The 142,962-nt window shown below is 41.6% G+C and overlaps 14 protein-coding genes across 14 annotated transcripts; 10 read left to right on the top strand and 4 right to left on the bottom strand.

Annotated features, from left to right (window-relative positions):
• The first annotated feature begins 14,801 nt into the window (after positions 1-14,801).
• pou3f2a (POU class 3 homeobox 2a) lies at positions 14,802-17,960 on the top strand. Its single transcript, XM_079571736.1, has one exon. It carries the CDS (start codon positions 15,597-15,599, stop codon positions 16,674-16,676), a length of 1,080 nt encoding a protein of 359 aa, XP_079427862.1. The 5' UTR covers positions 14,802-15,596; the 3' UTR covers positions 16,677-17,960.
• Positions 17,961-23,005: 5,045 nt separating this feature from the next.
• Positions 23,006-30,431, bottom strand: faxca (failed axon connections homolog, metaxin like GST domain containing a). The gene is made up of 6 exons (XM_079571723.1): positions 29,923-30,431; positions 27,430-27,565; positions 27,158-27,354; positions 26,498-26,715; positions 25,511-25,627; positions 23,006-24,536 (listed from the first exon to the last, which is right to left on the bottom strand). The coding sequence occupies exons 1-6, from the start codon at positions 30,195-30,197 to the stop codon at positions 24,193-24,195; spliced, it is 1,287 nt and encodes a 428-aa protein (XP_079427849.1). The 5' UTR covers positions 30,198-30,431; the 3' UTR covers positions 23,006-24,192.
• Positions 30,432-32,804: 2,373 nt separating this feature from the next.
• Positions 32,805-36,791, bottom strand: ccnc (cyclin C). The gene is made up of 12 exons (XM_079572219.1): positions 36,655-36,791; positions 36,187-36,293; positions 35,984-36,068; positions 35,676-35,745; positions 35,530-35,581; positions 35,387-35,442; positions 34,880-34,915; positions 34,675-34,766; positions 34,540-34,607; positions 34,357-34,436; positions 34,122-34,240; positions 32,805-33,890 (listed from the first exon to the last, which is right to left on the bottom strand). Exons 1-12 carry the CDS (start codon positions 36,684-36,686, stop codon positions 33,836-33,838), a joined length of 852 nt encoding a protein of 283 aa, XP_079428345.1. The 5' UTR covers positions 36,687-36,791; the 3' UTR covers positions 32,805-33,835.
• Positions 36,792-37,190: 399 nt separating this feature from the next.
• ngs (notochord granular surface) lies at positions 37,191-40,372 on the top strand (the record flags this gene model as incomplete). The annotated part of the gene is made up of 11 exons (XM_079572192.1): positions 37,191-37,387; positions 37,478-37,643; positions 37,729-37,878; positions 37,964-38,083; positions 38,193-38,288; positions 38,724-38,858; positions 38,922-39,032; positions 39,114-39,224; positions 39,290-39,414; positions 39,540-39,791; positions 40,183-40,372. The coding sequence occupies 11 exons, from the start codon at positions 37,191-37,193 to the stop codon at positions 40,274-40,276; spliced, it is 1,557 nt and encodes a 518-aa protein (XP_079428318.1). The 3' UTR covers positions 40,277-40,372.
• A 100-nt stretch (positions 40,373-40,472) lies between these two features.
• Positions 40,473-43,992, bottom strand: pgm3 (phosphoglucomutase 3). The gene is made up of 13 exons (XM_079572162.1): positions 43,883-43,992; positions 43,013-43,221; positions 42,715-42,899; positions 42,560-42,627; positions 42,360-42,493; positions 42,081-42,276; positions 41,841-41,998; positions 41,687-41,770; positions 41,510-41,608; positions 41,310-41,429; positions 41,116-41,238; positions 40,867-41,040; positions 40,473-40,793 (listed from the first exon to the last, which is right to left on the bottom strand). Coding segments are annotated over exons 1-13 (1,641 nt in total). The 5' UTR covers positions 43,884-43,992; the 3' UTR covers positions 40,473-40,703.
• Positions 43,993-45,374: 1,382 nt separating this feature from the next.
• Positions 45,375-67,790, top strand: LOC306975011 (clathrin coat assembly protein AP180-like). Its single transcript, XM_079572419.1, has 25 exons — positions 45,375-45,515; positions 45,631-45,883; positions 51,146-51,288; positions 52,638-52,713; positions 52,797-52,899; positions 52,981-53,074; positions 54,089-54,200; positions 54,291-54,397; positions 54,484-54,525; positions 55,323-55,396; positions 56,326-56,338; positions 56,417-56,547; positions 56,634-56,707; positions 57,071-57,085; positions 57,507-57,674; positions 58,687-58,785; positions 60,186-60,422; positions 62,200-62,274; positions 62,501-62,584; positions 62,972-63,049; positions 64,758-64,844; positions 65,446-65,501; positions 66,302-66,379; positions 66,454-66,582; positions 66,658-67,790. The coding sequence occupies exons 2-24, from the start codon at positions 45,754-45,756 to the stop codon at positions 66,535-66,537; spliced, it is 2,160 nt and encodes a 719-aa protein (XP_079428545.1). The 5' UTR covers positions 45,375-45,515; positions 45,631-45,753; the 3' UTR covers positions 66,538-66,582; positions 66,658-67,790.
• Positions 67,791-69,390: 1,600 nt separating this feature from the next.
• On the top strand, positions 69,391-72,820 carry LOC306975130 (type-1 angiotensin II receptor B-like; the record flags this gene model as incomplete). Its single annotated transcript, XM_079572550.1, has 2 exons — positions 69,391-69,719; positions 72,186-72,820. The coding sequence occupies exons 1-2, from the start codon at positions 69,419-69,421 to the stop codon at positions 72,818-72,820; spliced, it is 936 nt and encodes a 311-aa protein (XP_079428676.1). The 5' UTR covers positions 69,391-69,418.
• Positions 72,821-74,210: 1,390 nt separating this feature from the next.
• On the bottom strand, positions 74,211-75,639 carry LOC306974550 (inactive serine protease 35-like; the record flags this gene model as incomplete). Its single annotated transcript, XM_079571846.1, has 1 exon — positions 74,211-75,639. The coding sequence occupies one exon, from the start codon at positions 75,637-75,639 to the stop codon at positions 74,329-74,331; it is 1,311 nt and encodes a 436-aa protein (XP_079427972.1). The 3' UTR covers positions 74,211-74,328.
• A 4,605-nt stretch (positions 75,640-80,244) lies between these two features.
• On the top strand, positions 80,245-84,853 carry LOC306975129 (uncharacterized protein; the record flags this gene model as incomplete). Its single annotated transcript, XM_079572549.1, has 4 exons — positions 80,245-81,132; positions 82,161-82,227; positions 82,495-82,670; positions 83,928-84,853. The coding sequence occupies exons 1-4, from the start codon at positions 80,349-80,351 to the stop codon at positions 84,851-84,853; spliced, it is 1,953 nt and encodes a 650-aa protein (XP_079428675.1). The 5' UTR covers positions 80,245-80,348.
• Positions 84,854-89,980: 5,127 nt separating this feature from the next.
• Positions 89,981-90,901, top strand: LOC306975128 (type-1 angiotensin II receptor B-like; the record flags this gene model as incomplete). The annotated part of the gene is made up of 1 exon (XM_079572548.1): positions 89,981-90,901. The coding sequence occupies one exon, from the start codon at positions 89,981-89,983 to the stop codon at positions 90,899-90,901; it is 921 nt and encodes a 306-aa protein (XP_079428674.1).
• Positions 90,902-92,661: 1,760 nt separating this feature from the next.
• Positions 92,662-94,156, top strand: LOC306975127 (leukotriene B4 receptor 1-like; the record flags this gene model as incomplete). Its single annotated transcript, XM_079572547.1, has 2 exons — positions 92,662-93,379; positions 93,975-94,156. The coding sequence occupies 2 exons, from the start codon at positions 92,662-92,664 to the stop codon at positions 94,154-94,156; spliced, it is 900 nt and encodes a 299-aa protein (XP_079428673.1).
• Positions 94,157-99,330: 5,174 nt separating this feature from the next.
• Positions 99,331-100,408, top strand: LOC306975126 (leukotriene B4 receptor 1-like; the record flags this gene model as incomplete). Its single annotated transcript, XM_079572546.1, has 2 exons — positions 99,331-100,004; positions 100,389-100,408. Exons 1-2 carry the CDS (start codon positions 99,332-99,334, stop codon positions 100,406-100,408), a joined length of 693 nt encoding a protein of 230 aa, XP_079428672.1. The 5' UTR covers position 99,331.
• Positions 100,409-102,333: 1,925 nt separating this feature from the next.
• On the top strand, positions 102,334-103,414 carry LOC306974893 (C-X-C chemokine receptor type 4-like). Its single transcript, XM_079572293.1, has one exon. It carries the CDS (start codon positions 102,352-102,354, stop codon positions 103,294-103,296), a length of 945 nt encoding a protein of 314 aa, XP_079428419.1. The 5' UTR covers positions 102,334-102,351; the 3' UTR covers positions 103,297-103,414.
• A 15,012-nt stretch (positions 103,415-118,426) lies between these two features.
• LOC306974636 (terminal nucleotidyltransferase 5A-like) lies at positions 118,427-121,909 on the top strand. Its single transcript, XM_079571992.1, has 2 exons — positions 118,427-119,222; positions 119,990-121,909. Exons 1-2 carry the CDS (start codon positions 118,797-118,799, stop codon positions 120,824-120,826), a joined length of 1,263 nt encoding a protein of 420 aa, XP_079428118.1. The 5' UTR covers positions 118,427-118,796; the 3' UTR covers positions 120,827-121,909.
• The last annotated feature ends 21,053 nt before the right edge of the window (positions 121,910-142,962 follow it).

The following is a 142,962-nucleotide window of genomic DNA, read 5'->3' as shown; positions in this document are numbered from 1 at the left end:
ATTCTATGAAAAAAATCTCAAAGGCTCAACAAAAATAATCATGTGACCAGTCGACTGATACAAATTCTAATCACTGACTGGTTGAGCCATATGTGGTAGCGCTATCGGCCCTATGTAGTTCCCTGCTTGCTCATAGTACATCCCAAATGTTGTTTACTTGTGTTACAGGCTCCTACACACGCACATCCAAAATACATCACACATGAAACACGGCTGTTCAAACAGAAAGCAGAGTAGCGGCGCCCTCCTCCAGTCCTTCCTGCCGTCGCACACATTCACTTTATAGTGGCGACACGCTGATTGGACACGGCCAGGGGTTTGCACAGAGCTGCGGCGGATGGGAACTACAGCAGAGAGAGAGCGAGCGAGCGAGGGATGAGAGGAGTCCCGCAGTGCTGAGGATTGAGCCACGCTCCTTCACACCCTCAAACATCAAAAACAAGACCCCGACATAAAACACAGCGCTGGAGAAGCATAAGAGGCCACTGCAAATTATTCTCAAATGAGCCTGGGTCCGACAACTCTTCCAGGCCACTTCCTTCTGGTACATTAGTTTATGAGCTCATCGACAACCAGTTGGAGCGCGCGGTGGCGTAAACCTGGCCGGCAACAGGGGGGAGCACGAGAAGTTACTTTAGCGCCACAGTAATTGCATGGTAGTATGATGGAAATAGCATGGTAACAAGGATAATGTATTACACTTTTAGGTGTGATTTCCATCGTCTTACTGTGCAGTTCTGTAAAGTACTACAGGTTTAGAACTGGCAGGAACCTTATTGAGGCAGTTCCTCTTTGTTGCCGGACAAATGGTGACCACCACGTTAGAAACAGCCGTATTACATCTCTAAAAGGAATGGAGCCTTTTACTGTGGACAATTTTTATTCCCGCAGCTCTGTAAGATCGACCTTGAAAATCCTTTTTTTCTTGTGTCTGTCCATAAACTGATCCTATGCCCCGGGTTTATGACGAAAGCAGAGAACAAACAAAGAAATTGATCACCCCTATTTTTCCTTTCAAGTTCTTTCGTTCCCAGATTGATCTATGCCATCTGGACGTGAAACTTTTTGGCGCAGTATGGAATGCCCCGACGCATGGCTCGAGTCTGAAGAGGGAGAGAAGAAAGCTAAAAAGAAAAAAAAAAAGAAAAATGAAAATGAAATGAGCTTGGCTTTTCTCTCCTGATCCCAGTCTCAGCTCTGTCCTGGGCTCAATCTCATCACCAAACGCCCTCCCTCCCTCAAACCCCTTCCCTCTGTATCCTCCTGCATCGCCCTCCCCCCTCTCCCCTCTCCCCTCTCCACCCCGCCGCCTCCTCCCCCTCCTCCGCCGCCGCTCCCGTCACCCCTGGGTAATCAGTGTGCTCTCTCATTCCATGGCACACGAAGACACATTGATCTGCAGCAGCTAGCTCCGTGGACAGCCACCAGCACACGCACACACACACACACACACACACACACACACGCACACACACACATGCACGCGCCTCCACACAACACACACTCGCGCATTGATCTGGCCCGCAGGTCAAGTTCAATAGGAACAGCCAAGCGGGCCTTTCTTTTCTTTCCCCTTTTCTTTTCTTTTTTTTTTTCTAAGGGGGACTGCAAAGAGCTGTGTGTCTCTTGCTTTCAGTTCATTTCAATCTCAGACGCGCAGCTGCTGCACAACTGGTTCACAGCGCTGACCATATAACATATTAACCTGGTGCTCTGTCAAGTACAACACGTGAACAATGATTTGGGACACTTTGGCACCTTTTATGCAGCTGACACAAGTTATGGGGGTATGGATTTCAACGTGTTTGACCGCGTTTCAAAACAAATCATTTCAAACTTTATAATTCAACACTGACACTCATGTGGCTGTGACATAATCTGCATAACCTCTTGTATTTTAAGTGAAACATGCCTGGAGTAGTGTTTTGAGCCACTTGCACATCTTTCAGTAATCTTTGAATCTTGTCCAGTGGCTGTTCTTAGTCACGCGACGACAGGTCCCACAAAAACACTGTGAAAAGACATAGCTTCGCTGCGGGGTAACAGCGGCGCAGTTGGTAGAGCGGGTCGTCTCGTGATCGGAAGGTTGGGGGTTCGAATCCCAGCTCCTGAAACTTCACCCACCTTGCCTCCAGTGTCTGCGTGAACACTGGTGTGTGAATGGGTGAGGTGTTCCTTGCTGTAAAGCACCTTATTAGGGTAAAGCGCTATAGATACAGACGGCATCTCGTCATAGAAGGGGGCGGGGCTTCGCCAAGGGGGAAAATAGTATCTTTTGGGAAACACAATTTTTCACTCTTTTTAGCCATTTTCTGGTGGAATGTGAACTTATTTATCACATACAAATAAAGTCAAGTGTAAATCAGGTCCATATGGATAGTTTCTCACAGCAGATTGTTCTGTAGAAGTGAAAAAACGGCAGTTGTAGCTAGTGCTAGCAAACTGTTAGCATTAGCCCGATGCTTACATGTAGCATCATGTTAGCATTCTCATTTTTTTTTATGTACTTATGGGCTGTTGAACCACTTTGCTCCGCACCATGTCTTTGTATCTTTATTTAGTAGAAAACTATATTCATATTTCAGTGTTTGTTAAAGTAGTTTTTGAATAATTAGAGAAAGTTTTGATTTTTTCGAAATTGTTTTCCCCCTTAACTGTTTTCAAACATGACCATATATGGGCGATTCCAGAGATGCCGTCTGTATCTATATAAGTTGAGACCATTTACTAAAGCCACTGGCTGAGCTGTGTATTATTCACCTCTTCTTTTTATTGAAGCAGTTGCACAGCAAAGGGGAGCAAGAGGAGGGAGGATGTGGGAGCGGCTTACTTTAGCTCATTTAGGATATTGTGTTTCAGCTGTTTTAGATGACATTTTCTAACCCTCTCTCAAGAACCTTCATCCACTGTAAAGAACTCTATAGCCGAGTTTTCCCCTATACCATTCAAATGGATAATCCAACACGTACCTTGATGTAATCCGACAACACAAACGAAAACTAACAAAACCATACAAATAGACGGCAATCCAACCTAAAGAGTAGCGTCTAAAAAGCTGTCTGCGGCTACCTCAAATGATTGTTTGAAAGGCTCAAGAGAGCTCAAGAATAATAAAGAAAAAGTGGACTGACAAGAAACAGAGCCAAAAGGAAAAAGGGTAGCAATCCCTTATGTTTCTGTGACAGCATATCTAAAAAGCTCTAGTGGATTTTCAGATACGGGGTCAATATTGAGACGCAAGATGGAGAAAACTAACAACAAATTCCAGCAAACTCCTTGTGACTATTTGCGGCGTATTATTAACACACAGGGAAACAAATACACTGCTGGCACATGTGCATGTCTTAGTGAAGTCGTCAGTGCCTTTAGACTCTTTGCACTATCAAATCCCATATGAGGAAGGGCATTTGTCATAAACAAAATCCATGTAATGACAATGTATTCCCCAAATGACAACGTTAAAAGTATAGTTAAAGTGTAGATGGGAACTTTTTTGAGCTCCTTTTCCAAAACAAAAAAGTCAGAGAGCCACTTGTCTGTGTAATGTTGTGATTTAGCTGGTTAGTAGCTTTTAAAACTTAACTTTAGGCTTTCTAAAAGTTGACAGATTGTTCATTACTCAATCAGTCGGTGCACTAATAGAAAATACATCTTTAAAGTGACTTGATACACGGGCTGTTTTGCGTAGACAGAAATCAAATTTAACTCATCAAGCTCATTTTGAAATGTTGAAAGCCTTTGGGGAGCTGCTTGGAAAAGGTTGTAGAGCTGCTCGGCGCTTTAGAGCAATAGGATGGAGACCCATGTTGTGCAATTATCCTTTACTCTCACTCTGACTGAGCCCATGGAGTTCTGTTTTTTTTTCTTTTATGTCCCACGTTTAGGCCCAATATATCTATGTACAAACACTTGTGGATGCTCCTGTGAGCTGAAGAGTGTAAATATAAAAACATGCCGCAGATCCAAACAGACACACGCTGAGCCTGACAAAAATCAAGCCGCTCTGACACACCAGAGACACAGCAGCCTCGTCTCATAACCAACTGCATGCTGGGATTGTTTGGAGCCAGAATCCCACTCGACTAAAATCTCTCTCTTCCTCTCTGTGTAATATTTGCCTCTTTTATGATTCTGGAGTAATTTATCCCTGAGAGAGAGACGAGCGGACACACACAGGCTCCGACAGCAGGGGAGAGTCGGCGCGTCCCACATTTGGCACTACGCTTTGATTTAGCGAGGCAAATTAAATTTTGTTTGCTTTATGCAAAAACGTGGCGGCGGCCTCGACTCGTGTTGATTTCCACTAGAGGCAGAAACATCGCTAATGGGAGCTAGCGCCACGCACGCCACAGCTACAGGGCGACGGCGCTAACCGAATTAGCCCATCCATCCATCCATCCATTTTCTTCCGCTTTATCCGGGGCCGGGTCGCGGGGGCAGCAGTCTCAGCAGAGATGCCCAAACTTCCCGATCCACACACACCTCCTCCAGCTGTTCTGGGGGGACCCCGAGGCGACACCAGGCCAGCTCGGAGACATAGTCCCACCACCGTGTCCTGGGCCTTCCACGAGGCCTTGTCCCACTAGGACATGCCTGGAACACCTCCCGCGGGAGGCGACCAGGAGGCATCCGAAACAGATGCCCGAGCCACCTCAGCTGGCTCCTTTCGACGTGAAGGAGCAGCGACTCTACTCTGAGCTCCTCCCGGGTAACTGAGCTCCTCACCCGATCTCGGAGGGTGCGCCCAGCCACCCTGCGAAGGAAACTCATTTCGGCCGCTACCGAATTAGCCTCATGCATATATTTAATACAGACCTGCTACACAAATTAGCCCAGTGGTATGTAGCCTAGCACCTCTCCAGTGAGGCGGCGAGATCTGAGCTGCAAATTAATTGGCTAGGTTGCCTCCAAGAGTAAGTCCCTCTACCCGAATTATTATGCTTTCCAATTGCAGAAACACATTTGATATGCATGAAAAAAAAAAGCATGTAAAGCGGTGTTTCTTTACAAAAGCAGCAAAATCCTTTCATTTTTTTCCTCCACGTTTTGTTCATGTGCCTGTCAGACGATGAAAGCAGGCCTAGGTATTTGTGCAGGTGTCATTTTTTTCTTTATTGAGAACTGAATGCAGTATTTTATCTGACATTGTTCAGTTTGTGTCATGCGGACAGCCAGTTTGATTACAACACAGTGAGTGGCAGGATTGGTCCCTGGGGTCCGCCTTTGTCCATCGTCCCGGTTCGATCTCGGGATATTCATCTTGACTCTGCACCGCTGACCTTGTTGTAAACATGGTTCTGGGGGATTACTCTTCCACCTTACGCACAATCAGTTGTCTGGATTATGGCAGCATTGTAGGATCAAAGTGAGGTTGAACAAACCCCGAAATACACTGCAAGCATTCAGAAGAAATCCTGGCATATAGTATACGGAAGTCTATTGTATTTTTACACATGTACTTGAGAACTGAAGTATAATTTTACCCCAAATACAAATGCTGTCTGAATAAAAATGATATGATGTATGCACAATGTTGCGTACAACAGACTTAAAGGAATAGGCCACCGTTTTTACATGCTGAGATATATTCTTACCTTAGCTTTGACGAGTTCTTTAGGACCTGTCTGATCTTCACCCGTGCCTTCAGTCACGTAAACACAGCGCAGACGGCGTTAGCATTTAGCCTCTCCCTCTCTCCTCTATAGCTCCAAAACAGGTCAAGATAGAAGCTACCAAGCTCTTCCCCGTTTGCCCTATTTAAATATGGTTACGTGAAGTGTTCCACTACAAAGTATATTTACACAAAATTAAACAATGTGGATTTTCTAAGTGGATAAAAGGGGGGACTATATTGTTAGGCGTAATAATACCAGGAGTAGAGTGGAGAGGGGGAGAGGCTAAATGCTAACGCCGTCTGCGCTGTGTTTACGTGACTGAAGGAAAGGGTGAAGATCAGACAGGTCCTAAAGAACTTGTCAAAGCTAAGGTAAGAACATATCTCACTATGTAAAAACGGTGGCCTATTCCTTTAAAGTAAGTATAATCTTAGAAATTCATCTTTGGCTCACCGACACATAAAAACACAAGACAAGGGACAATACAAACATGCCCAGTTGGAAAATACATAAGATAAAGAAACATAGAAAAATGAAACAGAACATAAAACTGCTTCATTCAGAACTCCCACAGCACAGGGGACAAAAGACTTCTTAAAAACAGCCTTTTTAGGCAGTGGAACTCTGTATCGCCTCCTAGAGTTCAGAAGCTCAAACTGATGGTTTAGAGGGTGAGTGATGTAAAAGTTATTTCTGAAGCCCACTCACTGCCACTTGCCCAGTCAGAAAACCTACAGAGCCCTACTGAGTTATATATAGATAAACCATATTCAAAAAGCCCATAATGTATGTGTGACTGCCAGATATTGGCAACCCTCAAGTGTGTTTGCTACCCTACCTATTTTGCTTGACATTGTTTGTGATTGTAAACTGAACCCGTTATGTTGGAGGGAACTAGCAAACATTTGTCCACATACTAACTTAAGCTAAAAACAATATAAACAAGTGGAGAAAGATACTATGGATAACTTTATTAGAGCTTCTGGTAGTGACATCAAGCACACCAGTAGTCACCAAATGCTTCCAATGAAATAACTGCCACGATTCCCAGAAATCTTCCTGCTTTTGTTGACACAATCTCAAGCTCTATATCTAAATACTTAGCATAAAAGCTCACAATATCTGTCTCTTTTACTCCTTCCTTTCGGTCCATTGTTGTGTTTGGGCCTGTGAGTCATCATCAGCTGAAGCCCATCACTGATTTCACTCCAGCGCCGTGAAGGACAGCTCTCGCCACATGCACAAAAGAGAACTGACGTCACCACAGCCGGGCCAGAATTTACTAAATGTTTTGTTCAAATTTCCATCTGAATGAAGTGAGTGACATTCAAGGGCCCCGGGACACAGATTTTGTTTTGCCGGGTTTTTATGATGCTCAGCTGGAGGCATAGCAAACATTTGTCCAAAGTCATAGTCAACAACAGTGACCTGGAGGATGGGGCAGAAGAGGATGGGACTCTGTTTTCTGACTGTTTGCAGAATGTCTCTCCTGCTCTTCACTATTGTTTGACATCTAAAAAGACACACACACAAAAATGCTAAAAGAAAAAACTACTTTTTTTTCTTCTACTTTTTGTGAAAAATGTAGAATTGAAATCCCGGACGAGCCCCCATTTAATGACAATATCTTTCTTTCTGTTTTCTTTTCATCAATTAAAGCTAGAGTGACTTCAGAGCTACTGTGGTTCACAAGTGCATCGTTTGTTTGTTTGATGCCTGATTCCACGGGTAAATACTGCTTTTGAATTTCTCCATTGTGAGATCAATTAAGTTCTTTCTTGTGTTTTAGGCAAGTTTTTGACATAATTTGTTCAAATAAATAAGCATTAACTTAGATATCCATTTACTGCACAGTTTAACGTAATGAAAATATATCATCTTTCCTTTGTAAAGTGCAAACCACTGTATTGTGTAAAAACTGATGGGTAACTATTAAGTAAATATTCCTGTAGCATCTTAAAGCAATATACTATTTAGTACGGGGGATGCAAAATCAAGAGGCTCTTTGATGTTGCGAGATCTTCGCCCATCCCTAACTACTAGTATCTGTAGAGTGGACTGATATTGTGGTACTAGTGTGTAGGGATTTCAAATTGCCATTTCAAATCATGTGCAGTTAATTGATTGTTTTGGCCTTAAAAACACTCTAATTGAATAATGCTCAATTACAAAGAATATAGTCAAAGGCTTCTCTAACAAAGCACTGCCACACAACTCATCTGTTCTTGTTAGCCTTCCATCTTGTTCTATATTTTGTCAGCTTAACTAATTAGACTGTAGGCCTTTGGTCATTAAACAAAGCTGACACAACCTGGAAACAATAACAGCTGGTCTGGCATTGTATTTAACTTAACCAGATGGTGGCCCATCAACTTCAGAGAAACAAAATGTTGGCTTACAACGTTTCAGAAGCTGAAACATTTCATATTTGTTGTATACAGGGGATTCAGTCACTTTTATTGGCACCTTTTTGAGGACTTTTGACCATTAAAAATAAAGATGTTTTTGTTTTGAATTTTTAATTGCTTTGGCAAGAGTCAAAAGACACGCAACAGTTTTTCTTTGCTGTTGTTGCATATGCCGCATCGATCTGTATTGGTAACTGATAGACAGACCTGTGCTTGTCGCGTCGATAGGTGTTGTGATGACCATCCTTCATTAGACTGTAAAACAGTCAATCATGCGTGTCGGCCCTCTGTCTATAAGTCATTGCTGTTTTATTGCTTTGCTGTCTCTACCTGCGCACATCACCATAAAAGCCAGCATGTCTTTTTTAAATCCATCCCACATTGCATTTGTCTCGTTCACACTCTGGCACACAGCTCCTGAAACACATTAAGATCAGCTTAACTCGCTCTGCCATTGAAAGCACTTGTACATCTCCACTGATACAACAGGATACGCAGCTGAAGGCTTATGGGGGTACTCGGTGTATCGACTCTGCAGGCACGCCGGCCGTTCTCTGTCTATTTGCATGGATAGCAGCAGATTTATCAGCACTGTAGACCATAGTGCGGACCCGTGTATGGACATGTATGGAGATTTACGCCCATTTTAACCCAGGGTGAGCCATCAGTATTGATTGGAACAGACTTAGCCGGATTTTAATCCCCGCTCGGCCCAGGACGATCGATCAGGACGTGGAGCTTTCAAGTGGGTTTAACGACCTGTACCTGCTCCCTCCACCCTCTCCACCCTCCACCCCTCCTCCCGCCTGCTAAGGATGGTCTATTAGGCCAAATCTGCACTTATGACATTTTAATGTCAAAGAATATACCAAGAAATACACACATAAAACTGAAATTTGTCTCTGGAAATGCACTTGCACTGCAGAACAGCTGCCTTCTATGAATCTTTAAGTAACTGTATACATTAAACTGCTGCTGCCATTCAATACATGTGTTCATTTATTTAATAAAAGAACAATATATTTCCAACTACCCGATTTCTTGCGTTGTTTTGGCCATTTGAGTCAGTATGTGACTGGTTGAAACATGAAGAGTATCTGACATAGACAAAAAGATTCCAATGAACTAGACACTTGTTTCATTGAGACATGAATATATGAACGGATATTGCATCAAACATTAACATTATTTTCAGTGTGCTTTATTTATTTATCTCACCTATATTATTTTGTGACTTGATGGTATATAAAGCCATGGAATCCAAGTCACCAGTTATTTCTGTCCTTGTTGGGTTTCGCCATTTTTCTGACAAGTATTTGAAATCCTATTGAGATTTGCAATTTATGTTTTCAAATCAAGATTCAGCTCACTGTTGGCACATTATAAAAAAGGGAGGCCATTGTTTATTATATTATTATTATTGAGATATGTTCTTCCCTGAGCTTAGATGAGTCCTACCTATCTGGTCTTTATGCGTGCACTCAGTCACGCAAAAGACCAAAGATGTTGTTTGCATTTAGCCTCTCCTCCTCTCCTCTATGGGGCCAAACGGGGGTGAAGTTAGAAGCGACCAAGCTCTTCCACATTTAAACATGTCGAAGCGGATGAAAAGGAGTACTATATTGTAAGGTGTAATAACACCTTAGGAGTGAAGATATTACTGTGCGGACGTCGAAGTGCTTCTGGTGTTATTATGCCTTACAATATAGTACCCCTTTTTATCCGCTTAGAAAATCAACATGTTTAATTTTGTGTGACTATACTTGGATAGTGCATAACATATTTAAATAGGGAAAATGTGGAAGAGCTTGGTCGCTTCTAACTTCACCCCTGTTTGGCCCCTTATTTTGCGTGACTGAGCGCACGTGTAAAGACCAGACAGGTACGCATCAACTCATCTAAGCTCAGGTAAGAAGATAGAAGATCTCGGTATGTAAAAACAGTGGCCTGTTCATTTAAAAAGACTAGATGCAAGTTGGTCATTTTATGCTCACTACTGCCACCTCAGATTGATTGATTGATTGAGCTGTTTATTTGAGCTGTTTCCATTCATATTTTTTAAAGTTATTTAAACATTTCATCACCATTGGGCTCAAAAGGAGTAGGCTGAAGCAGAGCTTATGAGTGCCTACCCCTCATCTTACGTGTAACTGCAGTTCCTATGTTAAGCTCGTGCACGACGGCACTTCGGACCAGAAGCAACAACTTTTTGAGTGACAGTGCAGGATTTTAGAGGCAGTTGTGGTGAACAGATCTGGGCTCATTCTATACATTTGGACATGGCTGGAACATGTAGGGGGGTCCCTTTAAACAAAACAAAGGAGCATTAACATTTCAGAGGCGACGATATATGAACTCTTGAAATAATACAAGCATCACATGCATTTTTCAGATCATGTTTGTAGTGGTCACATGCAGTCATAAGACCCCTTAGTGACAGGTATTTTTTGTTGTGAACTGCCTAAATAATGTCAATAATTCAAATTGTGAGTTCGATTCAGTAGCAAAATCATTCTGGTGCTCTATGTCCTTGTGCCACCGAGAACAAGGTTTGTTATAGTGGGCCTGAACAGAAGTGACAAGCGTTTTCTGGCCACACTCCTCCTTCAAGCCATTAGCGTAAAGCCGTGACAGTAATATACAGCTGCACTTAGGCCTTGGCTGTGTGCGGCTGGTGCGGGGCATTACGAAGCTGAAGATGAGATGAATCTGGACTCTCTGACAGCTCTGTCACACTAGAAATACCTGCGTCTGAGTTACGACCACTCACCTAGAGGAGCCGGCGTCCCTTTATGTCTTTATGACTTCTCCCGGGACAGTTATATGAGACAACATGGAGAGTCTTATACTGGCGCAGGTGTCCTGGGACTGGGCATCTGTTGGAGATTTATAGCCATATACAATGGTCACTTGGGTGCAAGAAAATATTGATTCTGGAAAATATTTTTCAGCGGGCAGTATTGTATTGACATAAATAAAAAAAAACTCCTGTTTTTGTGTTGAGAGAGGCAGATATCGGTTGACCACAGCAAATCGAGCAACTTTTAGAAGGTTATATACCACGGGTCTTTTCGGACACGCTTCTTAATTGGCTTGAGTCTGGCAGAAGCATGCCACACTCACGCTGATGTGGCTTAATCATTTTTTCGATAAAATAAACATGTGCTTCATAGCTCTCTTAATATGGTTAAGACAAGAAGTAATAGTGGCACATTGGTTAGGTTTGTTCACGAATCCAAAATCACTAGTTCAAGCCCTGCCCACTGTTTAAGTCTTCTTTATTCTCGTCAACGAAACGAAGTAATGTGGTTTAGCGGCTTTGTTGGCCAAAATAATGTATGACCGTAATGTTTTTGATCGAGATACAGTATTGACACAGACTAATTGAAACACTGTCTGTACTGCACTGCACCAGCTTTTGCTAAATACTTCATCTCCAACTCAAACATGTTGCTTTGTGTTACTTGTATTGCGGTACACCAAGTCCTTAACAGTCCCCGCTGTACTCTTGTGCTCGCTGATAAATTGGAAACTCCAGATTTAGCCGTATTAAAGTCTTTCCTGTTCTAGCCCTTTTCCAAAAAAAAAAAGAAAAAAAAAAAGGATATATTTTTTACCCTCTCCTTTTTCTTCCAGTTGACGCATTTATCACTGTGTATGTGTTTAAGGCGCTGGTTTCCCCTCCATTTGTCCTCCCAGTGGCAGATCGGGCGAGGGGAGAAATAAATTGGAAAAAGAGAATAAATCAATGTTAAACTGAACACCAGCGAGACCTCGGATCCCTGAGATCGCACAGCACACACAGCGCCGCGTTTAAAAAGGTGTCTGGGGAAAACACTTTTTATCATAACTCACGCCGACCAGATTGTGCAGCTTTGGGAAAGTCATACAAGAAATGTTGAGTGGATTACCTTCAGAGAGATGGTAATATTAAAGATGTAAGATGACAGGAAGAGCTTGCTTTTGTCATCGATGAGGAAGGGACCGTGCAAATAGTGTAATCGCCATCGAATCGGAATCGCAATTTAAGTGTTTGCAATGAACAAATCAAATAGACTGCAATTATTTAAATGATCAATATCCTTTGCAAACTTCAGAAAAGCATGTCTCAATTGGGTGTTATGCAAATCTAGTCACAATACTCATAAGAATATAATAGCCATGAGGTGTTTTACATATTCACGCAGCTCTAGTAGATAGTTTTGGTCAATTAGTCCTGATATTGAGGATGATCTATTGTTATCATCGTCCTCATGTTTTTCAACTAAGGCTGCATTATTTTAGGAAGAAAAAAAATACTTATCGCAATTTTAATAATAACTAAAAATGTGACTAGTTGTAGTGCACATCTTTTCAGGAGCAATACACATTTCCGGGAGAAGAATGAAGTATAAACTGCTAAACCACGAATCACATGCTTTCAAGCAGTACTAAGTAACTTTTTTACCTTAATACATCCTTTCCGTAGTCCCTCTGAGGGTAATACATGTGTTAATGGGATGATTGGGGGGGTCTTTCATCTCCTCCTGGTGTCTCTGGCCAGAAAACCACAATTGCAACTCCTCTGCCTACGGACCGGAGTCACCAATACACACTAATAGAACGGACAAAGCTGACTGCGATGCATAATATCCCTCTCTCCCTTTGTCGTTTCTATCAGCGTAGTATTTAATCTCACGGACAATTAATGAGTAAAAAAACGCAACATGCTACGACACCTGCAGTGGCACTTATGGTCTCTAGGGGCATGAGTTACTTAGTACTGCTTTAAGATTGGACTTTATTGATCTACAACAGCTCTCGAGAACCCAACCTATTTGAGGTCTAAACAGGTTTTTTGACAAATCGCAAATCTATTAGCCTGCAAAACTTACATTTACAATTGCGGCCACTCAAATTGACAGCGCTATTCTGAACTTCTGTGTATGCTTGTTAAGTTCTGGCAAAAAAAAAAAAAAGACTTATCATTAAACTTACTGCTTGTCATATGGACTTATTATAACAGAGTAAGACTTCATGACACACAGCTTGTGATTTTGACACTGTAATCTGCGTATTTTGTTGGCTAACTCCAGATGGCAACGGAGGACCAGAAGGAGGCTATAGATTGGGATTATGCGGGTGCGTTGGGAAGAAAGGCTCTTCACTGTGTTTTCTATTCACCCCCTAAGTCCTCTAAGACCTCTTCATCACTTCAGAGAGCCGCCAGCGCAGATCTGATCTAATATCTAGAGTGTGTGCCTAGTGAGCACTTACACCTAAAGAACAAGTGGACTATATATTTGACTGTGCTGCTGGCGCTTGCTTGATCTCTGAAGGGTTGTTTTGGGGCAGCTCTGTGCAGGTCGGGCGCTCATGTCATGGTGGGAGGCAGTGGGGGTCTGGGGGTCTCGCATTCGCATGTAATTAGCCCGGACAATGGCCTGGTTAAAGCTGGAATCCTCCCGAGTCCCCTTTGCTTTTGATTGTGCGGGCCAGCTGTGGAGGAATGGCCATTATCTCAGTTTGTCCAGCAGCATAAAGGGACCCCCCCCCCCCCCCCCCCCCCCCCCCCCCGTTCGCCACAGTTAGGCCTATAAGGAGAGGAGAGTTCCCACAGGGGGAGGGACAGGGGACCGCTAACTCACAGGTCCGCACATAAAAAGTGAACGGAAAATAGATGCGTATAAAAAGGCTTCACCTGCCACTTGAACTGCTGTCTATTCAGATGAATGTAGGACAGGGGCTGGTGATGTTTACTCAACGCACAAAGGTGGCTTTTTCATCTGGATTTATGGACGTGTTCGCACTGACATAAACACATGCACTCTGTAGAGAAGAGCAAAGGGAAAATGTGTGTCTAAAGCAGAGATTCGTGGTGGAAAAAAGCACTGCTAGTTTGTTGCCTTAGGTGCGTTTCTGTCATAAATATCAGATTGAGAGTGAGAGCCGCACACAGGGACACTTAAACCCATTAGAGTTGCCAAGAAATTGAATCTTTACAGCACTGGGGCCATATAATTACTGCTAATTTAATGCTTACATTCTCTGTCATTAACTCTCAGTGTTGAATACAGAACAATGCCCAGAGCTGGCGTCGGCGATATTTACTGTGAACGTAACCCTGACTGAATTAACACGTCCACTTTGTCTTGTAAGAACAGGACCCGCATCGTTTATGCATTATTAAGTCCTATAATTGGACGGCCCATAGTTTGCATATTAGTCTATTAGGGTAATATGTTGTGCCTGTCTTAACACACGACTTGCCAGAGCCCCTGGCGACAGATTTGGTAATTCTCAGAATTACACCCTAATCATACACCCATGTTCTTTCCATCTCCATAATTCACTGTGTCACGTTATGTCCACATTTGCTGCCTATCAAAGTGTTTATTGATTAACCCATCACTCACAACTTAACCGTGTCCTGCTGGAGTCTAATGGTGTCACTCTTATCCAATCAGCTCAACATGTGCATCATAATATAGCTGTTTGATGGTGTAACAAACAATCAGCCTTTCCTTTCCAGAATATGTTTGACTTCTTAATAGCTGGGATATCGCACCACCAGTGGCCCACTTTGAGCCAATAAAATTACATTTTCTAAATGCAGAATTTACCAAAATAGGTCCACAGACCCCCGGGGCATATCAGGGGTCTCAGAAAAACCACAGCTACTTTCATCTCAAACATTGTTCTTTTAAAACGGGGACTGCATGTGATCTGGTTTTGTTTGTGTCTTCATGATTATTTAGACTGGACAAAGTTAAAACATTGTCTAAATCCGCGTGTTGAGGTGAGTCAGTATTGGACACATGTTGTAATGAAAAAGTGGACGATGGTAAACCTTTTTTTTTGGGGGGGGGTCTTTGGAGACGTAGAAGAGTTAAGGATAAGGCATGCGAGGAGGTGAAGAAGGGTCACGCGTTCCTTCTTAGTGTCTCGCCCCGTGCGCTCCCTTCAGTGTGCCAAATGTGCACGAACCCCACGAGCTCCTCACAGCTGTGACGTGGGTGGTGTTGTTCCATTGAAAATTCGCCATGGCAACGGGGCAGGGCCCGGGAGCATGCGGGCAGCTGGAGGCTGAGCCTGATCATGTGACTCTCAGTGAAAGTTTAGTGAGCAGTGCCTCCAGGGGCTCGAGAGCTTGAGCTCACTGATGAGGTGAGCGCCTCTTTTACGCAGCAGCAGGACGCACGACGGACCACTGACCGGGAGTCCAGGACCACAGCAGACCGCAGGACCGAACTTTGGAGTAGTTGTATTTCTCCTTCAGCTCAACGCGCTCCCATCCAGGGCTCTCGTGTCCCTGTGCTCGTGTTGTTGGGAGAGTGATTGGGGTTCAGTACAATCTCCCGTGACCAATGAGCGGGGTGCTGTCAGGGGTAACCACATCTGTCAAGCGTTCTCGGCCAATAAAGAGCCGCGCGAGGCGGACCACAGGTGCGCGCCTCTGCGTCCCTTGGCACAGCGCCCGGAGATGCTGAGAGAGACGTGGAGCTGCCCCGTGGCGCGCACAGAGTTCTTCCTTTAAGTCCTGCTGCCTCTGGGCCACTACAACAGTCTGGCCCCAGTTTGGTCTCAGTCCGTGATGGCGACTGCCACGTCCAACCACTACGGCGTACTGAGCCCCGGCAGCGCGCCGCCGCCGCACTCAGAATCCGGGAGTCTGCAGCAGGCGGCCGCGTACAGGGACGCGCACAGTTTGCTCCACAACGAATACGGCACGCTACCGGGCCACGCGCACCAGTGGATCACGGCACTGCACGCGGACAGCGGAACGCCGTGGCCACACAGTCCTCTCGCGGATCAGGACGTAAAGCCCGTACTACACGAGGGCGAGCGTGAGGAGCTGCAGACCCCCAACAATCTGCAGCAACAGCAGCAGCACACGCATCACGACGCCAGGACATGGCGCAGCGGTACGAGTTCCGCGCATATAGCCGCCATGGCGACCTCTGAGCAGAGTCTGGTGTACGCGCAGTCCGGCTTCAGCCTCGTGCCCGCGGGCGAGCAGGGTTCCATGCACCACGCGCTACGGGACGACGACCAACACAGCCACAGCCCGCACCTGAGCGAGCACGGCCCGCACGCCCACCACCAGCAGCACTCGGGCCAGGACCAGTCTGACGAGGACACACCGACCTCGGATGAGCTGGAACAGTTTGCCAAGCAGTTCAAACAGCGGCGCATCAAACTGGGCTTCACGCAGGCGGACGTGGGCTTGGCACTGGGCACACTCTATGGAAACGTCTTTTCTCAGACGACTATCTGCAGGTTTGAGGCTTTGCAGCTCAGCTTCAAAAACATGTGCAAGCTCAAACCGCTGCTGAACAAGTGGCTTGAAGAGGCTGACTCCACGTCTGGCAGCCCCACTAGCCTGGACAAGATTGCGGCGCAGGGAAGAAAAAGGAAGAAGCGCACCTCCATCGAGGTAGGGGTCAAAGGCGCACTGGAGAGCCACTTCCTCAAGTGTCCAAAGCCTGGAGCCGCAGAGATCAACTCCCTCGCGGACAGCCTGCAGTTGGAGAAGGAGGTGGTCCGAGTCTGGTTCTGTAACAGGAGGCAGAAAGAGAAGAGGATGACCCCCGCGGGGGGCCCTCTCCCCGGGACAGAGGACATGTATGGGGACACTCCCCCCCACCATGGAGGACAGACTCCCGTGCAGTGACCACTGTGGGCACAGTGTGCCTCTATTCTTTGGATCTGATCGCTCCAGGAGGCCTACCCGGACTCAGGAACCGCGCGGCACTGACGCAGAGCCGCTGTGTGGGGCTCATGGCAGGGGCTGATAGTGGGGCTGCAGAGAAGAACCAAAACAGGCTGAAATGCATTGTTCAAAGACAGGTTCGTGCCACTGTGTATAATACAGAGGACTGTGCACTGAGTTTATGGTGTAGCCACGCCATGTTCATCATCTCCTCATTTCATCATCAACAAAGCAACAGGGGTCTGCAGTGCAGGCTCCGGAGCGGAAACTATTATTGTTATTATTATGATTATTATTATGATGATGATGGTGATTATTATTATTACTATTATTATTATTATTGTAGTTTTTATTATTATTATCAATGTTGTTAACCATTATTATATTATGGAGTTGAAAATGTATGATTCCCAATTTTATATTTGCATTACAATTAGCCCACAAAATAATAATAATAATAATAATAATAATAATAATAATAATAATAATAATAATAATAATAATAATAATAATAATAATAATAATAATAATATTTATGTGCAGACGTGTCTTGTCTGTGGCCTGTTTACACTGTGTTGTTTTGATCCTAAAGCTGTGAGACCTGAGACTGTCTTGCTGGAGACAAACTTCAGCTCATCTTCTTGCCTTCCTTTGCAAAAACAATAACGTTATCAATAATTCCACCTATACCAGCTCCAGCCGCACAGGCTGCTCTCGTACTGCTCTTATACTGTGTTTGACGATGAACACTGTTCGTGGGATGTATTTACACTCGTTTCGTATGGCTTCGTTTGTCCGTTTCTATGTTTTACCTGTGAGTTTGTGCCAACGCACAGCGTGTTGTTGTGCTACCTTGATGCTGTGATGAAGATTGAGCTGAAAGGGAGTTTATTGAAGGATACTGCAGTCATTGAGAAAGTCAAATCCATGGATGGAAGAACTGATGGGGCCTCTTTGAATGTTTTTGCCAAAAGGATGTTTTGTCGCCAAAAAATACTAATTTTACGCACAGTTTGAATTGCTTATTTTATTTTTTAATATATTACAAAATTGGCTTTATCTTAAGGCCCTCTTATTAACTTTTTCTGACATTGCCACTTTCTCTTCCCCATCAGTAATTTTATGGTTTGAAATAAACCAAAAGAGAAGTAAGCATTGACCTAAAATCTGTGACCACACGAAGAGTAAATGAATCAGCGACTGCACAATTTCTAAATGCTTTTTGTCATTAAATCGTATTTGTATAAACAGCTGCGGTCTGTGCTTGAGTTTGTGTAATTGTGGGAAAATGAGAACAACAACTATAGGCCTTGCCTGTATTGTGTAATCATTATTATTATTATTATCATTATTATTATTATTGCAATATGGCTACACTCTAATAATGACAGGCTGTACATAGGCTGAAATGCAGGCGACACAAGAGGCCCTGGGGTCGTGTAACTGCAGCGCAAACTCACAGTGGAAAAAAGAAAAATGCGCATTTATATGATATAGGCTGGATCTAAAAACATGTTTTAGTGTCAGTGCTTTTCATACACTGACACACCCCAATTTTCATTCAGTTTGCAACGTCAACGTAGCCTACAAAGAAATGTTGCATAAATATGAAGGCTAAATATGCCGCCGGCCTGTTGGCTGTAACAGGCCTGCATCCAGAGAAGTGTGGAGGAAATCACGGAAACTGAACTAATTATAATTTTTCAATTCATAAATAATAATGATAATGATTCTTTTTTTTTTTTCCTCCTTTTTTTTGCGTCTTTCTAATCACTGGCCCTACGGTCGTAATCAAGGCCACGTGCTAATTCTAGTCTACAGGCTATACATTTAATACTTCACGGAGGTCAATGTTGCTGTTTCCTTAAAACTGTTGCACATCTCATCTGTCCAGAAATACAAACACACACTTTTGCAGGATGCTCAATATCTGACATACACTGTTCCACGAGCGCCCTCTCGTGGACGTGATGGCAAATAGCCTATATCGCGGAGTGATGACGTAATCAAGGTGTAAAGGAAACATAGGTTTAATAACTGATTATTAAACAAAACAATAATAATGATACTAAGAGGAAGATGATGAAGAAACCGGTTGATGTTCTTTGGACCCAGGTAGGTACAACAATAACAAATACAACTCACTGTTCTCATATATATATAGGCCTAGTTGTATTTGTTCCATTATAGCCACAAGGTGTTACTGCCATAAATGTTTTCTTGCATTTTTCATGTCCACAAAAAGCCATTTCTGTACAGAGTTTATTAGTGTTTCCTTTGGGCCAAACACAGAGGGCAATATTTACTTCTTACTTTCTATAACTGAACACAAACCAGACCGTTACGTGGCGTTCATCTACATTTGGAGCCTGATTTAAACCCACTCTTGTCTTTGGCTTCTTTGGTTGCTGCACAGACACAGAGGAAAAGGGCAGAGAGCTAATCCAGCCTCATTGTTGGTGGGCTCAGTATTGTCGTATGGAGCCAGCGCAGAGGGAGGGGATTATGAGGAGGAGATGATTCAGAGCCAAGCAACCTCTCAGTGCTACAGATAATGTGGTTACACTAAGAAGAGACAATTCTGCCTAAAATTAGGCTACTAATAGTTTAGGGCTGAACAGTTCACAATAGAGATTTGAAATTTCTATGTTTTAAAATAAACACGTTGAGGAGCATTAAGTTTGAGAGAAAACTGAAATATGAACTGTTCCTGTAAATGTATACAAGAATCACATGCATTTAGAACAACCTTTTGAACGATTGATTCCATTAATCGGCATTAATTGCGGTTAATTTTTCTCTAACAATTATATTCATTAACAATACTTGTCCGACATAAAACACTCAAATCTAAAGTATTTTCTCACATTTCATTTACCAAATATTCACAGTCTCATGATTCTATGGGAAAAGCCAAACAGCTGATAATGTGGATCTCTCCAGTGCTTTCTTGGTCGCTCGCCAAGGCTTTCAACATTTCTACACGCCCTTGAAAGTCACATTTAAGACACATTTTCTTCAGGTGGTTAATCTGCAAACTTCTAGGTTCCTATACTGTAGTTTGATGGCAAAAAGGTTGGAGATCTCTGGCTTACAATATGTAGTTAATACAAGTGTCCTCAGGTAATTGTGTGCTCAGATACAGCAGTGTCCATCCATCCATCCATTTTCTTCCACTTTATCAGGGGCCGGGTCGCGGGGGCAGCAGTCTCAGCAGAGATGCCCAGACTTCCCGGTCCACACACACCTCCTCCAGCTGTTCTGGGGGGACCCCGAGGCGACACCAGGCCAGGAGGCATCCGGAACAGATGCCCGAGCCACCTCAGCTGGCTCCTTTCGACGTGAAGGAGCAGCGACTCTACTCCGAGCTCCTCTTGGGTAACTGAGCTCCTCACCCGATCGCGAAGGGTGCGCCCAGCCACCCTGCGAAAGGAACTCATTCCGGCCGCTTGTATTCGCGATCTTGTCCTTTCGGTCATTACCCAAATCTCATAACCATAGGTGAGAGTGGGAATACAGCAGTGTCTTTGATCAAAATATATGTGATGCGATTAATTTGCGATTAATTCATAATTAATGCTAAAAAAAATAAATCCGATTAATCATGAGTTAACCTCTTACCCCCTGCCTTAAAGGAATAGTTCACCGTTCTTCCATACTGAGATATGTTCTTTCCTGAGCTTAGATGAGTTGACACGTACCTGTCCGGTCTTTGTGTGTGCCCTCAGTCACGCAAAAAGACCAAAGACGTTGTTAGCATTTTGTCCTCTCCCAATGTATTCCTATGGCTCCAAACGGGGGTGAAGTTAGAAGCGACCAAGCTGTTCCACGTTTACGCTCAAAGACCAGACTCGGGCGCATCAACTCGTCTAAGCTCAGGTAAGAACATATCTCAGTATGGAAAAACGCTGAACTATTCCTTTAACCAAGCATATTTTCTCTATATCGAAAAGGTCACCGCCTATAGGCCAGAGTGACGCCTCATTTGAAAGCTAAGACCCACAATGTTCGCTTTCCTCGCGTTTTTGTCGCCTTGTTCTCACTTTTTTTTCATTGTTTGTGACTTTTTCATCACTATATCATCACTTTTTGTCTTGTTTTTGTCACTTATTCATTGCTTTTTTTTTTGTCATTCATTTGTCGCTTTACTGTTGCGTTTTCATGCTCCTTTTCATCGCTATTTTGATGCTTTTTTTCCAGCTTTTTTTTAACAGCTTTTATTCGGGTAAAGCCAAACTGGAGAAAATGTGCTCAGTTCAGGCTTATTCTTCTCCTACTTGTGTTGCTTTTTACAGGCTTGACAAACTTCTCAAAGAGCTACACTGTCGTCATTATATATTCATTGCATACTCGGTGTCAGTAAGCCACTATTGTACCCACAGCTGCCCCGGTGCAGACTAATGGAAGAGAGGTCGCCAATCTGTGACACTGGCCCCTTCGACCACACCATTCATCTACTCCAGGGGTAGGCAACGTCATGATTTTGAGAAACACTATTACACAAATCACAGAGTACTTTTAACATTATTAGAGTTAAATGGGAGATAATAAGGTAGAAATACCGTCAATGCACCCAGTTAGGTCAAAACACTGGCATTTGAAAGAAGTGCACAGGAAAAAGAAAAATCGTTTTCAGGAAGAAATGACATAAATCTACTTGAATTAAGAGATTAAATCTAAGGTTTGAGTAGATTTCGTCTGGTCTCGGTTCAGATAAAACCTCTAGTAGTAGTTATTCTCTTAATTCAGATAATTTTCTGTCATTTTGTGTCATTTCATTTCAGCTGAGCAGCTCTCTCTGTGGCAGACCGAGACACCCTCAGTGCAGGACGGAGCGCTACCGCAAAGCCTTCATCCCTACTGCTGTCAGACTGTACAATAAGACTGTAAAGTAACATGTGCAATAATCTCTGTATCAGCTGCACTTTATTAACTCTGAGTGATCTTCTTGAACGCCGACTGTAACAAGTGAATTTCTCCTTTGTGAGATCAATAAAGGATTATCTTATCTTATTTCAAGTGAAAAACAATTATTTGTCTGATTCCAAGTGGGTTTTATTCTTGTTCCATTGGCGCTATAGCATTTGTGTCTTGGATTAGTTCAAACCGACTCAAATTCAACATAGAAGAACTTTAATTCAAGCAATTTTAAGTCATTTATCTCATTATAGTTTTTTTTCCAGTGTTGTGCTTTACTTTGGGCTAATAATCAGCGGCTTCAGCCCTCGGTCTGTTTACAATAAAGGCCCTCTGCCAAGAAAACTTGCCTACCCCTGATCTACTCACACAGTGCATTAACCGGACCAAGTGGCATCTGAAGATCGAAATGCACGAACAACAAGAACAAAACAGGGAAAATATCACAGCTATATTTAATGAAATCGGACGAGTATTCCATTGCCACGCAGCTCGAATGACTAGGTACATTCATAACATCTCAAGAGCGTTTACATCACATAGTGTTCATTTTTTTGTCTCTTATGTACACACACACAAATGTTTCATCACAGACAATAACGGACGATGTCATGGCTACAGTCGGAGAGCGAACGATCAGGGAGACGATGGCCACTGACCGGGGACGGTGACTTTGTAAATGGCGGGTTTATCAAAGAGCAGGAGAAATGCTGTTGGTGTTTTAAAGGCTCAAAACAAGCTTACACGGGACAAAGGTATGAAAAAAAGTCGAGCCTTCGGGCCATATCGCGGCTAAACTACGGCGACAGCGAATGGTGCGTGACAAACATGCATTATAGGACCGTGTGGCTACAGTGTGTTGAAAGAATGTCCATTATTGCACTGCACACAGAAACCAGCCAAACACAAACGAAACAAACACGGCAAAAGTGCAAATTAATCCATGGCACTGGTTCAAAGAGCACTGACAGTACGCAGAAATAAATAAGGCAATAAATATGTAACAGATCACTTTAAATAGTAATAAATAACGTATAAAACCTGCTGGCACCGTTGTAAAGTAAACTCATACACCTCAAACGAGATCAATTCAAAAGTACTCTCTTTTACATTTACCCAAGTGCATGTACTTCTTGGTGTAGCTTTAGGATGTTCACATTATGTTATGTTTTGTCACACACTTGAGTAAATATTTTCGACTACTCTGCCCACCCCCTGTTCATAGGATCACCTTGTATGAAATCTAGCTGCATAAACACAAATGATGGTCCCAGCAAAAACTTTGGTCAATTTAAAAAACCGTGACAACACTATATTGTACGTTTTTTTTTTTTTTTTTTTCACCTGCACTTCATGAGAAACTGTTTATATCGACTTTACGGAAAACCGAGGTGAATCCCCAAACGGTTTGCTTTCCTCCACAGACAGGAGACAAGTGAATTACGCACAGTGAAACAGTGGCGCTCAGCTTTTACCTGCTCTAATAAGTGGCTTCAGTGTGCAACAGAACAAGGATGTGCGTTTGTTGAATGACAAACACACACCGCATTTGCACATCAACACACAAAGAAGACGACCGAGGACGGAAAATGCACCCTTATTGCTTAATGCCTTTTTAAGTAAATTACTAATTCATACTGGAGCCAGCTAGAACAGAAGTGAATGATCAGATTGAATCAAAGCGTCGGTGTGGAAGAGGATCACCTGCTTGAACTAAACCAGCCATGCACATTTTAACATATCATAAATCTATCTCTATGTGATTGTTTCATTCGCTTTTATGTCGGGATGCATCTTACTGAAGGCTAATTCACTTCACGTGTTATAAAGGGAAGCGTGTCTATTGAAAATAAACATTTGGAGAAGTTAAGGTAATTTGGTTTGGCAAAATAATTTTCAAAGTGCTCATGGTTCTTCTGAACGTTACATGCTTATAATCATTTAATTATAATTCAATAAAGGCATTTATACTAACAATCCCAATCCTGTAGACGGAGTATGGAAATGATCAGAATGAAGTTGAACCCTTGTGTCCAGGTGAAACGACAAACTCTGGCACAGTGACTGTATTTACACTAACGGGAGACTGGTATTTGCAAACTATCTATACTATTTATATGTTATACTTTGTATATCTCTATCTAATCAAATTGTTCATATGTACACTGAATTTGTTCTGTACAGTGATCTATGTGTCAAGGCGATAAGGGTTCTGTTAATTAAGAGACACAGACGAGGCAGGGCGGCATTTTGGGGGTCACAGGGTCACATGTAGTTGCTATGGTTACAGCAACATGCTGACAGAAAGTTAAAAACAGTGACTGCAGATGACATTGTGGAGGAGTAACTCAGCAGCAGCATCATTGTGACTCCCAACTTCTCTGCGAAACCCGATCACCTCTTTCTCTTTCATCCTCCACTGCAGTTTGGCCTAAATCCTCTCGGTTCATGTCCTGCACCTGAAATACTCCACGCTCTACAAGGAACCGGAGGGGCAGGCAAGTCACCCCCCTCAGAGGTGCATTTCTGAGTAGCTACGTTTCCTACTGGTTCTGCTTCGTCAACATTTGTCCATTTCCGAGCACTCTGTGTCCATGTCCGAGTCGTACAGAGAGTGTCCCGTCGGGTCGCTGTCTGGAGACTCGATGTCCTTAAGCGTGTGGTTTTGCCCCGTGTACGGCAGGACGTGCGGAGTGACATGGGTAACAGGCGTGAGAGCGTCATCCTGGAGGAGGGAGGAGGACGATTCGGAGCGCGAGTACAGGCCCAGGTCTGGGAGCTTCAAAAGGGAGTCGCTGCGTTCAGTTGTGTCCGAGTAGTAGAAGTCCTCCAGGTCCACAAACCACTCGGGCCAGTATCGCCGCCGGATGCGCTCACAGTACATGGCCAGGTTTATGAGCTCACCTGCACAAGGTAAACAAAACAGATTATTGTTGGGGAATTTCCATCACCACACGGCTGTACCAAGGACGCCTCTAGTTTTCATCATGTGTTTAGGAAAGGCAAGTTTATTTGTAGAGAACAATTCATACACAAGGCAATTCAAAGTGCTTCACAGTTGCATAAATATAAGAAAAGAAATACAATCAACAAAAACATCAACATAGAATTAATCAATTACAGTAAGAGGCAAGAGTGTAGATAAAATACTTTCAGTTATATGCATTTTTAAGTCTTGTTTAGATTCGCTCTGTCTTGAGCACTATTTTTAAGTCTTGTTTTGACTCGCTCTGTCTTGAGCACTATTTTTACTTGCTCATTCACACAAAGTTACCTAACCTCTGTTTTGTCGCTCCTTCTCCTCTGGACGTCAACATAAAATTAATCAATTACAGTAAAAGGCAAGAGTGTAGATAAAATACTTTCAGTCATATGCATCGGCAAAAAGAACTGTTTTCAGCCTGGATTTGAACATTGTCAGAGTTGAGGCCTGTCTCACATCCTCATGAAGACTGTTCCAGATTTTAGCTGAAACTGAAACGCAGCCTCATCGTGTTTATTATTGACTCTGGGAACCACCAGGAGAACCACCAGGAGACCCCTCCCTGAAGTTCTCAGGGCCCGAGATGGTTCATACGGCTCTAACATGTCAGAGATGTACTTCGGTGCCAAACTATGAAAAGACTTGTACACAAGCAGAGCTGTTTTAAAGTCTATTCTCTGAGTGACAGGAAGCCAGTGTCTCTCTAACATTTATCGGTTTCCCTTGACATCAGTGTCTCAAAGATCCCTGATGACGTATTAATGTGGCCAACCTGTCAAGTCTCCTGCTTCTCTCGGACTCGTTGTCAAATCAGTCATTTCGTCACTCATTTTATTTTATTCATCAATTATTTTCTTCTGTTAGCATTAGGGCTCCAGGGTGAGTGTGCTCTCACCTTTGATGAGTTGCTCTGGTCGGGATCCTGGCAGCGTCCACATGGCAGGAGCCAGGTGACTGAACACTGTTGCATCCACTGTTGTGATTCTTGAGCCCATGAGGTACTTTTTATTTCCTGAGAAACAGAAAAAAACTGTTAATTCTATAGTCAAAAAGCTCAACACATACAGTATGATGATCAAAATCCAGTTTCTAAATGATGTAACACACTATGGCACACGTAATCTGCACAATTCTATAAACAATACCATTCTGTCATTTTTCATTTTGTTAAGAGATGTGCACCCTCATTTCAAACAGTTTGTCACAGCTGAGCGTTACACAACTTCTACTGCAATGCATCAGCCATATTTTTAATCCTAAATTGTTAGGGGGGTTATGTATCCAATCTAATCTGTATTTCTCCAATCGGCCACATGGGGTCAGTGATGAGCGGCTTTCAAATTGCTCTCTTGACATTTCTGCTCCTCTAAAGACGCTTAGATGCATTATTCAAGGTCCAATTTTCAGCTTTTTATTTTTAATACTTCAGCAAATCTTAGCCTTGAAGTTTTCCCAAGAATAACGTGATAATGTATGTGCCTAGAAAATACCAATAGCACTTCAGAAGTTATAAAACATAGTTATGCAGATGACAAAGTGCTACTTCTACTATTGCAGCAGGTAATAACAATAGAAACCGGCAAAACTCCCCTAATATGCAAAGGGAAGAGAGTTCGACTACAGACAGGACCAGAACAAGAGTCCTGACTTAGAGAAACTGCATGGATTCCTCTGTATGACGGACATCATAGTGTGGGCTGGCATTTTGTGTGCAGCGGTGAGACGGACTAAATAAGTAGGATTACTCTGGCATGCAAAAATGAAACAAAACACCCCTCCAGCTTTGTTTTGATGAGGATATAGCATAAAAACATGGTTAAAAGCTAAAACCAAAGTGACTTCTGTATGCTATAGGCCCTTTAGGCGTTTATCTGAGTCTTACCTAGCAGAGTAGCCAGTGTGCGCATATCTTTCTCCATCAGAGCGTAGACCTCCTCTTTAGAAAAGCGCCCGATCCCGTGGCCGTACATCTCCCTCTTCACCATGCCTCCATTCAGGCGACTCAGGATCCACTTGAGGGTGTCACTCAGTGGCCCGCTCACCGACAGCATCTTCTGCGTCTCCTCCAGATGGTCCACCCACTGACAGTACGCTATGGTCCTGGAACGCAGTGAAGCACGGGCATTTTGTACAGCGTTTCTGAACATGGTGCTTTTATATGGCATTTTTGTGATAGTAGAAGAAGGTATTGAATGAAAGCCCATCTCTGCAGAAAGGAGTGAAAGGACAGACGTGTGATGCTTGGCAGGACTTAATCTATATAAAGGTAGACACGGGGATAGGTTTTTGGCAGTGAGATCACACTTTTCCAGTCAGTCTTGCTATACTTGCACTGCACGTCCTTTCACTCCATCAAACTGCAGCTTGTTCCACATATTTGTTCATCACTCATCTGGCCGGGCTATTCTTGAACCACATTTCATAAATACTTAAAGGAACACCAGTTATCTATGGAAAATATCAGATCCCAATCTTATTTATGTAAAACACTAGTGATTCCCAAAACAACATACTGCTTCCTCTAGTTGTTGTCTCCTCTTACCAGTAGAAGTGTTCCTCTACCATTTTGGTAATAGCTCGGGACATGGCGACCTCGTGCGGCGTCAGGCTCTTGTTCATACTCGTGCCCAGCCGCTCCTCAAGAAAATCAATGATAAACTCCGAGCCAAACGCCTGCTCTCTGTTGTACTCGATCCACGGCATCTTTCCTTGTGGTGAGAGCTTCCCATCAAAGTGGTTCTAAAAATACAACACAGATTCACACACCTGATGGACGCTTGACTGCTTTAAAGATCCGTCTTATACGGCGCTTGCCTTGTAGGGTAGGTCCACCATGCGGAGGTAGGTCTCCATCTTAAGGCAGAAAGGGGACAGAGACGGGGCACCGGATTTGGGCCTGGAGAACTGGTGGAGAATAATTGCGTCTGTAGAGTCCAGCTCTTCCTCTTTCCTGTGGAGATAGGGAATGACAATAGGACCGAGGTTTATGGGCACATGTGGCAGCTGCTGATACGGAGCTGGAGTAAAGGGAATCACTGGTCGCAATGTTAGTGTAAAACCGCCTCTTTGAAATGACATGGTTATTATTATCACAAAAGAAACAGATAAGGAATGGCTTACATGTTTTTTCTCAAACTGTGGTACGGGCAACTGGTGAAACATGGGGCTTTGATTAGAACGTCTACAGTGATTATTTTGTCCTATTTTAGACCTTGTTTAGTCCTGTTACAGACCTGGTTCAAATATGGTGCTACCAGGAAAACAAATATTATCTTAAGTGCAGTGTTAATTTTGACAACATATTTTATTTTAGTTTTAGTCTTTTGACTAAAATGTAATGTAATTTTAGTCGAGATTTAGTCAAAAAAAGCTTTTCAATTTTAGTCTAGTTTTAGTCGACTTTGCATTTAAAATATTCATTTTGATCATATTTAATCGTGGTCCTCGACTTCATGGAGCTGCTCCACATGAATAAAGCACAAACCTGTTCATTTGGCAGTGAATTTAAATGATATGAAGCTCTTTCAGACTGTCAATAGAAGTTTGGATGATTTTAGTGTCTCCTTTTCATTTTTATTTAGTCTCATTTTAGTCGACTGAAATATCTGGACATTGTAGTCATAGCTTTAGTCTCATGAGAAACTTTTAATTTAGTTTTAGTCCAATTTTAGTCGTCAAAAATATCACTTTGACTAAAATTTAGACTAAATATTTTAGTCGACGAAATTAACTCTGCTTAAGTGGTGTGTAAAGTTTGAGTAGCGTAGTTCATAGTTCATAAAATCTATCAAGTTTAACTGTTCCATGGTCTCTGGTCTGAATCTGTTTGTTCAGTGTCTATAGCTCTCAACCAGGAGCACATTTTCTAATTTGTAACCACATGCATCCGATGGTTTGCCAATGTTGATTGTACTCTGTATATTATTTGGGGGAAATGAATAGAATTTGCATCTAATGACAAAAAAGCAAAAAGAAAGATCATCTCAGAATTAATAAACTACATTACGATGCCGCTAAATCACAGCACAAAAGTTATATGTGACCAGAGGAGAGGGATACTTAGATAACACTGTCCATAGCGATGCCCTTACATACACTGCCATTCATATTTGATAAGCTTTACACAAGCACCCTAGTTCTCCCAGTCATGTAACAGTCCCTCAAGTATTCAAGTGTACAGTGCTGTTCAGTTTACTGTGATCCTCTGTGTGGGTCCCTAACACTGCAGTCATTTGAGCAACCTGGAGATTTACATTGGCGTGACTGAAGTGCACATAAAGATCTGCAGATAGAGCGGTTATCCTTGATTGGTTCCTCTGAGCCTGTGGTATTTTTATGGTCCTGGGGAAACTGCAATGTCACAATAACAACCTCCTCGAGAGCGATGCGTCTGTGCGCACGGGTAGTCAGGGGACGCTGCTGGAAATAAAGGGTGAGCGCTGGGCCGCACGCGAGCTACGTAACTCACGTGAGCGGAATAGCGGGAGCTGTCCACTGTGGGAAGTGCTGAAACGGACAAACAGTCCCAGCCTCGGGGAGCTATCCATTACACCGGAGTGCTGCGGCTCAATGGTTGTTTTTGATGCGGTAAAGCCTGTCTGTTGAAACTCAAATGCGCTTTGAAAGAGGGTCTTTATCCGAGGGCAGAGAATAAAAGCCGTGTGCGCCAACGGTCTTGGGCAATTTACAACGTCCTGCATGTGTTTACACGTACAGGCAAATAACCGCAATAGGCAAGCTGCTGACGAGTCTAGACCAGGATGTGACTGTGAGAGACCTTTAGCTGCTGCATACAGCTGCAGTGGTGTCAGAGGAGCACATATATAATTCTGCAATGTCCTTGACTGTGACCCTGTCAGAAAACATTAGTGTGGGCTTCATGAAATGGGATGTTTTAACTTCAGCACAACACATCGGCATAGGCTATTTCTGACGTTATTATTCACTGTTAGTCTCCTTGATTGATACGAGGTCTAACCCTTCCACCGATGGAGAAAATAACAGCTTTGGGGTCAAATGGACCGACGTATAGGCGTATAGGCCCCTGTGTTTGTGGGTGAGGGCTGTGGTGGTTAGGGTTTCGTTACATCATAAACCACCCACTCACGACTCCAGATTCTCCACAGCCTCCGCTCTCGCTCGCCCCGCCCGTCCCTGCTCAGGTTGAGTAACATCCAATGCACCCCAGCAGTAAAAATACAACAACCAGCGGGGAGGGGGGGGAGTACAGGGACATAAACAAGGGGCTATTCTGGCGCACTGAGACCAATGACATCCCTGACCCCGAGCAGAGGCTGTTGTGTATACCTGATGGTCAGTAGTTCATGCAGCAGATAAGCGGCCGCTGCGAGCAGGGCCCCCCCGGTCAAATAGAGCGTCTTCCTCCACCAAGAGTCCGAGCCCAGGGCTGCCATGATGCCGCCGTAGTCCTGCAGAGGCGAGGCAATCACATAGCCGAATAGCGACAGCTGCTCGTCGGTGGCAGCGCCCAGCAAGAGTCCGGTGAAGGAGGAGAGGCCCTGGTTCTCGCCGAATTCAAGCACAAACGAGCGCGCACAGGCGAACCCCACACGCCAGTACATGCTCCAAGCTGCGTCCGGCCTCTGCGCGCCTCTCTGTGGCAGCCCGGGCCTGCATCAGCGGTGGGGAGCTTCATGAGTCCGTGGCGAGGGTCAGGGGTGAGGGACAGAGAGGGCAGAGGGCGAAAGGGAACAGCATCCCGCCCGTCCGAGCCTGTCCCCGGTGAGGGGTCCTCATCCTGGACTGCCCGCTCCAAGCTCGCCTCTCTTCGACGCTGCGCAGAAGTGAGGGAGGGGGTTCGTTTCCGGCGCCCAACAATAAGAGTCTGAAAGGTTCATGAAAATGTGAACAACATCTCGGTCTGCCAATGTATATGTTTTATAGACCAAGCTATAGGTTGAATAATAACATCTTTTTTTCCCCCAGCACTGAGCAGACTACACTTTACCCTTGAGTCTTACAGCTATGTCCAACTCCACAGTATTAAACAATCAAATTGCCTATCCTCAGGCTATAGTGTCAATAATCTTACTAAGTTTGAAATAATATTATCCCTCAGATTTCTAATCTTTCACATCATCAACAGCAGTTTCATTGTGTTTTGTTCACAGCACACGGCCCAGTGAAGGCTGAGTTTACTTGACCAAGGATGTTGATCATCTTCTAAAGTTGTGTTGTGTAAAGGTTGCTTTTATTATGAAGGACTGTGAGTTTGTGACGTTTGTAACTTTACTGTGTGTTGGTGTTGTAACTGTGTACCATGGATGTTATGAGAAGAAGGTTACTCTGACGTCAAGAGCAATGTAGCACTATCCAAGGGACATAATAAAATATACTTCTAACTTATTGATGAACAGCTTCACCACAGAAGTGCATTTGGTTACATTTTATAATAACACAAACTAAAGCTTTCCAAATGATTCGTTATCAGTGCTGGAATAGACAGTATATTCAACAGAGAAGATTAAGATACGGAAAACGTTCACAAGCCAATCCTGATCTGAGCAGTAATGTTATCACTGTTTTGTGAATATACATGATTTATGAACAAGGTATGAGAAAATCTTTGTAAATGTTTTGATAATGATGAACTACACATTCATCATATTGTCTCTTTATTTTCTCTATTGAACTGGATGATATTGTGTAAGTGTTATTATTTGGGCCATGGCTCAGTGGCTTTGATGGCCTGGTCTAAACCTCTAAGATGAGAGCCACTGCCTTTGCTAATACTGAATTATATCATTATAGAATCCATAGTGAAAAACATACAACCATCAACCAACACTGCGTTACAGCCGCTCCAAAGCCTTACAAACAGGCACTGAAAATCTTAGATAAAAAAACCTGTTTCATACCACTACTGTAACATTGTGAAGAACAATGTTAACATACTTTATTTTAGTTTTAGTCTTAGTCTTTTGACTAAAATGTAATTTAATTTTAGTCGAGATTTAGTCAAAAAAAGCTTTTCAATTTTAGTCTAGTTTTAGTCGACTGAAATTGCATGTCAATTTAGTCGACTAAATTTAAAACTAATTTAGTCGACTTTGCATTTAAAATATTCATTATAATCATATTTAATCCAGGAGCTGGAGCTGCTCCCACATGAAAAAAGCACAAACCTGTGAATTTAAATGATATGAGGTTCTTTCAGACGGTCAATAGAAGTTTGGATGATTTTAGTCTCTCCTTTTCATTTTTATTTAGTCTCATTTTAGTCGACTAAAATATCTGGACATTTTAGTCATAGTTTTAGTCTCATGAAAAACTTTTCATTTAGTTTTAGTCCAATTTTAGTCATCAATAATATCACTTTGACTAAAATTAAGACTAAATATTTTAGTCGACGAAATTAACACTGGTGAAGAAATACAAATTATTAACGTTTGAAAACTTCATTTTGTTTTCGAATGTCAGTTTTGTGTTTCAAATTCTTCATGATTTGGCCCCACAGCCCCTGAGAATGTTTGTGGAATGTTGTGACGAGGCAGGACGTAGAACAACGCGAGCCTCGGCCAGAGGAGACTGTTCTGTGAACTTTAGATCCTCCACGTTTGGACAGAATTGTTTCTCTGTAAAAGCTGCAGGGATGTGGAACTCGCTGCCATTGACTGTTCGAGAGAGCAGCACTTTACAACAGTTCAAACTTAATCTGAAGAAATGGTTGAAAGACGGTCAGATTTGTGAGCATTAACACGGGGGTAGTAGTAAATATGAGAAGGTACAAGTTTAAAAAAAAAACTGTATATAATTGTAATTGCTATTGTAAATACTGTAAATATTGTATCTGAATGTTTGAGGTGATCCTTTTGTCAGTGCCTTATATGTATTTTATATTGTGAACGAACTCTAAAGTCAGATGCTCATTGGTCACTGTTTAAACCTGCTGTCACTTTGCCTCTGCCCAGGGACTACAGATGAAAATTAGCTTGTAGCATCTCTGGTCTGTGCAACACATTTGTTGTGCAATATCCCTGTCAAATAAATAAATAAAATACAGAAGAAACAACAGATTGTAACACCTAACATTTTATTTTGTAAATGAGTTTTACAAATAACTAACAGATTCAAGTAATAGTTATTCAAACGCTGTGGATATGCATTACATGTCAGATTGAGGTGAAGCCCTTGTATCATTTCCCCCACACAGGAGGGTGATCATTGCGTCCCAAGAAGGAAAAGCAGGAGACTGTCCCGGTCACACTTGTGCTTTTCACTGTGAAACATGTCATTGCATTAACATGTGAATGAACGGAATCAATTGAGTTTTCAAACAAAACCCAATGGGAAAATAAGATGAAAGTCCTGTTCAAAAACATCTGCAACCTGAAAGGGAGGCGGCTGTGCTTGAATGAGGGGGATTACTGGAACCAGCAGCTTTATTTAAGGCTTTCAAGCACCTTGTTTTTCCAATACGTCCACACACACGCACACATACAGCTCTCACAGTTTTACAGCACAAAACATCAAGTGGAATATGCGGACACTGATCGCCACAATTCAATTAAATAGATGGCAGGATTGACAGAAAAATGCACAAAAACAAATTTTAAATCAATTTGATGCCTTTACACAATGAGAGAAGCAAAACCACAAGAGTAATTTTAGCTAAAACAAACAAAAAAATCCAGCTCATGATTCCCGTACATATGTTTTAATTAAACAAAGAGATAAAATAATAACAACGCTAAAATTATTTACAAAGAGGGGCAACAGACTTGGACATGATTGATAAGCGATTTGTAGTTCCATGATCCATCAGCTTGGCCCTCAGACAGCAGGGTCATCCAATCACATCACAGTAAACAAGGGTCCACTCCTCAACGGCACAGTATCGAACAGACCCGGCCGGGACAAGAGTCTGCCGTAGTCCCTGAGGTTTCATCGCCCGCCCACTCACAGTACGTTTTATCAAGTCCTCACACCACGCAGTTGTTCAAGGAAAGTTCAAATCGTTGAGGTTTCTATTCTTAATCCAAAGAAGTCGCCGTTAATCTCATTGTACGTTGGCACTTTCTTTACACCCATACACTTGCAAATGTTAAGTTTGTGCGTAGCAGAGCGGTGTTGTTGTAGATCCACAATGAGCATTGAGGTGAAGAGGTGAAAACTGCAGATATTGTTGGTGAACAGTCAAAGGTGAACGTTTGGCCCAAGAAACATCCATTCTGTTGATGAAAACACTGTAGGTCCTTGGCTAAGATTGGCTGTAGGAGTTACTTTGGTTCCCATTTGAGCTCTGGTCACTTTCACTGAAGAAATAAAAAGATATTGACAAAGCAGGGCCAAAGTCATCGCATAAACCTATTGTACCGGTTTGATCCAAAATCCTTTTATGTGAACATTGCTATTTCAAGGTAAACAGAATTGATCATCCTTTGTTGTAGAATATGCACAGGAATCCCACTTGTTCTCGTCTTCTACTTTTGCTTGATATACAACGGTATTGCATAGTAGTCTTAAAGTTACAGCTCACTTTTTACCTGTTGGGAGGGGGCTTGGGCTTTGGCATCTTGTTCAGCACAGCGGCTATTTCTTTGCGGTCATCAAAGTTTTTCCACTGGTCGTACAACTTCAGAATGACACGGATAATTTCTAAGATCTTGAAGGGATGCACAGAACATATTTACTATTACATAGTTGCACATTGATTAAATCAGAGATAAAAGCCCTAGAATAAAGAACACATTGAGTTTTTGGACCCAAAACAATACTAACTTTGTCCATATCAACAGATAGCTCAGCGAACCACTGCCTTGCATCTTTTTGCTGCACCACACAGGCAACATGCAGACAGGCTAAATGGAGACAAGAGGGGAAATGATCAGGTTACAGGCTATAAACCCACTCACTAACAGCATTATATGGCAGGAGTAATTCATCCATTTGGACAAATCTTACCCAGAGCGATCATGAAGGGAGGGTAAAGCAAACACAAATCTGTCCTGTATGTGTCATTGACGATTCGCCTGGTGGAGAAGCATCAGTATAAAAAAACCATAGGCATAAATAAACTTATTATATAATCAAAGGTACCAAGCGAGAGGCAGCAGCATGTCCTCTTGCCCCATGTCCTGCACATACTGCAACAGCGGTCTATATGGGTGGTACACAATCAGGCAACAGTCCTAAAAATACCAAACATATTTCATCAACAGGAATCCTTATGCAAAAGGGCTCAATTGTGTATGAAAATAGAATGAATTGTATGAAATAGAAAAAATACTGCACATGTACTTACCATCAGCTCTAAGAGGTAAAATTCACATTCTAATATCTGTAAAGGAAAAGGGACCATTTCTTAGCCAAGAATCCGATCAGGTTTGGTACAAAGACAGCTTTAAAATGCTATTGATGACACAAGGTTAAAACGGTTGGTTTTGACCAATACGGCCAGTTATTCTTTTCATCCAAACACAGCTTTAACAATTCTCATCCACAATGACCAAAGTATGACAAATACACCAATGAAACCCGTCAGCTTGAGTTATGAAAAGTCTAGTCGCACACAGTACTTGGCACTACTCTGACATTTGGTACAACATAATGAGTCTACACATGGGTCAAAGTAATCTCTAACAGAATAGGTAATTCAGCAGAGACGTGTGAACAGCAGTTGTGGAATCTCTCACACTGTTCCACAGCGTCAGAGATAAACTGTGTCCAAGTGTTTCTGGCATATTGTCATTTAACACACACGTGCTTACACCAAAAACAATTGGCTCTGATGTATTTAGTGCTTACTTACATGATTCATTCGGTAAGGAAACTCTTTTGGGAAGGCATAGGAAAACCTAGTTTTCACTGTGTAAAGAAAGAGACACAATGTTTCACTTTTGATCACCTAAAACCCTTTTTATGTGTCAGTTGTCCATAACATGCGTTACTTACACACTGATGTTGCAGCAGATATAAGCCTGGTATTTGAAACTACTCCAAACTCCTACAAAGAAAATAATAAAGACAATGGGATGATTAGAACTCGTTAGTCAAAGGTAATTTAATTGTATAATTAGAACAACTGTAAGAAATCAAACCTCGACTTTAGAGGCCAGAAACACACAGGTCGGGGCCATCAGAACGGGATCTATGCTTTTCAAGGAGTATCTAAATAGAATAAAAACAATTGTTTAACGGCAATGTTGTTATTCTAATTCCAGTGTCATGAAGGCATTAAGCACTGTACTGGCTGGTAGTCGTATTTGCCTGTGCAATGTCAAATCTTACACCTTCTATGGAAGTATAACAGTGCAATAAACTATATGGTGATAAGTGATACATCTTTAAATCAGCAGATAAAGCATAATAATTACATTCACATATTGTGATTTCATGCATCACTCACCTCGCATAGAAGCGTTTGAAATAGACTGTGGCAGTGGCAATGACTTGCTGCCTGAGCTTCAGATGCTCCCCTAATGCCTGGATGACTAAAGAGAAAACCGTGTAAAAGATATATTACAAGATCAGGGGTGGAGTGAAGAGTACATTTTATACAAAGAGGAGCATGTAGTCAAATTATAAAAGGAGCATAAACCAAGATTTTACCATTGGCAAAGAAAATCTGCAGTTTCCAGTACTCCTCTTCTGACAAAAACTTCAGGTCCTTCTGGCGCTCCTTCATCAGGTCCTGTTTATCCAGCACCCACTGAAGACTGCACGGGACGTTTCAAACAGAAATTACTTCTCAAAGCACTTACAGCTTTTATTAAAAAGATTTAAAACAGAAGCTAACCGGACAACGAGTACTTTGTGCTAGATACAAGATAGCCGTTTGTTTATATGAAATACACCACGTGCATATGAAATAATTTAATGTAATTCATATAATACATATGCATAAGACAAACATTTATTTTCTCAACTTAAAAAGACTTGTTTATTTGCAGAAATAATTTGAGATTGTGGTGGCGGCTCACTACGATGAAGCCTCATATGCACTGCTAGCTTTGGGCCTGACGGCAAAAAGAAGAGAAAATAAAGACGCAACAGTTAAAAGCATTGAATAAAACTTACTAATGCGAACTTTGCCAGAAGTTTCCTGCCATTTTGACAACGATGAGGTAGAAAAGTACCTTTTAAATCTCTTTTTATTCTATTAAGAAGTGGATACGGGAGTTTTACAAAACAGAGGCGATGGTAACATAGAAAAGTGTCCGAGTGGAAATGGTGGAAGCAATTCAATAGTTCCGCTGCTAGTTCTTGGAGCAGTTCTTGTCAAGGCAATTGCAATTAAGTCCCTCATTGAAAATGCAAGATATATTAATTACTTTATAATATTTTATATATATTGTAGTAATAATAGATAGGTTGTGCTTAGAGTATGGAAAGGTGAGGTGCAGGCTATTTCAAGAATGTAATCCATTGTAATTACTTGGCATTACCTTGATAGATAGTTGCATGGAAACATCACCTCTGGGCTGGGGAGGTTCAACATTCCTGCCTAGTGTTTAGGGAAGGGCTGTGGGTATAAAGACCCCAGCACAGCCAAACGTTGTGACTGAATAAACTCCAATCTCAACTTAAACCAAAGCAGCAGTTATTGTGGCATCATGAGTCGCAGCCCGGAGAGGATGTCTTCTTATCGCAGACACTTTGAGGGAGTCTTGGCCTCACCCTTAATGTACCAAGTGCGGGTGTCCAGTCCCTCTCCCACTCGCAGAGACACCCGCTACCGATCTGCCAGCCTCACAAAAAGTGCTGGGACAGTGGGGCGCAGGGCTACCTCCATCAAATCCAGAATGAGCAGGTACCAGGAGCACTTTTGATCTATGATTTCTGTCCAGACAATCATTATAGGTCTAGAGTTTGTTCATAATTTATGCATTTTCTATTATAGTAGTGCAAGCCTGGGAGCACTGTGCTATGGTATGTCAATGGGTTTAGGGCCTAAACTGGACTTGGATGCTGCTTCTGCTGAGAACCAAGTTTTTATGCAGACCAGATCCAGTGAGAGGAAGGAGATGGTGGCTCTGAATGATCGCCTGGCTGCATACATTGAAAAGGCAAGATTATCACACACAAGGCACATATATGGTTACTGTATCCACCAAAAGTAGAATTCATACCAAGATGATTTCTATTTTGAAGGTGAGGACACTTGAATCACAAAACAAGCTTTTGGAAGCTGAGATTGAAGCCTTGAGGAACCGCCACTCCAGGCCATCAGGTCTGAGGCAGCTGTATGAAGCCCAGCTGAAGGATCTCAACAGAGAAGCTGAGCAGATGAGGATCCAAAGGGTAACAAGCGCCACATGTGCCCTGTGACATATTAGTAATGCATGTCACTTCAATTAAATCTTCGATGTTTTCAATGTGTGCGCAGGGCCTAGCGTTGGCAGCAAAAGAGGCCATGCTCGGCCAATTGGAAATGCTCAAGAACAAATACAATGAGGCAGTGGAGGCCAGGAAGCAAACTGAGCTGGAGATTGCGGCTTTGCGTCCTGTGGGTTTTTGTGGATAGTGACACGTCTATTTCTTTTTATTGTTTTTAACCTAAAAGCTGAACATTTGTTTTTATTAGACATTGTCTATGTTTATGTTTTGTGTTGTAGGACGTGGACAAATCAACTTCAGCCAGAATTGCTCTGGAGAAACAGAGGGAGAATTTGGAGCTGGAGCTGATGTTCTTGCAGAGAGTTCACAAGGAGGTAACGCTAAGTGCTCCAGTGTTTGTTCCCGTCTGTCAGTGGCTGTACGTGACTAGTTCAGTAGCTGGCATGCCTCCCATTCTGTCGTTATTGCTTTAATAGGGTAATTACTGGTGGCAGGCTAGACTTGATATTGTGACAAGAAATGGAGAATGAATGGACGTAGCAATTATCAGGGCGGTGTTAAAGTAGTGCTGGCAGGAAAATGCAAGTTTGTGTTTAAGCTGCTCTACTAAACACTATAGGCTAGGCTTTTACTCATATGGTTCATGAATGTGGACAAGACCGACCTCTCGATGGCTTGTAAACTAAAGACTAAGTTAGAGACTATTTGATTTATGCTTTGCTCTTTTTAAGCCATGGCTCAGACATATTTAAGGCCTGCTATTGTCCTAATGTAGACCAGCCAGTATTAAAATGTTATGTTGATTTCAGGAAATAGAGGAGCTGATGCAGCAGATATACTCAACTGTTGCGAAAGTTGATATGACATTTGGCCTGCCGGACCTCGCCTCAGCTCTCAGAGACATACAGTCACAGTATGACAGCATTGCAGCAAAAAATCTGCAGGTAAGAAAAACGTTTAGTTGATGGAAGATTAATTTCACAGTAACACATTGCCATGTTTTGTAGGAGATGGACGCCTGGTATAGATCAAAATTCCAAGACCTGAACAATGCATCCAATAAGCATGTTAAAAGTGTGAGAAGTGTGAGGGAGGAAATTGCAAATTACAAGAAGGATGTAAGTAAACTGCAAGGCTATCATTTCCACGTCTATTACAAGTGTGCAACATTAAGATGCAAACACTGTGTCCACATTCAGATACTTAGCAAGGAACGTGAACTGGAATCGCTGAAGACCAAGAATGAGTTTCTGGAGGCGCAAGTTCGTGATATGCTTCTGAAATACAAAAAGAAAGAGGAGAACCTTCAGGCAAGTGAGATAAATTGGCCTGTAATTTAGCAGCCATGCCATAAAACATCACTGTTCTGTGATAGGAGCGTATAGATGCACTCAACGTGGATCTGAGAGTGACGAAGGAGAAGATTGCGCTACTGCTGCGTGAATACCAGGAGCTACTTAACGTCAAGATGGCACTGGAGATCGAAATCACCACCTATAGGTAAATTCAAATATTAGTAGAAGCCCGCTACCAAATCCCAAGCCCTCCACACATAAAACAACAAAGAAAATTCGTTTAATAGCAGAAACTGTACACAATTTACCCCCCTCTTCTTTTCACCACAGGAAACTGATTGAAGGTGAGGACAGTCGCCTGGGCACCATGGTCCGTAACATGTCCTTGAGCAGAACACTGCCCATCACTTCTGGTCCAGTGTCCGCCAAATGTGAACCTGCCACCTCTTCGGACAAAGGAAGCTCAGTCAAACCAGCCGTGATTGAGAAAGCACGTCACGTCGAAGTGTCCTCCTCAGACACTCAGACGGACTTTTTGGATCAAGCGACAGAGTTATCGGAGAGGAAGACCGTCTTGATCAGGTAGAGGGTGACTTAGGGTTTATATCTTATAGCTTTGGCCTGAGCAGTTATTGAATGTTGGTAGATTTTGCAGGTCATTATTGGTTAGTTACACGTTTCGTACCTATAGCTACTTTGACCAGTGGGACTTTGTGCATAATCAACCTTAAATATGCTATAGAGATTATAGAGATATGTTTTGGTTATGAGATGTCCACCTGGCCCACACATAAAACCATTGAAGCCAGATTATATTGGAATTTTAGACCAAAACATGACAGATACATACAATTCTTTGGTCAATAAAGGTTAGTAATAATAAATGTTAATGTAAAGCCCTGCGCATTTCATTTCAAAGCTCAGTCATATTTAACATAGTTTCTCTGTGTGTGGCCTGTTTTTTTTCTCCCAGAACAGTTAAGACTGATGAGGACACTATCGAAAGCGACACACAGGAGCGAACTATCCTTATTTCAGGAGCCGCGGACGACACGGACGAGGAATGATTTCCAAGGAAAAATTATCATCTAAATATGTTTCCATCAAATGTGAATCAAGTACCAAACTGTGTCCCAAATCTCCTCTGAATCTGCTTTCTCTAACATGCTGCAATTTGTTTCTATTCATAAAACTCCTGTGTGAAGACAATGTGTGTGAAGCCTAATAAACAGCAAGAACAAAAAGCTGACTTTGTTATTCCAGTACTTATTTTAATAAATTTGTCATTTAAACTACATTGAAAAAGTGCTATAGCGACAACTGCCCCATGTAAACATTTGATTGAGTTCATACAAAGTGAATCATCGTGGCACCAAAATGAAGTAATAGAGAAATACGCTTAAACGTCATGATACAGAACCAGGAAGCGGAAGTAGTCAGTTCATTTTTGACATTTTGCAGTATTATTTACGAGGATTTTTTTGTTTTGTTATTCTAGTGCAAGGGTTTTGGTTCGTCACCCACTCCTCCGGCGAGACGGTAGACTGCCAGGCTGACTTCATGTGCAAGGGCATCTGCACTCTCCTAAAAAGAAAAAAGACATAAATGCTTCCAGAACCCACTATATAAGACGATTTAGTAGAGCATAGTTTCCAACCTGAGTGATTGCCTCCGCGTACACCCTCACCACGTCCTCAGTGCCAGAGGGCCGGACAAAGGAGCGTGCCAGTCTGTACTTCTTCACTAAGGCATCAATGGCATCCTGGAGCCCTGCTGGAGTCACTGCACGCCGCTCTGCATCTGTTGTGTCAATTACTCTCCTGTCCGCAACCTGCACAACAATTCCCTGATTATTTACTCTGACATCAGATTAAATACATACTGTTAGCATTTAAAGTTTTTGTACCTTAACTTTTAGCTGCCTGTTGGGTAGGTCAGTGTAGATGGCGTCCCACTGTTGGACTGTCATCCCTTTTATGGCTAATATTGCTTCAATAAGCAGCATGTCGGAGATTGCATCCCCCACAGTCTGGAGGAAAACACAGTGACAATATTTGAGTTGTGTTGCTTTTGCTTTGGTCCGTGCGTCTAATGTTGTACCTGGTTGATGACACTAATCGAGTTCTGAAGCAGGAGAGCCGCTCTCTTCTTTTCATCGTCACTATTGGGGTTGTCAATGAGCTGCTGGATTTTCTCTTCAGCTGATTCACTGAAAAGCACCTGGACACCCAACAGGACAAGGATCTTTGATATTCATGACCTTAATATGAGATATGAGAGAAGAGAACCCATGTACTTACAGTTCCATGGCCATTCGCTTCAAAGTACACACCAATATCAAACTCCTGTGCAATGTGGTGGAGATGTTTGACCCCAGTTTTAGCGCACTTTACAGCTAACTGTGAGTGAAGACATATTTCTGTTAATTGAATAACCACTAAATATGGCACTGGGGCAATGGGTTTACTTTGACTCACCTTCATAGTGTTTTCAAGATACCTTGTTGAGCTTCCATTAGCATAAGCTGTTTGTACGACAGCCATATTCAAATTCAAGCTAGCCTGCCAAACCACAGATGGTTATTGCTTTTCAAACTGATTTTGTAGTAATTTATGCTTGGTTAGTAAAAACCTGTGTGAGCAGCTCTTTGAGGTAAGTGCTGATGAGTGTCGCGATCTTGTCCCCGTCCAACAAGTGAAACTGCCCATCAGAGTCTGTGTAGTAGTAAACTATACGATCGGCATCGCCATCAAAAGAACAGCAGCGCTCTCCAGGCTTTACCTCGAAACCTTTAAAGATAGGAAAAACACATGTGAAACAAAGTGACACCAGCTGCAAGCATGTTTCAATATGCCAGCACGCCACTCTCACCAGTCGGAGCTTTCTGCTGCACTTTGACAAAGTCTGCTCCACATTGAAAATTCAGCTTTCCGTTGCTGCCGTCATTGTACAGTGATATCTGCAGCTCTTTAGCCAAGTGACTATCCATCTCCCTAACCTTCAGTGCTCCTATGCCGTTCGCCCCATCCAAGGAAAGGTGCTTCTGATCATCTGTGCAATTGGACGCCTGTCAGATTGCAGTAAGACAAGTGCTTAGTAAATATTCATTCACAATAACATAGCAACATAACATCATGTCTTATCACTCACATTCTTGAGGAGCTGTAGGAAAGCCTGACTAAGCTTTTTGTAGTAACCGTCCACTGTAGCTTCTCCGTATTTGCCTTGAGTGTTTTGGCAGCGGACCATATAGTGCAACTGTGGAGTCGTCACCAGGCCATAGTCTGGATGATGTAAAATAAATAGCATGAGGAAAAAAAATCATGAAAATGTGCAACAATCTAACTAACCTTTACTGCCAGCACTGAGCGACGAGACTCCATCCAGAACGGCGTCTGATAGACTGGCACTGCTGCTCCTATATTACAAAGATACGATTTAAATGATTTGAAACCGTAAGACAAAAATGATGTTGAGATCAGGATAAATCCTCTAAATAGAATACCTGGTGTCTCTGCCCACAAAAACATTGGCTTCTTGGCTCATGTCTATTTCCTCCTTCGTGATGATGTCCTCCAAAGCAGTGAGAAGGTCTGCATCTTCAGCATTGGCTAGCTGCGTAGCATAGCCCTCCCATGCTGGAGTCACCATCTCTCCCATGGGGTCAACAAGCTTCACCCCATTGTCTTCCTAAAATTCAAAATAATATCAGAGTGTGACGAATAACACAACCAACATCACAGCGGCAAAAATGTCCAGATTAGTTTTTTTTGGAGAAAAGGCAGACACTTCAAAACCCTCACCTCTGGATTGTGGGACGCTGTGACCATAACCCCGATGGTGGATTTGGTTTTCTTGGAGCGCAGTGTCGCCAGCAGCCCCATCCTGAACATGACGTGGTCCAGATGTGCAGCAACGGTCCTAAACCCAGCTGTGCCATACTGCAGAATCAACCCGGGAGGCTTTGGGTGCAGACTGGAGCTTTTGCTTACCTCTGGGAACTGGGCTGCCACTGAAAAACCATGAGAAGGAAAGTATATCAAGCTTGTGGATATAATGGAGAACTCACAATAATGAATCTCCTAACCCCCACCTGAATCGAGCACATGTTCTCCAGTTTGGCTTTACCCAAATCTAGAAGGTTCTTGAAAGAAAAGAAAAAAACTGAACAAAAATGAGCCGAGAAAGAGGATGAAAACGCAACAAAAGAATAACAGAAAAGTGACAAAACTGTGTGATGTAAAAGCAACAAAAAATGCCACAAAAGAGTAACGAAAAAGTGACAAAAATGTGATGAAAAGGAAATGAAAAGAAAGGAAGGGAAAAAAAATCCGTTTAGATAAGTCTTAGCTTTCAAATGAGGCGTTGTTACACTGGTATAAGCTGCAAGATTTGGGTGCAGCTGAACTGGAGAAAATGTGCTCGGTTAAGACTCGGTTAAGAGGTGATACAAACACATGCAAAATGTTAAGCTGCACAGTTAAACTGACGAGGGCAAAGTGACTATGAACAATAAAAGATAAGCGTAATGAATCACACTGACACTCTTATACAGTCTTATACAGCAAACCTCTTACACGCGTTCACAAACAAACAGAAATACGTAAATTCACACAAATGCAAACTAAATTAAAGCCGTTGCGCACAATGTTTTGTCAATAAAAGGGACCTACTGTTTATAGAAAGTTAAGTTTGTAGCGCTGGCATCGGGCACCGGGCATTTCCTGCTTCTCCGGTTTGTCTGCAGACGTGGCTCTATACGTGATGACGCAACCACGTACACCCTTTACGTCACCATCATCCTGCAGGGGTTCCCCATTTTCACATTTGGACACAAATGCCAAAGCCCTGAAGACCAAAGTTCTATGTAACGAATTTGCACTGTAAAACTATTTATTTTTATATTTTTATGTATTTTTGTTTACACTGGAAACTGAAGCCTTGCACACCTGAGCCTCGAGCCTTGTTTATGTTAATTTTGTATATTTTTCAATAAAAATAAATAAATAAAAGAAATCACATTTGGAAGGGTTAAACCATGATGGATGTATTATAATATGTTAAGCCTATAAGTAAAGTAAAAAATAAAACATAATTGTGAAGTCTGACTGTAGCCAATATTTTTTTTTCCTTCAAAAGTGGCCAAACAAATTGTTACTTATTTTGTGTTTGTTTGTTCCTTTGTTTGTATTGACCTTTATATAACCCGGATAGTCCCACTGAGATGAAGAATCTCTTTTTCAGGGGAGTCCTGGCCTCAGGGGGGAACCCATTGCACATGTTTTTAGTGGTAAGGGAAGTACCAGAAGGAAACTTACACAGGCACGGGGAGAACACGCAAACTCCACAAAGAAAGGCCCCGTCCAGGTGGGAATCGAACCCGGGACCTTCTAGCTGTGAAGCACGAGCGCCAACCGCTGCGCCACCTTGCCTATTTAAACAGGCATTTTTGGTACAGTTTATTTGCCTATATAAAAATGTATCAATTAATCTGATTTTCCTTTACTAATACAGACATGGCAAAATCAAGAAAGAAGAATTTGAGGTAGACATGTAAAAAGTGTAGCCTATAATAACCAGGACCTATTAGACGGAATCACATTAAGAATAAAATGGCCTGTAAATGCACATATGTCATCCTTTATTCTTTTCCCCCTCTTTTTTTTTTCTAAAGTCAGATATAGTCCCAATTTTAAACCTTGCAAAAAGGCACTTTGCAATCTTATCCTACCATTCACTGCAAAGATCACATCAACACGCCTTGTAAATAGGCTCGGCGTAGCCTACTGTACCACAAGGGGGACAGGGGAAGAAGTGAGATTCCGCTCTGTCCCTTTTCCTGTCAGCGCAAACAGTGCGGAGTGTGAGCGGCACCTTCGGGAAAGAGGTGAAGATTTTTCCCCAATAAAAAAAAAAACGCTTACAATTTTCAATCGTTTGGGAAGAAAACGGAGGCATTTTTTTTTTTCTTCACCTCCGTGGTGCTATTATTTTGAAGGACTTCTTTCCTTGCGTCGACGCGAGAGGAAAGGCAGTCAACCCCGATGCGCCCTCCTCCAAAAGGGATACTTGGCGGATCCGAGGAGCGCTAATTTGCATCTTATCAATCGGTTACATTGTATTTCTGATCAGCGAAGCCTTTAGCCCGTCATTTGTCTGGAACATCTCGTTTGCTCCGGGCTGTGGGAGTCGCTGCCATCGCCAGAGTGTTACATAACCGAGTGGCTTTAGCTGTCCAAGGTGCTGAAGCAGTGCCCGGTCCGTAGCCTAAAACGGAACGAGTAGCGGGGGGACTTCACCTTATCTGTAAGTCTGTCACTGTCTTAATGCATGTTGCCAACGTGTTCACACCATTTGGAGCATAAGTGCATGTACTGGTGCGCTGGTGTTCATTTCCCAACATTTTTTTCCGCTTACACAGAGGTCACGGGCCTGTAGTGGAGCCATCCGGGAGCGCAGAGAGAAGGAGAGGTGTTTTTTTTTTCCTGCCGTAGCGGTCGGTTGAAATTCGTTCCCGAGGTGGTCGACTCGACGGTGCGAGAAAATGTCGGGGCAAACGCTCACGGATCGCATCGCCGCTGCGCAGTACCAGCTCACGGGATCGGACATGGCCCGGGCTGTGTGCAAAGCCACCACTCACGAGGTGATGCCGCCCAAGAAGAAGCACCTTGAGTGTAAGTGCCTATAGTATTTAGTGCCCCCCATGTCTGTGCAAGGCTCTGGAGACGCACCAGGCCTCCATAGCTGTGACCACCCCAACCACATGCCATTACACATCACAGCCTCATCACTCGCTTTAGTATCGCTGGTTTAATGGGTGGGGTGGCATAATGAGTTGGTGTAGCCATAGTGATGACCCCCCCTGTTGACCCTTTGCCTCCACATAATATGAAGTTGTATCACAGGGTTAAAACCACGACATTCTCTTGTTTAAATGAATGAATGGTTATTTCCTAAGGGGATTTGAGCACACCTAAAACAACACATTAAGAAATCATGCCATGAAAATTGCCCCGGTGAGTTCTTGTGATTTATGGACGTACCGCAGGTGATGCCAAAGCGTAAAACATCAGACGCCAAATGAGTGCCAATCCTACATTATTTAACACTTGAGGGTTCTGTTTGGAATTGATTCGAATTCTTACTCTCCACAAGCCACACTTTTTTTCTATAGCTGATGTAGGCGTGCATTATTATGTGGCCATTGTGCTGATTTGTGACATTCAGTGTTGATTTTGACAACATATTTTAATTTAGTTTTAGTCTTAGTCTTTTGACGAAAATGTAATTTGATTTTAGTCTAGTTTTAGTCAAAAAATATCTTCAATTTTAGTCTAGTTTTAGTCGACTAAATTTAAGACGAATTTAGTCGACTTTGCATTGATAATATTCATTCTAATTATATTTAATCTCGTTCCTCAGCTGTTCCACATGAACAAAGCTCAGAGCTGATCCTTTGGCAGAGAATTTACATGATCTGAGGCTCTTTCAGACGCTCAATAGAAGTTTGGATGATTTTAGTCTCTCCCTTTCATTCTTATTTAGTCTTATTTTAGTCGACTAAAATATCTGGACATTTTAGTCATAGTTTTAGTCTCATGAGAAACTTTTAATCTAGTTTTAGTCCAATTTTAGTCGTCAAAAATATCACTTTGACTAAAATTAAGACTAAATTTTTTTAGTCGACGAAATTAACACAGGTGATATTACTAAAGATTACAAATCATAAAGACACAGGGGGCAAAGAATATATCACTTCTGCTGATATTTGTGCTTTGAAGTGCATTTTATGTGGAGGGCCCATTAGTTGTAGCTCGCTTCTCTGTGGGAAGTTGGGGATTCACTCTCCCAAATAGCTACACTAACCCACTTAAGGAATATTGATGCCACAGCAGGAAGAAACGAAGTGAGAAAGGAAGGACATGACACTTTTATTCCACTAAACTCACAATAAAACTGACCAGTATATACAGTAGAATAATAATAAACTCACAGCTTCATTGACACGTCCACCATTGCCAGCAGGCCTTACCATATGATAAACCATGATTAACCACTTGTAATCGCTGTGATCATCTGGCACCGCGCTGACTCAGAGAGCAGAAGTGGTCCCGCTGCAGACGGAGGGATAGTGTGTTGGTGCCACATGTAGCCAGGACAGGTCTGGTCCTGTGTCTTGGACTAGGACCTTCTATCTTGTGATCCGCTCCCTGTTGAATAATTGAATAATCAGCCAATGACTGCCTTGCATTATTTACACAGCCAAAGGTGACAATGCTAAGGCTACACAGAGAGAAACATGGGATTCCTCGGTCTGTGGTTTTGCAGTCCCCCCCCCCCGGTGAAATCATATTTATGAGAGCGACATCCTATCCATGGCTGTGTGTGTGTTTTGAATGGTCAAAAATAGGGGCTGCAAAGTAGGTCTGAACTGCATTAGCATAGCAGCAGGTTTATACTCATGAGAAGACTGGATTAAGATGAATGTTGTTGTTTGAAGAAGATATTGCATGACCTAAAAATGTGCGATTTTGATTAATTGTGCTGCCCTATAGTTCAAAATTCCCTTTAATAGGCTACACTATATGATCTGGTAAAGCAGCTGATCGAGACGAGAAGAGTATAGGATGCCCTCAATTTTGCGGAATAAAATCATGCTATAAATACCTGTAATGTGTTTCTGATTTCTGGGGCAACACTTTTTAAATATGCTTTCTGTAAGTAGGCCACATGTGTGTGTTGCTAGTTGCTAGGAAGAGCGCCAACCCTCAAAATGAAGCTATGTTTTACGTTTGGCTATACCAAGAGCCCTGACATTGGTGATTCGTAATGCACAGACACTAAAATGACTTACTTAAGTGCTCGAATTATCGCAGTTAGTGCCCATTTTGAGTAGGTTTGGAGTATCTTTTTGCCAATGGAAGAAAGATTTGACATTTTTGTTCGACATTTCAAGAGTTTTTATGGCATTTTCCCCTGTGTATATAGGCTTGGCTATTTGCCTGTGGCCATAGCTGATGATATTTTTGTCCGTTAAAGTCTGAGGAGCGTGTCATTATGCGATGCGATAGTGAGGTGTAGTTGCCATGGAAACAGATTGAAGAGGGACGGACCTGTAATGACAGAGGAGGGAGAGGAAGTGAGACGTGGTCAGAAGACATGACAGATTTTGCACTTGGCGAAAGCGGTCATTATTGTTATTAGCGATTACGGTGAAGATGATACTGTATGTGTAGGCCGACTTGGAAAGACTGGGTTCATTGAATGATACTGTCATTTGCTTTGTTGTCTCCAAAGTCCAGTGCTGAATTTCTCTTTGTGTTTTTACTAAATCTGTATACATTTCTTTAAGTCACCGCCCACCAGGGTTGTGCAATTTTGGTAAAATATTTTGAGTTTGTAGGGGTGTAAACTAAAGAGTGAGAATGTTTAATATATATATAACCACTATGATTTTAAGCCACTGATTATGTAATACCTAAATCACTGAGGCTTTGTAATTTCAATGATATTGTAATACAAAGAAGCAAGCAGTGAAGTCATAGATTAGGGACCACCTTGTAATGCACTTTCAATTGCTGCTAAAAGTGCTCAGATCATTTTCAGACAGATATTGAGATACTGTACAACACTGTGCTGCTTTTTTGATTGGTCCTAATCCAGACAACATTAGCTACATGCAAAAATATCCAGTCATTGAGGTCACACACACACACGTGAGGAGAGAGAGTCACATGGTTTACACAGCAGGCGTCACGTGATCAGTGCGAAGAAAGTTGAAACACCTGCGCCCTTTGCTTCCCACTGTGATAGTGGGGGCAGAGCAGTGTTCGCTTACGTCAAACTCATAGGGATTTGGTGCGTTTTAAAAAAAAGTTTCATCTAGTTTCATCTCAAATTGTTATTCAAATTGCATCAAGTGTGCAAAGGACCAGACTTGCTCCTAGAATGGTGAATTTACACGATTCTTTGATTGAAAAGGAGCTTGGATCAGGTTTCCATTCATCCCTGATGTTAATTTTTTGTTTTGTGTTGACAGACAGATTGGGGAATTAGTCATTGTTTGTGTCTTCAGTGACTAATACTGTTTATTCCACTTTTCTTTCATCTTCAAACATATTACAGCCAAAGACTACGACGAAATGCGTCTCCAGGTCAAATTTATTCTGAATGAGAGAGCGAGACAAAAGAAACAGAGCGGCTGTTTTAACCGGACATTTGGTTGTTTTTGTCGCAGCCACGGGCTCACAGCACTGAGCCCGGTTCATTCTTAGACTGTTGTGTGTGTGTGTGTGTCGTGGATTACCGTAAGAGTCTTAATTTAGCTCAGCCAATCCCATGCACACGCTGACTGAGGCCGTGGAGGTTTCTGACAACACTGTAACACAAATCCCAAATATGATAAAGAAAACGTTATATTTTTTTGTGTGGAAATGAACGTTGATGGTTCAGAGTGAGACGACAGCTGTGTTTTCGCCCGAGTGGAAACTTTAACCCACAGATAATCTTATGTAATAACTTTTGAAGCATTGTGGGACATGACCGTGCGAGACGCCATAATAATATAATCATGGATGTGTTTTTTGGGGGATAATCTGGAAAGTGAGGCTCTCTGTTAGAAAGGAATTCTGTCTGACAAAGAACCGATAACAGACACTAGATTGGAAGTATTAAGTGGGCATTGTAGAGACAGGTGTTGGGACTTGGGGGGATGGGAGAGAAGATGTCTGTGGTCACAAATAATCTGTTTACAAGCCCCCCCTGTCCCAGTCTGCCACTTTGGGTCTGACCTTCATTACAGCCTCCACACTCTTTTTTTCTCAACGATCCCACCTCGAAGAGCGCGCAGCTACAGATCTATCTACAGATCTGTCTCTCCATTATTGGCGCAAAGGCCCGGGTCGATGTAATGGCCTTTTTATCCCTCCATTATCAAGAACATGTGCCAATAATAAGAATAACACATCTCCCGCACAGTACCTCGCCCTTCAGCTGTCGGTGCCGGAGGATTGGACCAAAATGAGCTTCGCCTCAACATGGAGAAAGATCAATTTTTATGCCATGTATGAAAAGAAAACTCCACACGGTGCCCAGGTTGAAACGTTTAGGCTTAGTGTGCGCTCTATCGATTTTTATATGAATTCACAATATAAATTCATATACTTAGCTGTACTTGCTATCTACAGTATTGCTATGATGTTGCTAACAATGTTTAGATGTCCATGTCTGGGTCTTGCCAAACCACTTGCTGACACCGCTCTCATCTGTGTTAGAACCTCGCCCAGTGTTGCAGCTTGTGACGGACAGAAAATGTGATTAATATTGTTCTTAATGACTGTTGTGGCTCAGTAAATGAAAAGGAAAACTGAAACTGCAAAGTGTCCTTTCCTCCAGAGTGCGCTTCTTCTCCTGATGCGATAATCTAATGTTGAGACATGGAGATGACAAAGCGGTTTTGTCTGTGTGTCATTTTCATTGATAGTGTGTGTGTGTGTGAGGAAAGGGGGGGGGGTCAATGCTCTAAAATCACTTTGAATGAGCGGCAGGTCCTCCACTGTCTTTAGTATTCTCCTGAGTGTCTGCAGCTCTGCACAGAACATTAGGTCACCACGCCTAATCAAACTTTAATCACTGCCATTCTGCCATTATCTCAACATTTATAGTGCTGTTGCAGTGCTGTTTCTACACATACGCTGGCTCTAGAGGCGTAGGACCTGACTAGTCAATGCTCCTACACCGATAACATGAATCAATCTAGCCTTGTACTTGGTTGTAAAATTGATTGTGGTTTGAAAGCCCCCATAAGAGAAACCTAAGCATCTCCACAATGTACCTGAAGAACTTGAAATGATCCTGTTTGTAAAGGAAGTGTGACTTTCTAGAACTGCACTCGACGTAAATCCGTTTTTAATACTGTTCATATGTGTACGTTGCAGACTTGGTGTCGGCCACCAACACCACCAACGTGAACATTCCTCAGATGGCGGACACACTGTTCGAGAGGTCCACCAACGCCAGCTGGATCGTGGTCTTCAAGGCCCTGGTCACCACCCACCACATGTGCATCCACGGCAACGAGGCAAGCCCATGAACACGATGGAGAATGAGACTTCAAGCTGACAGGGGAGGTTGAGGGTCTCTTTGGGAGTGACCATGAGTGGAGAGGATTAGAAAAGAGGGCGTCACATAAATGTGTTAAACATTTGGAGATGTTAAATGGATAGAGACGGAGTTGCGCGGGTAAAGATTCCTGAGTTCATGCAGAGAAGCAGGAAGAGCAGCAAGACTTAAAAATGATGATGTTGATGCAGCGCTAAAATATTTAGTCTTAATTTTAGTCAAAGTGTTATTTTTGACGACTAAAATTGGAATAAAACTAAATTAATAGTTTCTCATGAGACTAAAACTATGACTAAAATGTCCAGATATTTTAGTCGACTAAAATAAGACTAAATAAAAATGAAATGGAGAGACTAAAATCATCCAAACTTCTATTGTCAGTCTGAAAGAGCCTCATATCATGTAAATTCACTGCCAAAGGATCAGCTCTGAGCTTTGTTCATGTGGAGCAGCTCCATGAAGCAGAGGAACAAGATTAAATATGATTATAATGAATATTATCAATGCAAAGTCGACTAAATTCGTCTTAAATTTAGTCGACTAAATTTACTTGCAATTTTAGTCGACTAAAACTAGACTAAAATTGAAGATATTTTTTTTACTAAAACTAGACTAAAATTGAAGATATTTTTTTGACTAAGACTAGACTAAAATTGAATTACATTTTCGTCAAAAGACTAAAACTAAAACTAAATTTAAATATGTTGTCAAAATTAACACTGGGTTGATGTGAGAGAAGAGGATGCAATACATATTCTCCATTAGAGTGATATAAAACAGCAGCAATAAGAAGTCTGACTGTTTGAAGTCTTGTGAATGGCCACACTTTACAAGAGCTCTGGTGATTGGTTGAGGTAACTAAGAAAAAAATAAAATGAAATGACGAATTCAGTCGCAAGCTCGGATGCATACATTCCTAAGACAGTGCTACAGAAGGCTACATGGCAGTCCCAGTCATTTATGTACTTTATGGACATTATCATTCTGTTTTGTAGATAATCATTAACGCTGAACAGCTATAAAGAAAGTACAGAGACTGGAATCATAAACCAACCAACCAAAACCTTGAACAGTGCCCAGCCCCATTAGCTGTATTTTATTGAATGTAATTATAGAGATTTGCAAATTATGTCATACATCATTTTGCTTCTCTAACTGTTTCTCTAAGTTACAAAAGTCAAAGCTTTGGGTTCAGCTGCTTCGCCACCAATCACATTTTAAACCCCTCATTACTGTTTCTAAGGAGGTTTTCTGTGTCATGTGTTTTACTGAATGACTCACTGCGTTATCCTTGTCTGTCCTCTTTAGCGATTCATTCAGTACTTGGCTTCCAGGACTGCCCTATTCAACCTCAGTAATTTCATTGACAAAACTGGCTCTCACGGTAAGAACACTGCACACTTGTAAATGAGCCCAGACCTACCTACCATCAGAAAGCGCAATACATGTGAGTTTGATTGTGTTTAGGCTACGACATGTCGACTTTCATCAGACGATATGGGAGGTACCTGAACGAGAAAGCCTTCGCCTACCGCCAGATGGCTTTTGACTTCACCAGAGTCAAAAAGGGGTTGGTCTTACAGGGACACATGTGCTGTTCCTTAGATTAGATTTCATTGTGGAGCTAATATTGTCATTTGCACGTTGTCAGCGCTGACGGCGTGATGAGGACAATGACCACTGACAAGCTGTTGAAAGCCATGCCCGTCCTGCAGACACAGATCGACACACTGCTGGAGTTTGATGTAAGATTCGCTTTTTGTTGAAATAAGCGTTGGATTGGAGTTGATTGGACAATATGATCTAAATGTTATGGTGTTATATTCTCATGAAAACATACCTGGAGCGCTGTTTTGTTTCATTCGCCCATCTTTCAGCTATCCTCCAGTTAGTCATTCCCTTCCATTATGAAAACACCAGCCCACACTGATATTTTCCACATAGAGAAATGCATGAAGCTCCTCTTCCACCAACCTTTTCCCCCTCTTGATTTATAATTATTTTATGTCTAATTTTAGCACACAAAAGATAGCGCCCTTCATTGGTGTTTTGCATGACAACATTTTATGTTTTAGGAGTATTCAGCATTCAATTAACATTTTAGGAGAGGCCGGATAGACAATTTATGCACAACTGCAGCCTCTGGAGCGTTCTACACATTGATGTTCGGGAGACTCCAGAGGCACCAGCAGCTTCAAATACCTGTTTGCTGCTTTGTAGCAGCTGTTCTATTAATCTGATGTGTTTGTCTGGCAGAAACTGTCCTCATTGTGTCTTTATCTGCCCAAACCCATGTGTACTCTGAATCACCCACACATCTCTTAACAGTGTGATGATCTTTTGTGAAATATCAAAAGTTTTCATACTTAGTCGAAGGCCTTCAACTCTTTCACGCTTTTCATCAGCAGACAGATCCTTTTTCTTTCCCTTATTGTTTGAAAATGGTGGTCTGCTTAATAATGTGGAACGTCCTTTTTCAGTATTTTTTTCTTATATGGGCTTAACCTGACAACTAATCATCACAGCTGTCTGAGATTGATGTCAGTGATTCAAAGAGCCCTGAGACACAATTTTTGTTTTACCTTTATGGCACTGAAATACAATCTGCATAATAATTCTTAACATAGTGTAGACAGCCATGTGCATCATTTTAATCTATAAAATAAAAATCCCTGCAAAGGTGTATAAAGTTGTAAAAGCCTGAATACAGTAAAATACACCATTAGCTTTGTCACTAATTTATTATTTTCCATATTCAGGTTCATCCCAAGGAGCTGAACAACGGGATCATCAACGGCGCGTTTTTGCTTCTCTTCAAGGATCTCGTCAAACTGTTTGCTTCTTACAATGACGGCATTATCAACTTATTAGGTCAGTGTTTTTTTTTTTATATATGTCATTTTGGAAAGCATTTTAAGCAACAGTGTCTGATCTCTCAGTATCTGATCTCTTGCACCACAGAGAAATACTTCAAAATGAAGAAGAGTGAGTGCAAGGAGGGCTTGGAAATCTACAAGAGGTTTTTGACCAGAGTGACAAAGATCGGTGAATTTATGAAACTGGCCGAGGTACAGGGCGTCATTTTGTGGGATATTGCAGGTGTGTTAATGCTACACAGGGGTAATATTCACCATTTCTGTCATTTGTTTCACAGACCGTGGGAGTGGACAAGAACGACATTCCTGACATCAACTATGTAAGTCATTGCGGGCAAAATATCATGTAGTATTTACATCGCTACACAAACATTTACTAAGTGTTTGCTCATGCCCAAAAGTGGATCAGCCTAGTCATTTACACATGTTTTACTTTTGCATTCTCTCATTTACACATCAGATTAAGGGCCCTAAAGTGTAATACAAGCCATTTCAAATGATAAATACCCCTCATTATGTGCAAAATATGCCATGTTTGTAGATCGTCTTAAAGGCATTATTAAAGGCTACTGAATATGTAAGAATTGTGGGAATTACAAGCTGAATTCAACTTTATTTTATAATTCCAACTTGATTGAGGATCAGGGGTTTAAATCTCCATTGGTTTCTATGATTCTAAATGGGAAATTGTAGTCCCGATTTCTATGGACCAGGAGAACCAGTATTCACACTACAATCAAATACAGACACATTTTGTCCCTTTTTTTTTTTTTTTACTATGAAATCCCACTCAGTGCCTCCACCCGGGTGTAGCGGTGGATCTAGCAGACTCAGACGACGAAGACGGTCCTTTCAAACCTCTCGAGGAACCGGTAACCATAGAAACAGAGCGTGCCTTGGCCGAGTGCCTGTTTGTGCGGGATGCTGTGTCTCTACAATAACTTTACAGAACACAAATTGGTGTCACTTGGAGTGTGTTTTCTCCAGTGTTATTTGTCCTGCCTTTTTTTTGGTGTTGTTTTTACTTGTAATTAAATGTGTTCGCAGTCTTTTACGGCAGGCCTAATAAGACGTGCAGTGCGATGTATTGATTTCCTGTCTCTTGATTTGCTCTCAGGCCCCCAGCAGTATCTTGGAGTCGCTTGAAACTCACATGAACGGTCTTGAAGATGTAAAGGGCGGAAAGAAGGGGTAAGCGCGGGAATTTTTTGAATCAAATGTCTTTCTATTTGATTTTGTCTAACCAAAAAAAAAGACGTTCGACCAAACAGCCCTCGATCCGGAATACCCTTTTACCTGCCTATGCAATGACGTCCCATTAAAGCCACACTGCGGAATATTTTGCCCAACAAAGAGTACAAAATATTGAAGAGTTTGTGTTTTGACATGTGTCTTTACTTTGAGCAGTGTGTAGCATTGGGAGCAAGCTTGGTATCGCATTTTTGAGACAGTTAAGTTTGCCTTTGTGACATAGAGACATCGTACCTGGAATGCTCCGCAGTGTGGCTTTAAATAGAAAATCCGTGTCTTTAACCTTACCTTTCTTCTATCCTTTTATGTTCGTTGGGAATCACCAGTGAAGGGTGAGCAAAAATGTTTTCCTTGGTGTTGGTTACTTGCCTCTTCATAATGTGTAGAGTGTAATACTCTCAACTACGACCTCCACCGTAGAAGTATTTCTTAAGTATTCACATGTAGTTCCCCCTGCAGACCTTCATGTGAATAGTTACCTGTTTTTCACCATGTACATAACAACAGGATTACGTGTTTGTGTATTGGTTCACAGTAACTCAATACAATTTCACTTCATACCATGCAATGTGATTCAGAATATGAAGAGTTTACAAAGTGTAGTGTACAAAGTAGGTACTTTTTGGAAGAACAGTGGAAGTAAATTGTATGCAGTGTTGTAGAAGGATTTGTGTGTGATGCAAACGTTGTCTACTCCAGCTTTAATGTGTGAAAATAATGAGGTAGATGCACAAAACAGCAAATAAACTCTTCATATGGTCACATTGATGGAGCTTGTGTTGTATCTGTTTCGAGGAAATACTAAACAACATTGTGTTTGTGAGTGGAGAAATTCAATGCATTAACCATGTATTGCTTCTTTGTTTTAGGTCTCCGACAAAGGTAAGCATGTTCGCGTTTTTTCTTCAATTGTAGTAAACCTTAGTCATTGATAGCAGCCTCTAATACTGTGCTCTCCAGGGTTCCCCGACAAACAACGTGTCCCCCACATCCACTCCAGCCAAATCCTCAAACGCTGTCCCCACACTGCAGCCTCCTCCCGACGGCGCTGCTGCAGCCGCCGCCCCTGCTGCTCCAGAACCAGCTGAAGAGTACGTACATTAAATGAGATGGCGTTGTATATTTGTTCTGTACGCGGTGCATTTTGGACCAAAGAGCTTGCCTTGTTTTTGTGTAGATCCTTGTTGGACCTGGACCCTCTGTCTTCTACAGGCCCTTCAGAACCATCCGCTGCACCTACGTCATGGGGAGGTGAGAACTGCAGTGTTGTACTATCTGGTTATTTACAGTGCTAAGATAGATTTTTCAATGTATGTTGGTGCATTGGGGCTGGGTCCACACCTTTTTCTTTTTTTAGACTTTGGATGCATTGTCAGATTATAGTAAAGGTGCATTCAATTAGAACATTTGCCCATACTTGGTAATGTTTGCTGACATATCTCTCAGTGGGGTGGCCAGTCAAATTCTGGGGGTGGCCCATGCCTCCTCTGCTCAACCCAAGAAGTGGCCCTGCAGAGCTTTGCTGCTGCCTACAGATACCTTCTAGTCACATACAAATCATGTAATATTACCTTCTACTCTCCTTATGCTGATTTGTTCTTTTTGTGTCCACAGACCTCCTTGGATCTGGTGAGTTCAATTCTCAGTCATACATCGTCCTATAGACCAAGTTATACTACAGTATACATTGAAATTATATGAGAATACAGCTTTATATATACATATATAGTTACTTTAATATTAAATATATTTTCCAGTAGCTAATGTCACTAAGTTGCCTCCCTGTCCGTGTCCTCAAACTGTTCTCTTAGTGTCTGTTTCTCTCTGCCTTCTCTCCCTCCCCTTCTCATCTTTCATTGTCTGTTTTTGTTTTTGCCGATGGGGGCTGTTTTATTTGCTTATATTGGATAATTTCAACTTTGATTTGTACCTTTATTGATTTGATTTCGGTTCCCGTGGTTACACCTATTATTTTGCTTGGCCTTTTGGGGGGGTGGGGTGGGGGGGGATATTCTTTTTGTTGGTTGGTTGGATCCCCCGATACCTGCAGAAATGGGCGATTCGTTGCTAGCCGACCCCGCCCTCACAGCAGAGCCCGCCCCCTCCTCGGCAGCAGCCACGCCCACGCCAGCCGCTGCAGAAGCTCCGCCTCTAGCTCCTCCCACTAGCACAGCAGCCGCCACCTCCCCAGGCGCCACCAATATGGATCTGTTGGGAGGTCAGTGGGCTTCCAGAGAGTAACCTATGAGAGGCTCTGGAAAGCTCAACGCACAGTATGACAACACCAATAAATGCATGCTCCAGTATGACACCGATCAGGTATAACACTGACCACTGATGGGGGGGGATTCTGTCTATCTATTATTGCACGTTTTCATAGAGAAGCTTTGAAGTATTTACGTGCTTTACAAATGTGTTACAAATACTGAAGAGCGTGTCGTCATTATAGATATTTGAGCTAGTTTAACAGAAGAATGAATGAGTTTAGGACATCTAGTTCTAGTCTGCAGGGGTCCAAAGAAGAAAACAGGTAGTGCATGTGAGGAGTGATGTCTAGCCTCTGTGATCCAATCCAAAAGGCATGCTGTCGATTTATGCAATCGGCTACAACACGCTAAATATGGAGGCAGGTGGTCATAATGTTTTGCCTGATCGGTGTAATAAGAAAACAAATAGATAGAAACAAGCTTCTCTGTTTCCCGCAAGAAAAGATGCATCATCACAGGATACCTTGTGATGCACTTCCATAAATCATTCTAGCTACTGTCTTGCGGGACAAGGTTTTCATTTTACCAGCACTTCTGAATCGCTACAATGTTCTAATTGCACTTCCACGTTTCTCTTGGCTTGCACAAAATTCTGCTACGCTCATTTTCCACGTGGATCTTGTTTGATAGGCCCACATGCTTCTCTTCCAAGCAAATCTATCAAACCCAAGTACAGTGTGTCTTAAGGCTACAGCTGCAAAGCATATCTGTACCACTTTCAGTCACTGCTTTTGAGTGTAATCTTTGCCTATAATCTGCAGTAGAAACTTGAATGTAGTGCCTCCTGTCTGTGCTCCCATTCGTTCATTCACCTGTCAATCATGAATGTTGCACACGAAGGCCGCAGCTTGATTTGCACTATTCCGACTGGTGTCTGTGTTTTTGAACTGAAATGACCTAATCTTTCTCTCTTTCTCTCACGTGATGTTTTCCGTTTCCTGCTCGGCTCTGTGTGAACGTCAGACACCTTTTCCTCACCCGCTCCTGCCGCTGAGGCGTCTGCGCCGGCAGCGGCTCAAGGCGGGGCCGCTGCCACATCTGCCCCTGCTGCCGCTGGAGCCGGTGGGTGACGCTGTCTGTCTGTGCATTAAAGTGCGCGATAATGATGCCAAATTAGAAGCGGGTTCTGTTGTGAAGCAAGAGCTGATTTAGCAGTGAGCGAATTTAACACCTGAAAATATAAGAAAAAAAGCAATCTTTATCTGGACATGGCTTCTTGGTTTCTTGGCATTTGCTAAACTTACGATCGTAATTGTTCTTTGTCTATTTGCATCTCTGTTGTGGGAAGATGGAGTCGGGTGTTCATCAGAAGGTGTGGTGTAGGCGAGCATTGCTGTATGGTGCTCATGTTGCTATAGCGATTGAAGTTTCTTTTGGCTTAGTCGACCATACTTTGTTGGCATTTTTGAGCTTGCAAGTTGCAACTTTGCTCAAATGCATTGGTGGATGGCTCTCAATAGTAACACATTACCTCAGAGCTTTGCCTAAAACGCTCTCTTATATTTATCTCTTAAAGGGATGTATCAGGATTTTTGACATAGGGCCTCATTTCCTAGATATCCAGAGTGTTGTTGTTGTTGTTGTTTTTTCATGCAGTCCTTATATTTGAAGAGATTAGTGGTGCTAGGCTAGTGCTAGGCTAGCGCGTGTCTATGGTAACTAGTAGCCTGCACTAAAAACAGCCTGACCCAAGCACAGTGCACCTGAGGCAAATCACTGATAACACCAGACGACCCAAATAAATGTCTGTGTTGACTGAATAATCTTTTTAATTAATCAATTTTGCATTTAAAAGAACTTATATTTGAGCAGTATCCGCTTCCTGGTTGTAGCTATGCAGCGGCGGAGTGATCTGCTCGGTTACAGGATCTGCAGTAGTTTGTTTACTTGCGGCGGAATTCACAAAGGAGTTTTCTACAAATCAGATATGGTAACGTTTGGAGGACGAGCCCATGATTTTGAAGAGGTTTTTAATGCAGGCTACTAGTTACCATAGACACGCGCTAGCCTAGCACTAGCCTAGCACCACTAAACTCCTCAAATATAAAATAAATCTCCAGAAATCAACAACTCTCTGGATAACTAGGAAATGAGGCCCTATGTCAAAAATCCTGAAATGTCCCTTTAACTTCCCTCTGACCTGTCCTGTTACCGTGGGACTCCCTAATAGTAAGGTATTTTGTCTTTCTGAATAAGAAAGCGTGTCTTGTTTTCTAACAGATCCAAATTACACCAACCTGTAGATGCCTGTTATAACAATAAACCATAGCCTTGAACATGTATCATCACAATCACAATAATCACCAGGGCAAAGTTATTTGTGGAAATGTCCCGCTAAGCTATCCCCACGTGGATGAAATGCGTTACATTTAGGGAGTCCCCTCTGAAGTCATTCCTCCCCCATCATACATGAGTTTATTTTTGAACCATTGCTTACCATGTCTCCATTTCCTCACCCCAAGACCCCTTCGCTCCATCTGAAGGTAGCACGCCCGCAGCCTCCGCAGGGCTCGACCTTTTCTCCATGATGACAGTGGACTCTGACACGGCCGGCGCTAGCTCTCTAGACACGTGCTTTAGCCCCCATCCGCCCCCTTCCTCCCCGTCACCGCTCTTCAACTCCGCCTCCTCCACCACCATCACCACCACCGCCACCATCTCCGCCCCCTCCGCCAACCACTCCGCAGACCTTCTCAGCGGTAAACTAAACCAAGGATACTAAAAAAAAAAGGTTTATATGGGCTTGTGATTTGTGCCTGGTAAATGCAGAGGTGGAAAGTAACTGAATATATACAAGGTCAAACTGACTATGAAGCGCGTGTATTATACACATTTACCATAATGCACAAAAATAAGTGATCAATTTGGCATAGATTATGAGAATGCTTTTCCTAGCTTCTTAACCCCCACCTGAACCGAGCACATTTTCTCCAGTTTGGCTTTAGCCAAATCTAAATGCTTCTTGAAAAAATAGTCGACAAAAAACTGCAGAAAACAAGGAGAAAAGTGACAAAAATTGTAATAAAAAAGCAACAAAAGAGCAGCAAAAGTGTGACAAAAATAGTGATGAAAGTGCGGGAAAAAAGCATAAAAAAAGTGACAGAAAAGTGACAAAAAACCCCACATCAATTACAGTAAAAGGCAAGAGTGCAGATGAAATACTTTCAGTTGTCATATGCACGGGCAAAAAGAACAGTTTTCAGCCTGGATTTGAACATTGTCAGGGTTGAGGCCTGTCTCACATCCTCGTGAAGACTGTTCCAGATTTTAGCTGCATGAAACTGACACACAGCCTCACCGTGTTTATTATAGACTCTGTGAACCACCAGGAGGCCCCTCCCTGAAGCTCTCAGGGCCCGAGATGGTTCATACGGCTGTAACGTGTCAGAGATGGGCTTCGGTGCTAACCTGGCTAACACCATGCTGCTGTGTGCGCTCGAATTATTTCGAACTGCACAACAGCCTGGGGACCATGGCCGAAATCTCCGGTGGATTTGGGAACCAATCACAGAGCGAGGAGGGATGGCAAGACGATGACGCGCTATTCGATATATGGAAGCTTGTAGATTATTTACGGATAATAAAAAAAAAAGTTTATTTACGGATCCAACGTGACGGCAGCAGACACGATGGTATTTTTTGATCAAGCTTTAGACCTTGTTCTAAATAATTTAGCTCAAACGTTTACAGCGGGTCATACGTCATCTCATACGATGATACGATTGGCCATGGCTACGTGCAGACGCATGAGACTTTTTTTTTTTTTTTTTGTATCACCCAATAAACGAGTATGGACGATCGTAAACCACACCTCTCCTACGAGAAAATGAATTGGTGGTCCCCAGACTTGTGATTTTAGTCTGGTGTTAGCCAGGCTACTTCGGTGCTACGCCATGAAAAGACTTGTAACAAGCAGAGCTGTTTTAAATTCTATTCTCTGAGTGACAGGAAGCCAGTGCAGAGACCGGAGCACTGGACTAACATGGTCATATTAGCAGCTCATGTAGAGAGGCCAGTGATCAGGCCGGTACAGTAGTCTAACCTGCTGGAGACAAGTGCTGGATAAATGAGGCGTTCCATTGGCCTATACACTGTAAGCTCCAGTGGAGAAGCTTTTCAGATTTGGGTAAAACCAAACTGGAGAAAATGCACTCAGTTCAGGCGGGAGGTAAAAGGTTAAACGCAGGCTCAATTTGTGTAAATAGAAAAGAGGCGCTTGCATCATCAGTAGCAATGAAGGTACTCACAAAACAGTGCAGAATTAGTATAGCAATATATTTGTGGCTTTCAGCTTTGATTCAGTAGCAAAATCAGCGGCAATGGAAAACAAACGGAATACTTTCCCCCTCAAACTCAAGTCGTTCGTGTTACTTTTGATTTTGATATAGTTTCTTCTCTCTAACGTGTCTGACTTTTGACAATGTGGGATGATGTGTAACCCTTTTGTTGAGTAACCGGCTGTGCATGTGCTCGTAGACATCTTTAACTCTATGCCAGACACAAGCTTTGTCCAGTCCCCGCCCACTTCCAACGCTGACTTGTTCACTTCAGGTACAAACTCGCCCGTGTGATGATGATGATGATGATGTTACTCTTGGATATGGCTTGCCGTGCCTGATTTTGCTTGGGGGAAGACTCTTTGAAGCTCCTGTCAATTTTCTGCATGGTTTGGGTTGCTTGGTTTGGCCGCTTTTCGACCGACGTGTGAATTAAAAATATAATTAGATGTCTTTTGAGAGATACCTAAACGTGATCTCCGCCTGCCCCTCCCCTGCAGACGTGTTCAGCTCCCCCGCCCCTCTCCTCTCAACAGCACCACCAGCAAAATTAGACACTGGAGACATCATGAACCTGTTTGGTGGTGGGTAATGCACTGTAATTCTCTTTCACTGGTTGTAGACCTACGATATAAAGGAAAAAAAAGTGTGTCGAGCATACAGTAGCTTTTTAGAATAATGATGATTGGTGCCAGTACTAACGTAACACCCTCTCGTCTACATTGATATTAAACTAAAATATGTTTCACTGTGGACCTCTTGTTGCATTGTGTTCTCACTCAAGCAAATGAGACTTTGTCCTCCATCTGACAATATTTCTGTCTTAAAGTTGTGTCCTAAGTGGTTAATCTCCCAACACTTTTTCAGCATTAGCAGTGAAGGCTGACTGTTGCCCTTCTTTACCCTAATGCTGCGACGGGATCTCCTCCTGCTCCTCTGTGGGACACTGTATTTTGGGCCTGGCCCGACAGAGTCCACCGGAGATGCCCCAGCCGCTGCCCCTGCCCCCGCTGCTGCTGCTGCTGCCCCAGGAGCCGAGCTCATGTCAGGTAACGCCCCTCACTCTGTCCACAAGCATGTACTGTACTGCAGACAGACTGTGAGCATTTGCCACTGTGTGTGGGAGGTTTAACATGGTGTAACTGCATGAAGGTCCTGTACTGTTGAGTGATACATCTCATTACAGTGTGGCAGGTTAATCCTTTTTACTGGTGAATATTTTCTTTTATCATCTGTGGCTCTGGTACAAGCCGAAAAGGACTATATTGTGAATATATTTTTGTAGCATTTATCTTCTGATTAATATTACATTTGTGTCTATATGTGATAATGTCATATTTTAGATGCATGTACAGTATATCAGTTGTTTGAATCAGGATCCAAAAGTGGACAGAACATTGGGTTCAAAATGGGTAAAATACATAAGCAATGAAATGAATTTTATTACAGACATAAAATACATGCACGATGTGTTTTGGCCAGCTATGGTCTTCCTCAAAGTGCTGAGGCTCCTTTATGCACCCTTTCCCCCCAATATTCATATTAAGATTGTGTTAATGCTGTTGTGCAGTATTTCACTATAGAATGCCAAACCATTTGATGTGAGATTAATGCAGCAACTCCCATAAACACTATTTACACTGATCACTCAACTGTTTCTTATTGTGATACATTTTCCTCATGAAATTAGTTCGGTGTCGCAGTTTTTACCAAAGTATATGAATCCAACATCGCTCGTCATACTTGTACATTGTTGCCTGGCTTCTACATTGCTAATGTCTTTGAGCATGCCTTGTTTAGCTCGTGCACCTCACTGACTTCACTCACCTCCTGGCTATTTCATCTCTCCCCCATTGTCCTCGATGGAGTGTGACCAATGGTGTAGGATACTGCTGCTGAGAGGCTCTAACCTGCTCTTCCTCTCTGTCATTCACACACGGTTGTCACTGCTTTCTTCTTCTTCTCCTTCTCTCTGGCATCTGTGCTTTTGACTCTGCTCCTCTCCCTCGCCGTCTCTCTCCATCTGGCTCTTGGGCTGGCTTCTTTGCTTGCTTCCTGCCATATGATTGGGTGAGTTTCCTGGCTCTCTCTCTTTCTCTCCTAACACAGTAATTTCCCACAGTGCACTGCTGCATTGCAGTAGTGCACGCTCAGCTGCACTGTCCTTTCCACCAGACGCTTGCAAAAACTGTGCATTCTTTGGTTCTGTATCTGCAACACAATTATACGTTCAATCATCGAACAAAAGAGTTAGGAATAAAATAGATTACCATTGTAAAATGCTATTTTAGAGGAAACTTGCGGAGATTCTTCATAAACATTAGCCTAAACGACTCCATTAGCTGCTTTGTCACGACTGGTAGATACACCCTGTAGTTTTCCATGCTTATCAAGCTCTATGCTACCAATTATCATTCTGAAGGGAATGCTTTTCTTGTGCGTTATTAGATTTTTAATATTTTATATACACGAAGACCAGAATATGCTGAATATAAATCCTAATAATGGCACAAATACTAATCTTTCCTCGACTGAAGTTGGTCCTGCTTTAGCATCATCTTGCGTAGTTTCCTGTGTAGCTTAGCCCTACTTGTTGCCATGGAGACCAGAGTTGGTTGTCACGGTGATCCCTGTAGTTTTAAGATGAGTGTGAGATTTGATGCACGTGTTGATTGCCTGCTTTTAGGAGAATGCTTAACCCCTCTTGTCTCCCCCCCCCTCCCTCTGCCCTCCGCCCATGTGCTCCGCCCTGTGTAGTGTTTGATGGATTAGGAGATGTCATGAAGCCCACTGTGACCCCTCAGGCGGGGGATGTTGACACCTCCATGGCTAACATGGCGAGTAGTAAGTAGCCCTTAGATCTCCTCAACTCTCGCATGCAAGTGTCATGTCGATGTTAAGGCGGTGATAACATTTGAAATATGAGATGGATATTTTGGGATGCGACTTGAACCCAGAGGTTGATGCTTTAAGTGCGTTTTCCTGAATTACTCCATTGATGTAATAGTTCAAGTAACATGTTGCTGAACCTAGACCTGACCAACTGCAGCTACTCTTTACTTGTGCGTAGAATTATACACATTTTAGCTACGCTGTGCCATTCTGCTTTGAGTATAGTAAATAACCACCACCTTTACCCAAATCTAAAAGCTTCTTGAAAAGAGTGGGAAAATTGCAACAAAAACAAGGACGAAAAAGCAATGAAAAAGTGACAAAAATGTGTGATGAAAAAACAACAAAAACGTATCAGAAAAGTGACCAAAAAGTGATAAAAATGTGGGAAAAAGATCCATTTAGATGAGTTTTGTAGGTCTTAGCTGGGCCTACAGGCTGTAACCATATGGATTTGGGTAAAGGCGAATCGGAGAAAATGCACTTGGTTAAGGCGGGGGTTAAGAGGTTAAAATCCTGCATTGACTAATGACTTCTCTGTTATCTCTTGCAGATCTCACAATGGGAACAGCCCCTCAGGTAGCTCCCCCCAGCTGGGGTGCCCCCATGGTAAATGTTGTCTGTGTCTTATAGCATGGAGTGTAGGCGCATGGCAGCAACAGAACAGGCTTCATCTGGCTCTCCAGGTTCCACACCAGGACACTGACACGTCTGACTCATTAGATCTAAGTGCAACACATAGAAAAAAAAAAAAGTGTATTACCAGGTGAAATTCTGGAGATGGATGTGATGAAGTGGTAAAAAATAATCAAAATCAGCTGTTGCTTGGAAATAGCTTCCCCCTGACTTTTACTTTTCCTTTAACCCTCACATTTCAACAAAAGAAGAAAAGTCAACCTGTTTTATTGGCTTTTACTGTATGAGCATTACACATATCATCTATGAAAGTACATTTGTGTGCTGATTTTACACAAACTAGTACTATATTTTATTCAGCTTCTGACCCTTGGCGACTTGCAACCAATCTGCCCTCTGCTGTTCAAACTCCATACTGCATGTTTGAGATTGTAGTGAAATCTCCATAGATCTTGTCTAAGGGTTTTTTGTTCCTCGTTGGTCTGGTCTTGTTTTCATGTGTCTTGCGTTTTGTACCTGTCACCATAGTTTCGTAACATCACACCTCCTCCTCCTCTTCCCATGCCTCCCTCCATTAGAGCGCTCCTATGGGTGTCCCTCTTTTTATGGGGACTCAGCCCTGCTACAGTATGGTAAGACCACCAGCCCCCGTCCAGTCCAATAATGACCCCAAACTGAGGACATTAATGGACTCTCTCAGACTATGTCCCCCCTCCATGGCTGTCGAATGTCTTCTAATTCTTCAACTCACTGTGTGTCTGTTTATGTTAAAGGCCGGTGCACCGGGAGCTCCCATGATGGTGAGGCCGGGCGCCCCTGCCGCAGGAGCAGCCCCCGCCCCAGGAGCACCGGTACAGAGCAAATACTCTGTTCATGTGTTTGTTTGTGGTCTTCAATATGTGGTGCTAAATTGCTCTGCTTGTAGATGTCGGGAGCTGCCCAGAGCCCGAGAAAGCCCCCTCCTCCCAGAAACGCCCTGGATGACTTGAACATCAAGGACTTCATGTAGGGGGCCGGACAGGCGATCTTTAAGGTGGTTGTCACTGTGTAGTAGGTAAATGTTACAGTTTGAGATTGATGCGTACAAATACTAGGTTTATGACTGAATATTTCTGTGTCTCTTGGCCAGGTTTGTCGATGTGTCTGGCGCTCTGTGGATATGGATGTCTGCACTTCCCCACTGCCTCCCCCCAGTCCCCTGCAGCCAATCAGCCCTCATCTATAACTAACTTCACTCTGGCTAAGTTAAAAAGCCCTCCCTTTCCTATCTAATGTTGTAGCACAACTGTGAATGTGATCCCTAGATACAAAAACAAAATTCAGTTTATGTGTGTGTGGGTGTGTGTGTAACTAAGTGTTAACCTTTACTTAATATACTCTGGAAAAATGAACAAAAACAAATAAATGTGTATTTAGATTCATTCTCAACTCCTGCATATCAGCTACAGTGCATACTGTATATGTTGGTTTTGCGCATTTCCCAGATGAGGACTGTGTTATTAAACGTGGACTGTGTTCAGTGTGTGTTTTCACCTGCCAAGGCCCAGTCTTACAAACTGATCTCTCGATCTTTGTCATCAAACTCCTTTCTTTCTCTGCTCGGCCATCATCCTCCTCCCGTTGACTTTCAGAGAGTCAAATGTAACAGCTTGCACTGCAAATCTGGACTTATCAATGGACACATCTGTGTTCTCTTTTATTATTTTATTTATTTTTAATAATTGTTTTTGAATCTGCAAAAAATTGTGAACTGTGTTCAAATTTTATGCATTGTAGACTATTTTGACTAGAGTTTACATATTTTATTTACTATTTATTTTGAAATGGGGAAATTATATATTTTAGTTACATCAACAATGTTGTCAATAAGTAAGGCAAGTAGATTAAGAATCTTTTATTTGTTGGTAGCTACCTGGTTAGGCAGTATTGACGGGTTAATGTACCTGGAGTGTTATACCTTGCACCCTCTGCTGGTTTGTCATGGTATTACAAACATTTCTTAGTTGAAAAGATGCAAGTATCTAGACAGAGGAGCTGAAATGTCAGTGATTTGAATTAGGACTCTACAGAGGGTCATGAAGCAGTGGCAGAGGAAAGTACATTGGCTAAATCTTGCGGATTCTCACTGTAAATCACTCAAGTACGCTGGATGTTCTGTGTATTGTTTCTTTCCGAAGTGAACTGTATAATCCATTGTGGCATTACAAAGTGTTCAAAGAAAATAAAGATGACTATGATTCGTAAAAAAGAAAAAAATAATAATCAAGAATGTGGACACAAATGTTGAATATGAAGGCTATGTTGTTTTTGAGTTTTTATTCCTGGGGATGGCATTGCCCCCCCCCTCCCCCACCTGCATGTGAGTCCAAATGAGATGCAATAAAAGACAAATACAGTGGTCCAACACGGCCCTTCACTTATCTCTGTTTGGATTCTTCATTTATCAAAGAGATCTCAAATTATTCAGATGTGTCTCTATAAAAACTATTGAGATAATGCAATTTGTGTCATGTTTTTAATTAATAATAATAATAATAATAATAATAATAATAATGCATCGGTTTTATATAGCGCTTTTCTGGACACTCAAAGACACTTTACATTGCATTATTCATTCATTCCATACTCGGTGGTGGTAAGCTACTATTGTAGCCACAGCTGCCCTGGGGTAGACTGACGGAAGCGAGGCAACCAGTCTGCGCCATCGGCCCTTCCGATCACCACCAACCACTCACTCACTCACTACATTTGCTAGGCTTTCTGGTGTTACCAAACGGTCTCCCATCCAAGTACCGACCAGGCCCTTCCCTGCTTAGCTTCCAAGGTCTGACGGGATTGGGCATAGCGTAGGCGGTATGACCACATAATTCTCTACAAAACTACGTAGCTATAATACATACAAGGAGTATACATACATCATAGTTTATTTTTAGAAAGTGAGCAACTCATTTGTTTATTTATTTCCATGAAATAATTTTCTGATCCTGCCCATTTCATTTTAAAAACAAGCAAAACAAAACATACTTTACCAAAGCAAGTAAAACACAGTCTATGTATATTTTTACACAGGAGAGAAAGAGTTGATGGATTTTGGTGAATGGATATTTGCTCAAAAACATTTTGTGGATTTAGTTTGTCGTTTCAGCGAGGGGAACACAAACTAAATACCAGGCCCCAGGCTCTCGGGCTTTCAGCCTCCCATCCCAAAGGAAAAAGGTCTTGTTTGAACATGTCTAACCAGACCAATATGTTGACAAGCCCTTACTACCTAAACAGCAGTAGCTGGGCCTCGGCATGATCAAGTTCTTAAACAAACTAAACACACAGCATAGCATTTGGATCTCACTTTAGTTAAGCCTTTGCTCCTGGTATATGAGGTAAAAACAAAAGGTGATTCACCTGGAACAATGAAAAGCACACAAGGCCTAATAGCCATGTGAAAATATGAAACATTGAAGGTTTTATTAAAGAAAATTCATGGCATAAAATCATGGAGGTGTCAGGGAGACTGTAAAACTCAGACAACAAAATATGAGTGAACTTCTTATACCAGTCCCAGGACTCGAAATCAGATAATTTGGGAATGCTGAGATCAGCTTTGGCCAATTAAAGCAATGTACTGAATCCAGTTAGTTTAATATGAAAATGTTACAATATTATGTTGAAATATGGACTTGAAAGTCTTTATTGTAACTATTGAGAGTGTGCATGGCGATGTGACACTGTATGCAAACTCTGTAGATGCAACATCAGTTACCTTCCTCTGAATATATTAGTGTTCAAATGAGTTACTGTATTCCTGCTGTAGAACATTTACATATTTGTTGACAACAATACAAATAGCGACTAACATTACAAGAGGGTAACTGTTACGCCTCATTGCAGCAGACATGGACCAGCAGAACCTCACCACTGAGACCTTTACCAACATCTCGACTTCAGGACATTCTCCTGCTTCGTTCTCATTGGACCCCAGTGCTTTGGGCCCTGCTGTGCTGATGTCCCTTTGTTTCCTCGTGGGAGTCCCTGGAAACATTGCTGTGATCATCCTCAAACCAAACTGGCAGAATCTGTCCAAACAGACACAATATCTGATGATGAACCTGGCCTTGTCCGACCTGCTGTGTTTGATCACTCTGCCCTTTTGGATCTACAGTATGCTGTTCAGCTGGACTCTGGGCGACGTAACATGTAAGATTGTTGCTTTTTTGACAACATGTAGTGTCTACTGCAGCGTGCTGACGGTCACTGCTCTGAGCGTCCAGCGCTACATGCAGGTCTCACAGCACCAGAGATATCTGACGTTCAAGAAGAAGCTACTGGCCCTGCTGTGGATCGCTTCGATGGCCCTCTCCATCCCAGCGTTGGTGATTCGACAGGTTGTCGGATACCAAACGTTCGCCTGTTCCATAATATACACCTCTACAGCGCAAAAAGTGGCTGTGCTGCTCACTGAGGGCTTTGTTGGATTCAGCTCATTCATAATCATGACCTCTGCGTACATTCTCCTGAACAGAAAACTGAACCAGGCAGTTCTTTTCAACAATGCTTCAACCTCACGCCTTCTCACCAGTATCATAGTGACATTCTTGGTTCTGTGGATGCCCTACGTATCTTTCCAGCTGGTGAGTGCGGTGGGAATTTTGATTGAAAATGTGAAGATTATTAATTTTTATTACTTGAGCTTTAACATGTTTCTATCAGTAACTTTCATAAACAGTTGCCTGAATCCATTGCTCTATGCTTTTGCCCTTGGGATTTGCAAAAAGAATACAAATCGGAGCAACAGTGGAGAACAGACACCAGAGAGAGCTAATGTGACAGTTGTGACAGGTTAGTTCTCCGCCCATCCAGCGCTCCTCCTCTAACCGTTGCACTTCCTTTACTTTGATCATACTTTTGGTCAAAACTTTGTACATCTGACCACTGTGTTACTGTGTTATTGAAGTGACACTGAGTAATAACAAATTTATCATGCACTGACCATCTGTGATTTCTACCAAAGTGCTGTTGTCTGTCTTTACCGTGATAATCCTCAAACCAAACTGTCTGATAGTGAACCTGGCCTTGTGCTGTGACCAAACCCAGCAGACCAGCTTTAGATCCATGCTCAGGATCGACAATGTGCTGTTCAACTGGACCCTGGTTACAGTCATGTGTAAGATTGTGCCGTGTTTTACAATTTGTAGTACCGACAGTCATTGATAGACTTTAGGGACACACTCAATGTGCGAAATCTGCCAATGACTGAAGCTGCATCAAACATTAAGATAAGATTTTCTGATGTGATGTATTTAAAATAAAATAAACATCCCTGTTGAGTGTGAATGGCTGTTTGAATGTTTATCCAAATGCAAATCTGACTGAGTTGGTCTTGTCTTTGAAAACATCTGGCACCTTTGGCAAGAAAGTTTGACATATTTTTGCATGAAATAGGTATTACGCTAGCTCAGCTGTATCTGGCTTAACGTGATGGAGACACAGGGAGGGAGACACAGACAACACCTTGTGATAGTTCATTTTTTCATGCATGCCAGCTCCGATGGTAATCATAACAATGGGGGAACATGTGTAGGGGGGAGTGGGGTAAGATGAGCCAATGGGTAATCGGTCTCAGATGAACCCAGCTCTTCGGGACCCTCCCTGGAAGCAGAAGAATCATTGCTGAAATAGAACAGATATGAAGGGAGGGAGGGTGGGGTCGGCAGTTTCAAACTGAGAGGAAGAGGCTTGGCTTGATATGGCTCATGGGTAATTAGAGGCGTGGTTAGGTGAAAGCAGTGTTTGGTGTGCAAAGAGGGATAGGTTGGTGGTCCTGCTCCCGAACCTAGTCAATAAATATTGATCCATCTATATGTCTGCTCTTTAGATGATTTGAACTTGCCAGACAAAAATGGGAAAAATTTACTGTAGAACAAAGTGTTGATCGTCACAAAAAAAACAAAAAAAAAACTCTTTGTCCATTTTGTTCAATCATTTTGTTTGTAATAAACGGAGATCAAAGCTTAGGCAGATTTCTTTTCAAATAAACACAGCAGTCTTGGTGTTTTCAAAGAAGAAAATATAGGGTAATTTGACACAGAACCGCCTCTGCCCTACAAGAAACAATCAATAACAAACTACAGGAATGTTTTATTTACAATTATATAGTGTTTGCATTGTTAATTGTTTGGTCTGGGTCTAGAAGAGACAAGCAAGTTAAAAATTATAGCCAAAATTGCATAATCTACAGATGAGTATGTAAATACTTTTTTTTAATGTACTTCCTCAGTACATTAGTTCCGCTTTATCCAACAATAGGCTGTACAAATAAATAAGAACTGAAAATACAAGTGGGTACCTGTCATTTTGATCACATATATCTTGCAGACATGGACCTGCTGAACATGACTTTTAACTTTACAAACATCTCAACTTCAGGACATCCTCCTCCTTCGTTGTCAAGGGTCTCCTTTGTTGGCGCTACTGTGTTTTTCTCCCTCTGTTTCCTTGTGGGATTCCCTGGAAACTTGGCCGTGATAATCCTCAAACCAAACTGGCAGAACCTGTCCAGCCTGAGCCAGAGTCTGATGATGAACTTGGCCTTGTCCGACCTGCTGAGTTTGATCACTCTGCCCTTTTGGATCTATGATAAGTTCACCTGGACTTTGGGCACAGTGATGTGTAAGATTGTTGGATTTTTAACATATTGCAGCCTCTACAGCAGCCTCCTGACGGTCACAGCTCTGAGCGTCCAGCGCTTCATGCAGGTCGTCCACCAACAGAGATGTCTGATGTTCAAGAACGGACTGCTGACCCTGGTGTGGCTCACTTCAATGCTTCTCTCTGCACCAGCTTTAATATTTCGCCAGGAGATTAAATACCCTCAGTACTCCACCTGTGACCGAATCTACACCTTTGCTAAACAAAAAGTGGCTGTTCTGCTCACTGAGTGCTTTATGATATTCAGCTCATATATAATAATAACCTGTGCGTACATTTTCCTGAACAGAAAACTAAACCAGGCAGCTTTGTTCAACAATGCTTCCACCTCACGCCTTCTCACCAGTATCATAGTGACGTGTTTCGTTCTGTGGACGCCCTACTTTGTTTTCAATGTAGTGAGTGTGGTGGGCATTTTCACTAAAAACATGAGGATTATTCGCTTCTATGACTTTGGCTTTGGCCTTTGTTCTGCCATAATTTTCATAAACAGTTGCCTGAATCCACTGCTCTATGGTTTTGCACTCGGGATATGTCGTAAGAATACAAACAGCAACAATGCAGAGCTCCACACAGTTGCAGATACATGACTTTTCACCAATGATGGTCATATTGTAGTTGGATGAATAATATGTGTGTTTTTACAATGCTTTAGCATAGACTTTATTACTGACAGCTTTATTTCCTTTAATAAACATACTGTTTTTGCAGCACTTGAATTTATTGATTGTATACTTTATCATCTGATACCACTTCACTTTTGTTGGGATCAAACAAAAATGTGTTATATCTGTCAGACTATAATGTCAAGAGGAAGCTGCAAGGAAATGCAGCTGCCGGTCAAACACTGTTCATGAGTAAAAAGGTGGAGCTGGATGAAGAACATTATGAAATAGGAGCCAGATGTTAAAAATGAAAACGTGTGAGCCCGCTCTAGTTTTTAGCCATAACCTGACAGCTGAAATGAGTAATGCGTAGATCAGTCTCCCAAAGTAAACATCTCCACTGCGTGTGACTGTGTTGCTCACTGAGTCCTTGCTCGATGTTCAACCAGAGCCATTATTCCAATATTCTTGATTCTTATTTTTGTTGTTGTGCAGCTGTACACAATTAATTATGTGCAAACAATGGCTGAAGCTGCAAGTTTAAATGTAGATGTAGTATTATCCAAAAGCATGCAAATCTAAAGGTGACAGTCTTGTCTTAGAAAACATCTGACTGTGATCAAATGAGCAGAAACTTTTGCATCATTTGCACAGGTAATAATCTAAAAAAGTGGAGAAAGGAAGTTAAGTAAGGCTGTTGAGGCCTGGTCCAGCTCCTGAACCAAGTCAATAAAATATTAACTCCATAAAGCACTCTTTGCAGTTATCAAAATGTGTGGCTAATTACATGAACGACACATGAATCAGATGTTTTCACTCAGTTTTTCAGTGGTCGTCATTATTTGGGTCATTGTTATTGATTTTCAAGTAAAATTCTTCTGCTTCCAGTACAGTCACAGCGGCAGAGGATGGAAGTTCTGTGTGTTGTTTCTTTCCTAAGTGAAGTGTATAATCCATTGTGATGCTACAAAGTGTTCAAAGAAAATACAGATTATGATTCATGCTCATTTTTTCAACAATAATCAAGAATTTGGACACAAATATTATATATGAAGGCTATGTTGGGATGCATGTGAGATGCAATGAAAGACAAATACAGTGGATCAACACGGCCCTTCACTTATCTCTGTTTGGGTTCTTCATTTATCAAAGGGATTTCAAATCATAATCAGATGTGTCTCTATAAAAAAAACTACTGAGATAATGAAATTTGTGTCATTTTCAGTTTTATTCTGTGCAAAATTACATCGCTATTATACATGATATAAACACTATGAACAAAAAGCATCATTTCCCGTGGCCATATGCACATACAGCATAGTTCAATAACTATGATCTGGTCCCTGCCCATTTCATTTTCCAAACTGGCGTAACAAACTGCTTGGAAACACACATTGCATGTACGGCATCTCACTCACATGTCATATGCTGTAACTTTCCAGTTCTCTTTCAAAGAACAATGACAAAAGTTTGATCCAGACGTTGCTCTCAGTTCACATCTTAGCACACAGTCTCGGATCTCCGTGTATCCAGTGGCAGATTTGCGCAAACTTGGTGGGCGTGATCCTCACAGCCACATTAAATTCCTTCTGCTCTCCGTCTGCCGCCTCCACCCAGTGATGCCCCGAGTACACCCCGATCACTCTCCTCTGCCACTTCCCCTTATCCCCCTCTTGTCCCGCCTCCTGCCTCAGCCGCACATACACCCCGGCCCCCGTGGCGCCCGTCTGCGCGTCACAGTGCTGATAAATCAGATCGTCGGACTCCTTTGCCACCGCGCAGAACCTGTACACCACCTTCTCCTTCCCGCGTCCGTCCAGGTGGCTTTTGTCGGCGTCAAAACCGGAGAAGTGAATCCGGGCCACTGACTGATCATCGGGCGCCACTCCGAGCTCCATGTGCTTTTGTTTGACGGGACGTTTCAGCTCCAGAAGGGCGTAATCGTAGTCAGAGGACAGAGATTTGGCAGAGCTCACTTTGAAAATCCAGCCTTGGGGGATTTTGGTTTCTTTGACTCGAGTCCAACGAAACACTGGCTGCTTTTTGGTTGCTACACTTCGCCTCATTCTCTTAGTCATCAGTCCATTCTCCAAACCTTCCTTGCGTCTCCTGCCTCGTCTGGCCAGCTTCCCCCCAGTCGGCCCATCTATGTTTTCTTCATCTGTTGTTATCTGATCTTTCGTTCCAAACTTCCCTCTCCTCTTGCGCCCTCTTCGTCTTTTCGTCTTCAGCTGCAAAACACCGACCTTGAGCCTTTGTGCCTCTTCTAAGTAGTCCCGCCCGTTGTGGATGCAGTGGGCAGCTGTCAGCACGTGTTTGGGAGACACCAGGACCCCAGAGCATCCCGTAGACAAGCGGACCGCAGTGGAGAACGGATAGTTAGTGATGAAATGAGAATCGGAAATGACAAATCTACCGTCTGCTCCATAGACGTGACGCTTGCTGCGAGCGCGGGCCCCTGTGGTCACTGCGGTTTGGTTGAAGCCCTGCAGAGTGACGTCTGTGTGCGTACGCGTGCCATTCTCATACACGGTTTCGTATCCCAAAAGCTGCTCCCGTTCATTTCGATCCAAAGGTGGTAGGTCGCTCTGACACTCGATGCCACAGAAGCCTTCAGCGTCCTCGTTGCTCTGGTGTTCACTAAATGTAGGAGAGTTCAGGGTTGTTGTTTGTGTTTTCTGCAGAACCGGGAGGCTTGGTTCAGTCCAGGAGTTTTCCTGGTTGTTTTCGTCGTCACCTTGGACGCCAAAAACAGTCAGGGCCGCGGCACAGAGGAGAAGATGCAAGGCCTGTTTGACGTCCATTGTCTTGAAAAAAAAAAGAAAAAAAAAAGTAACTTAAACTCTGAATATAAAACATGTTATCATCAATAGTGACATTAAAAAAGTAGGAGATTGATTGTATATTGGTATAAAGTAAACACTTGATCATAGCCTTGCTTTTACGCTTGCCTCAAAAGATTATAACAAAGCCACATAAAAGATAATAAAATGTTAAAAAAAAGTATCCGCCTTTCCATTTATTCCTAAATGTGTGTACTACACTCATGGGGGCACTACCATTATATCAGTGTTGGGTAGTAACTGAATACTTGTATTCAGTTGTATATATACGTATTAATAAGTCTAGCTGCATGTTTTTAATCATACAACGCTTTTATGCATGATTATAAAGCAAATCAAAGTATTCAGAATACAATACTATGATTGGACAAAGTAAATAAAATGTTACCAAATACATTTTAAGGCAAGTATTCAGTATTCTGTAACTAAATATAATTGCAAAGTTTTCTCCCCAACACTGTATGTCATGGACATGAACAAAAATATCACAGGTCTAAGTATGTACAAAAACAACAATTAAAAGGAATGGATCTTACTTTGGGCATGTTACTCAAAAAAATTAGTTTTTACTTTATTAACATATATAGTTTTAAGTATTTACATTTCATAACTTACAGTTATGGACTTTGTGTCTGATCTAAATCATAGTAAAATACGCGACCAGCAGAGGGCGCACGTGCTACTTAAATCAAAGACAAATGTTTTTGTTTTAAGTAGAGCAAACCAGGCCTAATTTTATAAATAGCTTGTTATTGCTATGGGGTCTAACTTGTATTTAGTTGACTAGAAAAAACAGATGTCAAATGGAGGCCGGATATCAAACATTTAAAATGGCTAAACAACAAACATCTAATTAATCAACCAACTATATGCACAATAGATTTACACCTACCTTCACTGTGACAATGTCCTTCCAAAAAGTGCTATCCTTCTGCTCATGTAGAACCAGCTGTATCCAACAACTTTCTACAGAAAGGTTCCCATCATTCCTGACGCCTTATCCTCCCTCCAGTCTCGTGAGTCTCCATCTCACTGATAGCCTATCAGCGACAGGACAACTGAAGGGGAAAATCCACGGGGGAGGAAGGGCGCACGCCTGAAATAAGCAGTTTGCAGACGCACTATAAGTTCACATGAGTGCAGATATTCTATGTAGGCATCTCAAATATTTGTTCACATGTGTAGCAAAGGCTATTTGCACGGGGGACTGCCGGGAAGTTATCGTGTTTACTGAACATTTTGTGTCAAAGAATTAAAAACATAGGCTAAATTTAAAAATCCACGTTTGGATTTAGAAATTTGGCGGCCTTTAATGTGGGATCATTCAACATTAAAGGGACTATAGGGAGGTTAAAAATGTTAAAAGTAAGTATTTTCCTCCCCCTACATGTTCCAGCCATGTCCTAATGTGTAGAATGAGCCCAGACCTGTTCACCACAACTGCCTCTAAAATCCTGCACTGTCACTCAAAAAGGTGTTACTTCGATCCAAAGTGCCGTCATGCACGAGCTTAATATAGAAGGTGCAGTTACACATATGGCCTGAGGTGGCAGTAGTGAGTATAAAATGGCAAACTTGCATCCAGCCCCTTTAAGCCTCAGAACGGGTTTATGACAACAACATAGTAATGTTCATGCTGTCATCATAGCTTTACTTTATAATAACATGACGCGATACAGAGGGAGGTGCATTTTATACTCATCGCCCCAAACATTGAAGGGAAAGGTTGTTGCTGTCTCCATGGTGACAACAAAATATGGGTGAACCTCTTATACCAGTCCCGGGACTCAAAATCAGATAATTTGGGAATGCTGAGATCAACTTTGGCAATTTTAAGCAATGTACTAAATCCAATTAGTTTAAGAACTATAAAATATTATGTTTAAATATGAACTTGAAAGTCTGTTTGTGTGCATGCGATGTGACAATCATGCACGCAAACTCGGTATGCAAAATTAGTTACAGCTGAAGAACATTTACATATTTTTGAAATGAGATGTACAAATATAAAATTATCCAAATAGCACATCCCAAAAACATCACAAGAGGGAAACTGTTACGCCTCATTGCAGCAGACATGGACCAGCAGAACCTCACCACTGCAAACTTTACCAACATCTCGACTTCAGGACATTCTCCTGCTTCGTTCTCATTGGACCTGAGGCGTTTGGGCCTTGCTGTGCTGACGTCCTTGTGTTTCCTCGTGGGTTTTACAGGAAACTTGGCCGTGATCATCCTCAAACCAAACTGGCAGAATCTGTCCAAACAGACACAATATCTGATGATGAACCTGGCCTTGTCCGACCTGCTGTGTTTGATCACTCTGCCCTTTTGGATCTACAACCTGCTGTTCAGCTGGACCCTGGGCGACGTAACATGTAAGATTATGGGTTTTTTGACAACATGTAGTATCTGCTGCAGCGTGCTGACGGTCACTGCTCTGAGTGTCCAGCGCTACATGCAGGTCTCACAGCACCAGAGATATCTGACGTTCAAGAAGAAGCTACTGGCCCTGCTGTGGATTGCTTCGATGGCCCTCTCTATCCCAGCTTTAGTGATTCGACAGGCTGTCAAAGACAAAAAGATCAGCTGTGACAAAAGACCTCTACAGCGCAACAAGTGGCTGTGCTGCTCACTGAGTGCTTTGTTGGATTCAGCTCATTCCTAATCATGACCTCTGCGTACGTTCTCCTGAACAGAAAACTGAACCAGGCAGTTCTTTTCAACAATGCTTCCACCTCACGCCTTCTCACCAGTATCATAGTGACATGCTTTGTTCTGTGGATGCCCTACATATTTTTCCAGCTGGTGAGTGCGGTGGGAATTTTGAATAAAAATGTGAAGATTATTACATTTTATGACTTGGGCTACAAGATTTTTACATCAGTAACTTTAATAAACAGTTGCATTAATCCACTTCTTTATGCTTTTGCCCTTGGGATATGCAAAAAGAATACAAATCGCAGTAACAGTGGAGAACAGTAGAGAACGGACATCAGCTGCAAATTCATGAAGTGCAATTTAATCTAGAGCTGATGAATGAAAATGAATTGTGCATAGCTTGAAAGACAAATGTTTTTCTCAAGGTTTTCATGAAGAAATTGTACGCAGTGAACATTTGAATAAAATATTTTGAATCATTTCAGTTTTGTGAATATATTGAAACATCTTCCATGACTTGTTTTGACGTTTTGGGGAATGAATATAGAACACTTTTATGCCCACCAGATGGCAAGGGAAGAAAGAAATGCTGCAGCACGTCAGATATTATTTGTTAATGAACGAAGAACAGAGAATTAAGCTTGACTTTATTCATCATTTTTAAATGCATGAGTTGGTGGTAGATCCTGAAGAGATGAGGTTCTTTTTGGAGGTGACGATGGTGGAAACAGCAAAAGGAACTGTTTCATCAGATAGAATTTTGATGTTAGAGATATAGAGACCACATTAAAAAACATGCTTGGACAGAGAGTATATTTTTATAAGCCTTCTGAAGTGGCCAGGAAAGAGAGACAGAGAGGAAGATTTGTGGATGGAGTGGAGTGGATGTATGAAAGTCAGTATGGATGCTTAGAGTTACGGAAAGTCTCCCCCGAGTCTGGACACTGGCGGTGGTATGGAAGACCCTTGAAGATGCAGCAGGTAGAAGCCGTGGATGGAAGAGGCGGAGATGGGGTGGAGGCGGGTCACAGCACAACTGGGAAGCGAACAAACCATGAATGCTGGGGCTTAAAAGCGGGACCGAGGGCGATGATTGGCTGCTATGGAGGTGCGGCTCTTACGCTGATGGCTGAGGTGGAGGTGTGGCCCTCTCGGAAGCGATCATTGGCTGCAGGTAGGTGATGCTGAAATTCAGGTTGAATTAACGCCTGGGCTTCATTAATCAGCACTTGGGATGTGTCATAAAAACGCAAACCTCAGCAGAGACAGTAGAACAATCTGTGGGAGATTAATTTAATGACACCCGGGTCAATGAAAATGTGCGGAGCTGTTTAGACATGTTTTGTTGTTGTTGTTTTTACAATGCTTTAGCAAAGAAGCAAAAACATTTTTTTCTGACTGAGTAAAACACAATATAATGGTCATGCTGTCATCATAGCTTTACTTTATAATGAACTAACAGGATGCCAAACAGAGGGTGGGTCATTTCACAGTCATTGCCCCAAACATTGAGGGGAAAAGTTATTGCTGTCTCCATGGTGACAACAAAATATGAGTGAACTTCTCATACCAGTCCCGGGACTCAAAATCAGATAGCAATTTTGGCAATTTAAAGCAATGTACTGAATCCAATTAATTTAAAATCTGCAAATGATAAAATATTATGTTTTAATATGAACTTGAAAGTCTGTATTGTAACGATTGAGAGTGTGCATGACGATGTGACAGTCATGCATGCAAACTCTGTAGATGCAATATCAGCTACAGTCCTTATATCAGTGCTATGTTCAAATGAGCTTCTGTATTCCTGCTGAAGAACATTTACATATTTTTTGACAAGAATCCAAATAGCGACTAACATTACAAGAGGGTAACTGTCATTAAGCCTCATTGCAGCAGACATGGACCAGCAGAACCTCACCACTGAGAACTTTACCAACATCTCGACCTCAGGACATTCTCCTCCTTCGTTCTCATTGGACCCCAGTGCTTTGGGCCCTGCTGTGCTGATGTCCCTTTGTTTCCTCGTGGGAGTCCCTGGAAACATTGCCGTGATCATCCTCAAACCAAACTGGCAGAATCTGTCCAAACAGACACAATATCTGATGATGAACCTGGCCTTGTCCGACCTGCTGTGTTTGGGCACTCTGCCCTTTTGGATCTACAATATGCTGTTCAGCTGGACTCTGGGCGACGTAACATGTAAGATTGTTGCTTTTTTGACAACATGTAGTGTCTACTGCAGCGTGCTGACGGTCACTGCTCTGAGCGTCCAGCGCTGCATGCAGGTCTCACAGCACCAGAGATATCTGACGTTCAAGAAGAAGCTACTGGCACTGCTGTGGATTGCTTCGATGGCCCTCTCCATCTCAGCTTTGGTGATTCGACAGGCTGTCAAAGACAAAAAGATCAGCTGTGACAAAACATACACCTCTACAGCACAACAACTGGCTGTGCTGCTCACTGAGTGCTTTGTTGGATTCAGCTCATTCATAATCATGACCTCTGCGTACGTTTTCCTGAACAGAAAACTGAACCAGGCAGTTCTTTTCAACAATGCTTCCACCTCACGCCTCATCACAAGTATCATAGTGACATTCTTTGTTCTGTGGATGCCCTACATAATTTTCCAGCTGGTGAGTGCAGTGGGAATTTTGAATAAAAATGTGAAGATTATAACATTTTATGACTTGGGCTACAAGATTTTTGTATCAGTAACTTTCATAAACAGTTGCATTAATCCACTTCTGTATGCTTTTGCCCTTGGGATATGCAAAAAGAATTCAAATCGCAGTAACAGTAGAGAACGGACATCAGCTGCAAATTCATAAAGTGCAATTTAATCTAGAGCTGACGAATGAAAATGAATTGTGCATAGCTTGAAAGACAAATGTTTTTCACAAGGTTTTCATGAAGAAATTGTACGCAGTGAACATTTGAATAAAATATTTTGAATCATTGCAGATTTGTGAATATATTGAAACATCTTCCATGACTTGTTTGGGGAGTAAATATAGAACACTTTTATGCCCACCAGATGGAAAGAAAGAAATGCTGCACCATGTCAGATGATGTATGTTAATGAATGAGTCACAGAGAATTAAGCTTGACTTTATTCATCATTTTTAAATGCACAAGAGGCAGAGTTGGTGGTAGATCCTGAAGAGATGAGGTTCTTTTTGGAGGTGACGATGGTGGACACAGCAAAAGGAACTGTTTCATCAGATGGACTTTTGATGTTAGAGATGTAGAGACCACATTAAAAACATGCTTGGACAGAGAGTATATTTTTGTAAGCCTTCTGAAGTGGCCAATTTTTTCTGACTGAGTAAAAATATAACACATTTTGCAGTGCAGTGCGATGAATTAATTGACAGTTGAATCAATAACAAAAACAACAATAAAGAAAGAATAAAACTAATTAAGAAATAATAGGGATAGGGAACCCTGGATAAAGCAGAAGAAAATAGACATATGAATGAATAAAATATTCATGTTCATAGCTTCATTTGCTATGATAAGTTTCATTCTACCCTGTTCATTGCGTCTCCTTCTTTGTAACTACCTGGATAGATATATGAAATATATATGATAGATATGAAAATGGATGTCCTTGTTGAGTAGGCATGGCTGTGTGCTACTTTATCCAAATGCATGCAAATCTGAATGTGAGTTACAATCCAGTCTTTGAATGCATCTGACAGGGCTAACAGCTGTTCCGGATAAACTGTAACATAACTCTTCATGGGACGTAAGAATAAACAAATACAACACAAGTGGGTAACTGTGAGTGATCGCATAATGCTCTGCACATGGATCAGCTAAACCTGACCTAGCTGGTCCTGACATGGACCAGCTAAAACAACCTGTTTGTAAAGTTGCTAAGTTGTAAGTGTTGTAGGTGCTAACTTTACAAACATCTCGACTTCGGGACATCCTCCTCCTTCGTTCTCATGGGTCTCCAGGGCTGTAGCTCCTGCAGTGATTTTGTCCTTGTGTTTCCTTGTGGGATTCCCTGGCCGTGATCATCCTCAAACCAAACTGGCAGAATCTGTCCAGACTGACGCAGAATCTGATGATGAGTCTGTTCAGCTTGACCCTGGGCACTGTAACATGTTAGATTGGGGCTTTTTTGACACACTGTGGTGTCTACAGCCTGCTGACAGTCACTGCTCTGAGCGTCCAGCGCTACATGCAGCTCGTCCACCAACAGAGATGTCTGCAGTTTAAGAAGAGTCTGCTGGTCCTGATGTGGCTCACTTCAATGATCCTCTCCAGCCCAGCTTTAGTGATTGGACAGACCGTCAAAGACCAGCAAGACATCATGTGTGGTGAAAAATTTACCTCTTCACTACACCAAGTGGCTATGCTGCTCACAGAGTGCTTTGTAGGATTCAGTTCATTCTTTATAATTACCTTTGCGTATGTTGAAATGTCCAGTCTGAGCCAGAGTGATGATGAACCTGGCCTTGTCCAAACTGCTGTATTTGAGCACTCTGCCTTTTTGGATCTATGATATGCTGTTCAGCTGGACTATAGCAAGAAAGCAAGAAATAAATTAAAGAAAACACACCACAAAAATGTGACAAAAATGTGACAAAAATGTGATGAAAACACAATAAAAATGTGACAAAAATGTGACAAAAACACAACAACAAAGGCAATGAAAAAAGCCACAAAAATCAACAAAGATGTGACAAAAATGCGGCGATAACATGACAAAAAGTTACAATCACTTGTCTTAGCTTTCAAATGACGCGTTATACTGTTGCTCTCCAGTCGAGAAGCTTTTAGATTTGGCAAAAGCCGAACTAGAGAAAATGCAATCGGTTGGTGGTGGCAAGAGGTTAAAAGGTCATTTACGCTAATTTGGGTCAGGCTGGTCAGAGTCCAGGGCCCCCTTTCAGTCCCAGTCCGTCCCTGGCCCTAGTTCAGTCCTGGTGAAGCAAGCATGTTGGTAAGGACTGACAACCTGGCTGCAACCATGTAATATGTTTAACAAATACCATTCTTTTTGATGAGTAAATGAGTGTAGTACGATTAGTAAATATAACCTCATTTACTCCATCCTGTATCCTTGTTTATGTGCATACTGACTTTGTGGGCAGCTTTAAAAAGACAAACACATGCTCCCTTTTCCAGCTTGTCATCAAATATCTCTTCAAACAACTTACAAAAACAAGTATCGAAGAATGATGTGAAGTAACTTTGAGAGAATAAGGAAGTGTACGATATGACATGAAAAAATCTCATGAAATTTACAGTTTCCTGATCTGTCCTGGTTGAAACAGATCTTTTGAAACATGTTTGTAACTTTTTTAGTTATGAAAGTTGGCGTTGACGGGTAAAGTTCTGCAAAAATATTAACTGCATAATGTACAGTTTAGTCAGCTCAGCTCTGTTTGAACAGAAAATTAAATCAGACAGTTTATTTCAACAGACCTTTACCGTAAAACTTTCAGAGCAAATCTGTCAACATTGTCAGTGACATAATGCGAAGGAAATGCAGAAGTGAGAGTTGCCATATTTAGTGATGTTGCTTGCCAGGGACTCCATTAAGAGATTTCATTTGTGACTTTGGGCATCAGTTGCTACAAAACTCAGCAACATGGACCAGCTGAACCTGCTCTCTGATAACTTCACAAACATTTCAACTTCAGGACATCCTCCTCTTTCGTTCTCAATGGGCTTTAGGGGTGTGGCTCCTGCTGTGGTGCTGTCCTTGTGTTTCCTAGTGGGATTCCCTGGGAACTTGGCCGTGATCATCCGCAAACCAAACTGGCAGAACATGTCCAGACTGAGCCAGGGTCTGATGATGAACCTGGCCTTGTCCGACCTGCTGGGTTTGGGCACTCTGCCCTTATGGATCTACGATGTGCTGTTCAGCTGGACCATAGGAACCGTACCATGCAAGATTGTGGGTTTTTTATCACATTGTAGCGTCCAAAGCAGCGTGCTGACGGTCACTGCTCTGAGCGTCCAGCGCTACATGCAGGTCGTCCACCAACAGAGATGTCTGCAGTTCAAAAAGAGGCTGCTGGTCCTGATGTGGCTCATTTCAATGTTGCTTTCCATACCATCTTTAGTGTTTTACGAGTCTAAATACAAATGTGCCCAATTCTACACCTCAGACGGTCAACGTGTTGCTGTGCTGCTCACTGAGTGCTGTGTTGGATTCGGTTCATTCACAGTTACTGCTTGCTCGTACATTTTCATGAGGAAAAAACTAAATCAAGCTGCTTTTTTCAACAATGCCTTCACCACGCGGCTTTTCACCAGTATCATTGTGACCTTTTTTGTTCTGTGGATGCCCTACTTATTCTTCAATGTCGTGACTGTTGGGGGCATTTTAAATAAAAACTATGAGATTGTTCACTTTTATCGCTTGGGATTGAACCTTTTTGCCTCGATAACTTTCATAAACAGTTGCATGAATCCACTGCTCTATGCTTTTGCACTCGGGATGTGTCGTAGAAACACGAATCTCAACAGCGACAGTCCAGAATTGACATGAGTTGCAGATGCGTAATGCTAAATATTGTCAATGACAATTTACCAGAGTTGCATAAAATGTATGTTTTTTTATTGATCGTTTATTTCCAACAGCATACAGATGTATACTGTACATCACACATGCATTTTCTGTTAGATGAGTGGTCACTCGACAGTAAAAAAAACGTATTTACCCAAAACCTCTTACAATAATCCTGTTTTAATGTTTTATAATGCACTTAATAAAGATTGTTGATTGACTGCAGTAGTGATTGATTGATTGATTGAAGGATTGACGCACACATACTTTACCACATCTGATAGCATTGAACCATTATGAACCATTACTGCTCACTGTCTGCTGCTGTCGTGAAAAATGAATAAGTAAAATACTTACAAAACACAGCTACAGCATGTGTACACTTATATGTGGTGATCTTTTTTAAGCACTTTTTGGCCAATAGACTTTATTAGACAAGACAGTTCAAGGTGAATGATGGAGAGTGACAAGGGACAATCGGCAAAATTATTCTGAGGACAGAACATTGCTCTGCCAATTCTTTACTTTCTAAAGTCCACAGACACAGAAAGACAGAGCAGTGTGTGGCTGAATCCGAATCGAGCAAATTGAGAAGAGCGCCATCCCATCAGCAGCCATCACCGCCCACCAAGGGGGGCGCTTCAGTAAAGGCACAGACACAGTGAAAGTATAGATTTTTCAGTCAGTGATTTTTATCTAGTTTCCTCCCTTTACATCTTAGTTTTCATGTCAGGGTATAAAAATGACAAAACTTAACCCGTATGACGTGTATTTTATCATGTTTTTGCGGCGAGTGAGGCGGAGATAACTCGGAAGTAGCAGCTCCGCCGCTTCGCAAAGCCGGCTTTCCCACTGGTATTCATTCAAGACAAGCTCATTCATTCAGCTCATTCATAATCATGACCTCTGCGTACTTTTTCCTGAACAGAAAACTGAACCAGGCAGTTCTTTTCAACAATGATTCCACCTAACGCCTTGTCACCAGTGTCATTGTGACATTTTCTGTGGATGCCCTCACTTCTATGACTTTGGCTTTTACCTTTTTGGCTCTACAACTTTCATTAACAGTTGCATGAATCCACTTCTCAGAGCTGCAGAGAACCAGCTCTCTGTTCTCTACTTCTCAGAACTAGCCTGACCCAGCCGAATCAGACCCTTTCCGGCCTACACTGGGTCCAAAACCAGCTGCTACCACCTCTGCCGCTCCAGCGTTAACAAAATTCAGTATCCATTCAGAAAACGTTCCCATCTCTGCATCAAAGCAGCTGTGAATAAATAATATGATGCATTAAGCTTGGGTTTCACCTGATTTATGCTGGAATCTATGAGAGTCCCTTCGCTGTCAAGAAACACAAGGCAAAGTTAGCAACTTTATGTTACCAACTTTTCAAATCTATTTCAAATCTATCCTTCTTTGATTTCCTAACTTGGTTGTTTTATATCTCTGGTGCTAAATAACACCTTAGGAGCACTATGAATATATTGCGAATACATCAAAGTGCTCCTAAGGCGTTCGACATGTTTAATTTTGTGTAACTCGACTTGGATCGTGTAAACGCTCACGTAACTGTATTTACGTGTACTTTTTTGAGGGGTTATTCTTTGTCTAGAACAAACTTGATTTATCATGTCTTGGTCCTATATAAACCTGTAGCCCTAGTTCAGTCCTGCTGAAGCAAAGAAGACTGAAACCCTGGCTGCAACCATGTCAAATGTTTAACAAATACAATCCTTTTTGATTGAGTTAATGAGTGTTGTACAATTAGTAAATAAAATGCTTTACCTCATTTACTGCTCCATCCTGCATCCTTGTTTACTTTCTGTTATGTGATACATGTTGTGTGCATATTGACTTTGCATACAGTGCCTCTCGAAAGTATTCATACATCTTGAACTTTTGCACATTTTGTCATGTTTACAACCCTAAACATAAAGATTATATTTTGATTTTTTTACTGAACGTTCACACACAAGTAACCGACAACTGTGAAGTTAAAAGGAAAATGATACATGATTCTGTTATTTTTCAAAAAAAGTGAAAAGTGGGGCTTGCATAAGTATTCATGCAGCACTTTCTGAGTGCATTAAATTGCCTTTATAACATTCCTAATGACTCCAGAATGTTCACTCCTTGGCCTAACGGTTAAATAGAGGCCACCTATGTGTAATCTACTCTCAGTATAATTACAGCTGTTCTTTTAGGCCCTCAGAGCTGTGGTCGGAGTGTATTGGTCACTAAACAACATCATGAAGGCCAAGGAGCACCAGAGAGGTCAGGGATAAAGCTGTGGAGAAGTTTAAAGCAGCCTTAAGTTATACAAAGATTTCCCAAGTTTTCAACATTTCCCAGAGCAACTGTTCAATCCATCGTTCGGAAATGCCAAGACACGGTCGTCCACATAAAACATTAGATCGAACAAGGAGAGCACTGGTAAGAAATGCAACCAAGTGCCCCAAGATAACTCTGGAGGAGGTGGGGCTGCTTTTCCTCAGTGGGGACTGGGGAGATTGTAAGAATAGTTGGGAAGATGGATGGAGCCAAATACAGGGACATTTTGGAGGAAAACCTGCTGGAGTCAGCAAGAGAACTGAGGCTGGGGCGGAGATTCACCTTCCAGCAGGACAATGACCCTAAACACAAAGATAAATCTACAATGGAATGGTTTAAAAACAAACATATTAATGTGTTAGAATGGCCCAGTCAAAGTCCTGACCTAAATCCTATTGAAAGAATGGAAAGAATTGAAAACTGCTGTTCACAAACACTCTCCTTCGAATCTGACAGAGCTTGAGTTGTTTTGTATAGAGGAATGGGCTAAAATTTCAGTTTCTAGATGTGCAAATCTTGTAGAGTCATACCCCAAAAGATTTGCTGCTGTTATTGCAGCAAAAGGAGGTTCCACAAAGTATTAATTCATGCTGTATGAATACTTATGCACGCCCCATTTTTTGGTTTTCTATTTATTGAAAAATAACAGAATCATGTATCATTTTGCTTTCACTTCACAGTTGTCTGTTACTTATGTGTGAACGTTCAGTAAAAAAATCAAAATAAAATCTATATGTTTATGGTTGTAAACATGACGAAATGTGCAAAAGTTCAAGGTGTATGAATACTTTCGAGAGGCACTGTATTTGACACATGCTCCCTTTTCCAGTTTGTCATCAAATATCTCTTCAAACAACTTACAAAAACACACAAGATTCGAAGAATGATTGTGAAGTAACTTTGAGAGAATAAGGAAGTGTACGATACAACATGAAAAAAGCTCATCAAATCTACAGTTTCCTGATCTGTCTTATGGATCTGTGATGTTCTGTTCAGCTGGACCATAGGACCTGTACCATGAAAGATTGTCGGATTTCTATCACATTGTAGTGTCCAAAGCAGCGTGCTGACGGTCACTGCTCTGAGCGTCCAGCGCTACATGCAGGTCATACAGCAACAGAGATGTCCGCAGTTCAAGAAGAGGCTGCTGGTCCTGATGTGGCTCATTTCAATGGTGCTTTCCATACTAGCTTTAGTGTTTTACGAGCCTAAATACCATTGTGCCCAATTCTACACCTCAGACGGTCAACGTGTTGCTGTGCTGCTCACTGAGTGCTGTGTTGGATTCAGTTCTCTTTTCTAAACAGAAACGTTTAAATAATGTGACGCATATTTTGTAAAGTTATCGGTGGTAAATTAGTCACTTTACTGTTTGTGGTAGAAATGTATTTGCAGGATTTTGCAAATCTTGACGGGAAGTTCCTGTCAGTGACTCAGGACACCTACCATGAGGTTGAATATTATTTATTTTGTATATTTTTTTAATTATTTATTTATTTGACAGGGACATTGCACAACAAATGTGTTGCACAGACCAGATATAGCTGCAAGCTGAATTTCCCTGGGCAGAGGCAAAGTGATAGCAGGTTTATACAGTGGACAATAAGCATTCTTATTTGAGTCCACTGCACGAGCATTTTCCGAAAACATATAGGTCATGGTACTGAATGTATAAAAGGAAGAACTATGGCAGTGGACGCCATAGCGCCCCCTAATTTTTCTCTGTTTAAAGGTTTTTGACAATGCTGAGTGCAGAGAATTGTGAATAATATGACAATTGTCAGGTGCCTGCTAAAAGAATAACTCAATGAAAAACTCAATCACTGCCATCGCCATAATATTGCGTTCCAAAATCCAATCCTAAATGCAATATTAAAGTAAATGATTAAAGTAAAGGTTATTCAAGTACTTTGGATCACTTTGTATTCCACACTTTGATTCCACTCTTCTTCACCAGGATTTCTCTGGAGGAGATAGAATTATTGTTCTTAGATCATGCGATTTTAACATTTTCCCATCAGAATCAAGCGCTCCCTTGCTTTGGGCAGGGCGGTTGGCGAGGGCCGATAATTGCCGATTTGCGGCTATATTTTCCTTTGTTATGATAAGTTTCATTCTACACTGTTCATTGTGTCTCCTGTACCAATCTGGATAGACTTCAGAAGCCCATCCTATGTGCAAAATCACTATGCAGTTCAAGGAGAGGCTGCTGGTCCTGCTATGGCTCACTGCAATGCTTTTCTCCATCCCGTCTTTAGTGCTGTATGAACCCATCCAAGAACTGCAATGGACTCACTTTGCTGCTGTGGATGGAGATAAGGAAAGGTCCTTATCTCAAACATTGTGGTCATAGTGGCCATTTACATAACAACGTGGCCATGACAAAGCTTTCTGAAAAAATACACAGTATATTCAGATCTCTAACTTTTATCAATCGTTCTTTAAATCCCGTCCTCTATGCTTTTGCTCTTGAAATATGTGGCAAAATAAAAGATAGAATCACGCGTTGCAAAGAAAACACAAGGCTTAATATATCAATTTCTTAATATACCATAAATGTAACATGTAAGTAAATGTTTTACAAAGGATATCGATATAAAAGCATAAGGCAATTGGAAGGAATGTACAACTTTCAGAGAATATCTTACAACATTCTAAGCATAATAAGGAAGGAAATGCAGAAGTGAGAGTTACCATATTTAGTGATGTTGCTTGCCAAGGACTGCATTAAAAGATGTCATTTGTGACTTCAGGCATCATTGGCTACCAAATTCAGCAACATGGAGCAGCTGTACCTGATCCCTCATAACTGTACAAACATCTTAACTTCGGGACATCCTCCTCCTTCGTTCTCATGGGGCTCCAGGGCTGCAGCTCCTGCCGTGGTGCTGTCCTTGTGTTTCCTCGTGGGATTCTCTGGAAACTTGGCCGTGATCGTACGCAAACCAAACTGGCAGAACATGTCCAGACTGAGCCAGGGTCTGATGATGAACCTGGCCTTGTCCGACCTGCTGTGTTTGGGCATTCTGCCTCTATGGATCTACAATCTGCTGTTCAGCTGGACCCTGGGCACTGTCACATGCAAGATTGCGGGATTTCTATCACATTGTAGTGTCCAAAGCAGCGTGCTGACGGTCACTGCTCTGAGCGTCCTGCGCTACATGCAGGTCGTCCACCAACAGAGATGTCTGCAGTTCAAGAAGAGGCTGCTGGTCCTGATGTGGCTCATTTCAATGTTGCTTTCCATACCAGCTTTAGTGTTTTACGAGTCTAAACACCAATGTGCCCAATTCTACACCTCAGACGGTCAACGTGTTGCTGTGCTGCTCACTGAGTGCTGTGTTGGATTCAGTTCATTCACAGTTACTGCTTGCTCGTACATTTTCATGAGGAAAAAACTAAATCAAGCAGCTTTTTTCAACAATGCCTTCACCACACGGCTTTTCACCAGTATCATTGTGACGTTTTTTGTTCTGTGGATGCCCTACTTATTCTTCAATATCGTGACTGTTGGGGGCATTTTAAATAGAAACTGTGACATTGTTCACTTTTATCGCTTGGGATATAACTGTTTTATATCAGTAACTTTCATAAACAGTTGCATGAATCCACTGCTCTATGCTTTTGCACTCGGGATGTGTCGTAGAAACACGAATCTCAACAGTGACAGTCAAGAAATGACATCAGTGTCAGAGGCGTAATGCTAAATATTGTCAATGACAATTTACCAGAGTTGCATAAAATGTATGTTTTTTTATTGATTTTTTATTTCCAACAGCATACAGATGTATACTGTACATCACACATGTAAAACCCCTTACAATAGTCATGTTTAATGTTTTATAATGCTTTAATGCAGAAACCATTACGGTCAGCATGTCTTCAGTTTATTTCCAATGAAGGTTCTTGAGTAATCGTCTGTACTCTGTAATTGAAGTGTCGCACACCATCGTGGATTTCTACACTTTAACTACAGAGTACAGAAGATGACTCAAGAACCTTCACTGAAGATGGACAACTCCTGTACGACTGAGAGCCTACAGACATTTCTTCAGTTTGTTAATAAACATAATTATTCTGACTGACTTGCCCCTCCTTATTTGTCAGATCTTCTTCACTGGAACAACCTGCCCCCTGACATGCGCACCATTGTTGATTTTAATTGTAGTTATATGTTGTGATCTTTTTTAAGCATTTCTTTACTCTTTACTGTTCTTTCTTTACTGTTTGTGGTAGAAATGTATTTGTAACGTGTTGTTAACGAGTGCAGAGAATTGTGAAAAATATGACAATTGTCAGGTGCCTGCTAAAAGAATAACTCAATTAAAACTCAATCACTGCCATCGCCATAATATTGCGTTCCAAAATCCAATCCAAAATGCGATATTAAAAGTAAAGGTTATTCAAGCACTTTGGATAACGTAAAGCGTAAGGCGTTGACTTATGCGATTTTAACATTTTCCCATCAGAATCAAGCGCTCCCTTGCTTTGGGCAGGGCGGTCAGTGAGGGCAGATAATTGCCGATTTGCGGCTATATTTTCCTTTGTTACGATAAGCTTCATTCTACACTGTTCATTGTGTCTCCTGTACCAATCGATAGACTTCAGAAGCCCATCCTATGTGCAAAATCACTATGCAGTTCAAGAAGAGGCTGCTAGTCCTGCTATGGCTCACTGCAATGCTTTTCTCCATCCCGTCTTTAGTGCTGTATGAACCCATCCAAGAACTGCAATGGACTCACTTTACTGCTGTGGATGCCTTTCCTTATCTCAAACATTGTGGTCATAGTGGCCATTTTACAAAACAACATGGACAACTTGCCCTGAAAAGTTCACTTCTCCAGCACAACAGCTGTGTTGCTTACAGTCGGGTCATTCGTGACTACTGCATGTCTATGCTTCTGTTTGAACACGAAATTATATCAGAAAGTTTATTTCAACAGATGTTTACCTTCAAAGCTGGTCACTCCTATCATTGTGACATTTTTCATTGCGTGGATGCCTTACCTTATGTCAAACATTGTGGTTGTAGTGCCCATTTCACAAAACAACTTGGCCATGATTACGGTTTAAAAAAAATACACAGTATATTCAGATCTCAAACTTTTATCAATCGTTCTTTAAATCCGGTCCTCTATGCTTTTGCTCTTGGAATATGTGGCAAAATAAAAGATAGAATCACGGGTTGCAAAGAAAACACAAGGCTTAATATATCAATTTCTTCATAAAAAAAAAAGTAAAAAAAAAAAATGTAACATGTAAGTAAATGTTTTACAAAGGATATCAATATAAAAGCATAGGGCAATCGGAAGGAATGTAAAACTTTCAGAGAATATCTTACAACATTGCCAGTGACGTAAAGGAAGTAAGAGTTACCATATATAGTGATGTTGCTTGCCAAGGACTGCATTAAGAGATGTCATTTGTGACTTCAGGCATCATTTGCTAAAAATTCAGCAACATGGACCAGCTGAACCTCATCCCTGATAACTGTGCAAACAACTCAACTTCGCTCTCAGGGGACTTTGAAGCTGTAGCTCCTGCTGTGGTGCTGTCCTTGTGCTTCCTCGTGGGATTCCCTGGGAACTTGGCCTTGATCATCCTCAAACCAAACTTGCAGAACATGTCCAGACTGAGCCAGGGTCTGATGATGAACCTGGCCTTGTCCGACCTGCTGTGTTTGGGCATTCTGCCCTTATGGATCTACGATGTGCTGTTCAGCTGGACTATAGGACCTGTACCATGCAAGATTGCGGGATTTTTAGCACATTGTAGTGTCCAAAGCAGCCTGCTGACGGTCACTGCTCTGAGCGTCCAGCGCTACATGCAGGTCGTCCACCAACAGAGATGTCCGCAGTTCAAGAAGAGGCTGCTTGTTCTGATGTGGCTCATTTCAATGGTGCTTTCCATACCATCTTTAGTGTTTTATGAGCCTAAAGGCTATTGTGCCCAATTCTACACCTCAGACGGTCAACGTGTTGCTGTGCTGCTCACTGAGTGCTGTGTTGGATTCGGTTCATTCACAGTTACTGCTTGTTCGTACATTTTCGTGAAGAAAAAACTAAATCAAGCTGCTTTTTTCAACAATGCCTTCACCACGCGGCTTTTCACCAGTATCATTGTGACGTTTTTTGTTCTGTGGATGCCCTACTTATTCTTCAATATCGTGACTGTTGGGGGCATTTTAAATAGAAACTGTGACATTGTTCGCTTTTATCGTTTGGGATTTAAATGTTTTGTATCAGTAACTTTCATAAACAGTTGCATGAATCCACTGCTCTATGCTTTTGCACTCGGGATGTGTCGTAGAAACACGAATCTCAACAGCGACAGTCAAGAAAAGACATCAGTGTCAGAGGCGTAATGCTAAATATTGTCAATGACAATTTACCAGAGTTGCATAAAATGTATGTTTTTTTATTGATTGTTTATTTCCAACAGCATACAGATGTATACTGTACATCACACATGTAAAACCCCTTACAATAGTCATGTTTAATGTTTTATAATGCTTTAATGCAGAAACCATTACGGTCAGCATGTCTTCAGTTTATTTCCAATGAAGGTTCTTGAGTAATCGTCTGTACTCTGTAATTGAAGTGTCGCACACCATCGTGGATTTCTACACTTTAACTACAGAGTACAGAAGATGACTCAAGAACCTTCACTGAAGATGGACAACTCCTGTACGACTGAGAGCCTACAGACATTTCTTCAGTTTGTTAATAAACATAATTATTCTGACTGACTTGCCCCTCCTTACGTATTTGTCAGATCTTCTTCACTGGAACAACCTGCCCCCTGACATGCGCACCATTGTTGATGTTAGGAGCCTGTGTGCTTCCTATCATGTCTCCTTTAGCATAGGGACCTCTGGAGGTTCCTCACCAGTGATCAGGCACTATGTGCCATCCCATAAGCCGCCACCACCACCCACCAACCCCCCTCTTCAGTAAAGGCGAGACATGGCAGGTGAAAGTATTGATTTTTCACTCAGTCATTTTTATCTAGTTTCCTCCCTTTACATCTTAGTTTTCATGTCAGAGTATAAACATGACAAAACTTATGATGTGTATTTTATGATGTTTTTGCTGCGAGTGAGGTGGAGATAACTCGGAAGTAGCAGCTCCAATGCTTCGCAAAGCCGGCTTTCCCACTGGTATTCATTCACAAATACTGACAGATTTTACATCCACATGTCCTGCGAAGGGTGCCCGTGATGACGCTGTATTCAAATATGGTGTTTTTACTTCTGGGAGCCGCTAAGTACGGAAGAGCGGCAGAAGGTGCCGTGCATGGGAACTTGGTATACAACTTCAGGGCTGGTTTTCTCTGAATGAGGGTTTGGCTCCACTCATGCAGCGGCTGAGCTCTTATAGTAAGTCATCCAGACTTCAAACTTTCCAATCTTGGACTTGACAATAAGTTTTTTCAGAGGGATTTTTTAATATCTAAATGTAGTAGGTCGGGATGGTGGTGTGGTTACCTTTACGGTGTGCAGCGGGCGTCACCGACATAGGTTTTAAAAGCGGAGACGTGCACGGCGTGCGTACACACACCTGTCTTTTCAGCTTTGCGACGGCGTCGTGTCGTGCTGCTGCTTGACTGGGTCGGGGCTTCACAGTCCCTAACCCCCGTGCATGTCAGGCCTTTTCGCTCAGGTCAGTACGTTCTCTTTCTTCCCTTGCCATGTTCCGTGGAATGTTCTAACACAGCGCGTCTCTTGCACAGGCCTGCATCGGTCTGCCGTAACGACCGGGCTGCCTCCTCTCTCCCCTTTGCTGGAGTGTGTGCGTCAGCCGCGCGGTGCGTGTTTGGGGTTCCTCCAGGTAAATGCATTTCTGTCTAGCTCTATTGGGTTTTTACCCTGTTGTATACCATGCTGATTCTACACTGGCTTTAGATTTGGAGTTTTTTTTATTTATTTTTTATTTAGCACTTTAGCATAACTAGTTAAAAAGAAAGAAAAAAAAAAAGAACATAAAAAGCATCCATTCGGATGTATCAATATACAACAAAATAATTAATAATAATAATAGCATGTGCATGGGAGAGGTAGAAGCCTAATAGGCTTATAACAACACTCCCAAGTAAACAATTAAATAAGAATCAGAGTCATGTAAAACCACACTAAGTCACCACATAGTACAAAAATACAGAGTCAAATACAAATACAACGTGTCAAATATACAATACTCATACAATCATTTCCTTTATGAGTCTCTGCTCTGTACTCAGCACAAATACTCAGCCAATAATTTATGTTTTAGTTTGATGTTATACATGTATAATGAGGTGGATGAATCCAGAAGATGTTTTATATAACGGCAGATGAAGGTGCCGTTTTACAGCCTGCCTTGTAGAATAACAATGAACCTGATGGTTATGCATAAAATAATGTTTTATATACAAAGGCCAGTCCTCATCATACAGTGATCTAAATACAAAGGTGCAAGTCATTAAAGTATTTATATCAAAAATGTTCAAGAGTTTTATTTCAAAAAACAAAGGTGCTTTGGAGCATCAGGTTTGGAAAGAGTCGCTCTACGGACAAACTTCTTTTGTAGAATGAAAATTTTGTTTAGGTAAGTGGTGAAAGTATGTAAGTATGTAAGTAAGTATCCCCAAACAATATTACCATAATTTAAATAGGGATAAATAAGACTGTAGTAAAGTGTTACCAGACATTTACGACTTACTAGGTTTCTAATTTTACTCATGATTCCAATAGACTTAGTTATCTTTTTGCAAACTTTTTTGACCTGTTCCTTCCAGCACAATTTATCGTCAATCTGAACTCCTAAAAAACATGTCGATGACACTCTGTTTATTTCTTCATTATTAATATAAATTTTGATTTGATCTCTATCATATGTTTTATTACCAGCAAACAACATAAAACTAGATTTATTAACATTTAATGACAATTTATTCGCTCTGAACCATTCTGAATAATTTTGAAGATCATGATTTAAGTTTTTAATCAGAGGCTTTAAATCAAAATCATTAATATAGATAATAAATAACAATGGTCCCAAAATTGAACCTTGTGGTACACCATACTCCACGGAATTCCTTTTAGATTCATAATTTTTCATACAGACATACTGTTCTCTGTTAGTTAAATAATTATAGAGCCAGATATAGACATTGTCCCTGAATCCATATTTATACAGTTTTTGAAGCAGAATATCGTGGTTTACGGTGTCGAAAGCTTTAGATAGATCTAAAAATACACCAATTGCAAATTCCTTTTTATCCAAAGCCCTATGAATTCCAGTCCCGTCGCCAGACGCCAGTCTTAAGGGGGGCATATGAAATCCACAGGGGGGCACATTTACTATTAAATAATTATTTTTCATATGGTATTCACGGACGCAGCCCTGGCGCACACTGATCATTACATTAAACATAATCAACAGCAAATATGACCAGACCAACGTCAGTACAGTTGCAGGTGGCGTTTCTCCGAGTTGAACCTCCTCATCAACACATCCTTCCCCTCAAACTTGAATTTGAAAAGTGAGGTCCTTTTCAAAAGCAGATGAATGAGCTGGGCCTTGTGTCTGTGCAGAATACTGCGCCGATGCAACGAAAACACGTTTCTGAGTGTGGAAAACGACCGGACTCTGGGGCTGTAGAACGAGCGCCTGTACCCCCACACTTCTCGTGGTTATATGGCGTATACCTACGTATCACGTAGACGACACCACATCTGTGTCTGGGGGGGGCACAAGCTTCTTGGGGGACGGGCATGGCCCCCTATGGCCCGCCCATAGCGAGGGGTATGATGAATTCTATCCACTAGTTCAATAAGGGCCATGTGTGATGAATGATATTTGCGAAATCCAAACTGGTAATTATATAATATATTGTTCTTAATTAAGTGTTTATGAAGTCTTCGATAAACAAGCTTTTCCAAGATTTTTGAAAAACATGGCAAAATGGAAATAGGACGATAATTTGAGAAGGATGCATTTTCACCATTTTTATACAAAGGTACAACTTTAGCTATTTTTAATTCAGAAGGTACGATGCCAGTTTTCATAGATAATGCAAAAATATAAGAAAGTGGTTCAGAAATAGTAGATGCAACATCTTTAATAATAGAAGCACTTATTCCGTCATGGCCAGGGGCAGATGTTTTTAGGCCTGCAATGATTTCCTGAACCTCACTGGAATTAGGCGGTTCAAACTCACTAAAAGAAGAAAATGTCCCTTTAATGTAGTCTAGTGGATTGACATTTGTGGCGCAAATTCTCTTAGCCAGAGTAGCACCAACATTTGAGAAATAATTATTGAACTTACATGCAATATCTAAAGGATTATGAAAGGTACTACTTCCATCTCTAAAAGTTGAAGGATAGTTTAAAGGAGCTCTCTTTCTTTGAAGTAGTTCATTTATTGTTTTCCACGTACCTTTAATATTGTTCATTGATTTTTGAAAGTGATCACTAAAGTATTTTTTCTTTGTTATCCTTAGAAGATGAGTGTATTGATTTTTATACAACTTATATGTAGCTAAATTTAATGGGGAAGGGGAGGAAAGACACTTTTTATACAGCTTATTTTTAATGCGTGAAGATTTTAGGAGTCCACTTGTAAACCATTGATTTTGTTTTTTTACTTTACCCCCATGAGGTTTTATAATTGGACAGGACCCCTCAAAAACATCATTGATTCTTTGCATGAATATCTGATATGCTGAGTTAGGATCAAGGAAAGATTTTCCACTAATTGTTTGAATTTAATTTTGTTAGCAGTATTATATGTTCGGAAACCGGTAACTGGCTCTTTATTCAGCATATAACTGTTGCCAATGCAACCATTTGGAATATTGGGAAATGATCAGAACATTGTGAACATTTGTTGTGACTATCCATGCTTTTTGGAGGCAACTAAAATAAGTTGTGTTGGAATGCGCGCAATCCCTCCTCGCCTCTTCCCGTCCTCCTGCCCGCGTGCGCAGAGTGTACATTAGGGCTCGGTGCGGGTTTGGGGTCTTCCCTGGGTAAGTGCCCTCTTTGTCTGACTTCTTTTGGGTCTTGGACCATGCTGACACCCACCCACACCCTAGATCCTGAGCTGCATGGGAACAAGCACACTCCCCCGCGCCTTTTCCCCTCCTCGCGCTCCTCGTGCATTCATGCAATCTCGGTCCCTGGTAAGATGTCCCTAAACACTAGTTTATAGATTATGGGCATACGCCTGGTGCCTTTAACGACCAGGCACCAGGCGTGTGGCATACGGCTGCCTTCCAGGCCGCCCCCTGTGAGGGAGTGCCGTTGTTTTGTCCTCAATTATTTTGTTTACCAAATTTTTACAATCTATAAGGGTGCAATCCGAGGCAGTCCCAATGCCCTGTATGAAAGTTGCTCAAACACACAACTGACCCTTTACAGGCTGCGGTGAGTTTCGCCGCCTTGCATGTTGTTTTTGCCTGGTTCTTTATGTATTTTGGTTTGCTGTGCGTATTATTAATTAGTGTTTCGACTTTGTTTTTGCATGATTATGATTTGGTTGCATGGTGTTCATTCTGTTTGTGTGCAATTTATTTCCCTGTTACTGTATGTCCATGTGTTGCCAATTGGTCACTTGTGTGTTTGTTTTGTGCTATGGAATTTGTTTGTCCTGCATATACTACCTTATAGATTTTATCATTGTACATAGGCCTATTTTAATGAGTCGCTTAAATAAAATGGATTTATAGTTTATTAAACCTCCTCTCTTTCTTGTCCAACCTAGCGTATTAAGAGTAATTCTGGTCCCAGGGCCATACTCCCTGGGTGGCGTTGTTGGTGTCATCAAATGTGTCCTACCTATTGCCCTTGCCACATACTGTAATTCCTAGCCAAAGTTTCAAATTGATGTCACTACATTTATTTTTATCCCTATTCACCTGCAGTGTCTCGCCTAGATCAAAAGATAAACTTCCCATTTCAGGCACACACAAAATGAAAGATGAGGTGGGGGACACAGGGATACATTGTGTTTGTGTATCAGGTTACACAAACACAATGGTTTATTAGAATGATAAGATCCCACTGAACATGAGACACTTCCTTGTTTTGTGACTAGAAACAACACTCCACATGGATGAGCTGAATCTGACGTCTACTAACTTCACAAATATGTCGACTTCTGCACATCCTGATCCATCGTTCTCATGGGGTTTGAAGGAGTTGGTTCCTGCCGTGCTGCTGTCCTTGTGTTTCCTCGTGGGGGTCCCTGGAAACGTGGCCGTGATCATCCTCAAACCAAACTGGCAGAACCTGTCCAAACAGACACAATATCTGATGATGAACCTGGCCTTATCCGACCTGCTGTGTTTGATCACTCTGCCTCTGTGGATCTACACTATGCTGTTCAGCTGGACCCTAGGCACTGTAACATGTAAGATTGTGGGCTATTTTGTGTATTGCAGCCTCTACAACAGCCTGCTGACGGTCACTGCTCTGAGCTTCCAGCGCCACATGCAAGTCGTCCACCAGCAGAGACGTCGGCAGTTCAAGAAGAGGCTGCTGGTCCTGATGTGGCTCACTTCAATGCTTTTGTCCATACCAGATTTTGTGTTTCGCCAGGTCAAACACCCTAACTGTAGACCAATTTACGCTTCTTCGGGGCAACAAGTGGCTGTGCTGCTCGCTGAGTCCTTTGTGGGATTCAGTTCATTCACTGTTATTGTTTGTTCATACATTTCCCTGAACAGAAAACTGAACCAGTCAGTTTTTTTCAACAACGTTTCCACCTCACGCCTTGTTACCAGTATCATTGTGACATTTTCTTTTCTGTGGATGCCTTACTGTATTTTTAATATTGTGACTGTGGCAGGCATTTTAGAAGGAAATTTAAATATTGTTCACTTCTATGACTTTGGTTTTTACCTTTTTGGCTCTACAACTTTCATAAACAGTTGCACAAATCCACTGCTCTATGCGTTTGCACTCAAGCTGTGTCATGAGAACACAAACCCAAACAGAAGCGATATAGAAATGACATAGTGAAGGCCAATCATAATTGATATAGTTTAATAAAAGTACACTCCTTTAATGTAGAAACTGTGAGCATTTCGTCAGTTTGTTCATTAACACATTTTGAGTGATCGTAATGTAAATTCATTATTGACATCACCCTTTTTTCTTTTGGTTTTGAAGTACTCCTCGTGTAAGTCTGGACATCTCTGCTCAGACTCTATGACCCAAGGGTAAAGCGGAATATTGGCCAATGTGTAAAAAACAATATAAAGTATCACTACTGGGTCACATTAGTTCATCAAATATACTGATCACTGGGCCAGCTTAGTTGATGATGAACTAATGTGGCCAACAGTACAAGTAAAGACTGCTTTGGGAGGAGAGAGAGGTTATTGTTTTGTGCTGTGTTCAGGGTACTTTGCTCAATTGGTGTTGTAAATTTGAACATTATTAATATAATATTTTGAACATTGTCAGAGGCCTGTCTCCCATCCTCATGAAGACTGTTCCAGATTTGCATAGGCAGCAATTTTACAAGACAACTCGTTTACAGAAAGTGTCTTTTTTTTTTTTTTAATAAACACATTTGCATGGCTCACTTTGGTCACTAGTTCTTTACATCACACCCTCTATGCTTTGGCTTTAAGAGGTAAAATAAAATGGAAAACCGCAGGAAACAATGAAGAAACGCAGGTGGTTTCATAACACCATGAATTGCGTGTGCACTGAAATGTCACTTAACCAGAAACTGTATTTCTGTCTTTCTTTCTTTCTTTCTTTCTTTCTTTCTTTCTTTCTTTCTTTCTTTCTTTCTTTCTTTCTTTCTTTCTTTCTTTCTTTCTTTCTTTCTTTCTTTCTTTTTTTCTTTCTTTCTTTCTTTCTTTCTTGCTTTCTTTCTTTCTTTCTTTCTTTACATTTTTGATATCAGTAACATTTAGAAACAGTTGCATAAATCCACTACTCTATGCTTATGCACAAAAAGAATAGAGAACTCACATCAGTGGCAATATTATAAAGCTCATTGGTTAATGTTTTCAGCAAAGGTTAATAAAATCAATAATACTAAGTTGTAAAACAAAACACTTCTATGTGAAAACCATGACTATACATTTCTCCAATTTGACAATAAGATGTTTTGAACGGCTGCAGTGTTCAGATTTTACTTTTCTGGACACTTTAATGTCCATCCGAGACTAAGTGGAAACAAATAAATGGTTCAGTGGGTCAAAGGTTATGATGAAAGTGGAAGACCAGACCCTATGGTGCTAGGAACTCACAGAGATGGTTTTGTTTGTGGTTTTACATATATCCATTTGACTGCAGAAGACAGAGGAGAAATGTCTACATACAACATCATCAACCCAGTCCAGTTCTCAAAATGCAATAATGTACAAATGTAAACATCACTTTGGAGGTCAATGTTGTTGGCTTATTAGAATTGTATGGAGAAGTAGAGATTTGAGTCCAAAGTTAAAGCTCATGTACAGGCTATGAATGCTCTGGAGAAGATACAAGGGAGATTGTGAAGGCCGTTTTAGTTTCCTTTTAAAATTGCTAAAAAACGCTATTCCTAAGTTATTTTGTTTTAAAGGCATCAGCTATATTTATGTTTTGTGTGTTTGGGTGGGGCCAGGTGCCATGCAGTACATTAAATGGACAGGTGGGGGAACCCTTAGTGGTGTGGAAGCTGGCCTGGGTTTTAGGCCCAACAGTTTTTTCACTGTGCTATGGAAACCTGTGGAACTGTGGAACTATGGATCTCTGTCAAGATGTGTACTAGTGGAACTTGGACTAAAACATATTAAAGCCAAACCTCTTCAGTATCCTGTAAGTCAGGACATTCCATTTATTTTTGTTTTACCAAAAAGCACACGTCAAGCTAAGGCTACAGCCCAGGCTGCTTAGTATGGCAAATTACCTTCAAAGATTGCCATAACAGAGATGGTACTCTCTCACTAAACAACAGAGTGATCAGCCTCGAAAAAAGCGAAGTGAAGTATCCTGTCACTTATGGAAACCAAACCAAAAATGGCATCTGAAACAAAGCACACACCTACAATGGCTTGATTTAGAATCGCGTGGTTTTCTTGAACATGTGGCACTTCCTTGTTTTGTGACTAGAAACAACAACTAGAAACACAATAGTTATGAGAAAATGAAGCGTCGGTGCAGCAGACATGGATCAGCTCAATCTGACCTCTACTAACTTCACAAATATGTCGACTTCGGGACATGCTCCTCCGTGGTTCTCGTGGGGTTTTAAGGAGGTGGTTCCTGCCGTGCTGCTGACCTTGTGTTTCCTCGTGGGATTCCCCGGAAACGTGGCCGTGCTCATCCTCAAACCAAACTGGCAGAAGCTGTCCAGACTGACGCAGAGTCTGATGGTGAACCTGGCCATGTCCGACCTGCTGTGTTTGATCACTCTGCCTTTGTGGATCTACAGTCTGCTGTTCAACTGGACCCTGGGCACTGTAACATGTAAGATTGTGGCCTTTTTCGTGCACTGTAGCCTCAATAGCAGCCTGCTGACGGTCACCGCTCTGAGCGTCCAGCGCTACATGCAGGTCATCCACCAACAGAGATGTCTGCAGTTCAAGAAGAGGCTGCTGGTCCTGTTGTGGCTCATATCAATGATCCTCTCCATTCCAGCTTTAGTGATCCGACGGATTGTCAAAACCCAGCAGAAGACCATGTGCTCTCCCAGTTACAGCTCTTCAGTGCAACAAGTGACTGTGTTGTTCACCGAGTCTTTTGTCGGATTCAGCTCATTCTTCATCACAGCATCAACATACATTTGTCTGAACAGAAAGCTAAACCGGGCCGCTTTTTTCAACAGTTCTTGGACATCCAAACTGGTCTCCGGCATTATAGTCACATTCTTTGCTCTGTGGATGCCATACTTTACGTTTGATTTGGTCATTGCAGTGGCCATTGTGCAAAAGGTTCCCGGTGCATTACCTTTCTTTGAAGCCAGCTACAATGTTTTTGCATCTGTGACCTTTATCAACAGCTGCCTGAACCCACTTCTCTATGCGTTTGCTTTGAGAATGTGTGGGAAACATAATGACAAAACTTCTGAAAATAATGAGGAACCTTCCGTGACGAATGATGCCACCGCATAATGTGAGAAAAGTTGTGCTAATCGTTTCCAACTCTGCCTAGTTCTTAGGAGCTCGGCATGTGCGGGTTCGCTTCACTTCCATTTTCTTAGCAGCTTCCTCTGTTTTAGTTCTCAATAATAGTCATACCTAAAGTGTACGATTGCAATTGCTCACTTTTATGTTTCATCAAATAATGAAAAACTCCTGTATGGATCTACACCAGTAGTGTTATAGTAAAATATGTTGGTGAGAAAATAAGCTGCAGAATAAAATGCAATGAAAAGTATATGTTTTTACTCTAACAAAGAACAACGTAGTCTCTGAAAACTGCATTACAGTGACTCGCTTCAAACCAGGAAATTAAAAGATAGACCAAAAGTAATGACTAAGTTGAATCATGTCAGGAGAGAGCTTGAGACAACAAGACCTCATGAGCCCTGTTTTTTTCTGCATGACTCATTGTAACTTGTTCCCACGCATCTACATTCCCCTCAGTCCATCTGTTTTATCTGTCCCTAATCTCATAATGGGGATTTTATTCAGCGTGTCTAAATATCTCGCAGTATAGTGGTAAGCTTCCTGATTAGTTGTACTGATAAATAATATTAATTTAGTGGTGATTTCAGTGCAGGTCTGTCTGTGTGTGAATGACAGTGAGGAAGTGGTTTCATTGGGGTCAATTTACGTATGTCTGGTTTGTGAAGCATTTTCAGTATGACTCTAAGTCAGGGGCGGACTGGGACTAAAAAACGGCCCTGGACTCAGACCAGCCTGGCCCAATTTACCCTCTTACCACCTGCCTTAGCCGAGAACATTTTCTCCAGTTCTGCTTTACCCAAATCTAAAAGCTTCTCGACTGGAGAGCGACAACCTAACGCCTCATTTGAAAGCTAAGATCTACAAAACTCATCTAAATGGATCTTTTTCCTCATCAGATTTTTTTCCATCATTTTTTGGGGAGGGTTTCAACAATTTTTTTTTTCAACTTTTTTGTAATTTTTTGTCAAATAGTAAATTTTTTGTCACTTTTTGTCACATGTTCAGTATCTTTTCGTCATTTTTGTGTCAATTTTTTGTCATTTTTTTGTCACTTTCTGTCATTTTTTTGTTCTTTTTTGTCAATTTTTTTGTCAATTTTTGTCCGTTTTTTGTCCGTTTTTTGTCTACGTTTTCTCACTTTTTTGTCACTTTCTGTCACTTTGTCCTTTTTTGTCAATTTTTGTGACATTTTTGCCACTTTTACATCATTTTTTTCGTCATTTTTTTGTCACTTTGTCATTTTTTTGTCCATTTTTTTGCCATTTTTTGGTCAATTTTTGTCAATTTTTTGTCTGTTTTTTTGTCAATTTTTTGTCAATTTTTTGTCTACGTTTTCTCACTTTTTTGTCACATCTTCATGATTGTTTTCGTCTCAGTTCTGTTGCTATTTTCTCACCTTTTTTCCAGAAGCTTTTGGATTGGGGTAAAGCCAAACTAGAGAAAATGTGCTCGGTTCAGGTGGGAGTTAAGGGGTTAAAGAAGAAAACTGAGAGGCCAGCCCGGTGGCCCTAGAGCCTGTGGCCCTTCTGTGCTCTTCCAGAATGGACATATGGCCTGTCCGCCCCTGCTCTAAGTAGGTTATGTGTTATTATACTGAAACCCAGTGATGTTGTGGTTGAACTAGAACTAATTTGGCTTTGACTTCAGCTATGCACAACCCCACAAACTGAAGTTCTTAGGCTAAAAACTAATCAAAACAAATAATATGTGCTCAATAAAGTTAATTGTTACACTGACGGTACAAATGAGAGCTGACCACCACAGGTTGGACATCAAACATTGGGCCTCACCAACACATTTCTAAAGAACAAACTGATTTAGTTTCACAGCGGCAGAACTGTCAGCAATACTCGCTTCCTCCCACTGTCTTTTAGTTGAAAATCTAGTATGGTTATTGGCCAACATTCTGAAATCCACTGGCCCATGCAATAATCGTATGTATAATCAAAACAAGCCATATTGTAAAACCTGCTTAGTTTGACTTCGATTTTGGCTAATACAGTCCAGACCAAATCCCAAATCAAACAAAAAGGATCCTTTTTCCCCAAGTTCGCCCCAGACTTCATGGAGGGGTTTTCCTGCTGCACTCTGCTTCTATTCAGCCTCATTTCAGAGACAAACAACTCAATCAAAGGGTTTAAATGAAAGACAAGGACAACGGACTCAATGTTGAATCAAACTCAGGACAAGAATCTTAAAGTTCAGTTTTGAACAACTAAGGTTTCACATCTTCAGTGGGAGGAAATAGTGAGTACACCGTTGGGAATTTCTCACATTTCTACCTAAATTGGTCATAAAATGTGGTCTGATCTTTATTAAAGAATTAGTAAACAGTGTCTGCTTAAACTAATACCACCCAAACATTTAAATTTGATCATATTTGTTTGGGGCATAACATGTAAACATGAAACCATTATATTGAATAGCTGGCTGATCCTTCTTTTGCAGCAATAACTGATTCTCTGTAGTTGCAGATTAGACGCTCACAACGATCAGGATGAATCTCAGACCATTCCTCTTTGCAAAACTACTGCAGTTCAGCGAGATTCAGGCGGTGTACTTACTTATTCCATGCTGTCCTGTGAGTGTTTACATGTTATGGCCAATACAAATATGATAAAATGTAAATGTTTGGGTGGTGTTGGTTTAAGCAGACACTGTTAACTCATTCTTGTGATTTTAATACAGATCGGACCACATTTTCCAAAGGGTGTACTCACTTTTTCCTCCCACTGCATCACTGGTTTATTTCCCAGTAATCAAACAATCTGAGCCCAGTTGATACCAGGGCTAAACCAAGTCTACATACCTATGCGTTATGCCATTGAATCTAAGTTCTGCATTAGTAAATTAGTCCAAAAAGCTTCAAAATGAGGTGAGAGACAGCGCAGAATTTCAAAAGTCAACAATCAAGTCCTGGTGACTGGGATTTTTCACACAAAATTCGGTGATCTGACTCCAGAGGGTTCAGCTGGATAAACTTGTATGCAAACAAAACAAGAAAAGTTTCATGTTACTGCTGGTTTTGTAAGTTTTATCAGTAGCTGCACTTCTCCACTGGGGGCGCCCTAGACATCTTCATCTCGTATCTTAACTCTGAGCACTCGCATCATCTCTGAGTTTACATGCTACCACTACCAGAGGCGTTTTTCCAAGACATTTATCCTAGCCTGCAGGTCGGGAACCAGTTCAAAGGAAAGCTCATTGGTCAAAGTGATGGCACCGGGGATTCTGATTATAGTTGTTGAGATCAGCAAAGGGAGGGACTTCGGAAAATATTCATTTATTTAATATTACTTACAAATTGCTAGCCCAGGAGGATAGTTATACGCAATCTATTAGATCTGTAAAACAGTGAAACTAAAAATGTCCATGCGATGTCTGACAGATCCACTCGAACTAATAAAAGTTGAATTCTGGAAGCATCTGTGTATTTGCCGCAGTAAGCAGTTTGACATGTGCAGACCAACAGTCGTGGTGATATCACTGAAGAAGCAGCAGGAGGTTTTATTTTCTAATCGTACAGATCCAAACAGATGCTGCGAATGTGTGAGATTGTTTGTCTCCATTCATCTGTGTGGTCCAGAACTTGTTCAGACACTTGGCCATTTCAAAGCTTGCGTTGCTTTTGTCATCATGATTTTGTTCACAAATACAGTAAATTTTGTCATAGTTTCAGTCAAAGTAATGATTTGAATAAAGATTCTAAGATTCCAATGACACGGAGCCTCATTTTTATTCACTGCCCTGGGAACTAAAGGTAAGGCAAGGCAAGGCAAGTTTATTTGTATGGCACATTTCATGTACATGACAACTCAATGTGCCTCACAGTAACACCAAACATAGTAAAAATAGAATAAAAAGCATTAAAAACACAATAAAAAGCCTTAAAAACACAATTAAAATCAAGAAAACAAATCATTAGTTACAATTACATTAAAAAAAAGTTTCAATCTCCATAGGCTGCAGTAAAAAGGTGTCCGTTCAGCCTGGACTTAAAAATACTCAGGGTTGAGGCCTGTCTCAGATCCTCATTAAGGCTGTTCCAGACTTTTGCTGCATAAACCTGAAATGCAGCCTGACCATGTTTATTATTGACTCTGGGAACCACCAGGAGACCCCTCCCTGACGATCTCAGGGCCCGAGGTGGATCATACAGTTGTAACATGTCAGAGATGTACTTTCGTGCTTGACAATGAAGGGACTTATACACAAGCAGGGCTGTTTTAAACTCTATTCTCGCAACAGGAAGCCAGTGCAGAGACCGGAGCACTGGACTAATGTGGTCGTATTTCCTGCTTTTGGTCAGGACTCGAGCCGCAGCATTTTGGATGTACTGCAGTTGTCTAACAGCTCGTTTAGAGAGGCCAGTGAACAGGCCGTTAGACAATAGTCTAAAGGTACTTTGTTCATGTGAGAGAAGCGTAACAGATTATGAACAACATAAATGTAATGATTAATGAAAAATGAACACTGCTTGACACGTTTGCTTTATAAAGATATGGTAGAACAGCTTTGACATCCTTTTTTACATTTGATATTTGCTTGGGGAGTGTATGCAACTGCAGAATGTCACACATCCAGTTTCAACAATATTCAAATATAGATAATGTCCTTGTTTTACATGTGAAAAATGATGGCATTAAACAAAAGGTCACTGATAATGGGGTCAATAACCCACACACATCTGCGGTTATTTTATTTAGCAGCTTTAACCTCGATTCTTCACACGATTGTACCCTCTGTTGATGATCAGTGGTTGCATTCCATACACAGTATAAATAGTCAAGCCAAAAGGTGCTTTACATCCCTCAACAGGAAATTTTGTGTGTCTCCTTTGCTTATTGTTTTTGCATAAGAGATGCAAAACACTGAAATGTGAAAAACATTTACATGTGCACTAAAAAAAGCTCCAGATTAGAACCCTGTATTTGGTTCCCTATCAAACCAAATGATTTAGATGTTGCACAAGACACTCGCTATACAATAACATAGCAAGCCATTTATTCTGCAAAAACAAACTGAACATTGGATAAAACGGTTCTTTGGGAAGTCAACAACCACTGTGGCTTTGTTGGCATCACAAACGATTTGCCTGTGCTCTTTGACAACATGGCGTAGCTGTTTCTGATCCTCATTCCTTGCACGGCTACAGTCTTGAATAAGCTTCACCCTTTTCAGCAACATCATTGGCAACTTTCCTGGAATGCACAATTTCAGCAACCTCCTGAAAATCTGCATCACCAACTTAGTCTGATGCGGGAATTCTTAAGAAAGGTCAAATCTAGAGATTAAAGGGGGGGTATTATGCAAAATCGACCTTTTCAAGCTTTACATCATGTTATTATGGCATTTAAAACATGCCTGAAGTGTTGCCTTGGCACATTTACGTGTTTTTGAGTAATCTGTAAAAACTCTGATGGCGGCCATTTTAGGGATAGGTTTGCCTGAGTCCTCCTAGGAACGCCCCCACCTCCTGGAGACGCCTCCGAGCTTTCGTCACCAGCCGAGTAACCAACCACTGCTCCTCAGCAGAACCCCCTCCCCACTGATGCCACAGACAGCGTGTGGAGGGGGCGTGTCGGAAAGGGTCAGAGGTTCTTAAAGAGACAGAGGCCTATTTCAAGACATTCGCTACAGCCATTTTGAGAGAGCAATTTTATACAAGGCAGTTATTCTAATTTACTGCATTTACCGACCAACAGAAGGTCTGGTCATCATTGTAGTGTGCTATAGACTGGTGCTATGTGATTGAAAAAAGCATAATACCCCCTCTTTAAGAGAAATTTACCAGAAGCGCTGCTGGTGACAAAACCACTGAAGTATAGGAAATCAAAAGCTTGGGGTATTTCACTTCTTCAATCAAAAGACACCGCGAAATAACGTCAGTATTTGCACCATATTAATGTCTGCAACACAAAAAATGGATCCAGTTGCAAAGTGCATATTCCAGACTTGGCCACCCTGAAGTAAAGCATTAAACATCCCACAGTTTTTCTTTCTGAATTGAGGCTTTTGTTGTAATTACAGGTAATCACAGTCCTGAACCACCGCGGCCACAGCCAGCCCTATAAGGAACAGGGTCATAGACAGTTCATTTGTAAACACAGACACTAAATGAAATCTTAACACTCTAATATTCAGCTTTGGAGGTGTATCTTGCTGCAGCTGCCATTGTAACACCCCATTATATTGATACCACATGTTAAAAAGAGAGAATGAAACAGGCTTATTATTGCTTTCATTAAAGTGGACTTTTGGAGGAAAGATTTGGGCTTTGAAACTATTGGTGTTGGATCAGATGCTACAAAAACAAGCCTAACCTGACTGTTGTGGTGATTCAGTCCTGTGTGACATTATATCAAAGTACATCCTAAGACCTTAGTAATTTGTGGCCTCATGTAGGACGTTGTTCAGCTTGAAATACACCCTGCTCTTAAGTGTCAGCTGTGATTTAGCTTTAAATGACAAGTCTATATAATTTGACCCGACGTGACTTTGACCAGACAGTGTAGGTCGTTCGAAGTAGTTTGGAATAGACGAGTGCAGTACACATGTGGCCTGTTTTAAATATGAGCGTTACTTCATGGATATTTCTTGGTAGTTTTCCCGCTCATTGTTTAACATTTCACTGGGACCATAGGATCCGCTCTGGCAGCTTTATTTCTCAGCCTTGAGATGTTTAGAGACAGAGTTTTGATTTTACATGAAATTCACACTGACATTGTGCTAAAATATTTTGTTTTATCGAAGTCTGGACTCAGTAATTTGGAAGAGATACAGTTTCTAGATCCAAAAAAACTGTAGCTGGTTTGCCACGGTAGCTCTGAGACTATTTGAATGCCCTGTACTTAATTTTACTTTGTTTTTTAGTCGAGTAAAATGTGTTTCCCTCCTTCAGTGCATTGTGTATGTGTGTGTCAGCTGCTAATTTTCCCTTAATTCCCTTTCATATATAAATACCTTACCTAAAATAGAAACATAAAAGAATTGCTTAAGGTAATTACACATTACAGTGCAAGGTTTAATAAAGATGTACAGAGTGTAGCAGAGGTGGGAGTAAGTCACTAAATGCAAGTCTCGAGTCAAGTCCAAGTCGTGAAGGTCCAAGTCCCAAGTAAGTCCAAGTCAATCGGTCATGGGCTCAAGTCAAGTCAAGTCTTGCTTAAGCTGGCAAGGCACCTCAAGTCACAAACGCCAGCGTGTCTACTTTTCAAAATGTGTTTAATCTTGAAAATAATTGAAAAAAAGTGCTTTCTCAAGATATAGCGATTTTAAAAATTTAGGCTAAAATCAAACTTTTTAAAATCTTGGATCTTGGATTTAAAGTCTAATTAATATTTAATTGCCAAAAAATTCAAACTATATATATTTTAAATGAACAGTCTATGTACAAAATTACATAGACCGGGGGGGCATTTAAAAAAAAAAAAATAATGAAACTGTGTCTTTTAAACATGAGCTGCTTTTCCCTGCAGTCTGAAACATAAATATAAAATAATATTTTTAGTTTAGGTTTTTCTGTCAGTGGTTCCCCTGTGCTGCCCCAGTCCCTGTATGCTCGGATTCGCCCCTGCTCAAAATAGATTCTGCGTAGCCTTCAGTCCCGCTGTCACTGGGCTGTGTGCGGATGCGTAAAATAGTCACTAAATGCTGTTACGAAATAAATCCTGATCTTTCGACAGTTTCACTCAAATAAATAACTATAAAGTCACAGCAAGTCATTGAGAGTCATTGGCCTCAAGTCCAAGTTAAGTCTCGAGTCACAAGTCAAGTCAAGTCTTTTCGGAGCTTTGGTCAAGTAAGTCTCAAGTCCTAAAAATTGCGACTCGAGTCTGACTCGAGTCAAGTCATTTGACTCGAGTCTCCCACCTCTGGAGTGTAGCAACTGTATACAATGCGTAATGAAGGTGTAACAAAGGTGTACAAGTTTGGCTGTCATATGGATGTGCCAGATTTATCAAAGTCACACTAGTTTCTTAAACTGGGGAAAATTACTGCATAACTAATGTGCAAATACCCAATGTGTAACTACACATGAGCTCAGGCTGAAATCTAAAGTAGTGTTTCTCAACCAGGGACATGGGGAATTATATCAGATTACAAAAAACTGAGTACAAATTCAATATTAATTTCAAAGGAAACCTAGTTTTAGTTATGTTTTTCACACAGTTAAAGGTTTGATTTTGAGAGTAATTTAGCTTCATTCGCACTAAATACTGAATAGTCTTAGTTTAGTTGGTCACTTTGTCGTAATATTGGCACGGTCCTCGAGGTAGGGGGTACTCGGAGTCTAAATGAACAATTCAAGGGGTAAACGCCACAAAAAATGTTGGGAACGACTGATCTAAAGTGAGACCCTATATGTACCTCTTTATTTACTTGTTACCCCCCCGCCTTAACCAAGCGCATTTTCTCCAGTTCAGTTTTACCCAAATCTAAAAGCCTCTGGATCATAACTTTTTGGCCCCGCTATTGCTGCTTTTCTCAAGCGTTTCTGTCCAGTTTTTGTAGTTTTTTTTTAACATGTTTTGGTGACGTTTTCATCACATTTTTGGCACCATTTTGTTGCTCTTCCTTGGTTTTCTTGTTGATTTTTTTGTTGCTTTTTCGTCACCCTTTAGTCGTATTTTTGTCGCTCTTTTTCTTGAGTTATTGTTGCTTTTCCAGCACGTTTCTGTTGCTCTTTTGCCACATTTTGAAAGTGTTTTTCTTGCGTTTTGGTCATGTTTCTGTCACATTTTTTGTTGATTTTTCATCACTCTTAAGTCGTGTTTTTGACGCTTTTTTATTGTGTTATTGTTGCTTTTCCGGCACATTTTTGTCTCTCTTTTACCAAGTGTTAGAACATGTGGTCGGTTAAGGTGGGGGTTCAGAGGTAAAATCTTACACTTTAATGTATTACCTGTACTTACATGTGAAACAATAATCTTGTTGCCTGTACTTTGACATGGAACTGATGGGCTGTAATCTAAAGTGTATTCAGGCTTTTGGATTGCCCTTTGCCATCATGCTTTCATCACAAGTGTTGGGAAATACTGCTGTTATCAATGTTCTCTTTTCTCTAAAACAGTGGTGCGTCAGCTAAGCCCATTAATTTCCTGATACTGTAACTGCGTCTTGTCAAACAACAATTTCCACATTTCCCTCTTTTGAAGAACTCCCCGCATGACATCGGTTTACATTAGAATAGCTTCTCGGAGTCGCGTGGATTTAGGTCAACGCTACAGAAATTATTCACGTTTCCGATGAAAGATAAAGCATCTGTTGAAATCCTTCAGAGTTGCAAATCGCAAATCATGTGTTAAGAGCCTTTCCTCTGTCCGCTCCAAACAGGAAAGAGCTGATTATAAACACTTATTCATGAGGCAACAGCAGGTCCTCTCCAGATCCAGAAAATACCGCCGCTCCAACGCGGTCCAGGAGCACATGCCTGGGGTCAGTCTGGAGGACCTCGCGGCACAACGGCCTCGAGGGGGTCCAGAGGAAACCCTATTTAAGTGATTTTAGTGATAGGGGGAAGCTGAGCATGAGGAGAACCCTGCAGACACTGGGAGAACATGCAAACTAGAAACATCCGGTCTAAACATGGATTCTTACTGTGAGGCCTGAATGCTCTGCAACAGTGTGATAAACTGTGTGCATCATATTACAGAGAATTGGTGCACATAAGCATTTGTGTGTTGTATTTAAAGAGCAAGTGGACTATTGTAACTAATGGTCTCTGGGTGTTTTTGTTTATTTGTTCCCTAGCTTCGCATTAACTGTTTACTAATCAGAGGGCAAAGGTCAGAGAACAGAGAAGGATGAGTTCATTGTATAAAAATGACCAAAGAAAAGAATAAACTGTGTGTGTGTGGGATAGATCAGCTGAGATAAACAAAAACAGCACATGTGAATGACATCAGTTCCAAACCGAAATGTCTGGCAACGCAAACTGCAAGTGACACGTGGTTCTCCGCCGCTAAAGTGTCCACCTCAACATTTATCTTTTTTCTTCAGTCAGGACTTTGATTACGCCCCATCAAGTCTTTCATTCAGTTCCAATCACCCACCACCGTCTACCGCCGCCTACAGCCAAAGCGTCCAGGAGCTCTTCATAACAGACTGACACGCCAAACTGCAGCCACAAGAGCCAAAAGAGGACTTCATTCGCATGCAGCTCACTGATGAGCCGTTTTAGGTTCTCACCAATCCTGCAAATGCTCTGTATTGTTCATTGGATTCAAAAGCTGTTATATAATAAATGCCAAGCGGGCGGGGTGTCATCATGTGTGCAGCTAAACGAGGCATATAGAACAACATAAAGAGACTAAGCACTAAGTATTTTAAGATTGATTTGGCTTCGGAACGTTGTTAAACCTATTGGATTCCCTTCACCACAATCGATATTGGCCTTGACATAAAATACTCTCATATCAGACTTTCCACACTATATTTTCATTTCACATTTTCAGTATAATCTCAGGCCACAGATAAAACACTCAACACGACAGGGGGCCAGTCTCCTCACTGTAGGTTTATCTCCCTTTACTACAAGATAACTAACAAATAAGTAAGTAAGTGCTTTATTTGTCATTGCACAAGCATACAACAAAAAAGTGCTCAGGTGTTAGTCCTGAGCCGCTGCGACTGAGCCGCGCTGCCATTGTGGGCCGACCTGACCCGGAGGGTGGGGAAACCGCAGCACCCTCAGGAAAACCTGGCTGCCTTCAGTCTCCTCTGATCCTCGGAAACGGAACAGTTTCAGAGCGTGGTGTCCTGCACTGCTCAGCTCCACCTCCTCCTTCCTCTTCCTCCTACGCAGCTCCCTCCGCTGGTCTGCCACCATCTTCAGGGCGTATCAGTTCATCCGTTTTGTGTGTGGCTTTGCTGGGAGTCTTGCCTGGATACCTCCTCGTTTGTCCCTTTTTTGTTTCCTTAGCGCAGGGGTGTCCAAAGTGCGGCCCGGGGGCCAAATGCGGCCCTCAGACCAATGTTTGGTGGCCCTCCGCCTTTTTGCTGAATCGGGACACATCATCAGAGATGGTCCTTTTTATTTGAAATGTATTAAATTCCACACAATTCTAACCTAACAACTAACCTTTTACTGTGAGACAGAGCTGGCATGAAGGTTTTGAGCAGAAATAAAGGTGTGGGGCGCAATTTAAACCTCTGCTAGTCAAAGGTTTTGTGGCACTAACCACCGATCTATGGCCCTTCACCCTGTGTACGCTTCAGTATGTGGTTCCCCGTGAAAAAAGTTTGGACACCCCTGCCTTAGCGCCTCTTGTGACGCCTCCACTGTGCTGCAGGTGTGGGGGCTCTTGGTGCCTCTTCGGTGCCTCAGAAAAAGACATTTGTAGGTCTCAAATGGGTTTAGCTTTACTTTTAAAAAAGTTGCTTTCCTCAGGACCATTGCGGACTCTTTGCAGTAAATGTGTCCCGATGTGCGGTTTATGAAAATTGTAAACATATATGTAGCCTACTGTTGAAACCATACTTTCATAGCACATTGCTGATGTGTTTATCTGTTACAGCTTTTTCATCTGATAAACCATACATCACTCATTTATCTGCTTGTCACCTAAGGTTAAATGAGGTCTGAGTGTTACAGATGCGTGTGAGTTATTGCAGCAGCCAATAGTGATTTAACATTTCTTATAAATGAGAAAAAGACTTTTCGCATGTGCTCACATAGGACCAAAAGTAAATCATTCAGCACAAGCAAATCAATCATTACGAAAGACAGATCTCACAAACAATGCTGACACATAAAAAGCATTCCGTGAAACTAGACTAAATAGTTCGACCAGTTCACTTGTTGCTATTTTAAAACAGTAAAACAGATAAACAATAAATGGCCATAATCGCACACTAACAATTATAGCACCAGTTAAAAGTAAAAGTCTAGCCTTTCATCAAAAATGTTTCATACAGGGATTTTGTTGGACACGAACAGCTGTTCAAGTGCATGTTATTATATTCCTCCAACAACTGTGCGGTGGGAGAAAACTGACACTGAACTGAGACAAGAGCGCCATCTAGCGTAGGCTTCAACGTTATAAAATGCAGACGATCCAGCCAAAATCCACTAGATGGCACTGCAGTTCTTTATCATTATGGTCAGTTACTTTGCGAAATGGCACTAAAGAAATGAATAGAGTTGAGCTGCCTTTTGACCTCTGTTGTATTTAGATTTAAGTTCTGTGAATTCATCAGCATATTTATCAGCAAAATCAACAGTGCTGACTCCATATCTGAGTCACAAGTGTGTATTTACTTGTACAAGATGCAAATTCTGTGATGCATGTCGTCTGCAGCGCACACTCATGTTTTGTGGACGGGCATCATTGTGGCCCATCACTACCACAGTGTCATACAGGAAACTGAGTGGCAGATGGTGTAAGACAAGCCATGCTATGTCAGAAATGAAATGATGATTGATGATTAGTTGTTTTAGGGGTTCTCCCATTGGAAAGAAAGGTCAAGGTGTAACATGTACCTTTGAATCTAACCCACAGCTTTCAAATTTAGCACCAAGGTTAATACAGGTGGTCGAGTCTGGATCCACTGTAGGTTAATAAGATTTCTGGGCCCCTGAGTTTAAAGTACTAAGTTGAGTGTTTAGGACCACATGGGGAAAACATATATATATATATATATATATATAAAATAATATAAAAATAATGATAATAATTTTCTTATTTACGTGACAAGAGATGTTTAAAAAGAAGTTCTGGCCAAGTATTACAAGGAAAGAAGTGCTCTATATTGGGCGGTACAAAGGTGCAGTAAATGTGTTACAAATGGCGACATGGTGGCTGAGTGCTCTCGTCTCACTGCAAGAAGGTCCCGGGTTGAATCCCTGGACCGTCTGGGCCTGTCTGTGTGGAGTTTGCATGGCTCTCTCCCCGTGTCCCGATGGGTTTCCTCCGGGTGCTCTGGTTTCCCCCCCATCACCCAAAAACATGCACAATCGGTTAATCCTCCAGCCAAGTGATTCGGACCAACATTCTGACCATCAGCCTGGCTCGACACCTGGGTCCCCGGGTGCCTCACTGCAGTCGCCCACTGCTCCTTACAGCGGTGGCATCAAAGGATTAGTCAAATGCAGAGGACAAATTTCCCTACGGGGACACCTTAACACCTTACACCTTAACCTTAACCAAATGTGTAACATATTTGGTTACTTTATTTGTCCTCCATATTGATGTGTAGTGAGTATAGGTACAGAGAGGCCTAGCTTTACCATCCACGGAGGAATCTCATTAGAGGTAAAGGCTTATACTACAGTCCTCAAGGTTGACTTAGGTTGGAAAAGCTGTGTCACGTGGGTCACAGGTGAAATGGTGTCCGGAAATACAATATATAGTGTAAATCACCGATAAGCAGCGGCAGCAGGTAGATTACAATGTCAAAGGGTAATGCTCTCTGTACAATAGCAATATCAACATTCATTCACATTTACTGGGGCAGTGGAAGTTTTGCATGCATCTCAGAGTGTGGTCTGAGTGTCATTTAACTTGCACTACAAGCTGAATTGCAGTTGGGAAAGAAAGAAAACAAAAATCACCTTCCTCTTTGTCTGTGGGTCAACACCACAGGACAGTCAGGTCAATCCTGTGGCTGAATGGTAGAGGGAGGTTGTGGGTTCCTACAGATAAGCTTTCCTCTTTCTCAAAGCGATGTCAATAAATAGAGCAAATAAATAAATAACATGTACAAAGGTTGCAAAGCCTTGTTCGCAAACAACATTCTTGTGGTTTATGGTTCAGTTCTGAGTCATTTCCGTAATTGACTCAAATGAACCTCACTTGATCGAAATTCTCTGTCACTAAACCCTGTACTTCACTGATGGGAGTTTGACTTTAATATGAAATACATCATAATAATAAGAAGTACAGTATTTGCAACATTAAAGTCACAATGTTTTTTTGGTATGTGGCATTTAGTTTGGCAGCCGGCCCAGAATCCTCCGGTCAATCCTTTGACGTCCTCAGACATTGGAGTCCAAGCCGGTGTCATCCACTTGACGTGTCAAGGTTCAAAGGTCAGGTAAGTAGATGCTCGCTGTAAGCCTGGCACTGAGCCTCTTGTTGAATGGGAAAGAGGAGCACAGCTGCACTGCTCCTGTATGTGGAGATCACACACTCTTTAATGATACTGAAGCCCACATGTTCTTCATCGTCATTATGACGATGAAGAACATGTGGCCCGAAACGTCACATATACTTATGGTGTAAGAAATAAAAAAAATGGGAGCTTTCACTGCTGTGCGGACCCTTACTTTAAATCTCTGTCATCTCATTTTAGATCCAGCATGCAGGTTTTACTGCCTTTGGATGTGTGTGTCGTCATACCATTACCATTATTTAGATGCACTTTGATCTTCAGAGGTGTTAGTCATTTTCACACTTCAAACCCTGTGACATTAAATACAAATATCTTTGATGGTTCATTTGAACCATTTGTTTTTTGTACAAAAAATAGTTGCACTTAAGAAGAAAAAAGGGGATGCACCTGAGCACAAAAAGGTATTCAAAGTTAACAATTGTGAATAAAAGTGCCTGTCCCAGTGCGCATGTCTAGAGCAGGTGTGAACATGGCCCTACGCATAAAGGGTAATCTGCAGTAAGCTGCATTATGGACTCGTCTGCAGTGACGTGTGTGAAAGGCCCACACTGAGCTGTGCTAGATTCAACATGACAACGAAAGATCATCTGGTGGAGTTTATTATCCCAAACATTTTTGTTCTTTTCTGAGTCAATTTAGCATCAGACTATTTAATATTGTCTATGCCCCCTTAGTTTTATTTGTCAAAAATAAATAAATAAATATTATATATATATATAGTATTTTACTAGTGCAGAGCCCATGTACTGTGAAAGTCTGACTCAAGGTCATGGCAAGGCCAGAATAGAAAGATACCAACACAAGAAAATAATCCTAAATGTTAGATACACAAGGGTTTAATGAATGAGTGAATGAATGCATTGATGTAACTTCTGCAGGTAGAGTCCCCAACCCCTCACTGATCAGGAGGCGGTACTGTGGGGGCTGTCAATCAAACAAGAACCCGCCCTGAAACCGCTCAGACGGAAGCGCAGTCTGAGAAGTTGAGCAGCAGCTGTGAAGCAGCTGAACGCCTGTTGCATCTCGATTTTTCTTTCTTTTTTTTAGGCCAAAATGTAAAGAATTAGCCTCTGCTGCACCGCTTTGCAGAAGTTTGCGTGCAGGCGTGACTGTAACAGACGTGGAGGGGATGCACAAAGACGCATGAGACATTTTGGAAGACAATCGCAACTTTACACTCTCCAAGACATGGATGCGACAGTAAACATCCAGGAGCGGCGGCGGGCAGGCGGACGTAGAAAGGAGCAGCTGTGTTGAAAAATGTCCTTCATTCATTTGAATGCATTCAAATTCTCTGAAAACTTCCAGTAAACTGTCAACTCCGACGCAACTTGAAAGAGGATAGAAGCTCAGTTTATTTTCGCAAGATGGATGAGAACGCAAGACGCGCAAAAGTCGACACCAGCTCGGACGCAGAGGCAATAAACCTCAGCGTCCTGAACTGGGAGCAAGTGCAGCGTCTGGACTCCATCCTCACGGGCACGATACCCATCCACGGCAAATGGAGCTTCCCCACTCTAGAGGTAAAGCCACGGGACATAGTCAAAGTGGTTCGGAGCCGCATGGAGGAGAAGAGGATACATGTTCGAGAGGTGCGCCTGAACGGCTCTGCAGCCAGTTACGTGCTTCACGAGGACAGCGGCCTGGGCTGGAAAGACCTGGATCTAATATTCTGTGCTGATCTCAAAGGGGAAATGGAGTTTCAGATCGTGAAAGACATAGTTCTGGACTCGCTTCTAGATTTTCTGCCTGAAGGAGTGAACAAGGAAAAAATCACCCCAGTGACGTTAAAGGTGCGGTATTTTTCACTTATACTCATACAAATAAAAAGACGTAACCTGTGCAATTGTTGAGAACATGTTGTGAACGAAACTGAACAACTACCAACAGAGGGCGTTAGAATAATTATATAGATTATTTATTTATGTATTTATTAATATACGTTTAAAACTACCAGCAGAGTAAATGGTTAATGTGCAAAATCTTTGTGCACGCTATAAAATATTAATGTGTGGTATTTATACAGTGGGGAAAAAAAGTATTTGGTCAGTTTCACATAGACATTCTATTGGATTTTGGCCTAATACTTTTTCCCCCCACTGTATATGTATGAAAAATGTATACCAAAAAAATCACACATCACTGTTCAGTCACAAACTACTAAAAAACTAAAACAGAGTTTACTTTTTGTGGAGGTGAACATAATGATCTGCCCATGACCCATTAGATATAGGCCTTCAATTGCAAATAGGTTGAATGTAAAAGAGGATTCTACCTAATCCAATTGGAGTCAGATCCACATTAATAAGCCGCCGCTCCGTTACCTGCAGGCTGGCTGCAGCTTGTCCAGCTACAGATGTGCGCAACATGCTCAGCCCTCCCACATTCAGACGTAACTTATTGTTCTACTGAGGCAGTCTGAACAAGGCACCACAGACCATTAAATGTGGTTTGAACTTGTCTGAAAGAAAATTAGTTTTTGAAAGTGCTCTTACGTAAAATGCCATAGTCAGTTTTCTCAGCTCAGCACACTTGTTAATTGCTTTTTGTCTGTTTGCAGGAGGCCTATGTGCAGAAGATGGTGAAAGTGTGCAATGACTCAGATCGCTGGAGCCTCATCTCTCTCTCCAACAATCGTGGCAAGAACGTAGAGCTCAAGTTTGTGGACTCTCTTCGGAGACAGTTTGAGTTCAGTGTAGACTCCTTCCAGATCCGCCTGGACTCACTGCTGCTTTTCTACGAGTGCTCAGAACACCCCATGGCTTCCACCTTCCACCCCACCATCCTGGGAGAGAGTGTTTATGGGGACTTCCCTACTGCTCTGGACCATTTACGCAAGCGCCTCATTTGCACCAGGAGCCCCGAGGAGATCCGAGGAGGAGGTCTGCTCAAGTACTGCCACCTGTTGGTGCGGGGCTTCCGCGCCGCCTCCGATGGAGAAATGAAGCTGCTACAGCGCTACATGTGCTCACGATTCTTCATAGACTTCCCTGACGTCAACGATCAGAGAAGGAAGCTGGAGTCTTACCTTCAGAACCACTTTGTAGACTTAGAAGACAGGAAGTACGACTACCTGGCCACATTGTACGAAGTGGTCCAGGAGAGCACTGTGTGCCTCATGGGCCACGAGAGGCGGCAAACGCTCAATCTCATCTCTACCCTTGCACTGAGAGTACTGGCAGAACAAAACGCCATCCCCAATGCAGCTAACGTCACCTGCTTTTACCAGCCAGCCCCATATGTTTCTGATGGAAACTTTAGCAACTACTATGTGGCACAGGTCCACCCAATGTACCCCTGTCCACCCTCACCACCTCAACAGTATTTCACTCCTCGTACATGGGGCGCTGCAGATCTGCAGCACCCCATGTACGCTTCATGGCTGTCCTGCAACTGAATTATGGTCACTCATGTTCACAAAGAAACTCTTTTATCAAGAGGATAAGTGCAGAGAATAGTAACAATAAGAGGAAAAACTGAGGTCACAGGAGCGCTCTCAGGAGCTTAAAGGGAGTGATCAGCGAACTGTCCAGACTCTTCAGCACTGAAACAGTCTGGCTCAATGTGAGCACTGTTATTGATTAAAACATGTAAAAACTCGTATTGACTTGTCTCGAGACTCATGTCGAACTAAGATCTTAGAACAAACACAGACATGCAGCTTGCTTCACCTGAAACTGTTAACCTTTTACACACTCACTATTATGCAGGACAATGCAAAAGTAATTAAGTTGTTTACAAATCCAAACATCTACATTGAAACCAAAAACAACGAAACAATGCATGATTTATTTCTTTATAGGAATAATGTCTTTAAGTGCCTAGACAAAACAGAAAGGGAAGAGAAACTTTGAGTTAACTGTAGTAAACTAAGGAATGATCCAATTATATTAAAACATACAGTTATTATTATATACATTGTGCTTAGCTTTGCTAAGTTATATTAACCAAGTCATTTTGTGTCAATGTTTAGTTGAACTCTTATCTGCAGTACAGCTGGACAAAAGACACATCCTGATTACCAAAGAGGAAGCAACAACATAATCTCATGATCTGTAATGAGAAGAATAGGGGAGGGGCAGAGCCACAAAATAGAAAACAGAAAATTAAAATAAGAATCTCGGCAAAGTATTGCAGAAGGAGGAGGTTTGGCAGCTAAAGCAGAAGTGCAAGGGAGTGAAACACTGTTCATATCTGCAGTGAAATAAATTGTGCAAAGCACTAAAAGTTATTAGTGAGAGAAGAAATGTGTGTGGAAAGAATATTCTGCTCCGAAACTTATAGATGCTATAAATGCACAGACATGTTGGATGACATTCAGAATGAAATGGCTAAACTCACACTGGAAGTGCTACACATTTTTCTAAACGTCAAACGTGTGACTAAATTATGTGAATATATGTCCCGAGTCAAGAGTATAATTAAAAACAAAACAAACAACAGAAAAGTTTGCATATTCTTATCTTTTTGTGATTTAAACACACACATGACAAACAAAGATCTCTTCTGTGAAAGTACCAAAGTGCATTGATGTAACACTGAACAATGCATAAAAACAGTTGTAATGACACATTGTTTTGAGAGCAATAAACTTTTGTCTCTGCAGAATGTCTCAAACAAGTTTTCAGATCTATTTTTCTATCTTTATTTTTGTACAGTTTGTGTTTGGCCAATAGCAGAACTGTGTTTGTCTTTGTTTCTGATGATGTGGATGGAGAGCAGCACTTGTGGCCAGTGAACATGTGAGCTCTGAGTTTCATTTGCTCTAAGGAAATTGTGTGACTGTCCACAGTGGGGAACAGATACTGAATGTTTGGATCAACATTAAAAGAGGAGAGATCCATCAAAAATGAAATGAGTTTTTGTTTTCCTTTTTTAAAACTGATGATAACTCCCTGGTTAGCTGTTTGTGAGCTTATTGTCTTGTCTTACTTGTCTGATTAGCTTATAGGTCAGTGCACTCAGGTAGCGCTCTGTCCCAGAGGGCAAAACTAGAGGGTGCCAACAAGAGACAGCTGAGACTAAAGGATTTCCCTTCAGAGAGACGTCATCAACCCACGTCAGCAGGCAATCACCGAGCTCTTTGCCAAAGTTCATCAAACACAAACCTCACTACCAGCGGGGCCCTTGCGTCCCGGGACACCTGCTCACTGACACCGATACTGATGCTCGCTGAGTAGATCTGTCTATAGATCTGTTTAATGCCCACATGTCACTTTCCCTGCTGACAATGAGGAAACTGTTTGCCAATGACAGCAAGCTTTACTAGGAGGAGCTAACTCGCTAATTGATTCCAGACTGCAAAAATGGTCCATAGTTGGAGAGGCAGAAACAGATTATAAACAAGTCATTATGGAGGTTTTGAAAATTCTCTATCGGAAAACTACTTTTACTCGAGCAATGCGTTTGCCCTGTGTAAAAGTAATAATGGCTGTTACTGCAGCAAGGCAGGAAACACAAACAATGTGGTTGTGCGATATCTGCTGTAAAACTATTGCATGTGTGTGGAAAGGCATCTGATTGCAAAACTAACTTTCTTTTTGCGCTTATGATTGAGAGACTGTACATGCATTGACTGACACACATTTCAGAATATGTTTGTAGAGGCCTTAACTACAGAGTGAGTAGGTTTTAATAGCAGCTTTTATGATTTGCTTCTCTCTAGTTAACCCTAACCAGTGCCTTTACTTGATTTGGGGTGACATTGGTGCAGTGAGTTTCACATAAGCCTGACAACCAGAAGTCCTGTGGTTTGATTCTTGATGAACACACAGTGGTTGGTCAACACAGAAAGATCTATCCTCACAGAAACACCTCAAGAACATCAAGCAACAACAGGTCAGTGAAATCAATGCTAGAACCAAGATCAAACCAGGGCTAAACCGGGGCTAAAATAAAGACACTATTACGTCTTGCTTCTGTTCTTGTAACCCGTTTTACTGCCAGACAGGATTGGGAATTATCAGACATGGCCCATGCACTCTCAAAACTGGCGTCACACATTAAAATTAAATCACCTCAGTCACTCAGTTGCTAATTATCGCAATAGAGCAAATGTTCAGCTAGTTTGCAACCGATAATGAAATTGCTCGGTCTGGAGCTGAGCAAATCGATAAATGATCCTGCGTTAAGATGGAGAGAGTGAACACTAAATATATACCCCCTCTCAGCTTCAGTAAGGACATTAGCCCATCTGCAGATTAGCCTCCTGTGTAAGCATGCTCAGGGCACCGGTATGGTTACTGCTTAGAGATTTACCTGCTATTGTACTGTAATGCACACCTCCTCCCCTCCAACTATGGCTGCCTTAGGGTCAATCGTACAGCAAAAGAAAAAAATGTAGTCCACTTCCTTATCAATGGCTTACAGAGGGATGAAGGATTTGAGACGTGTATGTTGCGCAACAGGTAATTAGCAGCTTAGATGAACTGCCCTCTATGTCTCTGGGCAGTCCCATTTAGGAACTGAGTCACAAACCCATTGGGCTATCGACAAAAAAAAAAAAAAAGAAAACCAGGGTGGAAGTAGGATATTAGGATATTAGGCTGTACAATAATTTTATAAGTTTTACTAGAAGTTTATACTTCTTGAAATAATGTTTGTGTATGGAATAGACAGTAAGAAGCGACACAGTGGGCTCGTCAGGATTTCAAAATTGCCTGAAGCAACCTCTGCAGGCAGCAATGAGAATGACACAGAATGCATTGGCTCCCGGTTTCTGCCCGGATCGACTACAAAATCCTGCTGCTCACCCATAAATGCATTACTGGTCATGATCCACAATACCTGCAAGAACTCATGTCACGGAAACCCTCCAACCGCACCCTCAGGTCATCCAGTAGCCTCCACCTCCATGTTCCCTCAACCAAACGCCGAACCATGGGGGACAGAGCCTTTTGTTCTGCTGCACCAAGGCTTTGGAACAGCCTCCCCGTGGAGTTGAGAGAAACAAAAAACCTGGACTTTTTTAAAGCTAAATTGAAAACTTTCCTTTTTAAAGGGACTATAAGGAGTTTAAACATGTTAAAATTAAGTATTTTCCTCCCCCTACATTTTCCAGCCATGTCCTAATGTGTAGAATGAGCTCAGACCTGTTCACCACAACTGCCTCTAAAATCCTGTACGGTCACTCAAAAATGCGTCACTTGGGCCTGAATTGCCGTCATGCACGAGCTTAATATAGAAGGTGCAGTTACACATATGGCCTGAGGTGGCAGTAGTGAGTATAAAATGGCGAACTTGCTTCCAGCCCCTTTAAGAAAGCTTACAATTGTTGATGTTTTTTAATGTGTGTTTTGTCTAGCACTCTGAGATTCTCTGAATGAAAAGTGCGTTACAAATAAAATGTATTAATATTATTATTATTATCATTATTATTATTATTATTATTATTATTATTATTATTATTATTATTATTATTATTATTATTATTATTATTATCATTGCATTGTGAACCTCTTAAAGCAGTACTCATGCCCCCAGAGGCCAGAAGCGCCACTGCAGGTGTCGTAGCATGTTATGCTTTTTTTCTCATTATTTGTCCATGACAGTAAATACTACACTGACAATATAGACAAAGTGAGAGAGGGATATTGTACATCCAATTACACAATGAAGATCATTTTTATCACTCTAACTTGGCTGTAAAAACTGTTTAAGTGACGTTAGCCCGCAGTTAGCTTTGCCGTTTGCCTGTTAGCATCTTCTTTGTGATTCCATTAGTGTGTATTGGGGCCTCCAATCCGGTGCAGGGGAAGTTGCAAGTGTGGTTTTCTGGACAAAGACACCGGGTGGAGATGAAAGACCCCCCAGTCACTCCATTAACACATGTATTACCCACAGAAGGACTACAGAAAGGATTTATTAAGGTAAACAAGTTACTTACTTACTTACTTACTTACTGCTTTAACCCCCACGTGAAACAACCATGCATTTTCTCCAGTTCATCTTTACCCAGATCTAAAAGGTTACAACCTACAGGCCAGTGTAACACCTCATTTAAAAGCTAAGACCTACAAAACTGATCTAAAGTGATCACTTTGTTGCCATGTTGTCGCCACTTTTGAATTTTTTTTTTTACTCTTTTGTTGCTTTTTCATCATGTTTTTATTGCTATTGCTATTTTATTGCTTTTTTCAAGAAACTCTTACATTTGGGTAAAGCCAAACTGGAGAAAATGTGCTCGGTTAAGGTTGGGGGTTGTGGACTGAATCTTGATAATTTTCCCCAATGCTGTCCAGCCCAAGTTGGAAGTGCATCTAAAGCAACATAATCCTTTGACTCCAGAACTTATCAAAATGCGACCTCATATTTTCGTTCCCTTCCCAAAAGGGTTCCCTTGGCAGAAGTCGCACGGCAATTAATCAAAGAATCATTGGGCCTCAGAAGGAACTGCATGTGTCTTTATTACTATTATTGAGTTGAGATTTTGGCCCTGGCTTGAACCGCTGGGAAACGCACATCTGTTTGAAAATCCGTGGAAGGGCTTCAGAGATCAGTCTTATGTTAAAAAAAGACGGTGCGGTTGAAAGAATCACGGCGATGAAACAGATTCCTCTGTGGTTTATGTGCCAGACGTGCTGACAGATGTATTTAGAGCGAATTTAAGCCTTTCTACTGAACGCAGGTTATTTAACTTTATATCAGTTGTTACTTATTACAACAACAAAATGGATAAAAGACAGCTTAGTCACGCACAAACAACAATGTGACAAAAACATAACAAAAAAGAGAACAAAAAACATAACATTTGACAAAAAAAAAGCAATGAAAAAGTCACAAAAAATGAGACAAAAAAGCTACAAAATAGGGGGGAAAAAAGCAATGGGAGCCATTAAGTGATGAAAAACACGACGAAAACATAATAAAAATGTGTCAAACACGTGACCAAAAAAAAAAGCGAGGATTAAAACATGACAAAACACAACAGTTTTGTAGGTCTTAGCTTTCAAATGAGGCGTTATACTGGCCTATAGGCTGTAAGCTCCAGTCAAGAAGCTTGTAGATTAAGGCAAAGCTGAATTGAAGAAAATGCGCTCTTTAAAGGGACTATACAGAGTTTAAAAATGTTAAAATTAAGTAGTTTCCTCCCGCTACATGTTCCAACAATGTCCTAATGTGTAGAATGAGCCCAGACCTGTTCCCCACAACTGCCTCTAAAATCCTGCACTGTCACTCAAAAATGTGTTAATTCGTGTCCGAAGTGCTGTCATGCACGAGCTAAATATAGAAGCTGCAGTTACACGAATGACCTGAGGTGGCAGTAGTGAGTATAAAATGGTTAACTTGCATCTAGCCCCTTTAAGGTGGGGGTTAAGAGGTTAAAAGGAAAATTCTACCATAGAATTCTTATGTGTTTGTGTCTAAAGTAAAGTCTTCCCTAAATGAGTATGAGCCTGCCACTAAAAGAGCGTTACTTGCTGACGAAGCCTCTTGAGTGAGAGGTAAAATGTCCTCAACAGTAACCCAGTACAAATGCCGGCTTGACCTATACATTTCATCTCTATGAGTTTGTTCCAATGCTGGATATGACATAAATAACTCAACTGTAATAAGGATTCATGCGTAAAGGCAGTGTCGGTGCACGAAGCAAACCGTATTGCAAAAATTATGACGCACAAAAGAGCCAGTCACAGAAACCGAGAGGCCGACAGTCCAACCAGCGAATCCCAGCAGAGATCAGGGGTCACGGGGTAAATCAAACACCAGCCCTGAGGAGACTGTGAGAAAGCCCCGTGTCTGTGTGGGCATTTGTGTATTTGTGCTGTCCGACTATTAGTGTTACAGGCACATGCTCGGGGGTTTGTGCTTTTTTAACAGATTAAACAGACATCTTCCTTAAGCCAAACGCAATCATTCTGGTTATGAGGCAATGGATTTTTTATTTTAACATTTGGTTCTGGTGGATTGGAGGAATAAATCAAATATGTGCTAATCTTGAGTGTTTATGTGCGCTGCTAGAGTCAATAGAACGGCCAGCTGGAGCAGGGCTGTCTCTGTGATACTGAGTGAGCTCCCACACTGTACAAATGGCAAACTTCAAATGTCGGAACGGCGATAAATCCAGTGATGGCAGCACTATTTTCCATTATGGCACTGGAAACATATACACACTCAAAATAATGAAACGATAAAAAATAAAATAATGACGGTGCTGCACATTGAATAATCAGTGGTTTGTGAGAAAAGAAAGCAGAAAGCATTTATATCGATTGTAAGCCTGCAGGTTTTTCTTTGTGATAGTGACACTGAAACGAGACATTGGAAGTTGTGAAACAGGCTTATAAACTTATAAAGTCATACTTTAATTATTGGGATGTTAGGATTTGGAATGTGATAAGAAATTTGGGGATGAGTTGAGTTTGGACCGTAAAGTTTAAACTTTGCTTCCTCTTTCACTGTTGTAAAAAAAAACTATTAAAAAATGTTTAGGAGGTGTGCTTTACTGGGACTGAATTACACAAAACCTTGTTTGAAAGATAATGTACATTTAGTTTTTGATTTCTAGAGGGGGTCTCAATAGTACGGCAGGTACTATTGTTTGGCACCACATTGAACTCATTAAAAGAGTTGTGTGTTAATGGGATGATTGGGGGGTCTTTCATCTCCCCCTGGTGTCTCTGGCCAGAAAACCACACTTGCAACTTTCCCTGCACCGGGTCGGAGTTACCAATACACACTAATAGAATCACGAAGAAGAAGCTAACAGGCTAACGGGCAAAGCTAACTGCGGGATAGCGCTACTTTCACAGTATTTACAGCCAGGTTTGAGTGAAAAAAATGATCTCCATTGTGTAATTGCATGTACAGTATCCCTCTCTCCCTTTGTCTTTTCTGTCAGCGTAGTATTACTTTCAAGGACAATGAGTAAAATAATAATAGGATAATGAGCAAAAAACCACAACATGCTACGATACCTGCAGTGGCGCTTATGGCCTCTAGGGGCATACATTACTTAATTCTGCTTTAACATTCATTTGAAATTTTGAAATAAAAAAAGAACATTGGGTTATTGTTGGCAGGTTCACTTGAGATTCTTTAAACGGCAGTAAACAAAAGCTTTAGGCCAGATTTATGTAGGTCAAATTACTGGCTTTGCGCAAACTACTACTGTACAGTATTCTATATCATTGATAATGTGTAGAATGAGCCCAGACCTGTTCCCCACAACTGCCTCTAAAATCCTGCACTGTCACTCAAAAATGTGTTAATTCGTGTCCGAAGTGCTGTCATGCACGAGCTTAATATAGAAGCTGCAGTTACACGAATGACCTGAGGTGGCAGTAGTGAGTATAAAATGGTTAACTTGCATCTAGCCCCTTTAAGGTGGGAGTTAAGAGGTTAAAAGGAAAATTCTACCATAGAATTCTTATGTGTTTGTGTCTAAAGTAAAGTCTTCCCTAAATGAGTATGAGCCTGCCACTAAAAGAGCGTTACTTGCTGACGAAGCCTCTTGAGTGAGAGGTAAAATGTCCTCAACAGTAACCCAGTACAAATGCCGGCTTGACCTATACATTTCATCTCTATGAGTTTGTTCCAATGCTGGATATGACATAAATAACTCAACTGTAATAAGGATTCATGCGTAAAACGGCAGTAAACAAAAGCTTTAGGCCAGATTTATGTAGGTCAAATTACTGGCTTTGCGCAAACTACTACTGTACAGTATTCTATATCACTGTTGAATGTTTTTTCTTCAGGCTCCCCAAAACAGCTTGTCACGGTTGGAGATGGAGTGAGGAAAATAAAACCCAAAGCTCAGGACTGCACAAAAAAACGATGATGTTTAATAACTGAAGAAATCCAATATAACAAAATCCAGGGATAAGATGACAAAATGGTGAAACAAAACTCTAAGGAACTGGGGCTGACACTGAAAATGAACCGACAAAGGATATTGCAAACACAAGGGTGTAAATACATGAGGAAACGGGGCACAGGTCTAACACATCAGGACGGGGCAGGCAATTAACACATGGGGAAGTAAAGAAAAAACACAAGTACAGAACGCACGTCAAAAACACAGGATTAGACCAGAGACATAGACAGCAAAATAAGGGAACGATAAACCGAATTATGACACACTTCATCTATCTGGCAAAACCTCATCTGCCACATTCTTCTATACAGTTTGTGATGTAAAATTGCCACTTCCTCAAATGTGTTCCAGGATGCATGACTCTTTATTCTGTACAAAAGACCAGCTGTCATAATGATTCTCTCACTGTGAACAGGGCGAAATTACAAAATCGTAGCAATTGGCATCGACATTAGCTTTACTCTGATGTAAATAAATGACCCTGGAGTTATCGCTGCAGCACAGTCTCTGTTTATGCCTCTTGCCATTTGTCAACACACCAAAAATCAAGACGCCCCTGTAAAACATCATTTGCTGTAACTATAGCTGCCTATTATTTTGGTTGATGTTTTTGTGTCAGAATGTAGAATTCAAAGGATGGAAAGTCCCCATAAGTCAATCTAATGAAGCTTTGCCCAAAGAAGGTCGCAAAAAAAAAAAAAGTAAAAGAGAAATAAAATAGAAGTCTGAAGTAAGAGTTAATCAAAGCTACTGGGCACACAATAACACCAAATATCCTTTGGCCCCACAAGATTATAAAAAAAAAAATCCCCCAAATTAAATCTGCCACTACAAACTTGCCTACTTTCAGTAAAGCACATCAGTATTGGAACTAGACAATAACATGTCTTTGTGCCCCACTGTTCCCATCAGTGAATGTAATCTTGACGTGCGCACTTGCATTTCTGCCACTTGAAATTAGGAAACCATGGCTCGAAACGAGGCAGGTGTAGTGAGCCTATAATTACAGTGGAAAAACACACATGATCCGATCGGTTATTGATTTCTGAATTCACATAAACCGCAGACTAGGAACCCGCCTGTCTGGCACCATGAGGCATAAACTCTGAGCAGCTTCAATCACATTTTGTTCTTTTCTTTAAAAACAGAACTCTGCCTTTTAACATTTTGCTGTAAACACAGACAAGACGCCTCTGAGCTTATTCTTACGTTGTTATGCAAGTACAGTTGGTCAATATGCACTGTCCTTGTAATACAATATACTGTATTTTCCAGACTATAAGTCGCTATTTTTCAAAGATCATTTTCACACCTTCAGGGAGCCTAAAGGGGCCGATCAGCTCTCTAACCATGATTCTGGCCCAAAACATGACTCTGCCACCCCCTTACTGACGTCACAGCCTTGTTGGGACATTGTGGCCATTCACCAACCATCCACTACTCCATTGATCTGACCATCCAGGGTTACACAGCCTCATCAGTGAACAAGACTGTTTGAAAATGAATCTTCATGTATTTCTGGGCCACTGCAGCTGTTTCTGCTCATGAGCTTCTATTAACAGTTTAAGGGATAGAAGGTTTATGCACAGATGCAGCCTCTGGAGGGTCCTACACCTTGATGTTTGGGAGACTCCAGAGGCACCAACAGCTTCAAATACCTGTATGCTGCTTTGTAGCATCTGTTCTCTTAACCTGATGTGATATTTGTCTGGCAGAAACCGTCCATATTGTGCCATTATCTGCACAAACCCGTGTGTGTCTGAATCAGCCACAAATCTCTTATCAGTATGATGATTACACTTAATCTTTCATTAAATATTGAAGGTTTTCATACCTAGACCAAGGTATTCAACTATTTCACGCTTTTCATCAGAAGAGAGACCCTTTTTCTTTCCCTTATTGCTTGAAAATGATGCCAATGCCATCCATGAATTTCATTGAAAACCTTATTTCTTTTTTTTTCTTTTTTACCTTTTTGACACTGAAATACAATTTGCATAATAATTCGGAACACAGTGTATAGTGGTCTTTAAATCTGTCATTGCCTTTATCTCGCATGCTCACCTCAAAAGACCATCTATTTCCAGTCAGTTAATACCTTTCCGACGTTAAATTTACCTCGCCCAAGGTGCTAATTTGAGCGCGACTTTCTGATCTCCCCGTTGTACTGTTTATGACGAGGCGGCCGGTTGCAGAGGTGCCACTTGAGCGCTCACATCCTGGTGAGCGCATTATTGCCGCCGCCTGCTAACGCGCCCGTTCCTTTACCTGGGCCATAATCATAGTCATTACGGGGTTGTAATGGCAAACACACCTGCCGACTCGCTGCTCGTGCCAAACACACACCTGCGCGTGGATGTAAGTATAGCTCTGGCCGCGGGATACAGTAGAAAGAGTCGTAAATGGCCTGCGAGTACGAGGGAATGCGATGGCGCCGTACAGCATCGTATATCTTTAGTGCTAGGATCAGAAAGATAAAAGATGATTTAGTGCTTCCTGGGCTAGAAGAGACTGGTAATGCTTTTCCCTCTGTGTAATGATGGACTTTCAGTGTGCTCCGGGGCTTGTGTAAAATCAATCACATGAATGGCTTACGATGGTTTACTACAGCTGAACTGACAGGCTTCTGCCGGTCACTGAGCCAAAGACACCTACTTTTATTGGGACCTATCAATATGAATCTGAGCAAAACTGCGATTATTTACGTTGTGCAGTATCCCACGCAAACCACAAAGTAACTTGTCTCCATTTGTTCCAGAGCAGCTGCTAAACCTCTCGTTCAGACATACACAAACTTGCTCCTAGATGTGTTTAATTTGATAACATCGCAGTCGAAATACGTGTCAGAAATATTACCATGAGTTATCTTCCCGAAATTGCGCAGTCCTGTTTTCCATGCTCGTGAAACCAAAACAAGCTTGAAGCTAACCGCACGCTTTGACAGTGCTTCTTGTTTTCATCGTTTTCAGCTGCCGTGGCAAAATGTGACATTTACAAAATGGTTGTGTGGTTTGTGATCAAAATGAATACAATCTTGATGGCCAGTTTACGACACAAGGGCCGGCTAAACTGTCGTGGAAAATAAACCTGACAAACAAATGAAGCAAAATGACGGCAAAATGTCACCATATGATCTTCAAGAGACCCCATGTCTGCAGTGGGTTAGCAGAACAAAGCCCTTCAAAGAGGAACTCATGTTTTTAAAGCTAAGGATTGCCACCTGTAGTGAGAGCAAAGAAAGCAACATCTCCATGGAAACAAGGTAATGTCCCACTCCCAGTCAAGTTATAGATGCATGCATTCACTTTAAAGGTGCATTATGCAACTAGTGACCTAGCGGCTGCATGAGTGGTCAGCATGGTGCCTTTATTTTCCATCACAGCGGCCTCTACAATGCTCCAGGATCAATTGTAGGTTTTCTAGTAAGAGGGTCCGTCTGCAGTGAAAACCTTCCAAACAATTGATCCTAGAGACCACTGTGATGGAGAGTAAAGGCGCCATGCTGACCACGCAAACAGGCGCTGGGTCACTACAAGATCAAATACACAGAACTATCAACTTTTTTCTCACCATACAAAGTTGCGTGATTTTTAGAAACAGGAAGGTTACCAAAATATCTTTGTGAGAGCTGCCTTTTCTGAATCCAGCTGTGCTTTACCGATATTCGAGCTTTGACCTTTGGCCTGACATCAGTAACTTCTGCTTGAGTGAAGCTGCTTGAGTGAAGCAACAAAAGAGAAAACTGGGGTTGTGAAATGGAAAATTCTGAAAGAATTTTAAAGTGTGCTATAAACAGGCTGGTTGAGCACAAAGGTCAAAAAAGTTTACAGGTAATTGCTCTTGTGAAGTGGCAACATAGTATGGCCTGGAAAGTGTAGTTGTGACTCTGCTCTGTTGTTTAATCTCTTAACCCCCATCTAACCAAGCACATTTTCTTGAGTGCAGCATTACCCAAATCTAAAAGTGTACAGCCTTTAGGCGAGTGTAACGCCTCATTTGAAAGCTAAGACCTAAGGTCTTTCCTGTTCTTTTCATGCTTTCATCATGTTTTCGTCACGTTTAAAGGAATAGGCCACCGTTTTTAAAACTGAGATATGTTCTTGCTGAGACGGGTTGATATGTAGCTGTCTGGTCTTTGCCCTCAGTCATGTAAACAGAGCACAGACGGCGTTAGCATTTAGCCTCTCCCAGCTCAGGTATAGCTCCAAACTGAGGTGAAGTTAGTTGCTACCAAGCTCTTTCCCTATTTAAATATGGTTTCATGGGCCTTTATACGATCCAAGCATAGTCACACAAAATTAAACATGCATAAACAAGCATATGTTTAGGTGTACAAAAATGTATGTATGTATGTACTTGGATTTACACATTAAAAATTGGTTACAGGAATGATGTAACATATTTGCCCCCCCTCCAAATGTCCACAAACAGTTCATAGAGTGAAATATCGGAGAGAGAGAGAGTGACTGGTCACTGATTGGTTTAGATCGTGGGAAAGTCTCATCTGAATGTAGCAACTTCTTGATTGTGTCATTGGACTGAATCTTTAATATGTGGACAGTTTTTGTAGTTTCGTAACAGGAATGACAAAAACTTAGGAACACACATACAGTAAAACTGCAAATATTTCATCGAAGTAAGATTTTTAAATACTTAAAACAGTAAAATAAGGAGATCTCTTAGTGGAGTGTAATTAAGTGATTCTTTTGCAGTTTTAGCTACAATTTACGCATTTTATACCTTATTAAAGATGAAAAATCACAGGCGGGGACAGGCCAAAAAACACATTTTTAGGAAAATTTGATTTTTGGATTCTCTTTTTTATATATATATATAATTGTTGAAATTGTTTCCAAACTATTAAATATTACCCCCCAAAAAAAATCTAAATAATGTTTCAACAATTCAACAATTGGTTGTGATTGCCATTTTGTGGCTGTTTATTTTCTTGGGACGCAAAAGGCACCGTTTTGGCGGAATGATAGGGAAAGAGCTTGGTAGCAACTAACTTCACCTCAGTTTGGAGCTACACCTGTGCTGGGAGAGGCTATAATGCTATCGCCGTCTGTGCTCTGACTGAGGGCATGTGTAAAGACCAGACAGCTACATGTCAACCCGTCTAAGCTAAGGAAAGAACGTATCTCAGTATTTAAAAACGGTGGCCTATTCCTTTAAACTTCATCACATTTACATTACACTAAAAATGGAACGCAGCCAAAAAGCAACAAAAAATGACAAGAACTTGACAAAAAAGAGGAAGAGGCTGAGGTGAGTTTTGTAGGCGCTGAGGCGTTACACTGGCTGTAAGCTCTCAGGTCAAGAAGCTTTCAGATGTGGGTAAGGCTGAACTGGAGAAAGGGTTAATAGATATTCTCATCCAAAAATGCAGATTATTTGTATCATTATGAAGTTAAATCATTACAATGTGAAACAGCACTTTCCAAATGTTACTTTCGATCCGTTGCGTCGGTTGCTGTTCATTGCGGGGCAAGTCAAACCGATCTCACTTCTGGTTTGCAAATAATCCCATCAGTTTCTGTTCTTTATATCAAGTATTTCCCGAGTGTTTCTGAGTATTGCATATAAATAAAAGCGAGGACAATAGATTTAAAGTGAACTTCCAGGAAGTCATTTTGAAAAACAGAACATGTCTCATCTAATCTTTCCTTGTGTGACAGATAACCATCGTTTCATTTGCTTCTTGCACAAAGACACACGTTACAGGAGATTACTGTGCCAATATCAAGAAGCGGAGAAAAGATATTTAAGCTCCAGGTTGACAAATATGGTTTTAAATACTATTTTCATTGTAGTTGTACTTTCCCCAACACACCGCTCTGCTCTTATGTGGCTGCTAAAAATGTTGTTATAGCAAAGTAGGAATAATACATGATCCATTATCCACTTTTGCTGGGTTCTTTTGCAAAACACACAAGCTATGCAATAATAACAACACCGTGTTCCCTCTGCCTCCTTTTACCCAGAGGAAAGAATTCGCTGCGGCTCTGGCTCCCGTCGGGAGGTTCAGCGGCAAGAAAGGCACAAAACGCTGATTTGGATGAAAATGTTGTTTGGGTTTGAGAACACAGATTGGATACGTTACAACAGGGCTGTCCAGACTTAGCCGCACTAGAGGATACTGTTGTGTGTGTGTGTAACCCACTCTGCCCACTCTGTCTGCTCTGTGTGGATTGTGTGAGTGAATCGGTTAGTGGAGCTTTGAGTGCAAAATGGAAGAGGAAAAAGTACTAAATCCAGGCCATTTACCAAAATCTCTTGGTATGAATAACTGTGGTGACGGAGGGTAAACAACCAAGAAACAAAGAGATCGTCAAATTGTTTTCTACAAACTATTCTACTCATATATTCTACTTGGTATTCATAATCAACATATCAGCTGAAAACTTAAATGCATGACTTCTTACCCCCCGCCTTAAAGGAATAGGCCCCCGTTTTTACATACTGAGATATGTTCTTACCTTAGCTTTGACGAGTTCTTTAGGACCTGTCTGGTCTTCCCCCGTGCCTTTAATCACGTAAACACAGCGCAGACGGCGTTAGCATTTAGCCTCTCCCCCTCTCCTCTATAGCTCCAAAACAGGTCAAGATAGAAGCTACCAAGCTCTTCCACGTTTTCCCTATTTAAATATGGTTACGTGAAGTGTTCCACTACAAAGTATAATTACACAAAATTAAACAATGTGGATTTTCTAAGCGGATAAAAGGGGGAACTATATTGTAAGATGTAATAATATCAGGAGTAGTTCGAAATCCGCGCAGTAATCTTCACTTTACTGCGCAGTAATCTTCACTTAACTGTGCGGATGCCAAACTACTCCTGGTATTATTACGCCTTACAATATAGTTCCTCCTTTTATCCGCTTAGAAAATCCAAGTTCATTCAAGTTAACATTAAAAACAATACTGACAACCAACCCCACGCCTTGTGACAACTTGCCCCGCATATGGGGCACATTGTCACAGTCAATTTTGTTGCGTTTGACGGTTAATAACAATTTATTGCAATAGGAGAGAAGAAAGAGAGCGAGGTCTCCCCTACTGTGTTGTCGCAACTTTTTTTTGGTCACGTTTTTCCCGCATTTTTGTGTTTTTTTCATCATGTTGTCATTGCATTTTCATCACTTTTTTGTTTTCCTTTTTGTAGTTTTTTTTTGTCACATTGCGTTTTTTAATCTCTTTAATAACGCTATTTTTTTCAAGAACTATTTACATTTGGGGAATAGAAAACTGGATAAAATGTGCTCAGTTCAAGTGGGGGTTAAGAGGTTTAGGATAAAGATGATTACATGAATGCTATTACATGGGCTCTAATGTAATGGGAAATTTAATGTGGCAAAGTCCAAGACAAATTTCCTTCGGGACAAATGAATGAAATCTTGAATCTTGATCTTGAAATTGGGGGAATTACAGTTTCATCAGATGCATAAATCATTGCTTGTGTGGGCGTATCATATCCTGAGACTTCGATTAATCTGCCGATCTCGCAAATATGTGCTCGCTGTTATTTTATACTCTGAATAGGCACATATACTACAAATCTTCATGCATGGGTCGGTGAGAAGCGCTGGGTCCAGTGAAGGTTAAGTTCAGAAGCTAAAACTCAGCGATGTTCCCGTCCCTCCGATGGCAGATTTATGGCCTTCCACTGTGGGCTCCTAAATGACCTCAGCGGGGGCCACAGGGTCAGAGGATCAGGGGTGACACACAACAAAGGGAGCCGTGCTGCTGAGAGGGGAGTGTGAAGGAGAGAGCGATAAGTCAGTGAAAGTGTGTGAACAGAAGTGCCTTTGTTTTACAGTATTGGACTTCTTTTTTTTTTGTACCAATAATATTTGACTTGTATAGCACCTGTCATGACACTCAAGGACGCCACATAACACTCTTACATCGTATGATACTGTACATCGCCAAATAATCATTATAGAGCAATATCAGTGAGGATCTCCATCTTAATTTCTTTATTCTTTTTTCTTACACTGAAACAAAAAGGTGGACTAACTCTATAATTAGGTGTCATCTTAAAGCAGTACTAAGTAACTCTTGCCCCTAGTGGCCATAAGCGCCACTGCAGGTGTCGTAGCAAGTTGTTGTTTTTTACTCATTAATTGTCCGTGAGAGTAAATACTACGCTGACAGAAAAGACAAAGGGAGAGAGGGATATTGTTCATCCAATTACACAATGGAGATCATTTTTTTCACTCAAACTTGGCCGTAAATACTGTTTAAGTGGCGCTAGCCCGCAGCTAGCTTTGCCCGTTAGCCTGTTAGCTTCTTCTTCGTGATTCCATTAGTGTGTATTGGTGACTCCTATCCCCAATCATCCCATTAACACATGTATTACCCCCAGAGTGACTCCGAAAAGGATTTATTAACGTAAACAAGTTGCTTGCTTTACCAAGCTCATTTTCTCCAGTTCGGCATTACCTGAATCTAAAAGCTCACAGCCTATAGAGTAGGATCCGAGCAACATCTCATTTGAAAGCTGAGACGTACAAAACTTCTGTTGCGTTGTCGCCGCTTTTTGGTCACATTTTAGTCGTGTTTTTGTAGGTTTTTTGTAGTTTTTTGTGTCTCGCTTTTGTCGCTTTTTTATTCCGTTTTTATCACTTTGTTGTCACATTTTATAATATTTTTGATGTGTTTTCGTACTTTTTTGTTTTGTTTTTTGTTGCTTTTTTTCATTGCTTTTCCGGCATGTTTTTGACGCTCTTTTGTTGAATCCTTTTCTTTTCCTTTCTTGTTGCTTCTCCATCACTTTTTAGTCATGTTTTTGTAACTTTTTGGTTGCTCTTGTGCGTATCACATGGGAAAGTGATCGGGACGCGCACGACTGAAAGCTTTCACTGGTCTCACGTCGGAGTTATGTTTACACGTGAGGCCCTCTTGTCATTCACATCCTGCCAAACCTGCTCAGTCCATCTGCCAGTGACCCCGCGCTCAACTTCCTGCGCTCCCCGATCGCCGGCACCCCTGCTGTCCGTCCGCTACATCTCCTGCACCCGTGTTTCCTTTCCGGAGGTCGTCACGGTAACCTTCCTTGTGGCATCGCAACACCGCACGCCGTTTCCATGGAGACCAGACGGCGGGCACACATCGGCTTCCTGTGGTGGTCCTGGGTGTTAGACAGGGTGGGGTGTGAGTTATCAGAATCACAAGGGTCCGGAGCCAGTTTTTTCCTTGATGACATGGCATTTCTCATCCAAAATATCCACAAAGATAACACTCAACGCTAAGCCAAACACAGCAAACTCTTATTCTTAACAAACTCTTATTCAGTGGGTTTTGTCACAGATGCGTGACTCGCCAAGGGACGGCAAATGCTTTGGTTGTTCCCAGACCCAAAAGGAACTCGATGAATAGAACTGTTCTGTACAGCAAGAACTCACTTCCTTTTAATATTAGAGAGACTAAAAGTAAACCACATTTCAAACGGAAAGTAAAAGGACAATTAGCTCAGTACATGTTACATTTTTTTCATTTTTTTATGTATTTCATTCATTTAAAAATGCAACAACAGCGTTTAGCATGAATGAAAAGGAGCAGAAAGAAGTAAAAACGTATAATGTCTGCCCCTAATCAACACAAAATCCTTTCCAGTTCCAGTTCATTTAAATGTTAAACTGTCTCATGCAGCCGTCTTTTTTCTTTTTGTTTTTTCTCGTCCAAGACATCAAAACACAAAATACAAAATACATAAATAAAGTTGATCTGCTACTCCGCAGTGTCATACTTTTGTAACATTGATAATTTTACATACTTCTTAAACACATCAATGGACTTAGAAGTTTTAACTTTACAATCAAGGCTGTTCCACAGAGTGACTCCTTTGATTGAGACACATCTTTCCTTTGCTGCCGATTGAAACCTGGGTTTTGTAAAAACCTCGGTACCTTTTAGTTCATATCTGCTTTTTCTCTTATTGAATCTGTTTTGTAAATTATCTATTATTATTACTATGTCCTTAAAAAGGTACAAAACTAAGGCACTCAAAGAAAAAGTAGGCGTAGGCAATGTTTTAATCTAATGGCCATGCTGCAATAAAGGCCTTTTACCAATACTTTGTCTTTGAGTGCCATAGTTTTGCATCTTTTTAAAGTCAAATGCTGATCCCTGCACTGAAGAGCACCAAAGTTAGATTTTTTTGAAAAAACAAGGATATCCAAGCAGCGCTCCTGCATGTTTTAGTTTCCAGTATGTCCTATTTGCTTCCTATGATTGTATGATATGTGAAAAGTGTAACGTTCGTGTATTCCATTTTAACTGTTTTGTAATTTTATATTATGTCAGGACCCCAGGAAGACTAGCAACCACACGTGGGAGCTAATGGGGGATCCTAATAAAGAATAAAAATTAAAGAAATGGTTAATAAACTGCAAGACACCCCCCCAAAAAAAGTCGCCACAAAAATCACAATCAGTGACAAAAATAGGACAAAAAACGACAAAAATATGACAAATGGGTGAAGCTGAACTGGAGAAAATGCGCTGGGTAAAAACGAGAGGTTAAAAGCTCACTGAATGGCCTCTCGGACCTCACTCACACGCTACATTCATACTTGTGCAAGGTGAGGGGCAGTGTCTTGCCCAAGGACACAACCACTATTACCTCTGTGGTTTGTATGAGCTGACATGTCCATCAGCCAAACCACTGTGTTGTTGCGTTATGGTTTACTCACAACCTCTTCGAACTTTCTCACGAAGACTAGTTAAATATAAGCCATAAGGGATAACATGAAGACATAACAAAGTGCTAAACCATTCCAAACAAAGCCCTAGACACAACATGTAAGGGCTTATTTTACTAGCCCAGTTTCCAGCTCCACTTCCTTTGCTGTTTTGGCCAAACTTTCTAATCACATTCCCATTAGTCACCAAAGAGCAAAAGCACTAATGTGATTAGAGCTGGGAAACAGGCCGATTCCTGACCCCTGCCCCGCGCCAGTGTGCGTGGAGGGGCATCTGTTTCATATTGGAGTGGTCAGACGTGAGGGAGAAAGTCCTCCATCTGAGGGCCACATGAACGGGACCCCTGCCGCAGTCGGGTCACTGTGTGTCTGTGCGCGGGACGTCTGACCATCTGAGCACAGCTGGGGCGCAACATCTGGGTGAGAGACAACAAAGGGGTCGCGGCGAGGACAGGGGTACGGCGGGGTGAGGCGGATTGGACTTGTTAAGTAACTGTATGGATGTGTAAGTCACACTTGGGCTTTACATCAGCGACCGGACACAGCTGGGTTTCCTTTGGAGATAAAAGCTCCGTCCACAACATGCGGAGAACCTAGAGCCCGACTGCTTAAGCAGTCACACATTCTGCCCCTTATTCAGCCCAGATTTACACAGCCTTAGACCAGACGAGAGGAACGGCTTCAAGTTTGGATTGGAATCAGACACATTTACTTAGTGAGAAGTAGGGCTGCATAATGTGTTAAAAAATGATCCTTATCGCTTTAAGTGACGCAATATCTATATCGCACTAAATTTACTTCCATTTTCCTACTTTAATCTTGTTTTGATCTTGATTTAATTTTACTTAAAGAGGGGGTATTATGCTTTTTTCAATCACATAGCACCAGTCTATAGCACACTACAATGACGACGAAACCTTCTGTTGGTCGTAGCGAATGTCTTGAAATAGGCCTCTGTCTCTTTAAGAACCTCTGAGCCTTTCCGACACGCCCCCTCCACACGCTGTCTGTGGCATCAGTGGGGAGGGGGTTCTGCTGAGGAGCAGTGGTTGGTTACTCGGCTGGTGACGAAAGCTCGGAGGCGTCTCCAGGAGGTGGGGGCGTTCCTAGGAGGACTCAGGCAAACCTATCCCTAAAATGGCTGCCATCAGAGTTTTTACAGATTACTCAAAAATACGTGAATGTGCCAAGGCAACACTTCAGGCATGTTTTTTAATGAGGGAGTGACATAATAACATGATGGAAAGCTTGAAAAAGTCGATTTTGCATAATACCCCCCCTTTAAAGTTTAAAAATATCACTAAAAAAGGTTACTTGGGTCCGAATTGCTGTCATGCACAAGTTTAATATATACGGTGCAGTTACACATATGACCTGAGGTGGCAGTAGTGAGTATAGAATGGCCAACTTTTATCTAGCCCCTTTAAGTCTTTGTGACAACTAATTGCTTCCATTTTCTTCAAATTAAATGGAACATGCTGAGTAAAATATTAATATTAGTATCATAACATAAATATTGCCATGTTTTCCTCATATGATGCAGCTCTTGACTGAAGCTAAACTAAAATAAGATAAGCGCTTCTGTCTTTCATAAATGTGGCACGACTCGTTTTGTTTTAATGTTAGATGATTGAATTAACCGCCCGGATGACTGAGAATCTACATCGTAACACTCAAGACAAACTTGTGGAAAAGCTCTGGTCAGGTCTAGACCGAAAGCCTGCCCCGCGCATCCTGGGACATGATGCTTTCTTAATGAAGTCACAGATAAACACGCCTCATCACTAAAGAGCTGCTGAGGGAGGGCAATGCCAAGAACAGCCAACGGAAAGTTCAGACAATGACCCACAGCAAAGGGGTGAAAGGGAAACAACAGAGATCTGAACGATGGAAAGAAAAGGGTTAGTGTCTCTGAGGCTCTGTGGGACAAGGAAGAGGAGGAGACGAACAGGATGTACTGAAGGAAGTAAAGGGGGAAATTAGACGGTAACATGTCAAAATAAGTACATTCTAATAAATTATTGGGGGGGGGGGTTAATGGTTCAGCTCTCTCACGGTTCAGTGCATCACCGCGCAAATACAATATAAAAAATTATGAGTTTTTAAGTACCATAGCTTAATTCAGATCTGGACCCCAATACTTTGTGCTGTAATACCAGATATCGATACTTTTTTAAGTATCGCAATACTTTCAGTACTTGTGTTCGGAGGCATTTTTATCCTGCACTCCTGTTATCCAGTAACAGCACTTAAAGAGGGGTATAATGCTTTTTTCAATCACACAGCAGTAGTCTATATCACACTACAATGATGACCAAACCTTCTGTTGGTCTGTAAATGCAGTAAATTAGAATAACTGCCTTGTATAAAATTGCTCTCTCAAAATGGCTGTAGTCTTGAAATAGGCCTCTGTCTCTTTAAGAACCTCTGACCCTTTCCGACACGCCCCCTCCACACGCTGTCTGTGGCATCAGTGGGGAGGGGGTTCTGCTGAGGAGCAGTGGTTGGTTACTCGGCTGGTGACGAAAGCTCAGCTGGTGACGAAAGCTCGGAGGCGTCTCCAGGAGGTGGGGGCGTTCCTAGGAGGACTCAGGCAAACCTATCCCTAAAATGGCCGCCATCAGAGTTTTTACAGATTACTCAAAAATTACTCAAAAAACTCAAAAACACTTCAGGCATGTTTTTAATGAGGAAATGACATAATAACATGATGTAAAGCTTGAAAAAGTCGATTTTGCATAATACCCCCCCTTTAACACTTCAATAACTGTCAAATGGCTTTGGGTTTACACATTTTAGACAAATGACTGTTTTCTTTTTATAAATTTTAAGGTAAACATATTCCAAATCATCAGCTTATTGTATCGCAATATGTATCGGATCGGCCTCTGAGTATTGTGATACGTATCGGATCGTGACAAAAGTGGATAGTCCCAGCCCTAATATTCACAGTCTCAGAATAAAATTGTCAATGCTTTCAAAGCTGCTTTATAATAAAATGTGCTAAGCA

The sequence above is a fragment of the Gobius niger genome (genome assembly GCF_951799975.1).
Source record: "Gobius niger genome assembly, chromosome: 15".
Lineage (NCBI taxonomy): Eukaryota > Metazoa > Chordata > Actinopteri > Gobiiformes > Gobiidae > Gobius > Gobius niger.
This window is presented reverse-complemented; position numbering and strand designations above follow the sequence as displayed.

Excerpts from the sequence above, each read along its gene's own strand:
- pou3f2a (XM_079571736.1), top strand. The coding sequence starts at position 15,597 with ATGGCGACTGCCACGTCCAACCACTACGGCGTACTGAGCCCCGGCAGC.
- ccnc (XM_079572219.1), bottom strand. The coding sequence starts at position 36,686 with ATGGCAGGAAACTTCTGGCAAAGTTCGCATTA. Across the intron at positions 34,916-35,386 it reads TTCCTTACCGAATGAATCAT|ATATTAGAATGTGAATTTTA; the intron begins GTAAGTAAGCAC and ends TTTCCTTTACAG. Across the intron at positions 34,437-34,539 it reads TCCCTTCATGATCGCTCTGG|CCTGTCTGCATGTTGCCTGT; the intron begins GTAAGATTTGTC and ends GTCTCCATTTAG.
- faxca (XM_079571723.1), bottom strand. The coding sequence starts at position 30,197 with ATGTACTGGCGTGTGGGGTTCGCCTGTGCGCGCTCGTTTGTGCTTGAA. Across the intron at positions 27,566-29,922 it reads CATGAACTACTGACCATCAG|GAAAGAGGAAGAGCTGGACT; the intron begins GTATACACAACA and ends CTATCTCCACAG. Across the intron at positions 24,537-25,510 it reads ACCAGAGCAACTCATCAAAG|GTGAGCTCATAAACCTGGCC; the intron begins GTGAGAGCACAC and ends TACCTTGTGCAG.
- pgm3 (XM_079572162.1), bottom strand. Across the intron at positions 42,628-42,714 it reads TTTGTGGGCAGAGACACCAG|GAGCAGCAGTGCCAGTCTAT; the intron begins GTATTCTATTTA and ends TTTGTAATATAG. Across the intron at positions 41,771-41,840 it reads TCAAAGAGCTGCTCACACAG|GCTAGCTTGAATTTGAATAT; the intron begins GTTTTTACTAAC and ends GTGGTTTGGCAG.
- LOC306974636 (XM_079571992.1), top strand. The coding sequence starts at position 118,797 with ATGGATGAGAACGCAAGACGCGCAAAAGTCGACACCAGCTCGGACGCA. Across the intron at positions 119,223-119,989 it reads TCACCCCAGTGACGTTAAAG|GAGGCCTATGTGCAGAAGAT; the intron begins GTGCGGTATTTT and ends GTCTGTTTGCAG.
- LOC306974893 (XM_079572293.1), top strand. The coding sequence starts at position 102,352 with ATGGATCAGCTCAATCTGACCTCTACTAACTTCACAAATATGTCGACT.
- LOC306975011 (XM_079572419.1), top strand. The coding sequence starts at position 45,754 with ATGTCGGGGCAAACGCTCACGGATCGCATCGCCGCTGCGCAGTACCAG. Across the intron at positions 58,786-60,185 it reads CCCTGCTGCCGCTGGAGCCG|ACCCCTTCGCTCCATCTGAA; the intron begins GTGGGTGACGCT and ends CCTCACCCCAAG. Across the intron at positions 62,275-62,500 it reads CGCTGACTTGTTCACTTCAG|ACGTGTTCAGCTCCCCCGCC; the intron begins GTACAAACTCGC and ends CCTCCCCTGCAG.